At 32.9% G+C, this 143,624-nt stretch overlaps 13 protein-coding genes and 1 long non-coding RNA gene across 23 annotated transcripts; 9 read left to right on the top strand and 5 right to left on the bottom strand.

Annotated features, from left to right (window-relative positions):
* Positions 1 to 8,053: 8,053 nt before the first annotated feature.
* Positions 8,054 to 11,840, top strand: LOC110612627 (cytochrome b-c1 complex subunit Rieske-4, mitochondrial). Its single transcript, XM_043956201.1, has 2 exons — positions 8,054 to 8,422; positions 10,935 to 11,840. The coding sequence occupies exons 1-2, from the start codon at positions 8,227 to 8,229 to the stop codon at positions 11,576 to 11,578; spliced, it is 840 nt and encodes a 279-aa protein (XP_043812136.1). The 5' UTR covers positions 8,054 to 8,226; the 3' UTR covers positions 11,579 to 11,840.
* Positions 11,841 to 14,144: 2,304 nt separating this feature from the next.
* Positions 14,145 to 15,161, top strand: LOC110612629 (F-box/kelch-repeat protein At3g23880). The gene has a single exon (XM_021753404.2). It carries the CDS (start codon positions 14,145 to 14,147, stop codon positions 15,159 to 15,161), a length of 1,017 nt encoding a protein of 338 aa, XP_021609096.2.
* Positions 15,162 to 22,351: 7,190 nt separating this feature from the next.
* On the top strand, positions 22,352 to 23,458 carry LOC110612630 (F-box protein CPR1). The gene has a single exon (XM_021753405.2). The coding sequence runs from the start codon at positions 22,352 to 22,354 to the stop codon at positions 23,456 to 23,458; it is 1,107 nt and encodes a 368-aa protein (XP_021609097.2).
* Positions 23,459 to 25,713: 2,255 nt separating this feature from the next.
* On the top strand, positions 25,714 to 35,325 carry LOC110613386. The gene is made up of 13 exons (XM_021754477.2): positions 25,714 to 26,066; positions 27,395 to 27,798; positions 27,895 to 28,031; positions 28,879 to 28,992; positions 29,092 to 29,175; positions 29,716 to 29,892; positions 31,125 to 31,272; positions 32,384 to 32,544; positions 32,627 to 32,753; positions 32,910 to 32,990; positions 33,126 to 33,206; positions 33,355 to 33,435; positions 33,625 to 35,325. The coding sequence occupies exons 2-13, from the start codon at positions 27,481 to 27,483 to the stop codon at positions 34,897 to 34,899; spliced, it is 2,784 nt and encodes a 927-aa protein (XP_021610169.2). The 5' UTR covers positions 25,714 to 26,066; positions 27,395 to 27,480; the 3' UTR covers positions 34,900 to 35,325.
* Positions 35,326 to 38,543: 3,218 nt separating this feature from the next.
* LOC110613027 lies at positions 38,544 to 49,350 on the top strand. 3 transcript variants are annotated; one of them, XM_043956298.1, is made up of 15 exons: positions 38,544 to 39,050; positions 39,652 to 39,746; positions 39,850 to 39,963; positions 41,354 to 41,458; positions 41,786 to 41,857; positions 43,659 to 43,771; positions 44,460 to 44,594; positions 45,471 to 45,539; positions 45,909 to 45,996; positions 46,085 to 46,156; positions 46,244 to 46,344; positions 46,995 to 47,112; positions 48,194 to 48,253; positions 48,337 to 48,447; positions 48,963 to 49,350. In XM_043956298.1, exons 1-15 carry the CDS (start codon positions 38,951 to 38,953, stop codon positions 49,068 to 49,070), a joined length of 1,461 nt encoding a protein of 486 aa, XP_043812233.1. In that variant the 5' UTR covers positions 38,544 to 38,950; the 3' UTR covers positions 49,071 to 49,350. The 3 variants fall into 3 exon arrangements, with proteins under 3 accessions (XP_043812233.1, XP_043812234.1, XP_021609622.1); XM_043956299.1 differs by having other exon boundaries at positions 38,544 to 38,960; XM_021753930.2 differs by lacking the exon at positions 38,544 to 39,050 and adding an exon at positions 39,216 to 39,460.
* Positions 49,351 to 52,132: 2,782 nt separating this feature from the next.
* Positions 52,133 to 58,321, top strand: LOC110613396. Of its 2 annotated transcripts, none has more exons than XR_006350438.1 (15): positions 52,133 to 52,494; positions 52,916 to 53,010; positions 53,096 to 53,209; positions 53,296 to 53,400; positions 53,567 to 53,638; positions 54,709 to 54,821; positions 55,017 to 55,148; positions 55,222 to 55,290; positions 55,570 to 55,657; positions 55,747 to 55,818; positions 55,907 to 56,007; positions 56,659 to 56,776; positions 57,560 to 57,619; positions 57,758 to 57,871; positions 57,959 to 57,985. XR_006350438.1 is itself a non-coding variant. In XM_021754489.2 (15 exons), the coding sequence occupies exons 1-15, from the start codon at positions 52,398 to 52,400 to the stop codon at positions 58,094 to 58,096; spliced, it is 1,485 nt and encodes a 494-aa protein (XP_021610181.1). In that variant the 5' UTR covers positions 52,135 to 52,397; the 3' UTR covers positions 58,097 to 58,321. The 2 variants fall into 2 exon arrangements, 1 of the variants encoding a protein (XP_021610181.1); XM_021754489.2 differs by having other exon boundaries at positions 52,135 to 52,494; positions 57,761 to 57,871; positions 57,959 to 58,321.
* On the bottom strand, positions 58,253 to 62,824 carry LOC110613395 (LRR receptor-like serine/threonine-protein kinase RPK2). Of its 2 annotated transcripts, none has more exons than XM_021754488.2 (3): positions 59,227 to 62,824; positions 58,705 to 58,818; positions 58,253 to 58,598 (listed from the first exon to the last, which is right to left on the bottom strand). In XM_021754488.2, exon 1 carries the CDS (start codon positions 62,454 to 62,456, stop codon positions 59,307 to 59,309), a length of 3,150 nt encoding a protein of 1,049 aa, XP_021610180.2. In that variant the 5' UTR covers positions 62,457 to 62,824; the 3' UTR covers positions 58,253 to 58,598; positions 58,705 to 58,818; positions 59,227 to 59,306. The 2 variants fall into 2 exon arrangements, with proteins under 2 accessions (XP_021610180.2, XP_021610179.2); XM_021754487.2 differs by having other exon boundaries at positions 58,705 to 58,823; positions 59,227 to 62,823.
* An 8,514-nt stretch (positions 62,825 to 71,338) lies between these two features.
* LOC110613023 (UPF0496 protein At3g19330) lies at positions 71,339 to 73,340 on the bottom strand. The gene is made up of 2 exons (XM_021753925.2): positions 72,958 to 73,340; positions 71,339 to 72,842 (listed from the first exon to the last, which is right to left on the bottom strand). The coding sequence occupies exons 1-2, from the start codon at positions 73,058 to 73,060 to the stop codon at positions 71,764 to 71,766; spliced, it is 1,182 nt and encodes a 393-aa protein (XP_021609617.2). The 5' UTR covers positions 73,061 to 73,340; the 3' UTR covers positions 71,339 to 71,763.
* A 770-nt stretch (positions 73,341 to 74,110) lies between these two features.
* LOC110614122 (probable serine/threonine-protein kinase PBL28) lies at positions 74,111 to 78,525 on the bottom strand. Of its 4 annotated transcripts, none has more exons than XM_021755607.2 (9): positions 78,013 to 78,523; positions 77,421 to 77,716; positions 76,745 to 76,959; positions 76,458 to 76,669; positions 75,973 to 76,099; positions 75,650 to 75,721; positions 75,232 to 75,418; positions 75,015 to 75,147; positions 74,111 to 74,619 (listed from the first exon to the last, which is right to left on the bottom strand). In XM_021755607.2, exons 3-9 carry the CDS (start codon positions 76,890 to 76,892, stop codon positions 74,356 to 74,358), a joined length of 1,143 nt encoding a protein of 380 aa, XP_021611299.1. In that variant the 5' UTR covers positions 76,893 to 76,959; positions 77,421 to 77,716; positions 78,013 to 78,523; the 3' UTR covers positions 74,111 to 74,355. The 4 variants fall into 4 exon arrangements, with proteins under 4 accessions (XP_021611299.1, XP_021611298.1, XP_021611300.1 ...); XM_021755606.2 differs by having other exon boundaries at positions 77,421 to 77,731; positions 77,824 to 78,523; XM_021755608.2 differs by having other exon boundaries at positions 76,458 to 76,666; positions 77,421 to 78,525.
* A 17,102-nt stretch (positions 78,526 to 95,627) lies between these two features.
* On the bottom strand, positions 95,628 to 97,312 carry LOC110612862 (chalcone synthase 2). Its single transcript, XM_021753697.2, has 2 exons — positions 97,018 to 97,312; positions 95,628 to 96,909 (listed from the first exon to the last, which is right to left on the bottom strand). The coding sequence occupies exons 1-2, from the start codon at positions 97,196 to 97,198 to the stop codon at positions 95,903 to 95,905; spliced, it is 1,188 nt and encodes a 395-aa protein (XP_021609389.1). The 5' UTR covers positions 97,199 to 97,312; the 3' UTR covers positions 95,628 to 95,902.
* Positions 97,313 to 107,061: 9,749 nt separating this feature from the next.
* LOC110613229 lies at positions 107,062 to 109,377 on the bottom strand. Of its 2 annotated transcripts, XR_002487576.2 has the most exons (3): positions 107,988 to 109,377; positions 107,397 to 107,706; positions 107,062 to 107,314 (listed from the first exon to the last, which is right to left on the bottom strand). It is a non-coding gene; the product is annotated as an uncharacterized LOC110613229 (long non-coding RNA). The 2 variants fall into 2 exon arrangements; XR_002487575.2 differs by having other exon boundaries at positions 107,062 to 107,706.
* Positions 109,378 to 116,621: 7,244 nt separating this feature from the next.
* LOC110613834 lies at positions 116,622 to 121,805 on the top strand. Of its 2 annotated transcripts, XM_021755178.2 has the most exons (6): positions 116,622 to 117,051; positions 117,150 to 117,299; positions 119,981 to 120,317; positions 120,531 to 120,638; positions 120,711 to 120,751; positions 120,845 to 121,805. In XM_021755178.2, exons 1-6 carry the CDS (start codon positions 116,710 to 116,712, stop codon positions 121,508 to 121,510), a joined length of 1,644 nt encoding a protein of 547 aa, XP_021610870.1. In that variant the 5' UTR covers positions 116,622 to 116,709; the 3' UTR covers positions 121,511 to 121,805. The 2 variants fall into 2 exon arrangements, with proteins under 2 accessions (XP_021610870.1, XP_021610869.1); XM_021755177.2 differs by having other exon boundaries at positions 120,711 to 121,805.
* A 6,561-nt stretch (positions 121,806 to 128,366) lies between these two features.
* LOC110613171 (nudix hydrolase 12, mitochondrial) lies at positions 128,367 to 131,000 on the top strand. The gene is made up of 6 exons (XM_021754175.2): positions 128,367 to 128,798; positions 128,888 to 128,968; positions 129,865 to 129,979; positions 130,108 to 130,191; positions 130,286 to 130,435; positions 130,524 to 131,000. The coding sequence occupies exons 2-6, from the start codon at positions 128,898 to 128,900 to the stop codon at positions 130,785 to 130,787; spliced, it is 684 nt and encodes a 227-aa protein (XP_021609867.1). The 5' UTR covers positions 128,367 to 128,798; positions 128,888 to 128,897; the 3' UTR covers positions 130,788 to 131,000.
* Positions 131,001 to 135,874: 4,874 nt separating this feature from the next.
* On the top strand, positions 135,875 to 136,751 carry LOC110613170 (ethylene-responsive transcription factor LEP). Its single transcript, XM_021754174.2, has one exon. It carries the CDS (start codon positions 135,927 to 135,929, stop codon positions 136,722 to 136,724), a length of 798 nt encoding a protein of 265 aa, XP_021609866.1. The 5' UTR covers positions 135,875 to 135,926; the 3' UTR covers positions 136,725 to 136,751.
* Positions 136,752 to 143,624: the final 6,873 nt, after the last annotated feature.

The following is a 143,624-nucleotide window of genomic DNA, read 5'->3' on the forward strand; positions in this document are numbered from 1 at the left end:
GGATGCAAGACCAGGATCCCCAAGATCTCCTGGCAAAAGAAGACCTCCTTGAGACATAGAGACCTCCTGGAGGTAGAAGACCGGGATCCCCAAGATCTCCCGGATACAAGACCAGGATCCCCAAGATCTCCTGGCAAAAGAAAACCTCCTTGAGACACAGAGACCTCCTGGAGGAAGAAGACCGGGATCCCCAAGGTCGTCCCGGAATTGCAAGACCAGGATCCCCAAGATCTCCTGGCAAAAGAAAACCTCCTTGAGACACAGAGACCTCCTGGAGGAAGAAGACCGGGATCCCCAAGGTCGTCCCGGAATTGCAAGACCAGGATCCCCAAGATCTCCTGGCAAAAGAAAACCTCCCTCAGACATAGAGACCTCAGTAAAAAAGAAGACCGAGATCCCCTAGAACTCCCGGGAAAACAAAATAAAAACAGCCGGTGAGGATCTTAAAAAACCTCCCGGAGCATGAAGACCAGGATTCCCAAGATCTCCTGGCAAGAGAAGACCTCATCGAGGTCCTAGTAAAAGAAGACCTCACCGAGGTCCTACCAAAAGAAGACCTCAATAAGGTCTTAACAAAAGAAGACCTCAATAAGGTCACCCCGGCACAGCCAGGATCTCGTAAGACCTCCGGCAGATAAGAATAATTGGTAAAGGACTTCAGGGCCCCCCAACCAACCAAAAAAAAAAAAAAAAAAAAAAAAAAAAAAAAAAAAAAAAAAAAAAAAAAAAAAAAAAGAGAGCTCGACCCGATAAGCCCAAGACCGAGCTCCTAGCTCGGATAGATTCATTTCTTCAAAAGATCAAGATACGAAAGCCAAAAACAAAGGCCGAGCTCCCTCCATAGAAGAACTCATAAATCCTTAGGAGGATATTCAGGCTATAATCAAAAGCCTAAATCAGTTTATTTAAAATAAATATACAAAGTCACAACGAAGAAAGAAGAACTAGAAGTCAAAAACTAGCATGACAGTTGCCATCAAATGGGTACGAGATTTGATCTCTCAGACGACAGCTAAGAGCTGAACTCACAACTTACGATTAATTTAGAGCTTCTGAATAAACATATGAAGTCTACATCACACATACGAAGAGTAAAGATAAATGTCAAAGAATATGAAAAACAAAAAAGGAAAACTAATATTCCATTAATAACTATTACAATTTATTTCTCCGGAGAGGAAGGAGGATGAATAGTCCTTAAAGGACTTACATCAATAAACCCACCCTCACTATTTCTATTTACAGCCACCCCTGAAGGAAGCTCGGTGTCCTTCGGACCAGCGCTCTCAATAGTAGGGGCAATTTCTGACCCAGGGTGAAGGCCTTCTTTCACAGAATCAGGATCGTCCTCCTCCGACCCTAGCTCGGATCCCTTTGAAGAAGACTCAGCTGGCCGATCTCGGTCCCTCCGGCAATCTCCTCGGGGCAAAGGGAAATCATCCTCCCCGTATAGCACTGACTCGCCATCTGAGTCCACTTCGCGCCTACGAAGCTTGGCCAAAGGAATATCAGGAGCCTGTCTAGCTTCTCTTAAACCGCGATTGTAGCCAGTTACATACATGCGGTAGGCCCTATCAAAGATAGCCTGTTTCATTTCACTAGAAGCTTTATACTCATCAAGATGTTCTTCACAAGCCTCGGCTACAAATTCCTCAAACTCAGAAGAATCTTTGTAGTCCTGAAGATGAGCTTCACAGGCCTGATTAATTTTACCCTTTAGCTCATCAGACTCCTGATACTCCGCTATGTACTGATCGCGCTTCCGCTGAGCCTTCTCTTCGGCATACTTTACCACCTCAAGCAGGGCTAAACATTTACATTCAAAAACTCTAACTTCATTTTTCAGCTGTTGTTGGCGAAGGTCGAACTCTTCAGCCGAGGAAGTCAAGTCTCTGATACGGTCAGAGCTTGTGCTCAACTCCTGCTCAAGGACCTGTACCCGAGCTAAGGCCATCTCTCTCTGAGCCTTTACTTCCTCCAGATGAGTCTGAAGTCCTTCGAAATCAGCCTTTAAGGCATCAAATTGGCGCTGGACTTCAGCTTTCTGGCTAACGGCCTCATCCCTCTCCTTGAGAGCCTCTGTCATAGAGGACAGCTGCTCTAGCACTCCTCTACAGCGAACCTCCAAGGTAACTGCCCTCTCATCAGCCTCCTGGAGAACATTGCGAGTCCGAGACAACTCATCTTCTAAGGACGAGGTATGCTTGGCCGTCTCGGCTGTTTTCTCTTCAGCCTTTTTGAGGGCCTCCAACGCAGAATGCAATTCCACCCGGAGGGACTGGATCTGCTCCCGAGCAGCTACCAAATTGCCCCTCGCATCACTGGTGGCAGATATATTCTCCTCCAGACGTGCCTCTTCAATTCGGCGATCTACGGACTCCCGGAGGGAGCGATCACGGATATCCACCTCCATAAAGAGGCCCGTCACCTAACATGAAAACGCAACCATCAAGAAAAAGAAACAAAGCAAACTGAAAGGAGGAGAAAAAATGACTTACCATTAGAAGCATCTCCCTAATGGACGATCCGAGCTCCTCACGAGAGCGAGACTGGAAGGATGCTTGCTCCTTGGTAAAGCTGGATAAAAGGCCGGTCAAAGCAAGAAGGCGTGGATCCGAGGCCTCTGTGGCTCCACCAAACATTTGCTCCCTAAGAAGATCGGCAACAGCACTGGCCGGAGACTCGGATGTAATACCCGACGTCTTTAGAGAATTGCCAGGAGAAGGCAATGACGGGTCAGCAGCAACACCTTTCCCTTTCCCAATGGGAGGAAGAGCTGGAGAAGATCCTGTTGCAACCCGGGACTTCTTCCGGACAGGAGAAGAGGCAGATTTTCCAGAAGAGGCTGGGCGCTTGCCTCCGATCTTTGCTGGAATGCCCTCAGAACCCTCAGGTTCAGTCCTCACAGGGACAGGGGCACTTTCACCAGAAACCTCTGGACTTTGATCCCCTAGGAGGATGATCTCCATCCCCGTCCCAGAGGTCTCCTTGTCTTCAGCAGGGGACTTAAACTTTCCCCTTGACACCTCCTCAGTAGAATGGGCAGCACCCTGTCCCACTTGTTCAGTAGACTTTGAGCTCAACCCACCACGGCTAGATGGCTGAGCTGATTTAGTGCTGTGAGAGCTCGGCTTGGAAGCTCGAGAAGAAGCTTTACCAGACGGCCGGCTGACCTTCTCAGAGGAAGCGACCTGAGCTAGCTCTATAGCAATCTCAGTTACAGAACGCCCATCCCCAAAGGCGTCAAAAATTGCGTGCATGTTCTCCCGAGACAGGTCAAGGTTCTTGGGGAATTTGATGCCGTCCATTTTAACCTCAGAAGCTGCAAAAAATAAGAAATTATACCGAATCAGCATATTATCTGATATTCTTAACAACGAAGAAACAGAATAGCCGGACAAAGCACTATACCCGTGTCCTGGATATCCCTAAGGTTGGCCGCAAACATACACTTCTCGACATCATACTTCCTCTCAACGGAAGTCAGTCGAAGCAGCCCAACCTGCTCAATAAGACTCAATTCGGGCAGATCATTACAGCCCGGAAAGATCTCCCCCCAACTTAGGTCCACATCCCACGATCGGCAGGACCCTAGTTTCAGCTCCGCCACAAGGAAATTCTCTATCCACCCCTTTATAGAATCCTTGTAGCCCGTAAGAAGAGATAGCCCATGGCGGGGGGAAAAGTAATAGAAGTTTTGCTTCGCCCTAACCAGGCGGAAAAAAGTAACAAACAGATAGGCCGTAGGTGTGAAACCCCAACACAGACAGATAGACTCGAAACAGGACATAAATAAAATGGAATTTGGGGATAACATTCGAGGAGTTACCCCAAAGTATTCAAAGACCTCAACAAAGAAAGGGGAAAAAGGAAATGGTAGACCAAATTCTCTCTGCTTTAGGAAAAACACTATGCTACGACCCTCTTGGGGATCCACTAAACCAGGAGGGGGAGGGTAGGGAAGAACTATCCTCTCATTTGGACGAGGTGCTCGAATAAAATACAACGGAGTATCTAGAAGCCTCCGGGAGATGTGATCAGTTATATTGGAAGAAGTAATACGTGACTCAAGGTTAACAACATCAGGAAGCTTTGAACTTGCCATTGAAGAACAAGGGAGCGTACCTGAGAACACAATAAGGTGAAAAACGCAAAAGGAGTCGCAGGAAGCCAGAGAGCAGAAGAGAGCTAATTTCTTCGGAAGACAGAAGGAATTCGAAATGAAAGGCAATGATGAGACGGAACGTTGATCTGAACAGTTTTGTCTTGGAGCGGCGTGATCATTAATTGCTCTCGAAGTTTACCCCCTCAACGGTTAAGTAATAACCGGAGAGAAGGTAAAGGGGCAAAAGGATGATCGCTGGGCTTGTCTACATCTATCAAGGGCCAAGTCCATAATGATAGCCCATCACTTAAAGGCCCAGGCAAGCCCAACTTGTTCAGACCTGATCTCCAGCCAAGACAACGTAACCCACAAGATTCATCACTTCACCACATCCATGGCAAGTATCAAGGAAATGGAAAGAAAAACTCAAAGATGCAAGCAGATGAAAGCATGATAAAGGTTAGACCTACTCATCACATAGAATATATAAGATTTGACTTGTTAAAACAAGGGTACCTCGGATCTATACTGAGCTGAGAGCTTAGAGTTCGACTTATCAGAAGCCGAGCTCATAGGTCGGAATAGTCCAGCTCGGACAACATGACCTGAGAGCCCGGCCAGATAACCCAGAGCTCATTTCACTAAGCGAAAGACAGAGCTCTCAGGTCGGCTAGTCCAGCTCGGACAACGCACCTGAGAGCCCGGATGAAGGAGACTCAAAACTCAATTCATCTAAGTAGAGACCGAGCTCATAGATCGGTCAGACAGGTCGGCTAGTCCAGCTCGGACAACGCACCTGAGAGCCCGGATGAAGGAGATTCAAAGCTCAATTCATCTAAGTAGAGACCGAGCTCATAGATCGGTCAGACAACCCAGTTTGGAAATATGAAAGCCCAGTTGGCTAAATGGGTCCGAAGTCCGGCTCACGAATACAATTAGTTCAGCTCAGAAAAAACAAATTTCAGTTAAAGCTACGAAGAAAAGCAATTTCAGTACTCCATCCATGGTAGAGAAAGAACAACTCAAGTATGAACGAAAACGAGAACTTCATTAAAAGAAAAGCACATTACAGCATGTTACAAAGGCCTACACTACGGGACGAAAGACTATCCTTAAAAGCTTTACATAGCCACATGCATCATCATCAACAATTACATCGTTATCACCTATCCTACTACTTCGGCCTTCGGTCCGGAGAAACTCTCGCAGCTCGATATGTGAGTTTGGCAGAAAGAGCTGCAGAAAGCCAAGAAGTTAATCCTCATAAGCGTTTCCCATGGACCCTCTGTAGGACGGCATTCGGTTGCCCAAGTGTGATACGCGTGACAAACTCACATGTCATATGCTGTGTGTATATCACGCATAAAAAACACGGGCTTCAGATTACGACCTCAGGAGGATCGCCGGGCTAACGTGTGAAGGTACCAGCAGAAGCTTGGCTGAGTGTAGCAGATCTCAGTCTCGCGTAATACTGGTACTTCACATCAAAGAGACTAATAATACTGGTGCTTCACATCAAAGAAAACAACGAACCGAACACTTGAGCCCTTTCCATTTATATCCAAAGAAGGCAGCAACGGGGGAGGTCGGCCAGAAGATCTGGGCAAGATAATTTCAGCAACTTGCCGAATGGTCCCACCCATCAACCGCCCTACCAGACGGATCCCCAAAGCGACATTCAAACTCCTTAGAGGTAACATCCACTCCCCTGAAATTCTGAATTGACTCATCTTCATCTCAGGTACTACGAAAGAGTCCCAAGACAGAGATAAGTCAGCACAATTTTCCGTCGAAATGGTAAAAGTAAGATTAAAACAAATTCCTGGAGCAACACGGCAATGTAATATCAAGCTCGCCTTCGCCCGCTTGAAGAAGGCACCAAATGGATCCTTCACAGATAAAACAAGAAAATCTCTCTGTTCCAACAAAGTGCCTGGGAATGGTAAAGAGGTGAGGTTAACATATATATCCAAAAGTTTATGTTTTGCAGGACAAGGCAGAGCCGAATTCTCAATTAATGCTGTCAGAATCCTTCAAAGATATTCATGAGAAAGGAAAGAAAAGACATGTCCAGATAACAAGGACAGGAAAGCAAAAATAACCGAGAACGCGGAGAATAAAGAAAAGCCCGAAAGAGGAAAGAGCAGATAGGATTCAGAAACTGCGCAAAGATAAAACAATGAAAGAGTATTATAAAGACACCTGGACACGAACAGGCGCGGCCATGATGGTTCTTGATATTCACCCCCTCGGCAGTTGGAGCAATAACTCCCGAGAAGGTGAAGGGGCAATTGATGACCGCTGGATTTCTCCACCCCAGAACAGGGGCTTGACCCCAGCCTAAGGCCCATGACACAGAGGCCCACGTACTTGATACCCCCCAACAAGCCTGGCTCATCCCATCTTCCGGGCCGGGCTCGACCAAGCTTCCTCAATCAGTCCAGCCTGATCCCTGACCAGCAGACCCCTCTCAGGCCCAGCGTCCAGCCCAACTCTCAGCCCAGCCCGGGGCCCAGCACAGTACTCACCAGACAGCCTGGCAGATCCGCTCGAACGTACGTATGAGGAGAATCAGAGGCCGTTACGCATGTAACAGGCAGCTGATACCCTAGTACACCCGAATCTGTATGACAGAGACGCGTGGCCCAATCCTGGAGAGATCTTTACACGTCACCAACAAGCAAGACAATGTATAAAAGAGGAGTCCCCTCCTCAGAAAGTTTAAGCCTGATTCAGTAATACAAAACCCTTGTAAAACTCTATTCTATTGGATCTCAGATCATCACCATGAATTCATTTAAATAATTTTTTTAAAAAAAATTCAATAATTATACTCCACTTTTGTGATAGTGTAAGTGAAAAAAAAAATTAAAGGTAATTTATAAGGTTTTTGAGATTTGACAAAACACACAAAATAAACTGTATTTAAATTTAATTTTTGTTTAATAAAATAAATTTTTTATTAATAAAAGATACAAAATATCATTAATTCATCATTGATTAGAGATTTTATATTTTTTAATGATTAAAATATTTTTTTAATGATTAATATTTTATTTTTTAATAAAAAATTATTCTTATTTATTATTTTATTAATAAAAAATTAAAATATTATTATTTTAATTTTTAGAAATCGATAAATTTATAAGCTTTATCTAATTTTTTTATTTATTAGCATTATAAATAATTTTAATTTTTAAAATATAAAAATTAATATTTTATGAGAGTAAAAATCAATTTAAGCATACTCCAACGGTATAAAATTAATATTTAATGCTAGTTAAATATAACAATTTTATACTTATAAAAATTATTTTAGACAGACTCTTAAATATAAAAATTAATTTTTAAGTTTTTAATTAAGTATAAAAATTAATTTTTAATATAAAATCAATCTTTAATTTTTAAATTTGTAATTTTTATACTTACATCATATAGAAATTAATCTTTAAGAAAAAAATATAATTATTAATTTTTATACAGAATATTGGTTTTATATTTTAAAAAATAAAATTATTTAATATACTAAAAAGTAAAAAAAAAATAAAACTCACAAAATCACTAATTTTTAAAAATTAAAATAATAATTTTTCAATTTTTATTGTTAAAATAATAAATAAAAATAATTTTTAATTAAAAAAATTAACCACGTATAAAAATATTTTAGTCATTAAAAATATAAAAATTTTAATTAATAATCCATTAAAAATAATTTATTTATTAAAGAAAAAATTATTTTATTCTATAAAAATTAAATTTAAAAGCTAATTTATTACTAAAAATTTAGTGAAAATTTCTTTTATAAGTTTTGTCAAAAATCTCAGGACCGCCTCTAAATTACGCAAAAAATAATTGTCATTGTGGGCTTACTGTTACAATACATGCCCCTGTCAATGTGATTTAGCCCACCCCACACTTCCATATGTTTAAGATCCAGACGTGTCAAAATCAGAGTCGCACGTTGAATGAAAACCTGACTACGTTGTTTCTTCTGAAATGTGATCATCTCTTGCATTCCCAACGTCAGGCGAAGCAAAGACGGCAGATCGTTTTGTATACCAAAGGACAAATCGCAACATTCGCAGAGGAGAAGAAAGTAGAGGAAGGAGGAGGAGAAGGAGATGTTCAGAGTTGCAGCGAGGAGGCTATCTTCTCTCTGTTCCACGCACCCGTCGTGGAGGCCCAACCAGGCTGCCTCCGCTATCTTGTCGTTGAATCCGATCAATGGCAGTGATTCTTCGTCGTTGGCTGACTTTAATTCCAAACCCTTGAACGATTACTTTGCTTTCCGGTCTCATTTCCATCTTCTTCACAAAGGTTTGAGTTTCCCTCTTTGCTCGTCTCTCTGTCTCTTTTGAGGAGAATTATATGTTGTTGAGCTGAATTTGAGAATCTATCTTACTGTTTGGAGCTTCAGTAGGGATTCAATTGTGCTAGTGGAATTGCTTGTCGCGATCTATATTTGCGTAATTACTGACTATACACAATAATTTCGTCACATGCCTTCGAGTATTTGTTAATTTTCTAGGGTATTTTGTCATGAAAAACTTTCGGAATTTGATTTTTAATGCCCCCCCCCCCCCCCATGTATTAGGAATTCAAATGGGCGCATCCAAGGACCTCTCTATTTCACCTTACATATACACTTGAAAGTGCCATAATATAATCATTTTGCTGCCTAAATTATTCTTAGGAATGAAGGTCCAAAAAGTAGTCTATATTTTAAAATTTTATAGACTTTTGTTTGAATATCCATCCCTTTTGTTTCAGAGATTCAATATGGGAAAATTCTAAGGTTACTTTATTTTTAACAAAGTGAACCCTACTCTGTAGATAACTACCATTGAATGAATTAATAATTACACATCAAATGTTAAAGACAACAAAATGCAAACAAAATAGAAAACAAAGTTAGACACCTTCAAGAGAACCATTAAAGAACTATCATTTTTTACTAGACAGCAATCAGCACTTGAAGTGCCACAATATACTCATGCCTATAGTTTGTTATTAGGAGAGGAGAAATGAGAGGTTAGTTTCAGTATGACTTGAATGATGGCCAAGATATTGTGGTGAAATTTGTGGATACTGTTCAGTGATCAGCAGAATTGATTTTCTTGTTTGGTTATTCTCTAACCCTCCATTTGGAATTAAGAATTTCGTGAGAATTCAATTCAATTAATTTCTTTTTTAATAATTTTCTTGATTGGAATAAAAAATTCAATTTTTTTTTTTAACTTGAGAAATTTTCATTTTAAAAGAAAGTGAATTCTTGCATGATTTAAGAAGAATTCATTTGAATCTTTTCTTGCCAAATGAATCATACCAAATGGAAGGAAATAGTTTTTTTTTTTCTCATCAGTCCAATTTTAAGGTTAAGGAACTTGGCGTGAAAATGGAAGCTTTTCCTTATGTGAATAGATATGTTAGAGAAAGCCATCACAGTGCAAATGAAGACAACATGTTGGTAGTGGGACCTTTAACTTGATATTCTGGTTTTAAGTTCTCATTGAAAAAATTTAGGTCATTGCTTTGTGGCAGAAGACTGGAAGTGCATTAGATTTATAAGTGATTTGCTCGTTCCTTCTTGAATTGGTAATATATTAGTTAATACATACAGGCCCATTTGCATAAGCAGTGTGACTCCAGTGAAGATCGATTGCATTTCTAGTGATGCAGGTTGGTATATGATTTATAAATTTGTTGAGGTTTGGCATTTCCATGCTAAGGAACGAAGGGAAGGTCCAAACTAAATTCCAAAAAGGAGCATACTTTATAAACAGTTATGATGAGTCAAGTATCTTTCTTTTGTTAGTATGTTCTGCATGCACATTGAATGTGCTGTAAAGTTTAGTTCTGCTCTAACTTGTAATTGTGCATTTATTTACTGTATTAGTAGCAGAATAGATACTGTGTGATACAAAGGGAGCTGGAATAACTATTCTCTAGAAATTATCGTCTGGTCTCGTCTGTTGGTTTCTCTTTTGTGTTTTTCTTAACTCAAGTCCAGAGTTTTTATTCAAATCCAAAGTATGGCTCTTGACATTCTTATTCACCTATGTACCATATACAAGTTGCCATATTGGCATATACAATTTTTCTCTTTTAACTTTTTCCCTTTTTTTGATCCAAATCTTATGTAATAGTAGTTGTAACCAATATACTGTGTGCTGAATTGCAAATTGATTGGAAGGAATATGTTTTTTATAATAGCTATTTATTTTCCTTTTCTGATTATGAAACTTGCAAGGGATTAACTTAAATGCAGCCAAACATGATGTTAAGAAGAATGGTGAAGTTCAAAAGCATTATGTGAGTATGAGTATGAGTCTGTATCATGCATAGGCATCGTGAAACCATTCACTGATCTTTGGATAATAGACAAATGTGAACGTTCTATATATTTAATAAAATAATTTTTTTCGTACAATTTGCACCTTATTTCTTTCTTTGTTTTCATGCTCTTAGATTCATCATAAAACGAGATATTGTGTTAGGATTCTTCATCCCTAACAGTTACACTCCACGTTTAGAAGAAGAAAAGAGGAGAAATAGGGAGCAAGTTAGGGAAAATATGGTTGAAATGGAGAGAGAAATAGGGAGAAGGGCTGTATTTATACAGCTTATGCACTATAATAACTGTTCCCACCAATTCTACTTACTTCTTCTAACTTCTGTTGCATTGCAGCTTTATTTAAGTAACGGTATTCTCAACCACTTCCTTACAACCATTAATCCTCTTATATGCAACAGTTACATATCTATTACGAAAGGATAGATGTTCGTATTGTTGGGTTTTTGTATTTACTATGATCATACTTGGTTTCAGGTTTCTCTTCCGAGTCACTCACCCCTAGAAATGAAGATGGCATTTCTTTGGATGTGCCAGCAACAGAGGCAGCTGTTAAGAACCCCACTTCAAAGATAGTTTATGATGAATACAACCATGAGCGTTTCCCTCCAGGTGACCCCAGCAAGCGGGCATTTGCATATTTTGTCCTTACTGGTGGCCGGTTTGTCTATGCTTCAGTGATCCGTCTCCTTATCCTCAAGTTTGTGCTGAGCATGTCTGCTAGTAAGGATGTTCTTGCACTGGCCTCTCTTGAGGTTGATCTCTCAAGCATTGAGCCAGGCGCCACTGTGACTGTTAAGTGGCGTGGAAAGCCAGTTTTCATCAGGCGTCGAACAGAAGAAGATGTGAAGGTGGCAAATACTGTTGAGTTGGCATCTCTTCGAGATCCACAGCCAGATTCAGAAAGGGTTAAGAATCCAGAATGGCTAATTGTTGTAGGGGTCTGTACGCATTTGGGTTGCATCCCTTTGCCAAATGCTGGTGATTTTGGAGGGTGGTTTTGCCCTTGCCATGGTTCGCATTATGATATCTCTGGTAGGATCCGCAAGGGACCAGCACCATACAATCTGGAGGTGCCTACTTACACCTTTTTGGATGAGAACAAGTTATTGATTGGCTGAGATCTATACTTTAATCAAAGTTGGTTCGTTGGTATAATTTTAATTTTTCTTTTTCAAATTCAATCAGATAATGTGGAAGCATTGTTGCATATCTTGCTTTATGCCCCCAGGTTATTTGGGGCGTGTTTATTTGTTTAGGGATGCTATTCAACTCGGATGTTGTGTGGTCGGAGTTGCTTTTTGTTCTGAATAAGTTGCCTTTTTTAAGCATGACTGCTCTAAGAAACCTAATGGTTAGGGGATAGTGCTGTTAAATTATTTTTGTCGGGAATGTTTTGGTGCAGTTTTTCTTTATTTGGCTTTTAGTTTTACATATAGAGATGTTAGATAACTTAAAGCGATACTTCCGAAGATGAGGAGTAATGTTCTTTTAATTATGATTCACTGGGAAGCCTATTGAATGAAATTTTAAATGACAGATTGTAATAATAATGAGATGGTGATCTGATTTTTCAACCAAGCTGGTTGCTTAGTAATGAGGGGGAAAAAGAGCTGGTTGCCTAGCCAGTCTCCAGTGAACTCGATTTATCACGCGAGAGGATTACAGTGAAATTGATCTTGTTTTCCTTTTGGGCATCTTGGGCTTGGAGGATGGGATTTCTCATTTCCATGTGCAAATACATGATTAATTACTCTTCCTTTTTCTTTTATTGGAAAAAAAAATCAAAATGTTTAGAATTTTTATATTTATATGCAAAGTTTAAAATTTTGAAAAATAAAATCAACTTGTTTGCTTTTGCCTTAATTTAAGCTATTAGGCTATATTAATTTTAATCAAAATTTTTTTAATTGAATAAAAAAAATTTAAATGTTTAAATTAATTTATATTAAAATTTTAGATAATAAAATTAAATATTTTTAATTTATCATAATTATAAGAAGGTTAAATTGAATCTGAAAAAATTGTCCCTAATTAATCCTATTTTGTGCATTTTCCACGCTTGTTCCACTTCTGTTCCCATAAGACAACATTGAGCTTTTTGGCTTACAGGTTTAACCGAAACTTGTTCAAAGTTGCCTGGCAGAAAATGTTGTAAATTAAGTAAAGGAAAAGGAAAAGTTAAGGATCCACAAATGGAAAAGACACACGGCTTTAATATGTATTTATTTTGTGGAAGACTTTATCTTAAATATAAAATTATTCGGAATGAAATTTTAAAAGGAATACAAAATTTAATGAAACAAACTTAAAATTTCTCTCAATAATTTCTACAGACTTTCTTTCTTTTTCCAAAAAATCAGAACATGTAGAGTTGATATACAGATCAACGATAAAAGCAAAATATCAAATGAACAACTTCCACTTCTTTGCCAAAAAATCTCCTAAATAAGGATTAATTTCAATGTGATCCTCCTGTATATGTGATAAGTGGATTTTGGTAGAGTTTGACCAAGTAATCAGCTGAAGACTAGTAGAATTGCGATTCCGAGTTTCAAATTAATTACGAACTTTTAAAAAAAAAATTTTTTTCCGTTTCATAATTTTTATTTTTTATTATTTTTTTATATATTAAAAAAAAATTTATTAACTTTTTAGTTATATTTATTTTAAATAAATTAAATTTTATTAAATATTAAAAAATATTTTGAAAAGTTTATTAAAAATAAAATAAAATTATAATAATTAATTTATATATTACTATAAAATAAAAGAAATGATAATAATTTTAAGACAACTAAAAGATATAAATAAAAGTTATAAAAAAAATATATTTATACTTAATTAAGTGTTATGACAGGTAATAATATAGTAGATAGATGTGGCAATATTAAAATCTAATTAGGTCTTATGCTCAGATTTATTTATTTACTATTATTACTTTTTGGTACAGCAGAAAATTTGTAATCTCTGAATTTTAGACATATTTTATTAGAATTGTAATATAAGAGATAAACCAATGGAGTTCCAACTTAAATTCTGATTCCATCATGTATTATACTCATATTATTATATTATTATTATAACATGCCTACTTTAATTAATGGAAACATGGGCGTAATATTAATAAAAATAAAAATTATTTTCTTCATTTTATAATTTTATATATATATATTTTTTATTGATTTTTCAGTTATATTCATTTTAAAAAATATTGGGAGATATTTTAATTTTTTTTTAAAAAATATGATAAAATTAAATAGAATTATAGTAATTAATTTATATATTATAATAATTTTAAAATAATTTAAAAAATAAAAATAAATAAAAATTATGAAATATTTTATATTAAATAATATAAATGTGATTAAGAGTTGTTTTAGTAATTTATAAGTGCATCTTGTGTTCAGACTCTATGTATATAGATCGAAGATTATACCAAAGAAATAAACCAAAAAATTAAATTGATTGGATTCGATTTAAACCCTAGTCACCGTCATATGCATGCAAGCTTCCCAATCTTTCTCTCCTCTTTGCAAACGTTTTCCTTATCCGATACAGCTTCCTCAAGGCTTGTCTTCTTTGCATCAGTTTTTTATATATATGTACGTTTGTTAGAAGTCTGAATTCTCCTAAACCATAATATCCACTCTCTTTGCTTGGATTTAGGGTTTTGAACCAGAAACCATGGTTGTTGATTATGTGCCTAAGGATTTGGTACGCGACATCTTATTAAGATTACCCGGCAAAAGTTTTATCAGATTCAAGAGTGTTTGCAAATCATGGTGTGCTATTTTTTCTGAGCCTAATTTTATATACAAAGCCCTACTTTCTCATTCTGAAGATTTGAATCCCAATCATCGTGTCCTCGTCAAATCTGAGAAACATTGGGATTTTGTTTTTTCCTTCCTATCATCTGATACGTTATCCATGTCTATACCTCAGGAGATCCCATATCCAAGAGATATAATTGATAAATGTTCATTTATTGACATCGTGGGTTCTTGCTGTAATGGCTTAATTTGTCTTCGTGATGTATATTTCTTTAAGAATTTGCTAGATCCGTGGAGAAGTATTTATGCTTATCAGAGCAATATTATTTTATGGAATCCCACAACCTCTGAGACTAAGATGCTACCTCAATCCAATCTTCTTCATCCTCCTCGTACTTTTATTTCATTGGGAATTGTAGAATTTGGATTTGACAAGAGAGCCAGTGATTACAAAGTTCTCAGGATTTTTTGTTATTTAAATCCTCCTGATCAATCCATTGATTACATAGCGGAGATTTATAGCCTCAGGGATGATTCATGGAGAAAAATCGATTTCTGTTTGAAAGATTGGCGATTGCTCTGTTATAAATATGATAGAATCTATTATTATTACCACAGAGGTCATACGGGTGCCAATGGTGTATTTCATTGGTGGGCAAGAGACAGTAACAGGAATTATGCAATTGTTTCATTTGATTTGAGCACTGAGGTTATCAAAACGACAGCTCTACCAGAAGGTATTGGATATTCTTGCTACAGAACATTGTTTTCATTGAATGATTATGTTGCTTTCCCCCACCGTAACGATGATAATCAAGTTGAGTTGTGGGTATTGCTTGAATATGGTGTTAAAGAATCTTGGACTAAATTATACACCATACCATGCCTTGGAGATTTGTGTCAGCCAGTAGGATTTTCAAGCAATGGATGAACAGTAGGCAAAAAAGTATATTTATTAAACTGTAAACATGGGTATAAATAACCTTTACAAGATAAGGTTTGTTACAGTACAGCTATACTAACAACCTTTAACATTTATCTCTACAAAGATACATCTCTATCTAATACACCCCTCAAGTTGAACTATCGATGTGGAAATATAGTCAACTTGGCACGTAATTGCTGAATCGCAGCTTAGATAATGGCTTAGTTAAAACATCAGCAATTTGATCCTTCGTAGAAATATAGCGATGAATCTCATTAGCCTGAACTTTATCACGCACAAAATGTACATCTATTTGGACATGTTTCATCCTGCTGTGATATACTGGATTTACTGTAAGAGCGGTAGCCCCCAAGTTATCACTCCAAAGAATAGGTATACGTGTTTGGACACCCAACTCTTGCAGCAAGTTCTAATCCAAAGTACTTCAGAGGTTGTGTTTGCAATAGCGCGATATTCTGCTTCCGTGGAAGAACGCGAAACACTGCGCTGCTTCTTAGACGCCCAAGAGACTAGATTCCGACCAAGATAAATAGCAAACCAGTAGTAGACTTCCGATCCTCGATGCTGCCCGCCCAATCTGAATCACTATATGCATTAATTTCACAAACAGTCGATGGCCGAAGAAGCAATCCATATTCAGTCGTGCCTTGTAAATAACGAAGGACACGCTTCACCTCTTGCCAATGCTCATTAGTTGGCCGATGCATATATTGAGCTAATCTATTCACTGTAAATGAAATCTCAGGTCGTGTGAATAGAAGATACAATAAGCTGCCAATGGTACTGCGGTACAACGTGGGATCATCAAATTCAAAAGAACAGCGTTGTACTGCAGAACTTGTTGCTTGTGGTGTAGCCAGAGATTTAGAGTTGTCCATTTTAACTCGCTTTAATAAATCCAAAACATACTTCTGCTGAGTTAAGAGTAACGAATCATTATGCCAATGTGCCTGTATACCCAAAAATAGTGTAACCGTCCCAAGTCTTTAAGCAAAAATTTCAGTTTCAAGTGACGCTGCAATTCTCGCTCCAAAACTTCACTAGTTCCTGTTATGAGCAAATCATCAACATACGTCAAGCAATAAAGCACTTCACTATCTCGCCGAAAAATAAATAGAGAAGTATCAAGTTTGGACTGCAGAAAACCAAACTGAAGAAGAGCTTCCTTTAGACAGTTGTTCCATTGACGCGGAGCCTGTTTTTAAACCATACAATGACCTTCGAAGTCTGCAAACATGGTTTGGCTTTGTATCATCTACAAATCCCGGAGGCTGCTGCATATAGACTGGTTCGTTTAAACTGACCATGTAAAAAGCATTAGACACATCATATTGTTTTACTAACCATTTTTGTGAAACAGCCAGACTTAAGACCAACCGAACGGTCACTGGTTTCACAACTGGCGAAAACGTTTCTCCAAAATCTACCCCCGGGCGTTGGTGAAATCCTTTTGCAACAAGCCGTGCCTTTGTAACGATCTAAAGAACCATCTGAATTTTCCTTGATTTTAAACACCCATTTGCAGCCGATTACATTAGCGTTTGGTGGTTTTTCCACAAGCTCCAAGTCCCAAGCTGAATTAATGAATTAATCTCATTGGCAAGCGCTTCACGCCATTCTTTATAACGTTTTGCTTCTGTGACCGTGGCAGGTTGTAGAGGTGGCGTAACTGCCAAAAAACTTTAGGCTTGGAATGCCCTGTCTTCGACCTTGTTAACATCGGATGAGTATTGCCTTGTGGTGCTGGGAGAGGAAGAACCACACCAGACCGATCTGATGGAACTATTGGAGATACTTGTGTCTCAGACAAAACTGATACAGGGGGAGGCAGTAGCTCTACGTCGGAACCCGATGCAGTAGGAACAATCTCAGTAGTAGAAGGAACATTCTGTGCACTTTGAGAAGAAATGGTTGGAATTAAATGAATTGGTGGCGGCCCAAGAATACCTTGGCTTGACTGCACAGACTTAGGAATATTATTAACCTGCACCGTAAGAGATTCAAAAGGAAATCTGGTTTCATCAAATATCACATGTCTTGATATATACAAACGTTTTGCCAAAATATCATAGCACTTGTACCTTTGTGCACCAGACTATATCCAAGAAAATACACGGTGAAGACCGATTTTCTAGCTTATGTGTATTATACGGTCGTAAATAAGGATAGCAAAGACATCCAAAAATACGAAGACTAGACAAATCAGGCAAAGCTCCCAAATAACTTTTCATAAGGTGATTTGTGTATCAAAGGAGTGACTATCCTATTAATCACATAAGCTGCAGTTTCAAAAGCAAAATCCAGTAAACCAACGGTAAAGTAGCAAAATCCAACATAGCCAAACCAGTCTCCACAACATGCCTATGCTTACGCTCAGCACAACCATTTTGCTGAGGCGTATATGGACAAGATAAACGTAATGAAATCCATTAGCAGCCAAGTATGTAGCAAGCGATCTAAATTCTCCTCCCCAATCACATTGAAACATTTTAATCTGTCGCTCAAAGAAAGTTTCAACAAATTTTCGAAACTTAATAAATGTAGACAACACATCAGATTTTCGTTTGAGACAATATAACCATGTATATTTGCTGAAATGATCATAAAAAAGAACATAATAACGATTGCCATTAATCGAAGGAACAGGGGAAGGACCCCATACATCTGAACAAATGAGTTCAAGCGGAGCAGAAGCATTAAAACTAGACAAAGAAAATGGTAAACGCTGTGATTTACTAACACAGCAAGATGAACATAATTCTTTTTTATTGGAAGAAAAACATATTATTATGTTTCAAGGTTGACAAGACAGCTCCATCATGAGCATGACCCAAACGAGAATGCCAAGACCGAAAAGAAATATGATGCACAACAGCCGTCGGACGACTCAATGCTGTGAGTTTATAAAGACCTTGCTCAACTGGACTTTTGTGAAGGACCCTCCTCGTGGGGATATCCTTGATAAGAAAGCAATCAGGAAAGAACTCAAGTGAGACTTGATTATCATTTGTAAAATTAAGAACGGACAACAAACTAAACGGAGAATGAGGGGAAAACAGAATATTGCTCAAACGAAAATCATGATTACTGTGCAACATTGTACTGCCTACATGAGTGATGGGAATTGTATTACCGTTGCTTATTGTTACTTCATCCGGTCCTGTGTATTCAGAATCAATTTGTCAAGTTTCCAAGAGAACCTGTAAGATGATGCGTAGCACCAGTATCAACTATCCAAGGCTGCTGCTGTGGACGAAACCCTTGTGAACCTTGTGAACTTGAAACAGAATTCCAAGGCGGAGTTGAACGAACAGGAGCTGAAATTGTATGATAAGCTTGTGGTGATGGCAAAACTGTTCGGCGTTGACTCGGAACACAATCTAGCAACATGACCCGAACCATTACAGTTATAACAAGTAGCAGAACTCAAAAACGGACCTGACGAATACTGTGATTGAACAGCAGACATCTGATAATTCTGAAAACGACCACCATTCCTTCCACCTCGACCACCGCGACCACCACGCCGTCCTCGGCTATTTGAATTGTAGGAGCCCATCGCAGGCTGTTGTGTACGTGTGGTAAACAACGCAGTCATCGGAGAACCAGTATTCTCATACTTTTTCTGTTGTAATTCTTCGGTCAACAGTAACCCCAACAACTCATCATAAGAGGGCATCTGCAATTTTGCTTCAATAGAACGCACAAAAGGACGATAGTCTGGTCCTAGCCCATCAAGAATAGCTCCAACAAGATCATCGTTTGAAAGCGGACTATTAAGAGCAAGCAATTGATTACTGAGATGTTTTGCTCGCTGCATATAGATTTCAATTGAATCGGTATTTCCCGTTCCAAGTGATGGATTGCATGCTTTAAATGACGCACCTGTGCAGCATTCCCAGCCGCAAAACTCTGCTCTAACCGTGTCCAAATCTCCAAAGCAGACAGAGCACCAACAGAATTAGACAACAAGGCATAATGGAGAGCTATTTTTTTCAACTTGGACAGGGCAGCTGCTTGTATGGAATCCTGTTACTGAAACAGTTGTGTATGTTAAAGTTGATGGAGTTCCGCAGACTTTGCAAGCAGTCACTTACATGGAGTCCCATGTTCCATTGAATGGTGGAAACAAATTTGATGGTGAGAAAAATTTCTCAGAAGCAAATCCAAGTTGAAGGACCTTTGGTATTAGAACTCTGGTGCTTGGTTTGATCATAACAGGAATCATTTTTTCATTCCTGAAATATTTTGTCGTATTTGATTTATCATAATGTAGTCTCAGTAGTTTGTTATCAATAATTTTCTCTTCTTCCATTGATTACACACTTGATATAAAGTTTAGGGTTGGTTTTAATTGAACTTTGGCGGATCATCAATGTTAAATGACAGATAATAATAACATCAACAACAACAAATTTATGTCTTTCTCAAGTATTTATTCTCTCTTGTTTTCAATTGAACCGTTGTAGCTTTTGAATTTATTTTGCTGGTAATTATAATTTTATTATTAATTTAATCGTTACTTATGTTAAAGATGTAATTTAATTATTTAAAATTTTAAAAAATTAAATATAAACGTAACTTTTTAAACGTATGGATTATTTTGTCGATTAATAAAAAAATATTATTAATTAAAGGGTTATGGAAATAACTTCAAGTTTGCCCATACTTTTCATCAAAGATCAAAGTGTAAATATGAATCCACATCTCTACGGTCAAATAGTGTTATTGATTTCTTAACTTAGCAATTTGGATTATAAAGAGAGAGAGGAGGAGAAAGAGAAAGAGAGGAAAACAACCTAGGGTTGTGGTTTTTTTGGCCCGTGATGGAACTTTTGACTTCAATTCTCCTTATCGACGGTGATGTTTAGGTTTTGGATTTTGCAAGTCTTATTTTAAGTGAGGTTGTTGGATATGAGATTTTGAAATTTTAAGTTTTGGGTCTTGTAGAATATTGTGTTCGGTTTTGATTTAGTTTTTGCGAGGCTCGATTCACGCTGAACGTGAGTCAGTGATATATTAGCATCGATATCCGTTACAACTCTTTTTGGGCGACTTCATAATTATTACAAACTGAAAACGTCATGAATCAATTTTAATCTTCGGTTATTGGGCAAGTATGAGTGTGACTCGCCTTGTTAGTTATGAATAGTAGTTTGCCTCTGAATGTAGATGGTGATGGTTTATCTTTAGATGATGGTGGTTGTGTTTAATTAGTGGCGATGGTGGTGGTCTATAATTAATAGATTTTTATAATTGAGATGTTTATTAATTTGTTAATAGATTTTTATAATTAATATTTTAATCCATTCTCAGTTTCTTTTTATTTTTTCCTCTTTTCTATATAACTTTCTAAATTACATAAATTTTATGTCAATTAAATATATCTTACTGCCAAAGCACGGTAAATATTTGTGAACTACATTAAGAATTTATTCTATTATTTCATCATTGTTTTAAATATATTTAACGAATTTCATTCGGTCCAACTAGTTCATTAAAATAAAATATTTAAATTAAGATTTAATCTCATGAGGAAATTAATAAATCGAAATTGATAGTTTGAGAGTTAATATTAGACAGTAATGAATAAGTTAAGATTTTTTTGGATGCCATTTCAATGTGAAGTTTTTCAAAAAAGTTAAATGTCTAGTTAGATTTGGTTTAGAGGTATATATACTTTAATTGTCCTGACGCTTCCTTTATTACGTCTCGTCAGATTAATTGAACGGGATATTTTTAATAAATGTATAAGATGATTCATTAATACTTGGCCATCAGTTAATAAATACAGATTAGTTAATACCTTGTTTTTACATTAGTTAATCTCTTAGCATATAAGAATTGACAGAATAATCACATTTACCTAAGATTTATATGTGTTTCTTATTCGATTTGCTTGATCTTTACCGAGGTCAGTTCTCTTTCGTTGTCAAAAATTGGTCGGACCACAAATCTTAATGAGTCTTCTATCTCATACGATTATCAATATTTATTTGAATTTTATATGATTTTAATTTAATTAGATTATGTTTGTTTTATGTAAAATATTTTTAAAATTTTTCAATTTTTAAAATACTTAAAAAATTTAATAAATCAAAAATATTTTTCCAATTAAACGAAAAACAAAAACTAAATCATCTTTTGCTATTTTAAAATATTTTTTAAAAATTAAAATTAAATAATACTAAATAAACTATTTTATTAAAAAATATTTTGCAATTGAAAATACTTTTAATAAATATTTTTTAAAATAGGAGTTATTTTTCATAAATAAATAGAGATTAAATGACAAAAAAAAAGAATTTATGTTTGTCGATTTTTGTTTAAATTTTTATTTATTTATTTTTCATATCCCTTTCAATTTTATTATAAAAAATTTAATTTATTATTAAAGTATATATCATAGGTAAGTTAATTAATCTATACACTTATACACCCAAATTAAATTTAAAACATTAAGTGACAAAAACATCATACAAAAAGAATTATAAAACTCTATTGGATAAGAATAATATTATGATATAGATAATATTAGGAGTTTGACATAATTTGAATTACTGAAATTCAAATTTAATATATTTTAATATTGATTTACATCGCTTAATATTTATATTTATTTTAAAAATAAAATATTTTATTAATTTAAATAATAAAGTTATTATCTATGGTAAAATTATTAAATAAATTTAGTGTTTTATCCCTTCACACATTTATATATATTATTATAGATTATATATGGATATAAAAAATTTTAAATTATCTATCTAATAAAATTATTTTTTATTATTAAATTTAATTCACATAAAAAATCTCATTAATAAAATAAAAGGATATTATTAAATACCATAACATTTAAAATTAGGATAGTTTTACATCTCTTTCAAATATTATTTTAAATTTATTAATAAAATTTTAGAAGAATCTCATCAATATAAAAATTATTTTACAATCTCTTTTGAATATTATTTTAAATTTATTTATTTTATAATAAAAAAATAATTATTTATATTAGAATTGGAAGTTTCCGTATCTGAAAAGATGTCTTAGTAGCTAGGAACTCAATTCATGCATGCATCAGTTTCTTATGTATATATGTTCGTCAGAAGTGTGAATTCTTCTAAACCCTAATATTCACTATCTTTGCTCGGAGTTAGGGTTTTGAACCAGAAACTATGGTTGTCGATTATGTGCCTAAAGATTTGGTACGCGACATCTTATTAAGATTACCCGGCAAAAGTTTCATCAGATTCAGGAGTGTTTGCAAATCATGGTGTGCTCTCTTTTCTGATTCTAATTTTATATATAAAACCCTACTCTCTCATTCTGAAGATTTGAATCCCAATCTCCGTGTCCTTGTCAAATCTGAGAAACGTTTGGATTTTGTTTTCTTCTTCCTATCATCTGATAGATTTGCCATGTCTACAACTCAGGAGATCCCATACCCAAGAGATATAATTGATAAATCTTCTTCATTCATTGACATCGTGGGTTCTTGTAGTAATGGCTTAATTTGTCTTCGCGATGAAAGTAATATTATTTTGTGGAACCCCAAAACCTCTGAGACTAAGATGCTACCTCAATCCAATCTTCTTCATCCTCCTCATACTTTTATTTCATTGGGAATTTTAGAATTTGGATTTGACAAGAGAACCAGTGACTACAAAGTTCTCAGGATTTTTTGTTATTTAAATCCTCCTGATCAATCCATTGATTACATAGTGGAGATTTATAGCCTCAGGGATGATTCATGGAGAAAAATTGATTTCTGTTTGAACGATTGGCAATTGCTCTGTCATAAACATGATACTGTCTATTATTATTACTCTAGAGGTCATACTGGTGCAGATGGTGTATTTCATTGGTGGGCAAGAGATATTAACAGGAATTATGCAATTGTTTCATTTGACTTGAGCAATGAGGTTATCAAAACGACAGCTCTACCAGAAGGTATTGGATATTCTTGCTGCAGAACATTGTTCTCGTTGAATGATTATGTTGCTTTCTCCCACTGTAACGATGGTAATCAAGTTGAGTTGTGGGTATTGCTTGAATATGGTGTTAAAGAATCTTGGACCAAATTATACACCATACCATGCCCTCAAAATTTGTGTCAGCCAGTAGGATTTTCAAGCAATGGCGAGCTATTTTTTTCAACTTGGACAGGGCAGCTGATTGTTTGGAATCCTGTTACTAAAGCAATTGTCCATGTTAAAGTTGATGGAGTACCGCAGATTTCCAAGCGGTCAGTTACGTGGAGTCCCATGTTCCTCTTCCATTGAATGGTGGAAACAAATTTGCTGGTGAGCGAAAGGGAAATTCCTCAGAAGCAAATCAAAGTTGAAGGTCCTTTGATTAGAACTCTGGTGCTTGCTTTGATCATAGCAGGAATCATAATTTCATTCCTGAAATATTTTCTTCTGTTGATTTTTTCTTCTTCTATTGAGTACACAGTTGACTTGAAGTTTTTAATAGTACTTATTTTAAAACAAGATTTTGCTTGAAAGTTATTAAAAATATTCAAATATTCTTTTTCTATAAAAAGAACTATGATAGTTTAAATTTGGAAATATTTAAATAAAATATTGAAATTCATTATGATAATGAGTAATTACTGAAAATTGAATTATAGTTTAAATATATTAAAACTCATTTTTTATTCTTGTAAAAAATTACAAAATACCAAAATTCCTCCGTAGCTTACAAGGTTACAAATTTAGAGTATTGTCTGTATATTTATTTTATTTTTCTATAATTTTTATTTTTTTATCATTAAAAAAATTATATTATCGAGTATATATATATATAAGTATAATACTTTTATTTATAAGAGGTGAGTTTTACTTTATTTTATATTTTTGTTTAAATTTGTATAAAAATTTAATTTTTTCAAGTATTAAAAGAAATTTTTATCTTACACAATATAATAACTATCAGCTATGATTGAATCGAAAAAGATAACATTTTTAATATTTATTTAAATTTTCTTTATAAAATGTATTTTTATAAGTAAATTAAAAATAATATAAATATTAATATAGCTATAATTAATAATTACCTTAAGTTTTATATATTTTATTTTATAATATATGATATTTAATAATTATAAAATTAATTTATTTAATATTCATAGTATTTTTTATTATAATCTTTATTTAGAGTAAAAATTATTTTTAGTATTATACAAGTGAATTTGGTTTTTAATGTTGTTAATTTTAAATTTAGTAGAATTAAATTACTTGTTATATTAAAAATAATTTATTAAATTTAATAGATGCTAACATTTAAAAATTTTATATATTATATAGTCTAATTTATTTAATTTGTTATAAATATATAATTAAAATTTAAATAGATAATGATTTTATCATTTAAATTAATTGAAAGTTAATAAAATTTAAAATTTATATATATTTGAATTTATAAGTGAATAGTAATTTTATAATTGAAATTAACTTTTAAAGCAGATAATAATTTTATTATTTAAATTAATTTATTATTAACAAAAATTTGAATTTTGAATTTTATATAAATAATAAATAGTTTATAATATATATATATAATTCATAATACTATAAGGAGTATTAAAATCTTTTTTTTAAAGCATCGAGTATTAAAATCTTAATCCGTTTAATATCTAAATTTATAAAAATTATGCAATTAAATATAAATTAATCATATGATCAATAATAAAAAAATAAAAATTGATGATACATAATATTGGCTATACACTTTTAAATTAAGCTAAATATATAATTAATTTATATTTAATTATTATAATTTTTATAAATTTAATAAGTTATAATTTTAATTTAGGTATTTTATAAATTATAATAAGAATCATTTTTTTTTTATCTTTGTGAAAAATATGAAAGGATAAAATATGCATTGGGTTTTTTGAAACATGTTAATTTTAAATAAGTCCTTCAACTTTTTCATTTAAGTTGTTATAAACCAAATTCATCCTTTTTGCTAAATAAATTCAAAATTTTAGGTTTAAATCTAAATTAGTCCATACATTATAAAATTTTGATTTTTATTAATAAAATATTTAATGAAACAAAATTAAATTTTGTATTTTTAATATTAAAAATATTATATTATTTTTAAATAAAATAAAAATTGAAAAAAAAAACAACTGAGAACAAGGACAGCAAGAATAAAAAACCAGATTATGTGAACCCAATCTCAGAAAAAACCAGATTATATATATATATATATATATATATATATATATATATATATAATTAAAATAAAATTAAAGGAGAATATTTATTTATTATAATAAATAAATTTATTATATAATATTGTAATAAAAAATATTGTTTTAATAATTTTATAACGTTGAATTATTAAATATTATATTATGTTTAAATTAAAAATAATTAACCATCGTTTACCATGGTTTATTTATAATTACTGGATGGTTTTTTTTTAGTATAAATAACTGAAATTTCTCTTAAATTAATAAAAAATAAAAAATATTTTTTCTAAGGATAATAAAACAAAAAAAGATAAAAATTGAAAGGCTCGACTGGCCATGGGCTAAACTAAACACAAAGGAGCAAAAGGTGGAGCCAAGCCGCGCCGGAGCGCGCGAATGAACTATTCAATGTTCAGCGTAACCGTTCCGAGAAACCTCCTTCGTCTAATCTCTCTCTAATCCCTCTCTCTGTGTGTGTGTGTGTCTCACTGTCTCTCAAAATACCTGGCCATTAGCCAATCGGATTATCCAAAACTTAATTTCAAAATCAAATTAAATCTATCTCTTTCTCCCTCTCTCTCGCTAGCTTCCTGGCCTGCTGTTCTTTATGCTTTAGTACTATAAGCCTTCACTGCCGGATTAGCTAGGGCTCCGGAGACGACGAACGTTCATTCAGCCTTTGAAGGGTATGCTATATTAAATTCTTTAGGGTTTCGCTGCTTCCAATTCTTTCGTAGTATCTAGCTGCCTTTTGTCGGATTCAGAATACTTTTCACGGTATTATAATTTTCTATGTAATTGGATTTTTTTTTGGGGGGATTTTTTGTTGCCTTTGGAGTTAATTTGGGGCTTTCTGCTTTTTCCAATTTTGAGGTTGTAGATTGATTTCTTTCGAGTTATTTCAATCAAATTAAGTTTTTTTTTTCAAATTTTTTTTATTGTGCTGGGTTACATTATCGGATAGAAGAGATGTTTTTCGTACTTGACTAGTTTTCGCGGGGAGGTGTGTGTGTTTTATTTATTTATTTTTAATTTGTATAAATAATTAACAATCGTGTGTTTGGTTGGGAGGTGAGTAATGAACTCACGCTTGTTTCAGAAAGATAATTCAGAAAATTTTCTCCCTCTGTCTCGCACTTATAATATCAGATCTTCAATTCCATAAATGGGAAATTTTCGTTTTGAACCTTGTTAGTTTCAATAATTATATATGCCAAAGTAATTATATTGACTTTAGTAGTAGTTGGTGCCTTGTCAATTTGAAATTTATACAGCTAAGCATGAGTAATAAAGTTGGCCTCTTATTTTATCCTTTATTTTTCTCGCTCAGATCCTTTTAGATCATAAATAAATATTTATTTCACTTGGCAGGCTGCTTGTGATTTAGTAACAACCGCTGTCTTCATTAAGTGCTTGAGATGAGATACAAATCTTTACTAACTCAACATTAGGCTTCAACAGTTGCATTGGTTGCTCCTCATCGTGTTAATTCTTATGATTTTCTTTTGGGTTTGAGTTGCATATGTTATGTGCTTACTAATATCAATGGTCCTCATAGTTATACCTTTTTCTGGACATTTGACTAATGCATGTCAGGACTTTATTACATCAGATTGCCTTATTTGTTGCTTCGTAACTCATAACCTAGAATAATTTAAATGAGTATTTGTATTGGACCACTCTTATTAGATGTGTTTGTATTTTCTTCATGACTTTAATGATTATGCAGAATTTGTTTTCATTCATGTGCCTTTGGATGCATTCAGCTGCTGCTTGAATGCAATTGTGGTATGGTGGAGTACATTTATAAATAATGGTCTATTTGTCATCAGTTTTATTTCTTGTAATTTTTTCACATGCGCTTACATATGCTCAAACCCTCACTTTTAGACACTTTGTGATTGACACTATGCCTGTTGATAGAAACATGGCAAAATTTTTAGGCTTTTGTGAGGGACACTTAGTGGATTAACATTCATGTTAATTGTAATGTAATTTTAAATGATAATTTCAGTTAACATATGGAGGGAAGGTGTTCTTTATCTTTGATCAGTATGTTGGTCTAAGCTTCTGCTGAGGATTTGTCAACATCTTCTGCCAATGGCTGCTGATCACCGAAGAAAAAGGCTTAATGGTGCCAGCATTGCAGGTTGCAGTTCTTGGGAGGAATACAAAACCAAAAAGAAAAAATTGGTATCACCAAAAAATGAATTAAATATAAAGTCTCATATTTCTCTGGAGTGGGATGGCAACCGAAAAAAGGTTGTTGCCAAAAGGGAACAAATTGGGTTAAGTCAGAATGATCTAAGGACATTTGTTGATCCTTCTCCTCAGCATCACAATATCCTAGCAGATGTTATTGCTATTCCTCGAGAAATTTTTGAGGTGGATAATTTGAATAGGGTGCTTTCACATGAGGTAATTATAATTATATAATTGTTATTAGTTGCTTTTATGTGTATAATTTCTCCTTCCAAACTTAGGTTACATGCTTTTATGCGGAGCTTGTTACAGGTTTGGCAGAGCAATTTATCTGAAAATGAGAGAGAATATCTTATGCAATTTCTTCCAAAAGGTTCAGATGCAGAAGAAGTCGTGCAAACATTGCTTGCTGGGGACAACTTTCACTTTGGAAATCCTTTTGTCAAATGGCAAGTATTTTTGTGTAATGCTGCTTTGCTTAAAGAATGACATTCTTTTGGAGTACTTACGGAGATTTGGTATGAGGGCAATGGTTGGTGCAACTGTAAGGCTGCTTCTTTGTGATCAGAAGGTCATCAGTTTGAACAATGAAAACAGTCTCTCAGCAAAAAAGTAGGGGAAGGATATGTCTAATGCTAGGCCTTCTTTTGACCCTATAGGGTCTGGAGTTTTGTGCACCCCAGACACACTTTACTGCCAATTTTGTAGATAAAAATACAAATTCAAAATTTTCTTCTTGTGTTCATTGATGGAGTTGAAGTTTTTTTTGGGTATAGTTTGTTACTTCAATCTTCATTCAGTTTTATGTGGGAATAGTTTGTTTACTTCATTCATTCTATATCTGCTTCATCTTTTTGGTTTTTTGATACATTATTAATAATTCTTTATGATTCCCCTCGTTTCCTTGCAAGAGTGAGGATGTCTTCTTCTAACACTTGCTAGATTTGATGCGAGTGCTTTATTTCCAATAATTAAATATTTAGTGGTAAAAGAAATCTTTATTGGTTTTTAAGTTGAAACATGTTAAAAAGGAAAACCTGAACCAGGTGGGGCCAAATTGGTTATCTGACTGGTTCTGGTTTAATTAGTTTTTTTTTTCAAAACCATGGGATTGGGTTGTTAACATCCACCAAAACTGCCAGCTTCATTCTTGCTTTACTAGTGTACATGCATAATATTGGCATTTGTAAAATTCTGAAGAGTTGTGGGTTTAAATCCCTTTATAACAGTGATATTGGCATATGATGCAAATCTGAAGTTTTAGTTAGACTATTTATCTGGAACATATTCTTGCAGGGGTGATTTACTTTGTTCTGGAAATCTTCACCCTGACGCTGTTATTCATCAGGAGCTGTGCATAAAGTCTAATAAGAAAGCATACTACTCTGAGATACAGCAGTACCGTAATGAGTATGCTTCTAATTTTATTTGTGCATTCAATTCTGTTGTGTCAACTGTTGCATGTGCCCTATATGATGCATTTCCTTTATTCCTTTTTCTTCTTGGCAGCATGATAAAATATTTGCAGAAGCTGAAGGAGACTTGGGAAAGCAGCAAGGATCCTGAAAAGGAAGTTTTGCAGAAGATAAGGAGGTTGATGGTTGCTGCATACTTTCTTTTTTGGTGATAGATTGTCAAAATTTATTTTTCACTAACTTTTTCTATATTGCAACTCAAGAAATACCTAGTAATGGCTGGCCCACCTTCCTCAATAGTTGTGTTAACCTTATTTATGATTAATTAGGCATTATGAAACTACAGTTCTAAACAGTTTAAGGATGGGAAAGACCATTAAGATGGCAGTTTGAAAAACTAAGATGGAATTTTGAGGATTGTCATTGAGTTGATGAAAAAAACCTAAATGATTTTTAGCTGGATTTTGGAATCTAGTCTGTGATTATTTATTGTGGTGTCTTTTGTGGAAAATGAAAATATTTACTAATCATTTATGGTTAATTGCTAGACTATCTAGTGTCTAAAGAAATTTGGCTTCCCATTTGGCTTTCTTCTGGGCTCTTATCTGTGCAGTTTATCTGTTCTTCATTTTTTTTGATGAGTTGTTGAGTTTGAGCTTTGTTGGATTCTTTTTACATGAAAGTTCTAATCTCATTTGGATATTTGATATTTGAGTAGGTCAAGAAGGGATGCAGACAGAAGAGTTTCCTTGAATGCAAATGAGTCAAGGTTTCGTGAACTTGAGGATGATGCCGTGGCTACTTCTGAATCTTGCTCTTTGGTTGCAGAGGAGAAAACATGCAGCAGTGACAATCAAAACTCTTCAATGTCAAAGGGTGGAGAGCTTGAAAGAAGGTAAGCTAATTTTACCAAAATAAAGCTCATTGTCATGCACTTAAAGTGGGTCTCACAAGGCAAGGTTTTTGAAAGTTGAGGCTTTGAATTAAAAATGGTTGGTTTTTCTATTTATTGGGAAATTTTAGTTGATTGAGTAAGCATGAACATTGAGGTCACTGTTAAATTTCACCTGAACCTCACATCCTGAACAAAATATCAATTGTCTGGTTTTCATTAGATATGGTCATATTGTGTAACCTTCTTATCTATTTCCAGCTATCCTCTTGCAAGAACCAGTTTCTTCTTGAAAGTAACAAAATTTTATTTTAGTTACTTTATGCTGTTATAACTCTGGTACAGTGTGAATTTTTTTTAATGAAAAATGCTTGGTGGGATTTTTATTGATTGGGAAATTTTGGAGGTGATAGTGCAATTAACCTTGACAAATATTTGATCCAATGGATTTTGAGCTTGGGGGCTACAACGTCCATGTCTTGGCATAACAGGAACAGCAGTAACATTTCTCTTTCTTTCGTAATATGTGAAACCATTCAAATTCCTTGTTGCCTATGGGAAATTGAGTGGAGGAGAAATTTTTGAGCATATAGAAGGGTGAGGAAACAGTAAACTATGTTGCCAAGGGTGAGGAAACAGTAGATTATGTTGCCTTTTTCTATCTGTCTTTTCTGTCTCTAAAAGACAGAAGTGAACAGATTTGTTTCTTGACTGGGGCCTGGAAGCAGTGTGTAGATAGATGTATTTCCTGGACTGAGGACTAATGACTGCTTAGCTTTAGTTGCTTCAAGAGGCCAACTTGTCTGAGTTAGTTGAAGGTCACTGTTAGTAAGGATTTGTATATAGGGGGCATCTCTAAAGCTACATATGCTGGATCGTTTTCCTGCTACTTTTCTTTGCTCAATCAGTGTATACTTTTTCCGCATAAAATGAAGGGTTGCTTATTATCATTGTCTCTACTCTTATAGTAATCTTAATGTCTTTTGTCTACTTGCTTCTTGAGTTTTTTGAATTCTTTTTAATATATCTATGTAGTGGGTAACTTTTCCCCTTTTTTCCCAAATTTTTTCTGCAATGCATCTGCGGTTGCTGTTTACTCGTCTCTTTTTTTTTTTCTCGCGTGAGGATTTTATTCTTTTGAAAAATTGGTAGAAAAGGCTTTAGGTTTTATCTTTTTTTTCTTTTGTTTTTTTCCCTAATCTTCACCTAATTATTAAATGATCTTATGCGTTCAGTCACAGGATTCATGAAAAAGACTTCATGGGGGATAAAAGTAGAAAGCCATTGGTTGCTTCAGATGATGCTAAACCCAGAAAAGGAGAAAAGCTACACAAGCGTAATATTCACCACATTGATGGTGTCAAATACATGTCATATTTAAAGGTCTGGCATCTTTTTGGTATCAAATTTATATATGGAACTCAGTATTTTATCAAATGCTTTTAGGAAGGGAAGTCTGTCTCTGTGGTCAATTCGTGATAGTTATCACTATGGCATAGATGGTTTAATCTCCCTACTATCTGAGAGTTTATTAACTTTAACAAAATAATCGATTGTTTTTGTTAGTGTTGTTGACGTATTTAACACACATGAACATGCACAGAGAAAGAGAGAGTTAGGAGTGGGGGAGTACATAATTGCCAGGAATGCATAATGTGTCTAACTACTGCATTTTTTTTTTTTACTTATGCCTGGAACACTTTCTATTGTTTGCAACTGAGATGCTGCTAGGACTTGCAGCACGTTGCCTGGAGAAAATCAAGTCCTTGATTTTCAAGGAACCAAATTTTATCTGTTGGGACTATATTTTATAGTTTCATAATTTAAGCACAAGATTTTAGACAATTGAAGAAACCAATTTGGACTGTGAAATACTTTTAAATTAATTAATTAATTAATTATTTGATATACACTTTATACTTTTGGTTTGAAGGTTTGTTCCCCATGGACTATAGTTGTAAACCTTGTGGGTCCTAAGATCTCATGCCTTGTCTCTATAGTCTATGATGGAATAGGGTAATTCTTGATTTTCTTCTCCTGGTGACCAAGGGCTGCATGATTAGGGGAATGGGTTACAGCTCTCTGAGCCTTTGCCTGTTATAATCTCCCTGACCACAGTAAAGACTGGGTTTTATCCTTTGTTTTTAGTGCACTTTATGCTTTTCCAGCGTTCTCTTTAGCACATTGCATTCCGTTGTAACTTAATTAATGTGGATTGCTGAATGATTAAAATGTTGACTTCCATTATTCTTAAATAATTTGTTCTGCATTGAGCACAGTCTACTATAGCTGCCAACTTCGTCACATGATTGTAAACTGTCTTCAGTTTTATCCTGTATGCTTAGTTAGCTACCAAAATCTGGATTTTGCTAGTGGAATAGTAACGCAATCAACATGGTTTGGGAACTTTCTAGGCATTGCAAATTTGGAAAAATAAATAGCTCTATTGGTTGTTACAGGCTTTAGTTGATCATTTGCCTTTGATATATTCCAGATAAGCAAGAAGCAGCACCAACTTGTTAAGAATATGAAGCAATCTGGTAAAAGCATTCAGTCCAAGTCTCTTAACCGTGTGTTAGGTAACCTTGACACACTGCATGTGCAACCATATGAAGAATTTGTGAAGGAAGAACGAAAGAAGTTGCATGAGCATTGGTTTGTTGTTCATGGTGAAATTCTCTTTGTCCAATGTAAAAAAAATTTATTTCTTGATCTCAGATGGGATTCTGTTGTATAGGTTGCAACTAGCAAATAAAGATCTTCCTATAGCATATGAAAACTGGAGACGACGACGGTTACAGAGATGTGAAATCACCAAATCATTGGAGCAAGACATGAAGGACAAACTAGAATCCTTAATGGAGGTTTTGATACATTGCCCTTCATAATTTGCCTTTTCTCCTTCTGCATGTGTGCTTATGTCTGCATCTGATATAATTTGCGATGGATGGCAGCAATTGCACAACAGTTGAAGTCCTCCTTGTTTACATGTTTGATTGTTGGTTTATGAATGCATCCAGGAAGAGGAGAAATTGAACCATGGGTTTTGTCTTCAGGATCAAAGTGATCAGGGAGCAAGAAAACATGAATACAGATTGGAGGTTTGACACTTTCTTTCTCTGCCTCTGTAATATTCTTTTTCCTTTCCCTTGTGCTTGTTTCCTATTTATGCATCTGATATGTGTTGGATGGCAGCAGAACACGTCTTAAACTTGTTTGTTATTGAATCTATTTAGAATGAGGAGGAATTGAACCACAATAATTGTTTTCGGGATGAGAGTGATCAAGATGCAGGACCACATGAATCCGATATGCAGGTTTGATACTCTGCCTGTGTAATGTTCCCCTGTTCCTGATGCATGTCTGCATCTGATAAGGTGGATGTAAGCAGAAATTTTTTACTGTTGAAGTATAACTGGTCCTAGTTTACATGTTATTACTTTTTTGTTTGGGTAATCCATTCAGGATGAGGAGGAAATGCATGATGAGGCTGTTGTTGACTATCAGAATGATCAAGGAGCAAGAGAATATGAAGCCATTCTGGAGGTTTGATACTTAAACTGATAATGGTTTCCTTTTTCCTGTACATATGTGCTTAGTTCTGCATCTAATATAACCTAGTTGGTTCAATGTTCTGTTGGAAATTGTAGAATGCGAGTCTTATTACTATGTGATTGTAGAATCTTCCTTATTGGTTCAATGTTTAAGTTGCTTGTTTGTGATGGGTGCGTTCAGGACGAGGAAAAAGAGATCCATGATAGGATTCTGCTTGATAATCAGAATGGAATAAGAAACCAAGAGTCTTATGTGGAAGATAATGAACTTTCTGGTTCTGGCACTTCAGAGTACCAGTTCCCACAGCAGAATTCTTCCCTTAGTCGTGGCCATGATCTTAATCCCATAGACACAGATTCAGAAAGTAATCATGTGGCATCCAAATCAAATGATGCTTCCCCAGACGCATCTGAGTACTTGGGTAATGCAAACACAGCAGATGCTTCCATTAGCCAGGGGGTTCCCATCTCTTCCAGTGGAGATGCTTGGCCAGCAGTTAGCATGCAACACTCATTTTATGATTCAACTGCAAACCATGAATACACATCTGCCAGTGAGTTGTCACTCCCACATCCAGTTAATGGAACTCATCGGCCTCAATTGATCGATTTGGAATCTGATGTGCATGGAGATGACACTGGTAAAGATTTGTTGCACAGACAATGTGATGATGGTTCCTTCAGTTCTTACACAAACCATGACCGAAGTGGGTTGCTTCAATCTCTGATCAAAGGACAACAAATGCTACCCTACCATACTGAACAGAAACTGATGCGGTTAGATTTCCAATCATCCAATAATGTGTTCATTGAAGATGGTCATTTTACTGGGCATATCCAAAGGCAGCTTCAGCCCTCACTGCCATTGGAGCAGGGGCTTAAGAGACGAGGTGAGAATTACATGCAACAATCCATCTCAGAGGGCATATACTCCGAAGGAAGTCCATACTTACTTCCGAGACAAGGGCATGTTCCGCCAGTCAACCTACAAGACTGGCCTGTTAATCCTGTTCGCATGCCAGCACAGGCCCAACCTCACATGAATAATGATGTATTGTTAACTCAGAACTGGTTTTCTGGGGAGCGTCCAGTTCGTGGTGGCTGGAACGGTACAGGCAGTGTAAGTGGCCCAGCCCAGAGCGTTGGATGTAATACAGATCAGAGCTTATTTAGCGTTCTATCCCAGTGCAACCAATTGCGTACTAATAACTATTTTGATTCGATGGGGCCCACTGAGCAGTTAATGTTGCCAAGGAATTATGAGATGGCAAGTGGTGTTGCTCCTAGGATTAGTAATTCTTTACCACAAACAACCCATCCACTTGACTACTTGAACGGGCGAGATACAGCTAGTTCTGTGACTCCTGATGATATAGGATGGATGACGAGTTTGCCTCAGAGTTCAGGCTTACATGATCCGGTGGGGAAGCCATACCTGAGGTCATGGAATCAATAAGACCATCTCCTTTTTTGGAGGGTTAAATTTATGATCTAGGTTGGTGATTTTATTGCGAGAAAAATCAAATACAAGATGCACATCACAGGAATAGATGACTTGTTATCCATCAGAAAACGTCTTTTGAGATAACTGAAAGTTCTGCAGGAAATGCCGGTGAGTTGCAGAAGTAGGATTTTGTACATACCTCATACAAAAGCCAAGTGCAATCCCATGTATATATGCAGCAGATTTTAGATGGGCAGGTGCAGGCAAAGATAAGGGAAGGATATGAAAGATTCTGATATCTCTCTTTGGTAGGTGGATTATATATTTTACTTTTTTTTTTATTTTTTTTTTTGCTTCCCAGTGACATTTTCTTTCTCTTACTTCCCCTTGTTCGCCTAAAAATTTTCTTCTAATAATTTCAGAGGCTCTTTTTTTTTTTTTAATTATAAAGTGGGAACTAAAAGAAGATTGAAGAGAGCAAAACACATATAGAGGTCCTCAACTTTCGTAGTTTTTACATATTTTTATTTATTTATCGAGTCTAAATAGATTTATTGCTGTGGATTCTCTCACACATTTACACCGAGTCCTTTTAAACAAATTTTAATTAAAAAATGTTAAATTGGCTTGATGGAATCCTTTCTATCTTCCTTGCATTTCTCCCTCTGCATAGCCTTCCTCCCTCAACATTTTCTCTTTCCATCCCTCTCTCCATTGGCAAATGCCATAATTTATTTCACACATTCCGTCCACATGTAACAACATTCTTTCCCTCCTCCTCCTTGGTGGAAATATTTCCAGAAACGCAAGCTGCTAGTAAAATCAGCATAAGGTTTCTGACGGAATTAAAACTTAAAATACTCGGAAAAATATGAAAAGGAAAATTATAATTTAGTTTGTACAATATGGAAAATAATTAGTTAGCTTATGTGTATTGAAGATTACGTTAAATATTCCATGAAATTTTGAGAACTCAATTAAAATTTATTCTGTGAAGTTTTACATTTTTAATATATATTTCGACAAAAAAAAAACTACATTGTTAATGTATACTAGTAACAATGCAGAAAATGAATGGGAGGATTTAGTTGTATTTTTAAAATTAGAAAATTATTTAATATATTTTTAAAAATATAGGGATTAATTAGTTAGTTTCACTGTGAATTGTTATTTTTAACATGAAAAGTAATGCTTCCAATCTCCCTAACATATGCAGGCAGGGGCATTGGCTGGTAAATTCTGGTAAAACAGAATGATTGTGGTTGGAGGGCAACAACTAAAATTATCATATCAGAGGACCTGTAAGCCGTTTGTTGCATACCCAATAAGAAGTGGATTTAATGATTATTGTGATCTCTTATAATGTTGGGTAGTTGGACCCACCCCTTGTCTTGTCTTGCCTTGCCTTGTTGTTTCTTCTGCTTCATATCCCTTCGATCCCTACATTAGATCTTCTGTGATCATGTGAACGTTTCACTAATTTAATTGGGAAAGAAGAAGACAGAGTTGATAGGAATCAATCAGGTTTATCAGATGAATGCATGCCACTGCCATTTGTAAGGAATTGGACAACTCATGATTACAAGAATGAAGAAGCTTTGAAGCCAATTTAGTTAGCAAGTAGCTTTAAGGTTGCTTCAAATGGAAGTATCACAAATGGTAGCCCAGGCTTTGCTGTTTAACAACTTGCTTCAAATAAATTCCTTAATTACTTTTTTTTTTTTTTTTATAGATATTTGAGAGAATGGGAGAAGAATCAAATTCTAGTCATGATTCTTATGTATATCTTGTTTAGAACTGAATATTCGGTCGGTTCAATTTAAAATTAAATCAAATCGAATAAATTAAAAATTAAAATTTTAATACTCATAAAAATCAAATTAATTTTATATAAAAATCAATTTATATCGAATCGATTCGATTCGATTTTATTATTTAAATTTTTTTAATAAAATTTTTATTTTTTACATTTCACTTTTAATATTTTAAAATTTAATTAAAATATTTTAATTTTAATTATGATTTAATCTATATATATATATAAAAGATATACTATAATTACTAATGGTTTTAATTTTTTATTTTTTTAATTAAAATCAAATTAAACGGTAACAATTAAAATTTTTAAAATTAAAAATTAAATCGAATCAAAATAATAAAAAATTAAATTAAAATTTTAAATTAATTTAATATAATTAATTTTTTAAATTTGAATTGCAGACCCACTTCCTTAATTTCTTGACATAGTCGCAAGTTTCCAAAGCTATTTATAATTCTATAGTTTAAAAGGATAATTTAAAAAAAAAAGTATAATTTTTTCTTAAAGTATTTCTTCAAATTTCTGAAACACTGCAACTGCATTACTTAATTTCCTAAAAAGCGTTGAATTCTATTTTATTGAATTAAAAATTTTATTTAAAAATAAAATTCATCCTTCACGAAATAGCTCATGGCCAACTTCACCCTTTAGCTTTGAGTTTAATTTCCAATGATAAATAATGATGATTTTGTTTCTAATTATTTTATTTATGCTAAATCTTTAAGTTTGTCAGATTTTTCTAGCTCAGCCTCCTCAATTTTTTTTAAAAAAATTAATTAAAGTTTAAATTGTAAAAATATTAAATAAGTCATTTTTATATTTTTTTTAGGTCAATTGATTTAAAAATTTAATCTTTGAACGTATTTACATTTTAATTTTAATTTAATTAATTAAATATTTACATTTAATATAATTTTAATTAATATATAAATTTTTAAATTTAATAATTTATGTGATAATTTAATAGTGTAGTTAGCATATTTACGTGTATTATTATTATTTATTTTGTTATATAGATTAATGATAAAACGATTGAAAAATTTAATTTTTATATTATTTTATATTTTAATTTAAATATTTAAAAATTTAATTAATTGATCTAATATTTATATTTAAATACAATTTTAATTAATTTTCAAAAATTAAAATATAACTCTTTAAATAGAATTTTAAATATAATATTTTATTATTTTTTAAATATAAACTAATTTTATATATAAAAATAATATTAATTTATATTTAATTATATTTAATTTTTTAAAAAATAATAATTTAACTATTAAATATATAATCCACCGTTTTATTTTAAAAATTTTATAATAAATATATTATTATTAATTATTTTGTATATACTTTTATTTTAAATTAAATAATTTATTTAATAAAAAATATATATAATTATTACTGTAAACTAAAATTTATTACCGTTGAAAATATATAAATTAAATTTTTTATTTTTAATTTTAATTTTTAAAAAATTAATTAAAATTATTTAAATATAAATATTTAATTAATTTATTTAAAATTTAAACATTTTGATTAAAATATAAAATAATATAAAATATTAAATCTTAATTAATTAAAAATAATAATAATACATATATATTGTAGACTAAATTATTAAATTATCATGTAAATTATTAAATTTCAACGGTAATCAATTTTTTATATTAATTTACATGATAATTTTTATATTTTTGTTTATAGTTTATTTTTTACTATTAAATTTATTTATTTATTTATTTTTATAAAAAAAGTAAATTTTAAAATAAAGTTATACCACGCACGTCCGGTGCCACCATGGCTTTGGCTTAGCTGACCGACATAAAGATAAAAATAAAACGAAAATAAAGAAAAACAGTGTAGAAATCTGAAAATGAGTTTCCCTCCGAAGGGGACGCGTTCGTTATAGTTCAAAGAAAGGGCGAGAAGAGCAACGAAGGAAAGGGAAGAAACGCTTGAATTAAAGCTTGATTTATATCCATTTATTCAACAGTGAATCCATTGGCAATTGGGAAAGAAATTACTGTTGAGGCTTTGTGTTCTTTTGGCTTTTCTACTAAGCTTGATTTCCATTTCTGTTTTGTTTTGATTCCAATGCAAAACCCTCCTCTTCAATCTATCGAATCTTCTTAACATATTCAGAAGATGAAGATGATGATGCTTCCATGTATGTAGACACTGCTACAATTCACCTTCTGAGGAGAGACAGAAAGGTTGTTTGGTTTAGATTTGGACGAAGAAATGGACACGGGTAAGAAGAAAGAAGTAATTCGATTGGAAAGGGAATCTGTAATTCCAATTCTCAAGCCTAAGCTCATTATGACATTGGTCAATCTCATTGGTATATTATGCTTCCTCCTCCCCTGTTCAATCTCTTTCACTCTATTTTTGTCAAATTGCGTTGCTTTTTTGTTGTTTTTTTTTTTTTTTGGCTTCTGTAAACACATGGGTCTTCATTGTTTTTGAAGCATGCAAATTGGTTCTATGTTTATTTGTATAATTGGTTCTTTCCAGCATTTGATTTGGTTACTACTTTTAACCTTCTGTTATTTTTGTCATTTTTCATCCTTTTTGTCCTCTCCAATTTGTTTCTCTTAATCATATTAGGCATCCTCCTCCTATTTGATTGTCCCAGTTCTATATTTTCTTTCCATGTTCAGTCTTGGCATTGATTCTGCCCAGCTCTTAACCTTTAAATTGGTGAAATCACCTTGCTAGGGTGATGACATTAGCAACTTGTTTTATCCCATGGTAAGTTATGCAGGCAATGAGCTTCATCCTTCCTTTTTTGGAAGGGAGAAATAAAATCTTACCTGGGAATTCTAAGAACTTTTATTTTTTTTTGTGTTGCTGCTGATCATGACTTAGTGTACCCTTCTGGGCTAGTTTTTCCGTCTTGTAAAATCCCTCGATTGACCTTGAGCTTTTTTCACATTCTGTAGAACTTAGTTCTGACCGTGCTGAATTTCTAAAGCTCTGCAAGAGAGTTGAGTACACAATTCGTGCTTGGTACCTTCTGCAGTTTGAAGATTTGATGGTAATCTTTTCCCCCTCTTTTCCTTGTTCTCTAGCGATTCTGGGGCAAAAAAATATTCTTTCTCAGCATTGAAGCGTCAATGAAATGTCTAATGTCTGTGCAGCAACTATATTCCCTCTTTGACCCGGTAACTGGGGCTCAGAAATTGGAACAGCAGAAACTATCTCCTGAAGAAATTGATGTACTTGAACAGAATTTCCTAATACACTTATTTCAGGTATTCTTGCTGATTAACCTTATGATTATGTTCTAGGGTTGCCAAGTCTATACAAGGACAAAAGCCATCACTAAATTGATAGGGAGGTGTTTTAATGATTTTCTTTTATTATTTAGAGATGCAAATGATATTTGTTGTCAAACAACCTTAAATTTAGGCTTGGGCTTAGCTCGACTAGGCTCATTTGTAGAACAAGAAGAATGACTCTAGCTTAAAACAACATTGTTCATATATGGCTCATAAGTCTAAACAAATCAAAGTCTTTCTTACAAACTTAAGTTGCAAGTAAATAATTAACTTTTTTCCTTAAACTTTTTTTATTTTAAAAATCTTTATGTCTTTAGCAGTGCTCTTGTAAAACCGTACGAAAAAAGTGTAAACTTAAAGAATATGTTGCTGGTATGCACTACAAAATTAGAAAAATAAAAAATTTGTATATGATTTTCTTTTCTTGAAGAATTATAAATGAATATAACTATGTATATCATAGACAAAAATATGTAGATCTAGATTGAGAAGAAAACTATTAATAATGTTAGATACTAGCTTTTTCACAAACCTGTAAACAAATTGGCTCACTAGCCTAGATGAAGCAAGTTTTGTCTATGTGGGTCATTTATATCCAAGCATTAAAAGTAAGATTGGGCTTGTCCCATTAATTGCTGACGAACTTAAAAAATTTTTATTGAGCCAAATTTTTTAGTAGCTCACGAGCAACTTTGTGTTATGTATCAGATAGGAGCAGCCTTTAGAATAGAGAATTAGACAGAAAGAAATAGAAAGAGACTTGGTTGAGAAAAGAATAGAAGGGGGAGAAGATTCAGAGAGAATTAGAGGAGAGAGAGAGAGAGAGAGAGAGAGAGAGAGAGTAGAAATAGAGAGAAAGAGATAGAAGAAGAGAGAAAGAAACATCTTTCATACTATTGATCTTGGATAGAATCCTCTTTACAGGTAACTTTCAATTTATAATTGATTTGGATAAATTCCTCATAGGTGAGTTCCTATTTAAACTATTTTGGATCCTACCTGCTTCTTACATTTACAACCGACTCAAGAAAGTAGTTGCAACTTATAACTAACTAACATAGAATACTGCTGGACAAATTCCCTTTGACTCACCTCCTTGAAAGTTGCATTCACAGTCAACATCTTAATGGCTACTCTACTCCTTAATGATAACAATCGGCTCATTTATGACACTAAGTCTACACTAAGAGAAGGAATCACATTGGCCTCATAAGGTGTAGAGAGGATGCAAACTTAGTTAAAAACTAATAATGTTATCTGCAATAATCTATAGTTAGCAACCCTACATGTAATTTTCTTTTTTCAATTTATTGGTACATCGCTAATGGATTTTCTTTTCCCCATTTTCGCACATGTCGTACAGGTTATGGATAAGAGCAACTTTAAGATAACAACTGAGGAGGAGATTGATGTTGCACTCTCAGGGCAATACCTTTTAAACCTTCCCATCAAAGTAGATGAATCCAAGGTTTGTGAATTGTCATCACCTTTTTGTTACATAATTTGTTTTGTATGGTTTTTGTATAATATTCTATTGTTTTATGTATATCATGGTTATTTCATTGGGTCAGGGTGTATGTAATATAAGCTCAATGTTACAGAAAAGCGAGCTTGATAGTAGTTAGAGAAAATATTTATATGCTATTTGTGCAAAATAAATTAGAGTGTATATAATGAGTGCAAGAATCTAGATACAAATACTTAATCTAATGTTTACAAAGCTCATGCTCATATGAATTTGAGTTCTCTGTAGCCGTACTCTATTCCATTTTCCTCTCTATTTTATTGTATATAGCTTGACAAAGAGCTTTTGAAGAAGTATTTTGCTGAGCATCCTCATGAAGATCTTCCAGACTTTGTTGATAAGGTATTTTTATTTATTAATGTTCAAGATTGTTAGCCTTCAAAATTATTCTTTCTTGGGTGTCAATTTTCACAATGTTTCTTTTCTTGTGTTTGGGAGAATAGTTGGGGTGGTTGATGGCTATCGAATGAAAATATCTCCCATCTCTTAGCTGTTGTTTTCTACTGCTTAGAATTCACTTGGAAATGTCGCGTGTTTAATAAAATGTAAAATTCAATTGATTACCATAAATTTCATGTTTGATGTAATTTATAATAGGAGTTTATTTCTCCTTTATGTCCTAAAATATCCTCAATAACAAAGAAAAAATCCTTAATTTCCTAAACATATATTGGATAACATGCATCCTTATTATGTAATTTAAATTTAACTTATTTTTATTTTTTCTAAAAAAATCCTTGATGTAATAATTTTTTTTTGAAAGGAATAAGTATATTCTAATTATGCGCAAACTGTGTTTAGTATTTGATTTCAGAATATTTATTTCAAATATTGCATGAGAGAGAGAGAGAGGGACGAAGGAATGAGAGAGAAATACAAGTATGAGAGGGAGAGAGAGATAGAAGAAAGACAGAGGGAGGGAGGGAGGAGAGAGAAAATATGTGTGCAAATGACACTATGCTTATAGGTATTTTGGTTCAAAAAATGCGATTGTCTTAATTCTTGTGGAACTCATTTTAAATTCTACTTATTCTGACTTGAGTTTAGTTTTATTCAACTGAATTCATGAAATGTTAATCAATGTATATATTTTTTCCAAACTAAACTACAAAGTATGGAAATCAATTGAATTCCACAAAATTTTGTATAATTCATTTGAACCAAACAAGCTGTAAAAATTTTGATTTTTTGGTTTTGTATGTGTCCTTTAATGCTATTGCTCATCTTTCCATGACTCTCTAGCATGGGAAACAGTTGGATCTCAGCTCTTTTAGAAGTGAATTGATTCTGTACTCTGTATTTGTGCTTTCTATTATTATTATTCATTATAGGTAGTTGGTAACTGATTATTGCACTTGGCACTAGAGGTTCCAAAGTGAATCTCGTTAGATACCACTTCATTGTAGATTAATAGTTCTTTTAAATATATGAAAACAAAAAAGAAAGTTCTATTGTGCAGCGGAAGATGTTTTTATCTTTATATGCTGAATGAAGATGAAGGCTATTATTAAGGCTCAGAAGATGAGATGATGAATATTATCTTTGCATTGCTGAACAAGATGATCCTTATTATTAAGGCTCAGAGATGATGAACATTAAACTATGTGATGAACAATATTATAACAAGGAAGTCAGGATTTTGCTGCCCATGCATCATTATTATTTACTTGCTTCCTGCTTCACTTAGTTTGATTTCTGATGACTAGCATCGTTATACCTTGTCTATATTCCAAACCAATTGACCTGGACTTTGCGTATTAACCGAGAGCCAACTTTGTTACTGGAAAAACTTCAGTGCCCTGAGGGTCACATGACCTTCCTTATGAAATTGTAAATGTTAATAAGGGGTTTCAGCGTAAAATTATGGAATTTTGCTCACTGATTTTTTTGATAGCTAGAATTTTAACAGTGTAGTGTGCTTACTAACTTGACACATGATGTGCTATACAAATCTATGAGTTCCAAGACCTTGATGATTGTCCCATATTATTATATGTCTTCTTTATTTAATCCACACTTAATGGGAAGTGTAGGTCTTGAATTTTTTAAGTGTTAAGCTTCATTTACGGTTAATTTGATTATAAGAATTGCAAGTTCGTATGAAGCTTCTAGAAACCTAATGTCTTTTATGATTATATTTTAGTTTGTTGTCTTTCGACGTGGGATTGGAATTGATCGGACAACTGATTATTTTGCTTTGGAGAAAGTGGACATGCTCATTGCACGGTTTTGGGCATTTCTTTTGAGAGTGACTCGGTAAGCATTTTTGGCCTGTAATGTGATAACCTTAATTTTTCAGGATAGTGTTGATGTTCAATTTGGGTTAAACCTAACTCACCCCTAAAACTAGCCGAAAGGGAGGAGTGCCTAAGGCCTTTGGGCACGTTACCTCTATCTCAAAGAGTGCCTAAGGCCTTTGGACATGTTACCTCTATCTCAAACTGATGTGTGATTTAACACACCCCTCACGCTATGACTATATTAGAGCATGACATATTTGTGGGAGGTCCAATACCGATGGCAGACTCTGATACCATATTAAATTTGGGTCAGACTTAACTCACCCCAAAAGGTAGTTCAAGGGGAGTGCCCTTAAGGGCCACATTACCTCTATCTCCGATATGGGACTTGACATATAATTCTGGGGAGTCAGAATCAAAAACAGTTCGAATCCTTCTGTAGCCAAGTTTGCTTAATTGCAATTGAAACATGTTGAATGAAATTTAAAGTCTCATATTTTCTAGACAATCTAATAATTATCATAGTCTGCATTTCTGATATAAAGCTTGCACCTATGCAATTCTTTGTTTTTTGTGATTCCTAAATGTGAATTTACTGGAAAGAGATTACTTGGGAATGAACTTTGGCACTCAGTACCTTTAATTTAACTTGTGTTGTGCATTTAGTTTTCTTTTAAACATTTCCAAGGTTGTGGTGCTTGCAGGATAGAAAAACTTTTGCATAGAAAATTGAGGAGACGGCGTAAACAAGATCCAAAGAAGGATGATGAAACTAACTCAGAAGCAGCTCAGGATGACTTGTGTGTTGAACGAATTCGTTTGGAGAATATGGAACTAAGGTTGTATATAACATTTGAATTTTCTGGACCAAAATTTTCTGATTATTATTATAGATTTTCAACATGCCCGTGTACAATGTACCTGTGCTTTATGTGTGCCATTCTAAGCTGCTTGTTGGCTGTCTTGCTTTTTTTTATACTTTGCAAAAAAGTTTCAAATTCTATTTATACATGAAATTTAGTCCACTTTTAATAGTAAGTACGCTCAAAATATCCTGAATATTTGAATAAATACATTTTCTCAAAATTTGAAATGATTTTGTGTTTTGATTTGCTAAATAAATAACTTCTAGTGGTTATTGCTTGATTTTGAGTACGTGCTACTTATGATTGATTGAATAATGTCGTGTAGCAAAATCTACTGTCTTGCAAACATTTGTATGTGAACATGTGTCTGCCCTCTCTTTCACATACATGCACAAAATCAGGGGAAAAAAATCAGAGATAGATGATTAGAAGTGTCAGCTTCACCTTTTTGTTATAATCTATGTTTGACCAGTTTCATTGGGTTGACTAGCAGTCGCTTTGCTGTTTACTGTTGCTATTAAGTGTATTTATATATGATATACTCTAGTTAATGTGGCGACAATAGCCTGGCTAGATCAAGATTGGGAATCATGATTTCATTTTTCCAACAGTGGGAATTTAACTTGTAAAATTTAGAAGCTTGAAAAGTCTTGCACTGAACATCTGCGCTCTTTTTTGGTGGAAGACTGCAATTTTATTATACTATTTCCTCCTCTTTTTTTTGGGAAAAAAAGGTAAGAATTTTGTTATCATGAATAATTATGGGCATTGGTCAAACAAAGAATCTATTGAATTTGAATCTCTTTTAAATGCTGCTGCTCGTTGACATATTTCTTTTCTTGTCCTCAGTATTAGGAATTTGCTAGGCAGTAATACAATCCAAGAACCTACATTTGATAGGATAATCGTTGTTTACAGGTATTGCTTATTTTTCATTTGTTTTTAACTGTTGGTTTCTAAATAATGTCTTTGAGGGCATGTTGTTGATTCTGAGCACAAGTCCATATTATTTTGATTGTTGAACTCTGTTATCCATGTAACTACCAGTATTCTGATGTGGAGGTATCAGTCCTTTTGACATCAGGAAGTAGAGGGCTCTTTTGTTAGGTTTTATTGCATATTAGTAAAAGCTACTTTGATGATACTCTTATGAGCTATGGGATTATTTTAAAATTGGAGAGAGGGGATTACTGAAGTGTTCTCTGAATTATTTTTCAGTGAAGTTAACTTTGAATTGATCTGATCATAATAATTATTTACTGATACAAAAAGGTGATGGCTTTCCAGGCGAGCAAGTACCAAGTCGAAAAAAGAACGAGGAATATATGTGAAGCATTTCAAAAATATTCCAATGGCTGATATGGAAATAGTTCTTGTGAGATTTTTGCCATATCTCTCGTCTCTTTTTCTAATCTTTGTACCAACTTTTGACATGCTGTTGATACTTTTTTATGCCCTTACAGCCGGAAAAGAAAAATCCTGGGTTAACTCCAATGGATTGGGTCAAATTCTTGGGTTCTGCTATAGTTGGACTGGTTAGTTATATGTATGAAGTCTTATTTGTCTGTTCATTTTCCTTTTCTTTGTCTGATCATATGCACTTATCATGCTTTTGTTTGTAGGTTGCTGTGATTAGTTCAGTTGAAATGCCTAAGGCTGATCTTTGGGTCATCTTTGCTATACTTTCCACTGTGATTGGTTACTTTGCTAAGACATACTTCACGTTAAGTCTCTCTCTCTCTCTCTCTCTCTCTCTCTCTCTCAGTATGCGTGCACAGAACTAGACACATTTTATCTTTTCTAGATTCCAAGAGTAGCTGGGATGTTCAGCATTATTGGTTGTGGGTACGAATGAAATAGAAAACTGAAAAAAAAAAGGAAAACAAGAGAGAGACAGAGAATCTTTGTATAAGTTGACCTTGTCAAATGATTGTATCCTTTTCATTACAATGCAAGGTATCAAATGCAATGTGTGTATTCCTCCTTACTACCTCTTTTTTTTTCCTATTCTGTTAATCAAATTAAAATTGCTACTATATTTACAAAGAATTGGTGGGCTCTAATGCTCTCAATGAGAGTAAGTCGGCCAATTTGCTTCTAGAATTGCTAATTTTATACTTTATGCCAATTTAGGAGATGTTTTAAGTTGAGATGTGGCACTAGAGGGGATCGAGCTTGTGTTGAGATAGACATTTTGATAAAGACTTGAGTTGTAATCATCAACTTTTAGCAGCTGTTCTTGCTGGCTGCACTTTGTGAGCCAAATATATATTAATAGCTAGTTTATCTCCTTTTTTACTGCTTTCTCCTCTCCCCCCACTTTCATTTTTTGATGCTTACTGATGCTTTTAATATTTCTTCAACAATCTGCAGGTTTGAGCAAAACTTGGCTGCATATCAGAACTTAATTACACAGTCCATGTATGACAAACAGTTAGATAGTGGAAGGGGCACTCTTCTTCACCTGTGTGATGATGTGATTCAACAGGAAGTGAGTTTTAAGCTTGATATTATCTTTTCCATTTACCATCAACTATGTTTGAGAGAACTAGTCAGCTGTTATTATTTGGTCCTGTGTGATTTATTAACCCACATATATGTTTTTTCTACAAAAATTATACGCTAATTATTGACAATAAATCAATGTTTAAAACTGCATTTTTCCTTTTTCAGTAATGATTGTAAATGTGAAATATAAAACATGCATAGAAATTAAGTAGTGCTAGTAAAAGTAATTTGAAAGGATAAGAAATAAATGTTAATTTTGTAATTTTAACCTCCTCATTAACCAAAATTATTTAAATAATGCTCATCATCAGTTATTTTAGTATTTTAACATGGTACTTAATCTTGTACAAATTTTATTATTTTATTATTGCTAGTATAAATAAGATTATACATAGCATTATATTTATTTCAGTTTTTCATATTGTAATTTTTGTTCAACAAATGAAATGTAGGACGCGTTATCTCCTTTTTTTTTTTTTTTCTATTCAACTATTGGATTGATCAAGCATGGTATATAGTATTATAATTAACATGAGAGGCTCCTAAAACCAAATTGAAACTGGTGCAAGCACCATTGTAATAGCCCAATAGACTCGGTTAATCAAAGTCCAAAATGAATAAATACATATGATGCTAATCTCAACATAGTGCAATGAAAGTTCTGGACAGAGAATCATCTATCCAATTGAAGGCGAAAAGTGTGCTTAATTAACATTTATCTAACAATAAAGGAACTTTCCATTACTGGCCAGTAATGTGGTTTTTATATGATGCTAACAACAATCTATCTTCATATTGAGCCCCATTTATGTTACAATAATAATTGCTCCTTGCATATTTTATTAAAACATATGCATTCTTTTCCTTTCAAATGTTCCACTTCCCATTTGTACTTTTGCATACATATTATAGATGGATAGATTAGAACTATGTTTCTCGTAATTAAGAGTCATAGTAACACGTCAACATTTGGTCATTTGAAAGGATTAACCTAATTCAGGATTCAAGGATGTCTTGGATTTATATATGTTTTTCCAGATGGTTTAATCAACTTGATATTTCAGGTCAAAGAGGTTCTTATCTTATTTTTCATATTGATGGAACAGGGCAAGGCTACTCTGCAGGTATGCATCTCTGGTTGTCCTTTCTTTGTCTTTGAAATTAATGTATCTTCATTTATGTACAACTCTGTGATGATGTGAAATAGGATTTGGATCTGCGATGTGAGGAATTAATCCAAGAAGAGTTTGGAGAGAGATGTAATTTTGATGTGAATGATGCAGTTCATAAGTTAGAGAGGTTCGGCATTGTTTCTCGGGTGAGAAACTGTATTTCAATGTGCTGTTTCTATCTGCCAAAATGGGAATGTACTTTTAGTTTCTTATAATTTTTATTAATGATTCTTTAGGCATCCAAAAAGTCCAGTTGGTTGATTGGGAAATTTGGATGTCAGCTTAAAGTTGTTTTAAGATGAGTGCATGCTAATGAATGGCATCGTCTTAGGTTCAAGTGTGGGGCTTATGTAATAACAAGGGAGTTATTGTCTATGTCAAAACAAAAGGTATATGTATTTGCATGGAGCCCTAAATAAAGTTAGTCATACACATTTTTCAGGGACTAGTACAAGTGAAAAGCTTGTTTGTATGAGTTTATTAATGCTATAACAGACCGTCTAAACAAGTTTTGGACTAAACACTTTCCACTGCCGTGAGAAGGCGTGACGATATCAGCTTAGGATGTAAAAATAGGCTTTGGGATAAGATGTATGCATTAGGAAACGTATTGCGTTTGCAGTTTTTGTTTCTTGTGTATCTGAAGTATCCTTGAATGCAGGATACTATTGGACGGTATTATTGTGTTAGCCTAAAACGTGCGAATGAGATTATCGGCACCACTACAGAAGAGCTTGTCCTCAAGGCAAAACAGGGTATTAGCACTTGATGTTCTCTGGAAGGTTAGCTAGCTTCTTGTATATCATTACTACTTTCCAGGTGTATTACCTTCAGCCTGTGAGCACCTCTAAATATCTGCCACGATGGTTTACCTGATTGCTTCTTTATTCTGTTTTCTATTTCAATAATCAATTGTTAATATTGTAAATGAAGAAAGCATATGAGAAGTGACTTTGCGGCTTCGTTTAGTGTAATCTCATGTGCTGATTTTTATTGTTGAATCTGATTCATTTGAAATCGGATGAATGAACAGTTTAAGTTATGCGAGATTAAGGTTTTCTTTTCTTTTTTCCTTGTAAGTTTTTTTTTTAAAAAAAAAAAGATTAAGTTTGAGCTGATTTTATATATTGCAATCCAATGGGAAAAAAAAACTAATAGTAAAAAGTTTTATTAGTGAAATAAAAACAAATGAGCAATCGCATAATAAAATTATAAAAGAGTGAAAATGAAAATGAAAAAAAAAAATTCGAAAATTATGAATTTAACGTAGAAATAAAATCAAGATCCATTGTCTACTTTGCACGTTGTTAAGAGACAAACGAAAAGTTAAAATCTAGTTTTTAAGATGAAGAAATGCAATTTGATGCTTGATCAAATCAATTTCACTTCTTTCCAAAAAAAAAAAAAAGCTTTTAGTATATGGGGAGGAGGTTTTTGAGAGAGGCCCAGCAACGGCTATGCATGGCAGGTCCTTGAGAAATAGAGAAAACCATTTGGCTTGTCAGCTAAGCATACAACGATTATAGTATGCAATGTGATGAAATTAGTGTGAGAATCAAAGATATGAAGCACAAACAAAGTATTGTCTCAAGTGGAGGAACACAACAAACATAAAGAAAGGATGATTCAAACATGAGATGCCAATCAACCCAAGCTAGTGAGACAGCTGCGGACAAGACAAACAAATGGGGAACAAAGGAAGAAGCATCCATATGACTTATATATGTGGATATTTGAATTTTAGAAGGAAGAAATCAATTCAATTTTGAAAAATATATCAACATATTCTTTAGATATTTTCTGATAAAATATTTTCTATAGAGAGACTAAGAAATAAAATATTTATATTTTATTTTGATGACTGCTGGCCTTTGTCTAGGCGAGACCAGACCCAAGAGAAGAGCCTCTTAAATCGACCGACTCAATATCTCAAGCTCCGACCTGGACACGCAGGGCAGATTAAATCTACCATAAGCCCACATCCAATGGAAAATAGTTTAGTTTGGTGATGTAACATGAGGGAGAATAGCTGGCTTAATCACTTTGCAGCCCTGTCCGCATGTGCGCCAGAAAAATTAAATGGCCAGAAAAATTAAATGGCCGCCTGACGTAAAAAGAGGTTTTGATGTATCCGTACGTACGAATCTGAGTGACAGGTGGTACTATAGTAGAGAAACAGTTAAGCGTCACTGGTGGTAGGGGTGAGCATTCGGTCGGTTCGATTCAAAATCAAACCGAACCGAATAAACCGAAAATCAAAATTTTAGTATTTATGAAAATTTAATCGAACTGATTTTGGTCAGAAAATAAATCGAACCAAACCGGTCTGATTCGGATCGATTTGATTCGATTTGGTTTGATCGGTTTTAATTTTTAATAAATTTTTTATTTTTTACAGTATTTTAAAATTTAATTAAAATATTTTAATCTTAATTTAATTTTTCTATATTATTGAAAATAACATATTATTATCACTAATCGATTTGGTTCGGTTTTTTTGATTTTTTTCTGATTAAAACCGAATCAAACTAAAATAATTGAAATTTCTGAAATTAAAAATCGAACCGAACTGAATTGAATAAAAAATCGAATTGAATTTTCAAATTAATTCGATTCGATTGACTTTTCAATTTGAACTGAATACTGTTTACTCCTAATCGGTGGACTAAGGGAAAAGGGATCAAAGGAGAGAAACTGTCTCTCCGCCTCAAATTACAGGAACACTGTAAAATTCTTTTTCTCAGGAACATCACATCTCATCCATGCGAAGAATAGAAATAGTTTTTAAATTGTGTTTTTTTAATCCATGTATACATTTAGTTGAAGACTGAAAATGGATGAAAGTGACTTTCAATCGACTTTAAGTTAAAAGTCGTAAAGTATTTTCAATTAGATATTAATAAATACCTATTAATATTTTTTTTATGATGTAATTGCTATTATATGAGTTTTTCTTAAAAAAATAAATTTTATTTTTTATAAAAATTAATTAAAATTTACAGAAATTATATTTTCTATATTAGAAATTTATGTAGTGCATGTGGTATTTAATTTTATAAAGTAATATTTTATGAAAAATATATTAAATTAACAAAAGTGGGTTTTTCGAATATATACATATATATATTTTTTATAAATTGATATAATAAAATTATATTATATTATTTTAAAATAAATTATTATCTTTATATTTTTAAAGTGTTAATATTTGTTATATATTTCTTAAACGTCACTACTTTTTTGTTAATTTAATAATCTTAATAAAAGTAATTACTTTATAAAAATACATATCATTTTCTATAAATTTATAAAATATAAATATTATAGATTTTATTTTTTAAAATATTAAAATATAATATATATTTATATATTGTTTCAAATTATTATATTTTTTGTTAATATTATATATTTTTAATATAATTAATTATAAAAAATAAATTTATTTTAAAAAATTCTAATGAAATACTTACTACGTCTCATAATTGTTATTATTTTTTATTATTTTAAAATTATTATTATTTTTTATATTATAATAATATATAAACTAATTATTATAATTCTATTTAATTATATTTTTTAAACAATTTTTCCGTAATTTTTTTAAATGAATAATTAAAATATTTTTTTAATATTTAATAAAATTTCATGTTTTAAAATAAATATAATTAAAAAAGTATTATAAAAAATAAAATAAATGAAAATTATAAAATAGTTGAATAAAAATTATGGAAGGGATAATAAATTTCTATAAAATTTGATTAGCTTTTATAATAAAGCAATTATCAATTTATTTTGAGGAAATTGAAGTTGCCTTATTAGATATAACAATAAAAGAAAATGAATGAAGGAAATTGAAGTTGCATAGAATTCAATGGACGATAATTGAAAGAGAATGAGAGCTCTTGTATAGAATCGTTTTCGAAGAGACAACCAATGCCGCTCAACTTCGACCTCCAAACATTTCCCGCCGAAGAGAGCGGGCATTGCATTTCAATGAACGTTAATGGAGAAAACCCATCAACTGTTCTTGCTGTTTCTTTATCCAAGCCTTGTACAATAGAAAGATTTTCTTTTCATCATCATCTTCAGGGGAAAAATGGGTGACAAGAAGAAAGATATAATTCAACTGGAGCCAGAATCTGTGATTCCCATCCTCAAGCATAAGCTCATTGCTGCTCTATCTGATCACATTGGTATTCTCCTTTGAACTCCAATGGAAAAAGTATTACTGCTCTTGCTTCTTGTTTTTGGCTATCTTGTAGAGTTTGAAGCTTTTTCGTTTCTTTTTTTTATGAACCATCATGGATTGTTGTTTGTTTTTTCCCAATTTTTATATGTTGGTAGTAAATTATGCAAAGGCTATATACTTCTTGGCTCATTTTGGATTGATTTGAACTCTAATGGAAAAAGCATTACTGTTCTTGCTTCTTGTTCTTGGGTTTCTTGTAGCTTTTGTAGCTTTTCCTTTCTTCTTTCTATGAACCATCATGGATTCTGCAAATTTGTTTTTTTTTCCCCCAATTTTTACATGTGGGTAGTAAATTATGCAAAGGGTATTTATTTCTTGGCTCATTTTGTATTGAACGAGGCATGGAGTTTTAATTCACTTTGCAGAAGATGCAGCCGACCGTGAGGAGTTTTTAAAACTATGCCAGAGAGTTGAATATACAATTCGAGCATGGTACCTTCTGCATTTTGAGGATCTCTTGGTATTGTCCCCTTTGCTTCATAGATTTATCCCTTACAAGTCTTGGGTTCTTTGATGTGAATTTGAAGTACATTGCCTTTCTGCAGCAATTGTATTCCCTCTTTGAGCCAATTTATGGCGCCAATAAATTGGAGCAGCATAATCTATCCCCTGAAGATATTGACACTTGTGAGCAGAAGTTTTTAACATGTCTATTTCAGGTATTCTGCTGATTGTTTCAAGTTGCTGTTAACTAATTGAATATGCATTGCAGTTTTGATGTCTACTTGGTTCTCTTTTTATCCAGGTGATGGATAAGAGTAATTTCAAAATAGCTACTGATGATGAGATTAATGTTGCACTTGCTGCACAATATCGCTTGAATCTTCCAATTGTAGTAAATGAAACTAAGGTAATGTCTGTAATCCTAAGACACATACAGTTTTATATAGATTTGGATCCTCAGACAATCATCTATCTATCTGTCCGTGTAGCCATCCGTTCATATAAGTTGCTGGAAGTTTGCATCTTGTCTTCACAGTTGCTGATCTCAATGTGTTTTGTCTCGTTGAATGTAGCTTGACTCAAGGCTGTTTACAAAGTACTTCTCTAAGCATCCTCATGATAACCTCCCAGACTTTGCTGATAAGGTAATGCTAAAACCAGGTTCCAGATTGCTGCATGACTGGAAACTCTTCTAGTTGAGGCCATGAATGATTGCAGTCAACTATATTAAGCTGTAAAATGAGGGCTTTGGTGGGTGATCTTGGAGATGCGTGATTGCTATTATACATCAATTGTCCAAAGTTTTCAACCACCCTATAATCGATAAACTGATAATGCACTCATCTCATAAGTCATTGATTTTGTGCCTAAACTTCTGCCCATCACCTAATAGGTTTGCACTAGTGCCAAGTGAGTTTGTGAATATATTAAAGGGGCAGATGCATGTAGCTTTTTATATTACAAAAGGGAGGGTCAAATGTCCATTCTTTACCCCTTGCATTGAAAGAAATATGTTTTTGTGATTTGAACCTGCATTTGGTGACATTGGTCAAAATGAATCAACCTTTTAATCTCACCAGGGTTCACCCTCTTAATTGTGCAAATGTAATAAAAAAAAATTGTCTTGGGGGAAGATGGTGTTCCAATAATTTAAATACAGAACATCATGCAAGTGTGTCCCAAGACAAAACATCATGTAAGAGTGATCAAAAAATGGCTAAATAGAAAGCTTTTCTTTTTCTCTCAAATGAAACTTGTGCTACTCATGTTCATATAGTCTGAAAGTTCCTCAACAAGCTGTTCTCATCACTTGTTCTTCAGCTTCTGGAAACTTCAGCCCGTTATTGTCTTAATTGGAGAAAATTAGTTTACTGCCTGCAAGGTACAAACTGTGACCCGACTGTTGATGCATTCCAATGTAAAATATACTGAAATTGTAGAAGTTAATGAAAAATCATCTTAATTTGTTGATCCTTTAAGCCTCCTTTTTAGATCCTCCAAGTTACTTGTTTCTCTTCGTCTGTTCTCCTAATGACAGTCCACCTTCTGATGTGCAATAGCTTTCTGCAAATAAAAAAGAACATATATATGTGTATATATTTTAATATTTTTACTCTTACGATAAAGATACTTATTGCATTCTCGATGTAGTTCCCACATCTGTCTGTGTGTGCTTGTGTTCTTGCTGATGCACATTAATTTCTTTTATCTTTAGTACATAATCTTTCGGCGTGGATTTGGAATTGATAAGATGACTGCTTACTTTGTCAAAGCAAAAATAAATACAATCCTTGCGCGTATATGGAGCTTTTTCTTGACAATCACTTTGTACGTGCTTACTTTTTCCATGACTCAGAAAAATTGATTATCTTGTTATCCTTCTTCTGCAATCAGTTTCATTTGGTGGTATACCTTTGGTTATTGGTACTATTACTTGATATGCCTTTGATCATAATTTTTTCAAAGACAAACTCGGAGTTCTGTGAACTTGATTCATTGATATTTATAACTGTCCACCTGCAGGTTAAAAAGACTTTTCTGCACAAAGTCAAAAGCAGGTGCTAACAAAGATCAAAAGCCTGTTCAAATCCGCATAGAAGAAGATCAAAGTGATTTATATGTTGAACGAATCCGTATTGAGAAGATGAATCTCAGGTTTTTAAATGGCTATTGTTATCAAGGCAAGCTTATTTCTGCTTTTTGACATTTATCTTCTTTGTCTGTACAGTTTCTCTAATCTTATAGGCAAGGTTACAATCCAAGAACCTACATTTCAGAGTATAATTGTCGTATACAGGTATTGCTGTTTTATTCTCTTGAAATCTGAATAATAGCACATGGTTGTATGTACTAATATTCTTATGTCATTTATAATCAATTTGCTGTTTCTCGTCTCATTACCGGTAGAAGCAGGATGTAAGACTATTCAGTTTTCTTGGTATAGGAATGAACTTCTCATTTAGGAAAACAAATGAAATTTTTAATTATTATACATTTCTTAATATATTATATTACATATAGTTACAAAAAAAAAAAGATGTGAAAATAAATCACTGGTGCTAGTGTAAATCTGCAGGAGAACGAGTACCAAAAAAGAAAAAGAGAGGAATATATATGTGAAGCATTTCAAGAACATTCCAATGGCTGATATGGAGATAGTGCTTGTGAGTTTTTAACTTTTACTTAAATTTTCTTCTTTTTTTTTTGTTTCTTTTGGTTGTTTGTTTAGTCCTGGAACGTGTTGCTTTAACAGCCAGAAAAGAACAATCCAGGTTTAACTCCAATGGATTGGGTCAAATTTATTGTTTCTGCTGTAATTGGACTGGTCAGTAACTGCATCTCCAAGAAATTGAATGTGTTCTTTGGTTTTGAGTCTTAAGACTTGCTGACATGAAGCAATGGTTTTTTTACAGGTTACCGTAATTGGTTCACTTAGTATACCTAAAATTGATATCAGGGTCATTTTCGCTGTCCTGTCATCAGTGGTTGGTTATTGTGTCAAGACATATTTCACGTTAAGTATCTTCATCTTTGTTCTTTATTTTGTTAAAGATCTTGCTATCATATGATAGACCTCTTCGCTAATCTCATTATAATTTTAATGCATTTCTTGGGTAAATTACACCTTTCATCACTAAATTTCACACTTACATTCAAAATAATCTCAAATCTTAGTTTTTTTGCTATTATGGAATCAATGTCACAAGAATCTAGTGAAAGTCTCTCCAGAAAGCTTACATGAGAGACAATTCATAGTTTTTATTACAGTCAGAACTCAGAATCTAAGATAAGACCCCTTTTTTTCCCAATCATCCATTTCCTCTCCCCTATTTTTCTCTCAAATTTGCCAGCCACATTGCAAACGAATGAATGTGCAATAAGTCTCATGGCTTTGAAGCACCCAATTTTTCTTGCCATAACTCCTGGTAGATTTTACCTATAAAAGAAACTAAGGAAGCTTCTGATGTTGTCACTCTTCATGTATTTTGACAAGGTGTTGTTTCAATTTTGAACACTTGTATTCTTACACGTCTTATGCATGCTATAGCTTCATTATATGTAACTCAATTTGTTTGCCTTGAAAATCCTTGATACTCGGACATCCCTCAAACAGAAGATGTACACATTATAAAAAGAAGGCTAATGTTTCTTCGATTCCGCACAGGTTTCAAAGTAACTTGGTTTCCTATCAGAGTTTAATCACCCAATCTGTGTATGACAAACAATTGGATAGTGGAAGGGGCACTCTTCTTCACTTGTGTGACAATGTGATTCAACAAGAAGTAAGCAGTAACAAGAAATTTCATACTTTCACAAATTATCATGCAAAATAAAGATTGCAACTTGAGGAATGTGTTTGATTTCCCATATTTTGAATCTTTCTTTACATATCTTATATTCTTCATGACAAAAAGATTACCATTTTTTTCACCTTTAGTAATCATATCAAGTTCTTTTAATTTTTATTAATTCAGATCTCAAGATTTAATTAGTTTTCTAATCATGTCTTGCATTAGCTTTCCATTCGTTGTCATTAACTTATTAATGTAGAAACTAAGCAGGATATTTGGGACCATGCTGCGCTGAGAAAGATCTAATTTGGACGAACTATACCTCCTCAAGCTTATATGATTTGACAAAGAAAATCTTGGGTGGCAATAGTCTATTTTGATTTGGCATATGGCTCTAGAATTGTTCATATCAGATAATCTTGTTCTCGGCACATGCATCTGTACTCAGTAACTCCTGCTTAGCATCCATGTTAACGAATTAATGATAATTTTAGACGCATATGAATATAGAACTAATTAAAGTATGCGTCTGAATTTATGAAACTAGAAGGATATAGAACTGAGAATATGATGAGTTTTGTTGTCGATAAGCCTATTTAGCTGTACAATATTTCAGTTTTGCTGTCTGTGACTAGAATATTAGTTCTACTGCAATGGTGTTACTGATTAGTACATTTTTAGCATAGTTTTCTGCTGCATTATCCCTTTTTAACGACACTGCTGATGGATCTTCAAATGTTTACAATTACAGAACTTAATAACTTAAATATGCAGGTAAAAGAAGTGATTGTTTCATTTTTTGTGCTGATGAAGCAAGGACAAGCTGATAGACTGGTAACCGGAAAAAAAAAACACTCTAGAGCTCTTCTCATCCCCCCCCCCCCCCCCAAATGCCTTCATAATTTTTGCAGGGTGCATAGATTCTGTAGTGCATTGCTAAATACTAATGCATATCTTTGCAACTGCCTGAAGTAGGAACTTGATCAGCGGTGTGAGGATCTTATTAAAGAAGATTTTGGTGAAAGCTGTAATTTTGATGTAGATGATGCAGTTCAAAAGCTAGAAAAGTTGGGAATTGTTTCTCAGGTCAAATTCTCTTCTTTTTTTCAATCTTGCTACTGATCAAAAATAGTTTCTTTTTCTGGTTGATTCAATGAAGATTGTTTAACTCAGGACGCTGCTGGAAACTATAAAAGTGTCGCCTTGAGAATTGCTAATGATATAATTGGCACCACAACAGAGGAGGTAGTCCTGAAGGCTAGACATCGTAATAGCACTTCTAAACACTGGGGAAAGGTTAAATCCTTCTGATCCGAGTCAACTTGGAGAATTTTGCGCCACAGGACCACATATGAAGCGATTATCCTGCTATCCAGCACCTTCATTGTGAAACTAAATGGCAAGTTGTGTACTTGCAAAGAATTTTCACTGTTAATGTACATAATTTCATTGGTATGAACTCTATAGTGATAGTTGAGACAATATATCATAAATGATTGTCAATAGAAAAGGCAATAAAATATCAGATTTGTTCAACTGCAAACTTTAAACATGCTCTTATATTCCTGCTGATGATATTGACAAAAATAAGCATGTACAAAGATCTGCAAACCTTAAGAAATCAGTCAATTTGGAGGATCTCCGATCCAAACAATGAAGCAATCAGCAATGAGTGGTAGAAATAGCAGAAAAGCGGAAACAAGCATGTTAACAAAGCATGGCCTGCACATCTTCAATAATTCAGAAAGGAACTAGTGCTAGCAATTGCATTCGACAAATCTGCTTCAAATCAAGCGGCTGTAAATCCTCGGACCTGCACAAACAAGGTGATTGAATTGATACAACCAAATGTGTCACGAATCGATCCTATAAAAGTCTTCCTACAAATGCAGAACAGGATCAGGGTAATATATGCTTACAGTGCCTTGATTGTTCGTCACATTAGAGTACAACCACCCAACAGCTAACAGTTTGGGCAAAATAATCCCAGTTGAAGATTTCTTATCCTCCACCACCTAAAGATGCAACTGATTCTGCACTGCAGAGAGAGAGAGAGAGAGAGAGAAAGTGATTATGAGGGCCAAAGGGATGGCAAATCCAGCATACAAAAAAATAGCAATGACAATAATACTTGTCTTGGGATGTTACTGCAGAATGCATTTTTGGGGTGTGTAAGCCAAATAAGCAACATAGAGCTTGATGAGCTTCTATGAAGAAAGTCCTTGTAAATTTATTGCACATTATTCAAAATAAAATCTAGTGGAGCTGCGTCAATGAATCATGACATGACCATACCTACTTTTCCTTGAAAAGTGAATGTGACAATGAATTTAATAATGGGAAATCTAAAGAGCCAGTGTTCTATAATCTTTTGTTGGTGGAAAGAATGCATCATCCCTTTGACACCACATGAATGGAATTTTACATATAAATTACCATACCTCAAGATATGGAATAATCCAGCAGAAATAAGCAGCTTCACGCTCCCATCACCATCCAGTGCCTAAAATTCCAGATGCTCTTATGATTTTAAATGTTTCAATCTCTCAAGCACCTGCTTCATTGATGGCCGCACAGAAAGTGACTCCACTGTGCAGGTCGAAGCAAGCTTTAGCATTCCCAACAGGTGCTCCTTAGGCCCTGCTTCCCACAAGTCCACAAAGAAGAGCTCCGAATAACGCCCCTCCTTGATCAACAATTTAGCCCAAGCAACAATGTTAAAGCCATTCCCATACTCAGAAAATGATGGATCAAGGGATTTCTTTCCCGACATCATTTCTAACATTACTACACCAAAGCTATAAACATCCGACTTATCAGAAACTCTGCACGTGGTCGCATATTCTGGTGCGACATAGCCAAATGTGCCTGCTACATCTGTTGTGGCATGAGTCTGAGAAACTTCTAAAAGCCTTGCCAAACCAAAGTCTGATAGGTAGGCATTAAGCTCCTCGTCTAGCAGGATGTTACTAGGCTTAATATCTCGATGAAGTATTCGTGGCACACATGAGTAATGCAAGTAAGCTAAAGCATGAGCTATGTCAAGAGCTATCTTGTAAATCACTGACCACTTTACATTTTTGCTTGAACTTTCATGTATGAAGGTTTGAAGGTTCCCACCAGAAAGATAATTGTAAATTAAGAACATTTCAGCTTCTCCTACATAATATCCAATCAAAGTCACAAGGTTCTTATGTCGAATTCTGCCCAGCGTTCTGATCTCTGCATCAAACTGTTGAATGCCTTGAAATCTACCCAGGGAGAGCCGCTTTACGGCTAGAAGGTAACCTGGGGCTAATTCAGCTTTGTAAGTTGATCCAAAGCCACCTGTGCCAATGAGGTTCCTAATACTGAAATTCCCAGTTGCTCTGACCACACTGTCGTAGCTCAATTCGGGTGGAGCATCTGCAAATGTCACTATTACTTTGCCTCCCAAGTCAGATAGTCTACCCAACTTTTTCCTTCCATGCATACTGACCACAACTACCATCAATGAAATACAGAGTACAACAGAAGCAGAAATTACTACTGCAACTATAAAAGTCTTCTTATTTCTGTGACTATGCAATTTTCCATCTCCATTTGAATCAGGTGTTGAGTTAGAGGATCTAAATGGGCATGGTTCCATAAAGTTATTCCCTCTAAACAAATCACAGTCAATTGGATGTTGAAATTGGGGTATATGACCTGAAAGGTGATTGAAAGAAACATCAAATATGGTGAGATTGGAAAGGTTTGCAAAAGATGATGGTATCTCCCCAGAAAGCTCATTGCTGTTGAGCATCAAGATTTGGAGATTTTTGTCATTTGTCAAACTTTCAGGGATGGATCCTGTTAGGACATTATGAGACAGATCTAAAACTCTAAGGGAAGTCAACTGACCAAGTTCAGATGGAATCCCTCCTCTCACATTGTTTCTTCCCAGGAGAATTGAATTCACAAGTTTCAGATTCCCTAACTGATTAGGCAGAGTTCCAGACAATCTGTTTCCTCTCAAATCAAAACATTGAAGCTTCTTCAAGTTGCCAATACTGGGAGGCAGTGAACCACTAATCTGATTATATGCTGCTTCAAACATTATCATCGATCCACAATTGAGATACAATGAATCATGAATCACACCAGATATGTGGTTTGCACTCAAGTTCAAAGAGAAGCTCAGCAAATCATTACAACTTGAGACTAATTCATCAGGAAAAGACCCATTAAACATATTATTGTTCAACAACAAACTGTATGCAGGTTTATTCTTAGTAGCCACTCCTACTGAGAACAAAGGTAAGAAACCAGTGAATTGATTCCAACTAAAATCATGGATAACAACGAAATCTTCCTCCATTTTTGACCCCAAAGAAGTTCTCATCTGAGGACCCCAGACGGGAATATTAGAGTATGCAATCTGTACATCCTCCACATTCAAAAAGTTAGGATCTTGACCAAAAGAGATCATGCTATTATCACAAGTGCCTTCACCAAAACTTGGAAGAGCACCAGACATATTATTCCGACTAACATTGAAATAAACCATACATGGAACTTGCAGATGCATTGGAAGGTAACCCACGAAGTAATTGGAACTCAAATCCAAGAAAGTGAGGTTCTTGCACGTCCCCAAACCATTTGGCAGCGTGCCGTTGAAATAATTGAAGCCCAGATTGAGAACTCTAAGGGAGCACGAATCGATCCACTTGCTAGGCAACCGTCCACAAAGATTCCCTCTAGGTGCCCACAAAATCTGCAAACTTGGAAGCATCAAGACCTCATAAGGGATTCCACCTTCAAAAGCATTGAAATCTAGTCCACTGCCATTATCCCCATCACCATTTCCATTGCCAACGAAATTGCTTGAATTAGTTAATATCAAGACGGAGAGTTTTCTACAATACCCCAACTCCTTTGGGATCTCCTCAGTGAAGCTGTTGGTGGAAACATCAAGGACTCGAAGCTCTGAAATCTGACCAATCTCAGCCGGAATCCTACCTTGTAAAAGATTCCCATCTAGCAACAAAGTTCTCAAATTTTTGCACCGACCAATTTCCTTGGGAATACTCTTGTCTAAAAGGTTGTTAGAGAGCTTCAAGTGTTTCAAAAACAAACACTTGCTTGAACTATCAACTTTGATTACACCACTAAGCAGATTATTGGATAAATCAATAACTTGAAATTTCCCATAACCAATTAAACTAGCTGGAATTTCACCGGTGAATGAATTAAACGATAAATTAAGCACGCGAAGAGACTGAATAGTGGTTATCTGATGAGGAACCCCCCCGGAAAAGTTATTCCCTTGAAGCTCCAAAACCTCCAAAAATTGAAGCTTACTCAAACTCACCGGAATCTCACCGAAAAAAGCGTTGTGAGGAATGACCAAAGCTTTCAACTCCGTCAGGTCACCAATAGAATCAGGCAGAGTTCCAGCGAGGGATGACGTCAAACTGCCGCCGGTGAAGTTCAAGGCAATAACTCTCTTAGAAAATTCATCACAGGTGACTCCATACCATCTGCAGTAATTACCATTTGGTTTCCAACCACCAAGGAGATTCGATGGGTCTTGAGAAATCGACTTCTTCAAACCAAGAAGCGCGGCGGTGTCGTTAACATAGTAAGGTTCAACTGTGGAACTAACCACGGAAGACGCCAAAGCAATAAAAAGAAACCAAGCAACAACCATTCTTCTCCGACCACTGTAGCTCGCCGGACCCAGAAACCAAAAAGTCGCCGCCGAAGAGGCAAGTCCGTTGAAGAAAAAGCAAACAGCAAAATTTAAAAAGGGTAACGTACGTTGGGTTTGGAGCCAAAACGGTAAAGATCTGTGCTTGAATTGTTTAAACTTTAAAGAAAAGACATAATTAAGAAGATGATTAAGCCGTAATGAAGAAGATAATGAAAAAGGGTAAAATGAAAAATGCAAATGGCCGGATAGAGCAAGGAAAAGGAAAAGGAGAGGAAGGCGTGGATGGATTGGCTCTCTCCTCTCTGTGACTGTGCTCTGTGCAAGAAGACAAGAGAAGCCGGCGGATGCTACGGGTTTTGTATATAACGTTGTTTGCGTTGTCACATGCAAAGCTAAATATGTATTTGTATATTAAGTAAATTTACTATTTGCTAAGTGTTGATTTGAATTATAAAATTTTTAAAAATTTACTAATTTATTTTTCATTAATTTTATTTATTAAATATTATAAAATAAAATAAAATAAAATAAAATATTTTTAATAAAAAAATTAATTAGTAAATTATTTTATAAAATTAAACGATCTATTAATGAATTTTTTATACAATAAAAATTAAAACATAAATAACAGTTAAAATTAATTGAATTATATAGTTAATAAATTTTAATATATTTTTAAAATTGAATAATTAATTAATAATTTTTTAATATTATAAAAATTAAATAATAAATTTTGTTTAATTTTTAATTCGATTTCCATTTAACTTCAAATTTAATGTAATTTAATATTGAGATTTTAAAATAAAAGAAAAAGAGTATAATTTGCAATCTTTAATTCAATTTGATTTAAAAGAAGTTACTAAATACAAAATTCTCAATTTGTTAACAAATTTTCCAAAAGTATACGTATTAATTAACTTATTAATACTAATTTATTTAATAACTTTTTATACTCTGCTTAATTTTTTATTTTTTTATTATTCTAAAATTATTATTTACTTTTTTTATATTATATTCCCATATAAATAAATTATTATACTTATTTAATTTAAAAAAAATATCACTTAATTCTTATAATATAAAAAAAATTGTTAATTAATTTTTCAATTTTAAAAATATATTAAAATATTTTAATATTTTAAACAGTCTACTAATTAATTTTTTCATTAATTTTATTATTAAATATTTTATTATTTTATTTTTATAATTTTAAAAAATTTATTAATTAATTTTTATGTATTATAATATTTTAAATTTTTTATAATATCTAACTGATAGAAATGAAGTCACTGATTAATAGAATTTTTAAAATTAAAAAATTAATTAGTAAATTTTTTCATATTATAAAATTAAATAATAATATTTTTAATTTTACTTTATTTATGAAAAATATTTTTTAATATTTAATAAAAATTTAATATTTTTAAAATAAATATAATTAAAAAATTATCCATATGTAAAAAATAAAATTATAAAATGGAAGGTATAAAAAACAAACACTTCCTGACAATAAATAAAATAAACTTAGAGCAGTAAATAACTCGAATTTTATCATATATATATTTAAAAACTATTTTAAAAAATATAAATCTAAGTAAAAAAAAAAAAAAAAAGTAGTCAACCTTGACAACAAAAAGTAACGTAGAATTATTAATTTGGTATTTTTACGATTTTAGCATCCATCTGGCACGTGACTTAACCATGATGTCACACTTGTGTATTAAATAGGTTCGGATTGGATCTACACTACCAGATAAATCCATCTATGAATACTGAAGATTAAAATTTTATAATTTTAATACTGTTAAATAAATATTAATAACAAATAATTATTTACTATTGTATATTAATTATTCTTTTTTATCTTCTAAAGATAATTTTATTTTAAATTATAAGTCGTTTTATTTTTATATAATTTTAATATAAATAATTGATATATTAAAAAATAAATAAAATCAATAAAAAATTATATTAACTCTATTTTCTTAAATTATGTGAAAAAGAATGCAAGCTATATTTATATATCCATATGTGTAGGTAATTAATTATTCATGTATTTGTTTCATTGTACCCAATAAATTAAAGTTTGGCTATTAGATAATTATTTATTTTTTAATTTTTCAATACACGTGGGATGGGCAGTTACAAATTCAAGTATTTTTTTATTATTATAAAATTTATCAATTTTTACAATAAAAAAAAAATAAGTGAAAATTACCTGCAAAATAAAATTTATTAGTAATTTTTTACATACTATTTATGATTAAAAGCTTCAAATAAAATTAAAGAATGAAAATATATATTATTAATGCAATATGAATGATTTTTTTTTTAATCAAGCAATATGAATGAATTTATCATTCACTGAATTCAATAAAATATTGATTACCGTCGAACTTTCTATATTTGAAATAAGGTCAAATTCTAAAAAAAATATAGAACTAAGATCCATTAGACTTTTTTTAAATAAACCAGTCTCACACTGTGTACTCAACTCGATGACGTAAAGCAGACTGGATAAATTATGCGCGTGGATCTATCTAAGGAAAACTTAGTTCGATAACATAACAAGAGATAAAAAAAAGTAAACTCAGTCACCTGATATGGAGGAGTCTTCTTACGCGTCCATACGTACGGTTTTGAGTGACAGAGACATGTAGTACTGTAGTAGAAAAACAGTTATACATCATTAGCGGACAAAAGAAAAAAAGATAAAAAAAAAGAAACGTCTTATTCTCTGCTTAAATTTACACGTTCATTGTAAATTTTATTTTTTGAATCTAAAGATCAAATATATAAAAAAAAAAAACAAATTTTAAAAGATCATCACAGTTTTAAATTAAATTTTTAAATCAATTTAATTTTATTTATGTAACGACCCGAAACCGGATCGCTGCTGGCGCTAGGATCCAGATCGGTTTAAGGCCGCCGGGACCCGTAGTAAGCCTAACATACATCCTGCACAACTGGTATAATCCCATATACGATCAAACATCCCATAAAAAAAACTTTAAAACATATACTATACCAAGCTTGACCTGAACATACAACATACTATAAACATATAACCCACACCAGAGCCCTCATCAAATGCCCTAGTGTGGTCCACATTACATATGTCAAGCCTGATTTCTCATATGACATCAATAAAAACATAACATACATCATGTACAAAAAGGGATTAACCAGACCTTAGGGCCAAGCACAATACTAATCCATAAACGTAACTCTACCATACGCTACATTTCATTACATTACATTATCTTACAATACATTATATCAATTTACATTACATGTCCACACTAACATGCTAATCTATTACATCAACATAACATTAACCCTTGCCGACTTCCCAATCTTCCTCAGACCTGCAAACCTGGAGGTTAGGGGAGAGGGGTGAGCTAAAAAGCCCAGTGAGCAGAACAGGGAAAAATAGTTTAATAAATCATATGCTATCATGGAATGCGTCACATCACAAACATTTCACATCACGGATGGACATGACCACCAAAACTCCCTCTGTCTGTGCCCGGCCCTCGAAGGAGCTCCTCAGGACTTCCTCAGGACTTCTGTAACATATTATGGTGCCCGGCCCTCGAAGGGGCTCCTCAAAACTTCATTATTGCCCGACCCTCGGTGGGGCTCCTCAGTACTTCATTAACATATCATATCTAGGGCTATTGGGGTTGCCTTGGTCCATCCACATCAACAACAAATTATGCAATGCAACATTTTCGTGAAATCTAATGCAACAGCCTAATATAAACATGGTATTCATGATACGTGAAACATGCTAAAAACATTAGAGTTAGTTCTACTCACCTCTAGCAGACGCTGGACTGACTCTGCAACAGCTAACACTGCTGGCCTCCTCGGTTCCTCGGGTCCGATCCTACACAGGTGGACTCAAATGAGGGACCAAACACACTCTAACAAGACTCTAAACAACTCCCCAAAAACTCCCTAAAACATCTTAAAACAACCATAGAAATCATGCAAAGGAGGGCTAGACAGGGCACTTTCGGCGGCAAGTTCGGCGGCCGAAAGTCCCTACAGAGCCGAAAGCCATGCACCTTCGGTGGCACCTTCGGTGGCACCTTCGGTGGCACCTTCGGTGGCACCTTCGGCGGCCGAAGGTTCCTTCTAGATCCGAAACTCATGCATGTTCGGCGGCACCTTCGGCGGCCGAAACTCCCCTTCAGAGCCGAAAGTCCAACTTTCGGGGGCAGGGTTCGGCAGCCAAAAGCTTGCCTTCACAGGCAGGTTCGGCGGCCGAAAGTCCCTTCGGCTGCCGAACCTGAGTTCTTCCAGAATGGTAGAACTCAGCCTCCTCATGCACAAACAGCCTTCAAACCTTCCAACACAATCCAAAACCTCACATGCTCTCTCCCAAACATGCATACACACTCCCTTATGCATATAAGGCATAAACTAACTTAAACCTCAACACAAACATCACATAAACATACATTGAGTATAAAACCCACATAAACCTTAACATGCACATCTACTCTATCCCATGCATCCAAACTTCTTAAAACTTACTTAAAACAAAGAAAAGGGTGTGGATCTACACTTACCTCTTGGAGATCGAGGGTTGGTGCGATCCCTAACTTGGAGATGGGAGAAATCTAACTCCTTGGGTCTCCAAGCTTCAAAACTTGATCTTAAGCTCAAAACTCCAAAACCCAAGCTAAAACTTATTAAAACTTGAAAGATTTGGAGAAAGAACATGAAATCAACCAAAGGAGGACATGAACTCACCCTAGCTCAAGAATGGGGAGAAAACTCGCCCATTTTCTATCTGAGGACTTTTATAGGTGGCCGGCCAAACCTCCTTCGGCGGCCAAAACTGCTTCCAAAACCTCACCACGTTCGGCAGCCGAAAGGAAGCCACTTTCGGAAACCTAACGTGCCTCCTAAACAGCCCCATATTCGGCGGCCGAACCTGAAAATGTTCTCCTTGGTCTTTTCTTTTCAAAACTCAATTTCTTTTGTATTAAAACCATAAAATCATGTGAAAACATTTTAGAAAACACATTTTACCCTTCTAGAAAGTTCCGACATTTTTGAAATTCAGATTCCGATGTCAGGATCTAACCGAGGTATTACAATCTATTATTTTAATTTAAATCAAATATTAATTACATCATAGTTATCTCCAAAATGCATAAAGAATTGTAGGAAGAAGGCCCCCTCCACCCTTTTCTTTGGAGGTGACATTTCAAATAACTCCAATCTCCATCTATCATTTGATGTATGACCACATTATCTACTATTTTTCTTTTTCATATTATTAATTTTTTCAAGCCACCCATCTATACTACTGATCTAAAAAAATCATACTATATAATCTATTTGATAATTCAAGATTGAAATTACTTTTTATTTGAAAATTGAAAAATAAAATATTTATTTATTTTTAAATTTTTGTAATTAAAATAAGTTAAATTTATAATAAGAAAATTAATTATTTTATAAAATAATAATTGTCTTAATAATAACAATTTTGATAAAAGAGCTGGACGCTTATGCCTAGGAGAGATGCTAAGCATATCCTTGGACATAAAGGCACAGGAGCCCATGAGCCACGAATCGAGCTGAATGTTTGTCTGGTATCAATTTCTTGAAAAATGTTAAAATAAAATAACCTAACCATAAATAATTAATTGTAAAATTTTATTATTATTATTAATACAAATTAATTAATAAATTATAGGTATATTAATTGAATGTCAAATTTGATGGATGATGCAGTGAGAAAATAATGCAATTTTGCTTGGGAATTAGCAGGTAAGCTTCAAATGTCACAGGCAGGATATCAAATCTTGGGAATCGATAGAGACTTTTATTATATTAAAAATTGTAAATTCATTCATTCACTCAAACAAGGCTACCTTTTTTTAATAAAATTGATTATCATATAGTTTCTCTGATTTAACATCATATAATAAATTAATTTATTTTTATCAATGAGTTATTTTTTTTAAATAAAATTAATGGTTAAAAACGCTTGAAAGGATATTATTATTCTTCTGATCAATGGTAATTTATTATTTGAGAAAATTTATTTTATGAGAAGTTTACTCTCTATAAAATAATTTAATTAATTCATTTGAGCTATATAAATAAAAAAAAAAAAAAAAAACTGAAATCACGTTGCTCCGATGCATGCTAAAAGCAAGGCACCCTTTTTGACCTGCTTTTTTATACAATGCAATGCCCCACTCTTCTCTTTGCAACGGATTCAACAACCAACACAATCAATTGATTTCGACATTCATTACCACAACAATCACACCCTAAAAGCAAACCTTACTTTTTATGTACACTTGGCCTTAATTTACATTTATACTTAATTTTTCTTTTAATTTATCATGATTATAATTAGAAAGCTAAATTAAATTTTAAAAAATTAATAAATTATATTTGACTAGTAAAATAATTTTTAAATAAATATTTTTATTTTAACAAAATTATTTTTTAGCATGATACATTTTCTAAAAATAAATAAATTCTTATAAAATTATGTTAGATTTTTTTTTTTTTAATTCTTTCCTTTCAAATAAGAACAAGAGGAATTATATACCTTTCATTCCCATTTTATATATATTTTATAGATTAAATAAAATTTAAAATATGAAATAAAACTAAATTTTATTGATTAAAATATATAATATTTTATTTTATTTAATATTATTGATATGAGAATATTTGATGAAATATTTTAATATATAGTATTTATATATAATATTTTATGTAATAGAAATATACTCTTTATCTGTAAGGAAGAAATTTGTAACAATTCTCAATTTTATTGATTTTTTTAATTAATTCTTATATTTAATATTAATTTAAAAAAATTAATTGAATTTTTTTTATATATGATATGTTTTAAATGAGTATATCACTCAAATAAAATTTAGGTTAAGAATGATTAGGTGAGAAAGATTAATGCAAAATGGTGACCAATACATAATGTTAAAATCAAATCAGTGGCAAGTCTTGACTAATTTGCCTAAAGTTGGTATAATCCATAATGATGATTTGAAAGAGAACATTTCTCAAACACATAATATTAATTTATTTTGCAAATCAAATAATTTTTTGACCTTCAATTTATTTATTTTTTTGTTTTCTACATAAATTTTTCCTAAGCTTGCTTTGGTAGGCACAACCATAGGGAATGGAATTTATCAAAATGATGCAAATCTTGGACCCTCTTATTTAATAAATTAAATATCATATTTATCATTATTTAAAACTTCATAATATTATTTCAATAAAACCCATATTTAATTTCTACTGAGTTCGAATTTGAAATTTTCTTTTTCTAAGTAAAAGTTAAAATTTAAAATCAGTAAAATTTGAAATATTTCAGTCTAAGTAGAAATTCGAATTTAAAAATTTTCGACTCTAAATACTACTCTGTATCTATAAACTTTCTATTAGTCCAATTTACTGAACATACATTATTTCCTATAATTGGTCAAGTATGGCATACTCAACATTGTCTATTTCCTTCAATTGCTCAAGTATGTCACATGCAACCAACCAAATAATTGGTCCCAAATGATGTTTCCCACTCCTCTCTCTCAAGTTCTTGCTTATATTTTATGAGTACAATTTGTACTCGGCTCTTGAAGACAAGTTGGATGACTTGAAAATGGACCAGTACAGATTGGCCCATTGCCTACTATCAAAACAGCCTCCTTGGAACCTATGGGCTATAGCAAACTACCAAGGGTCATGCATGCCGGACTAAATAAATATTTTTTGCAAGTTGCAGAACTTTGAAGAAGGCAAGCACATTTTTCTTGACAAGTTGGGAAGTCAACCATATGAAAGATATTTTATCTGGTTTCTATTAAGGAGTTACCTATGGGTAGAAGCACCATTGCTGAGAGATCTCTTGTATCATGCATGCTTCCTGGCTGTTTTGTCCATCCACCAAGGCTGTCATCCATTATCAATTTCATCCTGCCATATCTCCACTCTTTGATTGATGCTTCTGGCAGTACTACTGCAGTTTCTGTTAATCTAGCACTCGTAAAAAGTGCAGGATCTATGAAAAAATGGCACCATCAAAAGTATCACAATTTAGTAGGTTGTGATTCTTCGAAACCCACAATTTTATTGCCACAATAGTACTTGCATGCACAATATCACCTAGATGCAAACAAATGTTTCTGAGAAGAACAAAGTTTATACACAATGTTTCACTTGGATGCTAATGAATTTCATATGTAAATGGTTCACTTGTTTGCACAGCGTTTCCATGATTTTATAACTTAGTTCCACATCAGCACTCTATGAAGATTGTTATCTGATTTTTTCAATTCAATATAACAAATTTTCTGTTCTAAACTAGTCCGTTTCAATCACGTAGATCTCCAGTGACAAACCAGAATCCTTTATATGGGCTGGCTGCTGGGGGACTACTCATGCCGAGTTTGCAGAAGTCATATCCAACACGGGCAAGGCTAAATACTCAATTTGCATATAAGACAAAAGAAAAAAGATAAATTAAGTGCTCCACAGGCTGCACAATAAAAGGTATAAATACAGATTCTCTTCTTCTGAAACATGAACAATTTATTACCGGCAAAATTTGTAAGGATGACCATAATTTGTCCTTGAAGCCTCCAAGGCACTTCAGAAACGCAGAATGTGTAAATTGAGATCCAAGTGCACTTGTGAAAATATAATGACAAATCTTTGAGGTTGAAATATCACCAAGATATACATGTTCTCATTAAATTACCACTGGAACATAACACAACTGTTAGGTTGAATAAACTTTTACATACATTGTAATTAAATTGATGAAAGCAGACAACATTCATTTCCAAACACATACCTGAGGAAAATACTATGTCTAGCAAGGTTAATGGTGCTTGCATAATCAGTACCAGTGCTTTTATTTAAATGAAGGAGGAGAGTCCATCCTAAAATTATCCATTTAACATCCTAGAACATCACAGAAGTGCACCTGAAGAGCCATCATAATAGAAGGTGACATCTTCAGCCAACAAATACACATTGCAGGAATACAAAATGACATAACAACTATGTATTGTAACTCGATGATCACGTCAAATCTCTTCAAATCAGAATGTTTTTGAGACACAACAAGCTAGGTGTACAAAGCGCTACAGCTCCTCCAATGCTCACCGTTCAAAAAATGGGAGCAAAGACTTCTATATCTTTGCCAGGGCGTACAAGCTCTTTAAATGGGTTATAGTTTACACATTGATTATCTGAAGTATATGAAATGCAAAGCAAGATATCAATTGGTTACTGGTTAGGAATCAGAAGTTCGATACACATGGATCTCTCGCAGGAGAAGAGACCTTGCCCTGTTGACAGCACTAAAGCAGAGGCATATATGTTCCTCAAGATCTTTAAGTTGATCAATAAAATTGAGATGGTTTTTCTGCAGGTGCTTGAATACCTCCGAAATGGAATGCTTGTCATTACCCCTTTCAAGTCCCAGCCGAATTAGATGCCTATCACTCTCAATAGAAGCATACAATCGAGCAACAAGACAGTCAATAGTATCAAGATCACTGTTTAGTACAAAAGCTCCCCTCGCTGCAGCATCCAGTTGCTTGACATGTTCAAGCTCTTTCTTTGTGAGTTTTCTAGGAAGGTTTATGAGAGTGCAAAAAGGACAGGCAACAATGGCAACGAAGGCATGTGTTGCTATTGCCACTGCAGCTAAAGTGACAGTCACAGCGGAACCAATGAGGCAAAGGGCAGAGGCAGTAGTGGCTCGGCGAACTAGGCTGACTCTAGAGCGAGACTTGCGAAGTCGGTGATCTAGTTGTTGCCTGAGTTGCGAAAAGCTGTGGCGTATATCCTGAAAGTTCTGAGAATCCGGACAAGGGAAAGGATTGTTACAACGATCAAATTGGAGAAAAATCTCATAGGCGTAATTGCACTGGGATTGAGTTAGGTAGCCTGAGTCTAGAGAAAGAACTTCAAGGAGCTTATGGAGAGGATCATACAGAGCTCGGGCACGATATACACTTCGGTGGAGGAGAAGGCAGAGGTGGGTAGTGTTTTCACTATGCTCAAAGTAGTCGGATGCCAGGCGAATGAGAGTGTTGGGCCTGGCATGGCGGAGAACCTTCTCCACACATTCTCGGCTTGGGTGAAGAACCTGTGCCAAAAGCAACTGGCGGGCGTCCTCATGGTCATTGTTAGAATAAAACTCAATTTGTTCTCCATCAACTTCCTGATGGGTAGTGGAATCATGAATCTTGGACCATATCTCGTTGTAGGAACTAGATTGAACTGCGAGGGTGTATTCGCCAGTGAGGTTAACAGTAGGAGATTGCGAAGTACTCGATAATGGAGTCCCATCCGTCGAGGTTCCATCTGGTGCCAAGCAACATATACCCATTTCATACAGGCATTTAAACAAACACATTACAGGAACAACAAAAATCGGTGCCACTTAATTTTGCTAACGAAACTATCCCCCAAAATTAACCTAGAGAAGGAGGGCCATTATGGTGGTGGATGGTAGTTGTGGGTGAATTTTGATGCGAAGTTGAAGTTGCCGACGGTGACTTGAGACAGAGGCACTGCAGCATTTGAACTGCCCATAAGACCAAGTTTCCCCTCGCCCATGCACGAACACAAGGAGAGCGGTGGCGGAGAGAGGTAGATGGTTAGGTCTCGATTCAAGAATCATATATAGCAGTCAGCATATACTGAATTTTTCCAAAGAAAAGCGAAGGGATGTCATTATCTAGTTCTCCGCTTGTAGATTTCTCCACGCAAGGGAAAGGGAGTGAGTTGACTCTGTTCTTCTTTCTCGCCGACACCATTGTTCTTTTATTTATTTGTTCTTTTTACACGTCTCAAATCATTCGCGTTTACCCGTATTTGAGTCCATAATGTTTGGGTTTTGAGTATGACCAGGGGTAATTTATTTTATGCAATTAATTATTTTATCTTTATTTTAAAATTATTCCATTAAAATGTTTTTATATTTTATAAAATTTAATTTTTAAATTTTTTTTTATTAAAAAACGGTTATCTGTCTTGAAATATTTATATTTTTTAATTTTTATAATTTTAATTATATATATATTTTTTAAACTAGATTATTTAAAAATTGCAAATAGGTAGGATTTGAACTAGATTTCATTATATATGAATTCATTCTCTAGAAGTAACATATTCTACAAGGATATTGACTCTTTCTAGAATACTTAGAGAGAGACTTTTCTTTTTTTCTTTTCTTTTCTTTTCTTTTCTATCTAGCTTGGTGAGTAAGTTTTTCTTCCAACCTTTGGATGATATTTTGGATTTTTATTGATTTTATTTTTTCTTTAATTTTTTAGTTTTCTTAGTAAATCTAAGGAAAAAGAAGTGAAATATTTTAACCGTGTTGCATGCAAATTGGTGGTTTCTAAAATCTGCTCTTCATCTTGTCTTTTTAAAGACAGCAAAAAATAATATGGTCTATAGTCTTTTTTTTCTTTATATGAAAATTTGGAAATTCAACTTGAGAACTCTCAGATACACTTATTACGAGACTAAATCTGTAGTGCAGTGATACAGCTTATGGTCTCTTTTGTTTACGACTTAGGAAATAAATCAGAAAACCAATTTATAAGAAAAGAAAATTTTCAATATCACACAAATCTCAACTTTTTAATTTCATATTAACAACAAATAATAGTTTACAACAAGATTTCACATACATTTATGACACAGCAAAAAAATAAATGAAAAAATAATACAGCTGTTCTTTTTATACACTTAACAAACAGCTGAATTTCTTCTCTAATATTTCAGAAAAAAAAAACAGATGATGAAAAATATATGTATAACAAATCTCACACTCAATAAAATATGTTGGGAGGCAAACCAATTTGTTTTATTTTGATGCTCTAAATAGTTGGCTTCCAAGAGTTACTGTTGGGGTTCCTTCCCCCATGACTGTTGTTAAGCTCATCTCTTTCTCAAGTATCCTATCGAGTTCCATCACCACGTAACTCATCGCAGGTCGCCTTTCGCTCGAAGGTTCAATGCAGCGGACTATCAGTTGTATGAACTCCTCCATACCTTCTGCTGTAAAGCTAGTTCCCAGTCTTTGATCAATAATGCTAGAAAATACACTGTAGTCCTGAGTACTTTGAACCTTCATTAGAAAAGATAAGATCTTGTTTGGTTAGGCTAACTTAACTAAGAAATTTCAAGCTCTAGGAAGTCAAAGATTTTCCTTAACTTCCCATTTCCCAGAAAATAACATATTTAGACCAAACAAGGCCTAAGAAGCTCTGCAATATGCAGATGTGCAACTTCTACAAAGTGCTATAACATGCATTGGGTAAGAACAGACATTGCCTTGCAAACCAGTAGTGAGTAAATTTTGAGATGATGCAATATAAATTGGAAAAAACTCTATTCCCATGCATCCATGAACATATGTGTTTTTGCCCATTCGAGAATTAATGCTACACAAGCAAGCATGTTACTTGAACGGAAAATAGTTCATCATCAAACATAAAGAGCATTGCACTTGGTTACACATACCCATTCAACCAGGTTTTGGCTGGAATCCAGAGATGGTGATTCTGTTGCTTCCCGTCCCCTTAGTAACTCCAGAAGGAATACACCAAAACTGAATATATCACTTTTGTCAGAAAATCGTCTGAACTCTTTCACCCTGCATGCATCAATAGTATGCGGTAAAGTGATAAATTACATTACCTTAATAGCTATACAAAACATGGAAAATTAGGATTTATACTCTGGGGCGAGAAATATCTCGTCTGCTGTCACTTGTGAAGATGGACCTGCAACATCCCCTCTTCCCAGGAAATTACGAAGTCCTGCATCCGCAACCTTAGCAATAAAATTTTCATCTACAAGAACATTGGCCGTTTTGAAATCCTTGTGTAACAAACGAGGGCTCTGAGAGTGAAGATGAGCCAAACCTGGATGAAATTAGATAATTCAAAGGTATGCTCGCTTCAAAACCTTCCACATATGATGGAAATGGCTTCGATCAAGTTTGAAGTCTTACTGAACTTGAAATATTTTGCATATTCAATATTGATATTCAGTTTTAGTTTTTCTTTTTCCTTTTTCACAGCTAGTTTGTCAAAATAAAACAAAAACCGATACCAGGTAAGCCAAAAATGCTCACTGATTTTGCAGAAGATCACCTTTAGCTGCACCAAGAGCTATTGAAAGTCTAAGCTTGAATTCTAGTTTCCCATCTGAAACTTGACTAGGACCTGCAAAGAAAACATGATAAATTTAACATATACGAAAAGCATATATCAAGCGGAGTCTGCATACGTATCCAAGGGATCACAAAAGAAGGAAATTGCTTTAAGTTGACATATCACACATTTCATTATGTTGCATAGTGGAAAATCGACAATATTGAATAAGTGTTTAGCAGAACAAAGGACGTATCGTATCACTAATCTACTTGAGAATTCAGCTTAAAGAAGCAAAAATAGGTGATTGGACAGTAAGTTACCGTACAAATGACTGGAAACACTGCCACTAGGTACATACTCGTATATGAGAAACTGTAGATTATTTTCTTGGCAGTAGCCCAAAAGAGTTACAAGATTCCGATGCTGAATCGGTGAAAGGTAGCGCACCTGATAAGATGGCTCAATCCCATCAGACAATACTATGAAGGATGCAACTAGAAAATATATCCTTTAGTAAAGACATAAGAATAAGGAAAACACATCAAACACAAATGAAGTACATATGCTTCTAGAAAACATAAACCGTGCAAATGATCAATCCCATATGTATTGGAAAGTGTTTTGCTTTGTTAAGCCAGTCATATATAGAGAAAAATGCAAGCCGCAGCTTAACCCTTTACGCGATAAGTCGATATGTAAAATATAAAAAAAGTTGTGAACACAATAACATACGATTGATCGTCATATAGCAACATCAATATTGAAAGAAAACTAGAGTACTTTCAGATGTATGAAACTGATTTACCTCATCAACAAACTCTGGGCTAGGTACTCCAGTTCGCTTTTTGATAGCCACAAGCATCCCATCATTAAGTAAACCTTTATACACTTCCCCAAATTTCCCTATCCCAATCAAATTTTTATCACTAAAACTTTTTGTGGCAAGAGATAATTCTTCCATCTCAAAACGCCTTGCTTCTCGTATGGACAACTCAACCCCAAGTTGCCTTCCTCCTGCTGGTTATGAAGAAAATTTTAGAGAAAAGAATCACAAAGCTATGGCATGGGTACAAAAACAAATACGAATGGTACCTTGAGATGGCTCTGAAGACCCTGTCTCGGAAGTTCTCGAAACACTCATCCTATGAGACAGGCAGAACCATATAAGAAAGATAACGATACCGACCAATGCCACGACTCCTGCAGCACCTCCTACTATGGCTGCAAGAGTCTTTGACATTTGGTATGGGAAACCCTTCAACTATGAGGCAAACTATTACTCGAATATGAAATATTATACATGGAACCTGGATCAAAGAAAAGAAATACATAAGCAGGTCAACTATAATCAATACGGACAAGAACATTAAATCAAACATGGAAAAAGAAGGTTATGTCTCCACCAACATTCAAGTAACATCATCCACTTGAAACAAGTAGCAACAAGAATAACGGTGCAACAATTGAAAACATAGCCATCTAATCCCGTAAAAGGGACACTTAGCAGTCAATTAGTAGATTTAAATGAGCTGCGCCAAAAAGTTCAACCCCCAATAGGACATAGCCGCAAAGAAACAAACTTTAATCACAATGTCTGTTGAAATGAAGTAAAGAACTCTCCAGCAGCTCCAATTAAAGACAAATGCCAAGTAACTAATCAAGTACTGAGAGTTTTGAATTTCACTGAGAGAAGTATAAAATTCTAATCAGAACTAGAACTGTTTGAGATGACAAGATGGATTATAAGTAAGAATCTGAATCTTGATACCTGTATTCCTAGAGAAATAATGCAGCCAGATCTCCAGAAATGTCAGATTCATTTGCCAATGACAAAATCAGAGAGGCTTCCAATACCAGAATCAGCAAAATCAAAATTCACCCACATTGCCGCATTGAAAAATGAAGTCTCTCTCAATCTCAATCTCAAAACCCAGCAAAAATGATAAAAAACACAGTGAAAATCAAGAGTAATATAAACCCAGTTATGATCAGCACCAATTCTTGGAGTTGCAACTCTGACAAAGGCAGGCAAAAGGAAGCAGAGATATACACAGCTTTCAGGAGCTGCAAGAACTGAAACTAATGAACGAATGAAGGAATAAAATCAATCAATCAATCAATCTCGTGGTTGTACTTTTGAATAAATAAATTCGAGAATCATCGTTGGATACAGACAATGCCGACAGAAAGAGACCTCGCGCCGACAACAGTCTCAGGGTTGGGGATTATTTCCAAGACTTCCCTTCCACCAAACCACCCCAAATAAAACTCACAAACCCAAAACCCATTACTATAAATCACCAATATTTATATCCAAAACCCACCAAATACGTACAATCAAATCAATATATAACACCTACCCTTTTCTTCTCTTCAATTTTCAAGTTCAAAAATACAAAATTCCAACAATCCCCTCACAGAAAAAGAAGAATTTGAAGCAGAGGAAGCATGTTGCATATCAAGATGGTGATGACGATGAACAAGAGAAAGAGAGGGACGGAGAGAAAGAGGGACAGAGGTATTATTCTAGTTTAGTATTATTTTCAAGTGGGCTGTAAAGCAGTATAATTGTTGTCTGGTACCGCAACTTGGGATGGAGTTTTTATTTGTCTCCTGTACAGAGCATCTCGGCTGTATACTCCATTAACCTTTACATCCATGGAGATTCATACACACACACACACACAGATAAACATGAATTAATCTTCGATACCCATTTGACCCAACTGCTGCAAAATGGATTCAAAAGCTTATTTAGTTCAGAAATCAAAATAAAAATCCAAACTTTACTGCTAATCACCACATTTAACTGCTAAAAAGCCAAAGAATTTTCAGAAATTGACAAATATAGTTAAAAGAAGTAGCTGGAAATTATAATTCATCAATAATAGAGGAATATTTTTTGATAAATTTTAAAATATTGCTTCAAATAATTATTGATATTATTATCTTTTTCTCGAGCAATAATAGAAAAACAAAAAATTTTCCCATTAGGATGGTATCTATCTTAAAAATATAAATAAATAATATAAAAGCGTTGAATAAAGAAAGGATTTGAGTGTGAGATTCAAAGCTGTTGGTGGGGTTGTTATCCCCACCAGCCAGCTATGTTGACATTGCTCCTACTAATCGGATTAATAATAGTATTATTATATATTTATAATATAAATATATATAACGGCTAGCTCTACAGGGGTGTAAAGTTTAAGGTAGGGTTGTTATAAATTTCACATGAAGACGTTGGATTCTTGTTGTTACAATCATGCAACAAGGTGGCCGAAGTTGGAGTTCTTAGTCTTAGTGCCTTCCCTTCTCCAAGAATTATTCGGGACAGGCGTGCAGCCGTTCATATTGTACTAAACGCGACTTTTTTATTGGTAAATTTATTATTTAATTAGTTTGGATAAATTTATTAGTTAATTTTTTTAATTTTAAAAATAAATTAAAATATATTTAATTTTAATTTAAAAAATAAATATATTAATAAAGTTAAATATAAATATTTTAATAAAATTTTTAAAGTATAGAAAATAATATTATCTTTTTAAAAAAATAAAGTTAATTTTCTTAAAAATAATTTTTTTTAATCATAGAAAATAGATTGTTATCGATGATCTGAGATCCAGTGAGCTTAAAAAAAATTTAGATCTAGAGGGGAGTATTTCTCCTTTTATCTATTTCATTTTATCCGTTAGTGACGTGTAACAGAATGTATGTCACTGGGTCACCTGTTCCTGTCACGTTGATATGGACGTACGAGGAAATTAGATCGTTGCCCCATGCGTAACGGCTCTTGATTCTCCTGGACGCGCGTGCGGGCGATCCAACATGAAGGATGGGTAAGTCTCCTTCCTGATTCCGGGCTGAACCGGAAGATATGATATGGGCTGAACCTAGAGAGAATTTGTTCGTCGGACCCAAAGAGTTAGGCCGGAGGAGATTGATGGGAGTCTGGTCTCCAGACTGAGTGAACCAAACTTGATGCATATATGAGGCTTGAGGACCTTTAAATAATGAGCTGGTATCGTGGGCCTGACCTCAGTCCGAAGTAAAGAAATCTAGCGTGCATCAGTTATAATTTATCAAAATTTTGCAGCCAGGCCTTTGCTTGCTTAGGCAATTGGGATTTCAGTAACAAAAAGTCATTCTTCAACGAATCACTGCAGGGAAGTTTTTGGCTGCCAAAAATGGGAGAAATTATATGATGACACAATGATTCCAGGTAGGACATCCTATAAAAAAAGCAACAATACAAAATTTCTGTCGGTAAATAGTGATATTTTAGAAATTTCTATCGATAATTTATGTTAATAATTATTTTTTATAATTTAATTGATAAATTTTATTATTATATTTTAATTTTTTTAATTGTGATAAATATATAAAATGATATCTAACATATAAAATTTTCAAATATTGAATTTGAAATTACTAAATGTGGGTTTTTTTTTTTAAAATACAATGAAATATATATATGAAAATTATATATATGAAAATTTGCTATGAATTTAAAATTTGTTATTAATTTAATAAAAATTTTAAAAGTATATATATGAAAATTAAATGTGTTAGTAAATTTAATAATGGATAGGAATTTGTTATTAATCCAATAAAAAAATATATTAAATTATATTTTGGTACTAATTTTTAAAAAATATTTTAAAAATTATGTTAAATTATTAATTTATTTCATTATATTTTATATTAAATATTAGTTTAATTATGATAAACTATTAATTTTGTCATTATATTTTATATTAAATGTTAACTTTAATATTTTAAATTTTATGAGAAAAATATTATAAAATTACATAAGAAAAATCTAAGAAAATGAAAAAATGTGAGAATGGAAGAAAATGAAAAAAAAGAAAAAAAAGAGAAAAAGATAAAGAGAAAATGAAGAAAAATAAAAGAGAAAATGAAGAAAATAGAACAAAATAGAAAATATGAAAGAAAAAAGTTAGAAAATATGAGAGGAAAGAAAATAATGAAAGAATAATGAAAAAAGAAAAAAGAAGGAAAAATGGATGAAAGTGATAGAGAAAATGAAAAAAAATTGAAGAAAATTAAGAAAAATAAAAGAAAAAGGAAAATAATAGGAGAGAAAATAAAAAAAATTTAAGAGATAAAAAGAAGATTAATAATGAAAGAAAATTAAAGAAAAAATTAAAGAAAATAAAAAAAATAGAGTTAATAGTAAGGAGAAAAAAATAAAATAAGGGAATAAGAAAATAAAAGAAAAAGGAAAATAATAGGAGAGAAAATAAAAAAAATTTAAGAGATAAAAAAAGATTAATAATGAAAGAAAATTAAAGAGAAAATTAAAGAAAATATAAAAATAGAGTTAATAATAAGGATAAGAAAATAAAATAAGGGAATAAGAAAATAAAAGAAAATGAAAGAAAAATAAAAATAATATGACAGAAAATAAAAAAAATAAAAAATAAAAATAAAATTAATAATGAAAGAAAAGTAAAAAGAAAAGTAAAAAAAAATAAAATAATAAGAAAAAAAGATAATGCATTAATGATGAAGGTAGATAAAACTGCAATATATAAATACGCCAGTTAATGATGAATTTAGCTTTATTATTAAATTTTAAAAAAATATATAAGCGAATAAAAATGTAATATTATTTTTTAAATTTTAATAACAAATTCCTTAACTTGTTACGAATTTTTAGATTAATTTTTTGTTACTAAACAATAAATAAAAAAAGTAAGACTTAAAAATAAAAGTGCATTATTTTTTTCTCTAAAATTTAATAATGGATTACAGAATTTATTATTAATTTTCGAAATTAATAACATATTATAGCTTCTATTAAATTAAAAAATGTGAAATTTCAAAAAAAATAAAAAATTAATTTTAGGGTAATTTACGATTTAGTCCCTAGATATTGCCATTATTAACAAGTCAGTCCCTGTATTTTCAGAAACCTATTAAAACGTCCTTATATTTTCTCTCCGTCAACGAAATAGTCCTTCTGTCTATTTTTGCCGTTAAAAATATAGTAAAAGACTAAATTACCCCCAATTATTTTTCTCCTCCTCCTCCTTCCTTTTCTTCTTCATCAATTCTTCTTCCTTTTGCTTCTTCTTCTTCTGCTTCTTCTCCTTTTTCTTCTTCAGCTTCTGTTTTTTCTCCTTCTTCTTCTGCTTCTTCTCCTTTTTCTTCTTTTGCTTCTTTTTCTTCTTTATCTTCTTCTTCTTCTTCTTCTTTTTCTTCTTTCTCTCCTTCTTCTTCTTCTTCTCCTTCTTCTTCTTCTTCTTCTTCTTCTTCTTCTTCGGAAGAGGAGGAGGAGGAGGAAGAGGAAAGATAGGGACTATTTTGTCGATAAAAAGAAACAATAAGGATATTTTAATAGATCTGAGAAAAAATATGGACTATTTCGTTGACAAAAAGAAACAATAAGGACGTTTTAATATATTTCTAAAAATATAGGGAGAGACGATTTCGTTGACAGAAAGAAATGATGAGGAGGGACTATTTCGTTGACTTAAATAAACGATAAGGATGTTTTAATAGATGTGAGAAAAGATAGGGACTATTTCATTGATGGAAAAAAATAATAAGGACGTTTTAATAGATATGAAAAAGGATAAAAATATTTTAATAGATTTTTGAAAATGTAAGGACTAACTTGTTAATAATTACAATATACAATGACTAAATAAATGGTTTTATTTGAGGGTAAAATTGGATTTTAAAAATTTTCTCTCTCCTCCTTTATCTAATTTTAACGGAAAATAGGACGGAATGACTATTTTGTTGACGGAAATAAAACATAAGGACGTTTTAATAGGTTTCTGAAAATACAGGGACTGACTTATTAATAATGGCAATACCCAGGGACTAAATCGTAAATTACCCTTAATTTTATAATAAATTATATTCTATTATTAAATGAATTTATTAGTGGATTGAGATTTTTACTAATTTAATAATGAATTTATAATGAATTTCAAAATTAATTATTAAATTTATAAATATTAAATAAGTAACGGAATTGTTAATTTATTATTAAACAAAAATAATAATAAATGAATACAAAATCTACTATTAATTTATTACTAATTTGTATTTTGTTACTTAATATATGTTATTATTTCAATAAATTTTTATAAATGGTGTGTAATTATCGGATTTAAAATATCAAATATATTTTTAGTTAAAAAACTTATTATAGGTTCAGTATCCATTTCTAAAAGAGTAAAATTTGTTTGACTTTTTTGTACATTTTCAAAAATAATTTGCATGTAAAAGCTTTTAGAATTTCCTTCCGCGACTGTAATACCCGGCTAGATTCAGACATCGGAATTTCTACCGTCCGGTGGAATGCGAGGATGTCAGAGGTTTCTAGAAGGATAAGAGAAAGGTTTTCTAAAATGCTTTCGAGTGTTTTAAAGGTTTAGAATGGAAATGGATTGAGTTTTGAAGAGAAAAGGTCAAGGAGGCATTTTGCCATGTTCGGCCGCCGAAGGTAATGTTCGGCCGCCGAAAGTGCCCAAGATTCGGCCCCCGAAAGTCTAAGTTCGGCCACCGAACGTTGCATGGTTTTGCATGCGATTCGACTGCCGAAGCTGAGGCGGTTGTTCATCTATAAAGGGCACCGAGTCCAGAAAAAGGAGGAGGATTCTTCTCTCTTTCTGGCCTAGGTGAGTTCTTGATCTCCTTGGATTGTTTCCTGGTCTGTCATCAAATCTGTCAAAGTTAAACAAGTTTTAAGTAAGTTTTATGTGTTTTTTGAAGAGTTTGAAAGCTTGGAGAAGTTTGGAGCTTGGATCTCCCTATCTTCGAGTTTGGATCATACCAGCGTGTTGATCCATGGTTTTTATGATGTTTTAGATGAGTTTTATGAAGGGACAAGGGAGTTTATGCATGAGTTTGCATGATTGTGCATCTTAGGGTTTATGTACCCTTTGTGCATGTTTGATGTGTATGTGGTTTGTTTTGGGGTTTTGAGCTTGTTTCCAGCCCCTATGAGCTAGTAGAAGTGTTTATGCATGAGTTTGAAAGGTTAGAGGCATGTGTTGAGAGCTTAGCAGGGATTGGAGGGACTGGAAGGTGTCCTTGTGCACGAAGCTGAGTTCTGGATGAACTCAGGTTCGGCAGCCGAAGGAGGATTCGGCCGCCAAACATGCCCGACTTTCGTCTCTGGAGGAGACATTCGGCCGCCGAAGGTGCTGCCGAAGGTGCCCTGTCCAGCCTTCCTTTACCTGTTTTGCATGCTTGTTTTGAGGTGTTCTAGAGGGGTTTTGGGGCGTTGTTTACAAGTTGTTTAAGAGTTGATTGTGAGTTGGTTAGCGTGTGTTCGGTACCTCAATTGAGTCCACCTGTGTAGGTTTGGACCAAGGAACCGAGGAGACCCCAGAGTTAGAGTTGGCCTAGAGTTGGCCCAGAGTTAGCCATTGCTTGGCTACAGGTGAGTGGAACTAAACTTAATGCTTTTAATTGAGAAATAAAATGCTTTTAGCATAAGTCATGCATCATGAGTATACAGTAGGTTGTTTGCATTAGACTCCACAAATATGTTGCATTGCATAGTTATTTGTTGATGTGGATAAATGCTGAATGATCCAATAGTCTCTGAGAGAAGTCCAGGAGCCTTTGACTACGCCCTGGCAGGTATAGTAAAGTCCAGGAGCCTTTGACTATGCCCTGGCAATGGTAAGTACAGAGGTGTTATATACACATATACATATATGACAGGAAGAACAGGTGCTCGATTCTCCGCCCTGGCACGGCAGAGTTACCGGGACTATGTGGTGACAGGTTTACCCTTGATGTGGATTGTCTGTGATATGATGCATTCCATAAGATCATGTGTTAATGACTTGTTTTACTGTTCTACTCACTGGGCTATAGAGCTCATCCCTCTCCCTTAACCCCAGTTTTGCAGGACCAGAGTTAGCCATGGGAAGTCAGAGATAGCAAAAGTAAAAGAGTAAAGAGCTTTGTAATAGTATAGTGTGGACATGTAATTATATAAAGAGATGTAATAGTTGTACAGAGTCAGAGTTGTGCTTGATTCAGTTGTACTGTAAATCTTTTGAGTATATGGTCTGTTTGTATAACAGTTTTATGAGCATGTGAAAAACCAGGCTTAACAGGTATGAGTTAACCCATCTAGAGCAAGCTCTAGTCAGGGGTACAGAGTACAGAGTACAGAGTACAGAGTGCAGAGATAGTGCATGCATAGGTTAAGCCGTGGTTCAGAAAAGAGTTTTTATTTTCACAGAAAATGTATGATCATATATGAGATTTACAGGTACTCAGAGAGTATAGCAGGCTTGTTATGGGTTCTGGCGGCCTTAAGCCGATCTGAATCCTAGCGCCGGTGACGGTCCATTTTGGGGTCGTTACAGATTGGTATCAGAGCATAGGGCCTCAAGAGTACGGTGTGTGAGCATGTTTGTTCAAGGATTAGAGAGATCCCACATCGGAAGGAGGTTGGTTTAGAGTCCTAGAAGGTCAAGCACAATAGTAAAATCATGTCCACTAGAATAGGCTGTGGAGTCCTGTCTTGTATGATGTTGTGGATGGATGTTGGGAGATCCTCTAGCCCTCAGCATGCATGAGATGATATGCATGAGTTGAGCAGACCAGGTTTGGCTTAGTTGTCCATGGTACAGAGAAAGAGCGTCCAGGAGGCCGTGTTGCCCCTGGCATAGAGAGAGTCCAGGAGGTTTTCTTGCCCCTGGCAGTCGTAGAGGGCTATTGGTGACCAGTTCATCCATGAGATGAGATGCGTTGCATGTGTATGGGGTTCATGTGTATTCACATGGATCATATGATGCTATGCCCATATATTAACTCCTCTCTGACCACTGACATCCTCTAGGGTCCAGTCCTCCTCTGACTGCATCAAAAGACCAACTAGGGTCCCTTGATGTACCCTCTCTACTGATGCTATACTACTGTGCTCTTGACAGAACAAGGAAAAAGTATCTATACCTTTCCTCTCAAGAGAAACTCCTGTTAACCCCATAGAGTAACGAGTACCTCTCATATTCTGCCTGCTAAGAAGAGAGCACACACATAGAAGCCACAACATATCATAGACCAGGTGCTCGATTCTCCGCCCTGGCACAACAGAGTTACCGGGACTATGTGGTGACAGATTTACCCTTGATGTGGATTGTCTGTGATATGATGCATTCCATAAGATCATGTGTTAATGACTTGTTTTACTGTTCTACTCACTGGGCTATAGAGCTCATCTCTCTCCCTTAACCCCAGTTTTGCAGGACCAGAGTTAGCCATGGGAAGTCAGAGATAGCAAAAGTAAAAGAGTAAAGAGCTTTGTAATAGTATAGTGTGGACATGTAATTATATAAAGAGATGTAATAGTTGTACAGAGTCAGAGTTGTGCTTGATTCAGTTGTACTGTAAATCTTTTGAGTATATGGTCTGTTTGTATAACAGTTTTATGAGCATGTGAAAAACCAGGCTTAACATGTATGAGTTAACCCATCTAGAGCAAGCTCTAGTCAGGGGTACAGAGTACAAAGTACAGAGTGCAGAGATAGTGCATGCATAGGTTAAGCCGTGGTTCAGAAAAGAGTTTTTATTTTCAAAGAAAATGTATGATCATATATGAGATTTACAGGTACTCAAAGAGTATAGCAGGCTTGTTATGGGTTCTGGCGGCCTTAAGCCGATCTAAATCCTAGCGCCGGTGGCGGTTCATTTTGGGGTCGTTACAGATTGGTATCAGAGCATAGGGCCTCAAGAGTACGGTGTGTGAGCATGTTTGTTCAAGGATTAGAGAGATCCCACATCGGAAGGAGGTTGGTTTAGAGTTCTAGAAGGTCAAGCACAATAGTAAAATCATGTCCACTAGGATAGGCTGTGGAGTCCTGTCTTGTATGATGTTGTGGATGGATGTTGGGAGATCCTCTAGCCCTCAGCATGCATGAGATGATATGCATGAGTTGAGCAGACCAGGTTTGGCTTAGTTGTCCCTGGTACAGAGAAAGAGCGTCCAGGAGGCCGTGTTGCCCCTGGCATAGAGAGAGTTCAGGAGGTTTTCTTGCCCCTGGCAGTCGTAGAGGGCTATTGGTGACCAGTTCATCCATGAGATGAGATGCGTTGCATGTGTATGGGGTTCATGTGTATTCACATGGATCATATGATGCTATGCCCATATATTAACTCCTCTCTGACCACTGACATCCTCTAGGGTCCAGTCCTCCTCTGACTGCATCAAAAGACCAACTAGGGTCCCTTGATGTACCCTCTCTACTGATGCTATACTACTGTGCTCTTGACAGAACAAGGAAAAAGTATCTATACTTTTCCTCTCAAGAGAAACTCCTGTTAACCCCATAGAGTAACGAGTACCTCTCATATTCTGCCTGCTAAGAAGAGAGCACACACATAGAAGCCACAGCATATCATAGACCAGGTGCTCGATTCTCTGCCGTGGCACAGCAGAGTTACCGGGACTAAGTGGTGACAGATTTACCCTTGATGTGGATTGTCTGTGTAACGACCCGAAAATCGGACCGCTACCGGTGCTAGGATCCGGGTCGACTTAAGGCCGCCGGGACCCGTAGCAAGCCTAACATGCATCCTGCTTAATCTCATACATGATCAACAACATACATAAAAATTAAAATTTTTCTTTCCATACACATCAACCATACTCAACCTGTGCATGCACTGTAAATAACATAAATCATAAACATTGATCCCTCTGTGGGATCTCATCAATGCCCCTCAAAGGGTGACATAACATATGTTGAGTTGATTGCATAAATGACATAAAAGATCCAAGATCATGAATTAGAAGGGATAACAACACTCTATGGTCAAGCACACCTCTAATATCCATAAACATCATTACATAACTATACTGTACTTTTACATTACATCGTTCTACGATTTGTCATGTCCACATTCTATCTATTACATACACAAGCTTTACTCTAACCGACCTCCTCTTCTATCCTGTACCTGCAAGCCTGGGGGTAAAAGGGAGAGGGGTGAGCTAAAAGCCCAGTGAGTAGAACTATAAAACATATTAACACTATGCTCCAATGAAATGCATCATAACACAGACAATTCACATAAGGGTTGGGTGAACTTGTCACCAATTAGTCCAAGCTAACTCTGTGCCAGGCCGTAGCATGGGGTCCTGGTCTTCCTGTCATACATACATTACTTACCATTGTCCCAGGGCCTCCTCTGGGCTCCTGGTCTTCGAGTCCCATAACCGTGCCAGGCCATAGAATGGGGTCCTGGTCTTTCCTTACTCTGTGCCAGGCCGTAGAATGGGGTCCTAGTCTTCCTGTCATGGACTAATTGGGTCATCCAACATTCACCCACATCAACAACAATCGATGCAATGCGGCATATTCGTGAAAACTAATGCAATCATCCTATTGCGTAATCATGATGCATGAAACATGATAAAACATTAAATTTCTCAATTTAAAAGATTAAGTTTTGTTCCACTCACCTCTGGCAGACTCTGACAACACCGAAGCAGCTGAACTCACTGCTGGGGTCCTCGGTTCCTCGGGTCCGAACCTACACAGGTGGACTCAAATGAGGGACCAAACATAGCTGAACATAACTATAAACTACTCCCCAAAAAGCCCCTAAAACATCATGAAACAACCATAGAAAAACATGCAAAGGAGGCCTGGACAGGGCACTTTCAGCGGCAGGTTCGGCGGCCGAAAGTCCCTCCAGAGCCGAAAGTCAGGCAGGTTCGGCGGCACCTTCGGCGGCCGAAACTCCCAGACAGAGACGAAACTCATGCATGTTCGGCGGCACCTTCGGCGGCGGAAACTGCCTAGACAGAGACGAAAGTCTCCTTTCGGGGGCAAGCTTCGGCAGCCGAAAGGCTGCCTCCCCAGCCATGTTCGGCGGCCGAAAGTCCTTCGACTGCCGAACTTGGTTTCTGCCAAAGGGCAGAAACTTAGCTCCCTTTGCACATTTCGCCTCCAAACCTTTCCAACATGCATCAAACCTATTCTACAACACACAAACACAAGCATACATGTCCCTAGGGGCTTCAAACCATCATAAACCCTATCTACAACACATCAAGCATCCACATTGTTCATGAATATACATTTATACCCATAAACATAACCATAACCTAAACATGCATTCTACCCCATAGATCTACTTAAAACTTACTTTAAACATGCAATGAGCTTAAGATCGGCTCTTACCTCTTGAAGATCGAGAGAGAGACGACCTAAACTCGAAGTTGGGAGAGCTTGAGTTCTTGAACCTCCAAGCTCCAAAACTTTGCTCAAATGCTCAAATCTTCAAAATAAAGTTAAAACAAATGAAAATCTTGAAAGATCTAGAGGAAAGACGCCAAAGATGGGTGAGGGGCGGCGGAGACTCACCTTGGCCGAAAATGGGGAAAAAGCTCGCCCGTTTTCGGCTAAGGGACCCTTTTATAGTGGCTGGCCAGACCACGTTCGGGGGCCGAATGTGCCTCCGCATGCATGCCATGTTCGGCGGCCGAACTTGAGGTTCGGCGGCTGAACCTGGACTTCCCTCACTTATGCTTTCGGGGGCCTAAAGCACACCCGCAACACATGCATGTTCGGCTGCCGAACCTGAGTTTTCCTCCAATGCTATTTTCATGCAAAAACTCATTTTCTTTCATGCTTAAAACATAAAACACATTAAAACATTTTATAAAAACATGGTTTTACCCTAGTAGAGGCTTCCGACATCCGAGATTCCACCGGACGGTAAGAATTCCGATACCGGAGTCTAGCCGGGTATTACAGTCTGTGATATGATGCATTCCATAAGATCATGTGTTAATGACTTGTTTTACTGTTCTACTCACTGGGCTATAGAGCTCATCTCTCTCCCTTAACCCCAGTTTTGCAGGACCAGAGTTAGCCATGGGAAGTCAGAGATAGCAAAAGTAAAAGAGTAAAGAGCTTTGTAATAGTATAGTGTGGACATGTAATTATATAAAGAGATGTAATAGTTGTACAGAGTCAGAGTTGTGCTTGATTCAGTTGTACTGTAAATCTTTTGAGTATATGGTCTGTTTGTATAACAGTTTTATGAGCATGTGAAAAACCAGGCTTAACAGGTATGAGTTAACCCATCTAGAGCAAGCTCTAGTCAGGGGTACAGAGTACAGAGTACAGAGTACAGAGTGCAGAGATAGTGCATGCATAGGTTAAGCCGTGGTTCAGAAAAGAGTTTTTATTTTCACAGAAAATGTATGATCATATATGAGATTTACAGGTACTCAGAGAGTATAGCAGGCTTGTTATGGGTTCTGGCGGCCTTAAGCCGATCTGAATCCTAGCGCCGGTGATGGTCCATTTTGGGGTCGTTACAGATTGGTATCAGAGCATAGGGCCTCAAGAGTACGGTGTGTGAGCATGTTTGTTCAAGGATTAGAGAGATCCCACATCGGAAGGAGGTTGGTTTAGAGTCCTAGAAGGTCAAGCACAATAGTAAAATCATGTCCACTAGGATAGGCTGTGGAGTCCTGTCTTGTATGATGTTGTGGATGGATGTTGGGAGATCCTCTAGCCCTCAGCATGCATGAGATGATATGCATGAGTTGAGCAGACCAGGTTTGGCTTAGTTGTCCCTGGTACAGAGAAAGAGCGTCCAGGAGGCCGTGTTGCCCCTGGCATAGAGAGAGTCCAGGAGGTTTTATTGCCCCTGGCAGTCGTAGAGGGCTATTGGTGACCAGTTCATCCATGAGATGAGATGCGTTGCATGTGTATGGGGTTCATGTGTATTCACATGGATCATATGATGCTATGCCCATATATTAACTCCTCTCTGACCACTGACATCCTCTAGGGTCCAGTCCTCCTCTGACTGCATCAAAAGACCAACTAGGGTCCCTTGATGTACCCTCTCTACTGATGCTATACTACTGTGCTCTTGACAGAACAAGGAAAAAGTATCTATACCTTTCCTCTCAAGAGAAACTCCTGTTAACCCCATAGAGTAACGAGTACCTCTCATATTCTGCCTGCTAAGAAGAGAGCACACACATAGAAGCCACAGCATATCATAGACCAGGTGCTCGATTCTCCGCCCTGGCACAGCAGAGTTATCGGGACTATGTGGTGACAGATTTACCCTTGATGTGGATTGTCTGTGATATGATGCATTCCATAAGATCATGTGTTAATGACTTGTTTTACTGTTCTACTCACTGGGCTATAGAGCTCATCTCTCTCCCTTAACCCCAGTTTTGCAGGACCAGAGTTAACCATGGGAAGTCAGAGATAGCAAAAGTAAAAGAGTAAAGAGCTTTGTAATAGTATAGTGTGGACATGTAATTATATAAAGAGATGTAATAGTTGTACAGAGTCAGAGTTGTGCTTGATTCAGTTGTACTGTAAATCTTTTGAGTATATGGTCTGTTTGTATAACAGTTTTATGAGCATGTGAAAAACCAGGCTTAACAGGTATGAGTTAACCCATCTAGAGCAAGCTCTAGTCAGGGGTACAGAGTACAGAGTACAGAGTGCAGAGATAGTGCATGCATAGGTTAAGCCGTGGTTCAGAAAATAGTTTTTATTTTCACAGAAAATGTATGATCATATATGAGATTTACAGGTACTCAGAGAGTATAGCAGGCTTGTTATGGGTTCTGGCGGCTTTAAGCCGATCTGAATCCTAGCGCCGGTGACGGTCCATTTTGGGGTCGTTACAGCGACAATTTTGGGTTAGGGCATACAACAATATTAAGGCGGATGAAGAGGGCATGCATGCTAGATTTATGTTTTGTGCTGACTTTGCAAATCTCTAAACTATTGAGAAGGGGATGATGAAATTTTCTCCTGCTTGCTGATTTGGGTTAAGTCAAAATATGAAAAGTCTTCTTCATTCTACTTTTGATTTGGATCTTTTGACATTAGTTTTGGATGTGCCGAAGGTATTAACGGTGAGATCATTATGAAAAATTTTTACTTACACTCAGATATGGTATATTGGTTCTAATCTTTAATTATCTAAATGCCTTTTAATTACTTTTAAAAAAATTAAATTAACATGATAATTAAAATATTATTTATTTTAATTTAAAAAGAGAGAAGCAGAAAGAATGGAATAATCCAATGACTTAAAATGTGAAAGCAAACTAGGTTAGAGATTAATAATGCAATGGGAACTTAAACATGCTTAGTATAGAATAATTAAAATTAAATGTCAACATCTACAATTATTGAGCCTCAATCATTAATTTTGCTAAACTTTATATTCTAATCCTTTTTACTTGTCTCTCTCGATGTGGGAACCATTGGCTTTTGGCCTTTGTTTCATTGCTTCACCCTTAAACTTTATCAATTCTCTCTTCCACTCTTTCACATGTGAATACGTAGTTACCAATATTCGGTTTAAATTATAAATATCGATTGAATTTAATTAATTTAAAATTTTAATTTTTTTTCTATTTTTTTACTTAAAATAATTGATTAACTAAAAATAGTATATAGAAACTCTTATATGATTAAGGCCCACGTTTGATAATTGACATAAATCTAAGGCGGCTTATTTGTTTGCGGAAATTTATACGTGAAGGATTTTTTTTATAATTAATATTATTAAAAAATAATTTATTTTTTATTATTTAATTATAATATTAATATAAAAAAAATGTTATAGGTTTATACTTAAAAAAATGCCATGTTCCTTTGCAATTATGGGAGTCCTCTTTTTTTTTAAAAAATATTTTTTATTAAAAAAACTATTTTCCATTTAACACTTCTTCTGAATGCTTCATTTCTAAAAACAAAAATTTAGTACAGTAATAAAATTTTAAAAAATGCCATGTTCCTTTAAAAAAGTTAGGCGTTGATGATTAGAAAGCTGTATCGTCAAATTGGGCTCAATTGGAGACAGGGAAGTGATTTAGCCATGGGCACGGAGGTCTATTCCGAGTGTGACCCATCCCAGGTTGAAGCTTAAGCTACAAATTAATCATACAATCAACCCCACTGCTTCATTATTATTGCTTTCATAAATTGTTTTTTTTTTTAAAAAAAATTTGACGATAATCATTAGTTGAAATTCAATATCTAACAGTTTTAGAAATTAATTATTAATGTTTTTCAAATTTCAATTTTTCAATCAATTTCATTATAAAAAAAAAAAAAGAAAATTTTCACTGAATGGCGAATTGTTTTAAAAACTCCAATCCCAGCCCATGTAAGTCAAAGGCAAGGGGTGTCTTTTTCCTCAAGCCGACAAATGGACATTTATTTCCCTGCAAATGTTGATCTAAATATTTTAATTTTAATTTAATTGATATAATTTTTATATTTTATTTATTTATAGTCAATGATAAATTTTTATATTTAATAATTTATATAGTAATTTAATAGTTTAATTGATATGTATTTTTTTTGTTATTTTTTATATAAATTAATGATTAAATAATTATAAAAGATTTAAAATTTGTATTATTTTACATTTTAATTTAAATATTTAAATTTTAGTTTAATTGATTCGATATTTATATAAATTAAAATATAAAATGTTATATTTTATTATTTTTTAAATATAAATTAATTTTATATAAATTTTAAAAATGTTCTCTCTCATCATTTATTTATTTAGGATGAAAAAATTATTTTATTGATGAAAAATTATTTTTTAATAAATTTTAAAAATTAATTAATATATTTATCATATTATTTATTTAAGGATATTTCATTGAAATTTTTATTTGAGCAACAAGTTTCACCTCTACCAGGTATTGGCCCAAAAGACTGCATGACAAGAGGGCTATTTTCCCGTGGGCTTGATGCTTTCTCTCTACTGTATACACTAGAGTGAGCCCTATTCGGTTCAAAACGAAAAAATCGATCCAACCCAATTAATTTAAAATTTTAGTTTAATTTTTTATTTTTTATTTTTTTAGGTTTGATTTGATTTTTAATTTTAAAAATTTCAATTATTTCGATTTGGGTGGGTTTTAATAAAAAAATTTTAAAAAATTAAACATAATCGATTTAGTGATAATAATATATTATTTTTAAAAATTAAATCATATTAAAATTAAAATATTTTAATTAAATTTTAAAATATTAAAAATAAAGTGTAAAAAGTAAAAAATTTATTAAAAATCAAAACTGATCAAACCAAATCGAATCGAACTGAATCAGACCGGTTCGGTTTAATTCGATTTTTGATCAAAATCGATTCGGTTTGATTTTTATAAATACTAAAATTTTAAATTTCGATTTATTCGATTCAATTCAATTTTAAACTGAACTGACCGAATGCACACCCCTAGTATACACTAGAAGAGAAATAAAAAATAATAATAATTGATATTTTAGATCATTAGAAATATTGGCTAAACGGCCGATAATTTATTTTGTTAATTTTTTTATAATTTAATTAATAAATTTTATTTTTTAATAATTATTATAAAATTATTATTATTATTATATTTAATTTATTATTTATATAAATAAATTGAACTAAATGACACTAAACAAATAAAATTTAAATCTAAATTATGTGTTGTTTTTTAAAAAATTTTACATATTTTTTAAAATTATTAATTTGTGATAATCATTTTATATATCGTATAATTTTTATCTTTTAAATTTGAATTTATTATCTAATATTTTAATATTGTGATAATTATTTTTATATTTTTAAATAATATTTACGTTTGTTATTTTAATAAACGTATCTAAAACTTTTAATTTTTTTAATTATATATATATATATATTTATATATCAAAACCTATAAATTTAATGAAAAACATGTTAAAAAATATCAAAATTTTAAATGTATAAAATACATCAAGGTTAAAATTTATGATAATAATTATTTAAATATATTTAAGTATTAATTAATTGTCCAATAAAATTAATTAAACTAAAAAAATAACAATTTAAATATAATAATATGATATCATTTTAATTATTTTAATATTTTTAATTAATATTTAAAATTATTATTTTAATAATCTTATCTAAAAAATTTAATTTAAATATTATTAAAATTAATAATTTTCTTACATAATTATCAAATAAAATTAATTAAACTCATAAATAAGAAATTTAAACCTACATTAATTTTAAATGATAAATATCTAAAATTATGTATGGATAATTTATTAATTTAAAATTATTTAAATAATAAAATAATTATTCATTTTAAATCAATAGTAAATAGTTGAATAACATAAGGCTAAAATCAGTAATTTTATTATTTCTCCTCTTTTATTTTTATATAATATTTATATTTATTTATTTATATTTTATTTAATTTTTTTTCAAATTAAAACAGGATTTATCATTTATAATTTAGATTTTATAATCGAACCGAAACGATTGAAAAGTTAAAATTATTTAAAACCGTCATAAATTGAATCGATTTCAATTTGATCCATGAATTAAATCAAATCATCAATTTCAAATCAAAATAGATCCTAACTAAATTTAAATGTAAATATACATATAGAGATACAAAATTCATTATTTATCTAAAAATTTTGAAAAAAATTAAAATTTGAAATTTATTCTTAAATTATATAATATAATAAAAAAATTTAATTTTTCAATTTAGATTTATTCTTAAGTCGATGAAATATTTATTAAAATCAAATAAATTAAAAAAATGTAATTCAAAATTTTAATTAATAATAGTTTTATTTAATTTTTTATAATAATTCAAAATGAATTTTAAATGGAATAATAAAATTTGACAATTTTAACTATGGTTGTATAGCTTTAGTAAATTTTGGCTTTTTGCCATTTAGGAAAGCTCATCCTAATGTTTAATATTGTATTATATATATCAAACTCATTTTAGAAATGCATTTATTTTCAGAACCTCATGATATTTTAAAATTTTATGATATTGAAGAAGGAAATTAATATTCATTAATGGGTTTTCAATAATATATTTTTTTTATTTTTTAAGTAATTTTTTTAAAATTTGAATTTATATGAGATATTAATAATAAATCTAAAGATTAGCAAACGGTAACCGTGAAGTTCCAACAAAGATACATAAAATCGAAATAGCAAATTGCACCACTTCAAATTTATATTGTACAGAGACACACTACCCAAAATTTCAAAAAACATATAAATAAAAATAAATTTATTACATTCAACATAGTCCTCCACGCACGCATACACCTGTCACACCAACTGGTCTTCCTTTTATTGTAAAATATTTATCCATTTTTGCCCTCTGTTGCCAACGACAAAATCTGGTTGTTTCCGTCCTTTTTTCCTCTCACAACCGCGCCACCTCATTCAGTAAGCCGTCGTTTCGGTCGGAACACTATGTAGTACGACGGTCTCCACCGTGAGACCCGGTCCAAACCCGAATAAAACACCCCACTCCAGTCCCTCTCCTGTGGTAGGCTTCCCTTCTTTTAGAGATTTCTTTCTCATCTCGTCAAGGATAAACAACACACAAGCACTCGACATGTTTCCATACTCGCTAAGAACATGTCTGGTTGCCCTCATTTTTTCAGGTTTTAGACTCAGTTTCGCTTCAACTTGATCGAGAATTGCTGGGCCACCAGGATGAGCTATCCAGAAAATGGAGTTCCAATCGTTAATACCAATTGGAGTGAATGCTTCTACCAAGCTTTTCTCTATGTTCTTTGAGATTAACCCTGGAACATCCTTTAATAAATGAAAGGTGAGACCCACTTCACGTAAGTGTCCATCAATGGCTCCATCAGAGTCAGGAAGGATAGTTTGAGCTGCAGAAACAAGCTGAAATAATGGACGCTCAATGGAAGTATCAGGATCAGAACCAACAATTAAGGCTCCAGCTCCATCACCAAAAAGTGCTTGACCTACCAACGAATCCAAATGGGTATCAGAAGGACCGCGGAAAGTGACAGCGGTGATCTCAGAGCACACAACAAGAACACGAGCACCCTTATTGTTTTCAGCCAAGTCCTTGGCCAAACGAAGGACAGTCCCACCAGCAAAGCAGCCCTGCTGATACATCATAAATCGCTTGACAGAAGGACGAAGGCCAAGAAGCTTGGTGAGTTGATAATCGCAACCAGGCATATCAACACCAGAAGTTGTGCAAAAGATAAGGTGAGTGATCTTAGACTTTGGTTGGCCCCATTCTTTGATAGCTTTAGTTGCTGCTTCCTTTCCAAGCTTTGGAACTTCCACCACCACAATGTCTTGGCGAGCATCAAGAGAAGGTTCCCAGTAAGCGCACATGTTCGGATTCTCTTTCAAGATTTCTTCATCTAAATGCATGTAACGTTTCTTGATCATAGATTTATCACCTGTTAATATGTTACCACATAAAATAAATTTCCATGAAAAATCACTCTCTTTCTTTTCTTGAATAATCAAGATTCAACAAGCACATTTAAAGAGAAAAATGAACGTACACATGCGCTTGAACTTTTCTTTCAACTCAGTCATGTGCTCGCTATTAGTGATCCTGAAGTAATAATCAGGATAATCAGCCTGGTTGACGCAGTTGGAGGGGGTGGCGGTGCCAATGGCGAGGATGGTGGCCGGACCCTGGGCTCTCTGAGCCTTTCTGATCTCTTCTACCGAAGCAGCCATTGCTTTTCTAGTTTCTGACAAATTCAACGGCGAAGATTAGAGAGAGGATCGGCAGATACGGTGGATGGGTGTGTCTCCAATTCTGGTGGAAGCATGGGAAGGCACAATGGGCGTCTCTGTTAATATATGGGAAGGGGAAGGTGTTAGGTTAGATGGACGGCAGGCGGTTGGCCACGTGGGCTGAGTGTTAGCTGACTCAAATTAGAGGTAGCTGTGTTACCACATGCTCATTTTAATTGTTGTTGAATTCATGCGTTTTCTATAATAGTTGCAAAATTACAAATAAAGAATCATTAAATTTAAATTTCTAAAAAAATTATTTTTTATTCATAATAATTAAAATATTAAATATAAATGTAATTCACTATAAAAAAATAAAAAAATTGATAAAATTTATTAAATAAATTATAAAAAATATTATTAAAATAAATTATTAACTAATTATTTAAAATATTGATGACAAAATTATTCATCTAAAGAAAATTCATAAATATATTTATTACAGTGCTTATAATTTATATTTCTTTGTGAAATTTCAGAATTTGCGACGAAATAATGAATATAGTATTTCCATAACTGTGGAGGTGTTAGGTATAGGTATAGCATGGGCGTGGACATGGACACAGCTGAATAATAGCAATTCATGTTTCAAGAAAATTATTTTATTCTATACGACAACTATCTACTAATTAAGGATTGAATTTTAAAATAAAAAATTATAATATTATTATATTTTAAATATAAAATAATTAAATTATCCATAATAAGAGTTGAGCGAGTCTTGATATATGATTGGTAATACAAATTTTCGATGTGATTGGTTGATTTCACTGATTTTCATATTTATTAATTGATTATTTACTATGAATAAGTCATTGATACAACTATTAAAAAATGTCTCCATTCAATCTAATAGAATATAAAATAAAGAATATTAATATTATCAACGTATATATATTCTTAAATCAGCTTTAATTCGATACTTTTAACTCCACTATAAAAACTTACACTTTCGCTGCTCCATAAACTTTAACTTATTCAAATCGAAACTTTCATCTCTATTAACTCTTCAACCATCAATCATGATCTATTAGTTTATAAAAAATACTTATTTATAGGTATAAAATTTAATTTATGTCGAATAAAATCTAGACATTCTTCTTCCACACATGCAAATGCATCGACAACAAATTGTTGGAACAATCGACCTATATTCAAATAATGTAGGTGCCTCTGCTGCAATCGGTAAGCATGATATTATTGTATAGTTACATATGAGCTCTTTGTTGATTTTGTAGAGCCGACACTAACACATTCAATATCCACTCTATATTCATCTTCTCCATATAGAAATAAAATAAGATATTGCATATACATCAAGCTAGGGTACAATATATTTATTCTTTTTAATTTTTCGTCCCTTTATTCAACTAAGATGTCATGATTTTTATCGTACATATCAAAGTCTTCAACAACTAATTCGATAATTTCGAAAGGAATTGGTTTTGCATATTAATTTAAATATTAAAATAATTTATTTAGATATTATCGCATCAAATATATTTTTTAAAATTAAATATTGAAGTTGGATTACATAATTTTTTAAAAATTTAATATGTAGTATATATAAATTTAAGGAAAAAAAAAATTAATAGAGTGGGGTCAATTGACCCCACGTTCATACATTCACATCTCAATGGGGATATGTCACGTCTCATTGATTATGAGGGAAAAAATTATTTTTCTTTGCATGGGACATTATATTTAATAAAAAAATATTTTTTTTATCAAATATATATCTCGTGCATAATAAAGAGGTAGAAAATTAATTTAAAAAAAAAGAGTTGAATTAATATATGGCCCTCTCAGTCCCACACCATCCCCTGTTGCTTGAATTAAAACCTCTTCTCTAGTAAATGGTTTTGTCCATTACCTAAATCCAACAACCAACCCATTAATGATTCTCCTCTAGATGAAGTTTTTGCCATCACATTTTTAAAAAAATTTTTATCTCGTTTTGAAATTTATTAATTTAAATTTATATCAAATAAATTTTATTAAAAAATAAAATGTTTACGTCTAAATTTAAAAAAAAATTCTTCTATCTTTCTATTTGGGGAGATTTTTTTACCATTTTCTTATTTTTTATTATTTTAAAATTAAATAATTTAATTAATATTATTCTTCATATCATAACTTTTGAGATGTAAATCATTTAAAATTAAAAATATCGATTCGATTCGTTTTCTTTCAAAATAATTGGTTTTGTTTGTGCTCAAAGATATTGTTTTCTGCCAAAATGACCCTCTTATCAAATTACCAAACCAGTTTGCCTTTCATTAACTTAAATTTAGAAAAACAAAAATCAAATTCGCCAATCCGGATGAAATTGAATTTAAATTTTTTTAACAATCAAATTTAAATTTGCCAAAAAAAACAAATCCAGCAAGTTTAAACAATTGCAACAAAATTAAATACAATAATAAAAACTTGAACTATTATGACAGAGCGAATATGAAGCAGTTGCTATTAATTTTCAAACATAATCATTTTTTATATGGAGTTATTAGTTTTAAATTTATGGCAGATTTAAATCGGATTTAATTTTTCTGAGATATCCGATAGAGACCTATAATAATTTTTTGAAAAAAGAATTTTGAGACACACGATTTTTAAAAATGTGACGAGAGCTGTAAGTCTGTTACAAAGTTTGAGACGAAAATTTTACCGTTTAAAAGATCAATTTTACATTTTAATTATTTTTTAATTTTTTTTATAATTTTTCATATTAGAGTTTTATATTATAAAAAGGTTTTTTTTGGCTGTTTTGGAATATTTTTAATTTTTTAAAAATTTTAATAAAATTTTTCGATTTTTATTATCTTATTTTTATTATTTCATCTAAATCAAATATTATTAATTAAAACTATTAATGAACTAATTAGTCTTATATCCAAGGACGCACCCAAACATGGCCAAGGGAGTCATGAACTTTTTAAAAATTTAATAGAGTATTTATGTAATTTTTATTAATTAAGAAACATTATCATTCTATCTCTAAACTTTTAAAATAATTTATTAATTTATCCTATTAAAAAATTATTCAATTAAAATATTTTTATATTTTATAAAATAAATTTTTAGATCTATATAAATTCATTAACATGTATTAAATATTTATATTATTTAGTTCATATAATTTTAATTATATATATCATTATACATTTAAATATTTATACTATTTATTTTCTTTAATCAAAAATAAAATAAATTGACTAACGGTTATCTTAAAAAATAAACTAAATAATTTGATTTCATAAAATATATAAACCTTTTAATTGAGTAATTTTTATAAAAATAAAAATTAATAAAATTTCTAAAAATTTAAGAATCTAATAATAATTCTCTTGTTAATAAAGTCTCAAATACTAATACAATTTTAAAACAGCCATACTAATCTATATTCCTTTTCTTATTTTTTTATTTAAAAAATTTAGATTTAATTTTTGAGATTTTAACTTCATTACTTTTTTTTTAAATATTTATAAGGTAAATTATTCACTGATTATTTTTATTGAACACTTTGAAATTATAAAAATTATGATAATTAAATATAATAAAAAATATTAAATTCATCAAATATATTATTAATTGTGTTTTAAATTTACTAATTATATTTTAATTTTTTATGAATTGACAAAATTAAATAATAATAATTTTATCATTTTATATTTTAAATTTAAAAAATTTTAAACATAAATCAAAACATTCAAATCACATAATATGTTTTTAACAAATAATAGTTTAGACAATTTATATTAAAAAATTTAACTTTATATCTACGAAAATAGAGATAGTTATCAAATTTTTTAAAATTTAATTAGCATTATTATTAAATATAAGATATGCTAAATTGAATTCTCTAACAATAACTTTCTTATAAAGTCTCATTCTAGTTTTGATGAAGAGATATTTATAATATTTAAATTTTCTTTTTTCTTTAATGGAATCAAATATCATTTGATCATATTTTTGTTACGTTTTCTTATCTATAATATATCGATCTATTTTATGTGATTATTATATTATATTAATAATAAAATATTTTTAAAATTTTAAAAATTTATTAATAAATTAATTTATTAATTATAATTAAATATTTACTATTTAATTTTTATAATAAGAAATAATTTATTAATAATCGATTATTCAGTTTTAAAAAGTAAATTATTAAGAGCATTTTGAAAAATAAATTAAACACGTGACACTTTTCATTCTAAATGGAAAAATATATCAATTAAAATAAAAAAAAAATGCAATTCTCTTACTTTTTCAAACTATTATTTTCTTTTTAATTTTTCATATCTTTTTACTCTCATATTTATTTTTTCTAAAAGAAAAACTATTTATTACATTCATAAAATTCCATCAAACAAAACGAAATATTATTCCAAACAGAAATGATTATATCTGATAGATTTTCTAATTAAAATATGAGCGGTTAGAGTTAGAGTAACATTACGACGAACCTATCTAATAGAAATATCAGTTTTAGAGTTTAACAAATATTTATCATTATTCAAAATTAAACCCTGTATAGAATAATTTGACAAAGATTCTCTTTATTTACCGTCTCTCGAACATAAATCATTAAAATCTCCCGAACAAAACCACGTAAAAGAGTTTCTATGAGATAAAACTCGAATAAGATTTCAAAACTGCCGTCGTCGTTGCGATTACGAAAACCCATAATAACTATTAAACCTCTATTGAATATTACCTTTCGAAATAACCAAATCAATAAAATTTGAAAAAAAGCAAACTACAGAAACAGAACCATGATTCCTCTCAATTATTGTCTATTGATTGAGAAGCAACCATCAAAATGTAAAAAATTACGAAAAAATTCTATACGAGAACTAAGAGTTTTTATTACCATAAAAAATAAAATGTCCGACTTGTAATTAGAAACCAAATCTTTCAATGCAACAACTGTTCGAGAATTGCCAAAATTGATTGGATTGCATGTGAGAAATGTCCCACTATAAAGAAATCATAAGTGACGATCAGAATATTTTTGGAGCTCTTAATAGGGACAACATCTTTTTCATCAATAATCAATTGACGCAAATAATCTTTCATGGGAATGAGAAAGAAAAAATTAAATTTAAAGAAGAAGAAAAGGCGAGAGTATCAAGCCATAAATGAACTACAGAAAAAAACTTGCGTCGAAAGTTGAAAAGTTACTCTCATATTTATGAAACTCACATTTCTTTTTTTTTTTTCTTTCATTTCTTACCAATTTTTTTAAAAATTTTTCTCTTCCAATTTATTTCAACAAAGTTTATAGCCAAACTCAATTTTATAAAATAAATTAAGGAAATTAATGGTCTTAATCAAAGGCTAATTGAATTGAAGAAATTGTTTTTTAGTTTACTTGATTGTGAAGTTGGTGTTTTGAATAGCTATTACAACTGCAAGTGTTGACAAAATATCTTTAAGCAGGAAAAATTGTAAAAAACTTCATTTCAAAATTCAATGAGAGTTTAATTGTTTTATTTCAAAAAAAAAAAAAGAGAGTTTAATTGTTGAATGACTGTTTATTTACATATTTTAATAATAAATATGTTTCCAATGGCATTGATGATGTAAATTTTCAAAACAAATTAATGAGAGACAATTGTAAGTCTGTTAGAATATCTCTTAATATTTAATAAAAAATAATATATTTAAATGGTATATAATTAAAAAATTAATAAAAAAATATATTTTTTAATATATATAAAAAATTAAAATTAATAAAAATTATAAAATAGGATGATATTAAATAGAAAAAATATTTTAATTTATTTTTTTTAATCAAGTATAATAAAACATTTTTTCTAACTCAATTTTGGCTCGGTCTCTAAATACAACCATACATTTCCTTCATTTCATAAAGATGAATTTGTTTTTTTACATACTTTCCATTGGTCTATGCCTATTTTTCTAAACATAATCTATTTATTAATTTCCTTAAAATATATTGAGAAAATAAAATTTATTAAGGAATTTTACATTTTATAGAGCTCTGACCATAATATTATTTTCTCTCTTGCCGCCTGAGAAGGTGTACTCTTGGCGAGAAGGAGAGTGATGGTCACCATTCATGGCATGCATGCCTGGTATGGTACACGAACCCTCTACAAAATGAAACTCTCTTCAAACAACTGCAAGAGAAGACAGCAGGATTTAAGGGCTCTTTCTTTGAAGAACACCTGCTCAAAACTAAATAAAAACTAACTAAAGATCTACAGCCCCTAATCTGAAGGTGGGGAGAGACTTAGAAAGGGCAAAGAAAGCCGGTAGAATTAGACAAGAAAGAAGCCTAGCCTCAAGAAAAAAAGCCGAATACGGGAAATTTTCTCTCTGAAAATAACTAGAGAGAACTTATTAGACTTGCGCTGAGATTTGGCGACTTCTGAAATGGCCGATGACGACTTATTTGAAGGCGATAAAAGTTTATTCGGTTGAATGGTATATGGTTAGAGCTATATTAGGTTTAGAGTTTTTTGGTCGTATCTTTAGGCCTTGAGCTTTGGTAAGCATACCTATTGTTTTCCCTCTGAGGTATATGAGCCCTAGGCACACTTTCAATAATATAATTCTTTATCTTTGAAAAGTCATTTTTAAATTAATATTTTTATAGGTAAATTTGCTAGAATGATTGGCTCATCAAATAGTTATATAAAAGAATAAAATAAATACTTTCTAAAATATTTTATTTTTTAATTGATCAATTCAGTGCAAAAAACATAATTCTTATAATTATTAAAAAAAAAGGAAGGTTTGAAGAAATTCGTGGTTTCAAATTAACATGTTAGTTGTTTTTAATGTTTATTTTATTTTTAATAAAAAATCGAATAATCAAATCAATTCAAACGGATTAATTTCAAACTAATAATAGAAGTTATTAGGTTGAAATCTCAATTCAAGTTCGGAACATTTCAAGTCAAATGAAACAATTTAAAAATTTTTCCCCAATTGCAAATTAGTCAAAATATGTCACCTCAAATTTATTCATGTTGTATTAATTACTCATTTCATCTACTTTTATATCTTATTTTTTTAAAATTATTTTATTTAAAAGATTAATTTATAAAAATAATATTTAAAATTTAATAATATTCACAATTTATTCTCTAACATTTTAATGAAAAATATTTTAATTTTTAATTTTGTTAAATTCATCGTTAAATCATAAAAATTTAATCTTGCAAATTTTACTTTTTATAATTGTAACAATTTAATCTTTTAATTTGAATAAATTTTTTTAATTAACAGTTGATAATAATAAATTTAATAAAAAAGCTATTTTTTTTTTTTTGAAAAGGAGGGATAGAGCCCTTTAATTTATTATACGATCATGAAAAATATTCATACAGTCAGCATCCAAGAGGAGCTTAATACTAGATGAAGGCAAATCAATAAAAAAGCTATTTTATTAATAAAATAAAAATTTATGGATTAAATTATTTATTATTAAAAAATAGAGAATAAATTATAAATTTTACTAAATTTCAGAAATAATATTGATACCCAACTCCCATTTTTTGGGTAGTTCATGTCCATGTCTAGTCATACCTAACCTTCCTCACTTGTCCTATTCCCAGTTTGTCCATTTTCTATTAAAAGTACACATTTATTATAGATCTGGTTTTTTTAAAAAATATAATTATTAAATTAAATATTTATATTAAAATTAATTAAAAGATATAAATATTTAATTCAATAATTACTAAATTTATTTTTAATATAAAATTCTGTTTATACGCATCTTATCAAAAATCCAAAACACATCATCATTGCAATAGCAATGATGACCGATGGATTTCTTCACCCCCGAACCAAGGGCTTAACCACCGCTAAAAGCCCATAACATAGAGGCCCACGTATCTGATATACCCAATAAGTCTGGTTCATTCAACCTTCAAGACCGGGCTCGGCCCAGCTTCTTCATTCATAACGGCCCAGCCCACACGAAGCAGGCTCTTTCCTCTCAGGCTTAGCGTCCGGCCCGACTCTCGGCCCAACCCAGGATCCAGAATAATATTCACCAGACAGCCTGGCAGATCCGCTTAAACGTACGCACGAGAAGAATCAGAGGCCATTACACATGGAGCAGGCGGCTGATACCCTAGTACCTCCGAATCCGCATGGCAGAGACGCGTGGCCCAATCCTGGAGAGGCCTTTACATGTCACCAGCAAGCAAGACAATGTATAAAAGAGGAGTCCCCTCCTCAGAAAACTTAAACCTTATTCTGTAAGACACAAACTCTTGTAAAACTCTATTCTATTGGATCTCAGATCATCAAGCAATATTCAATTATTACACAAAATTATGCATGATGTGGTGTTAATTTATTTCAAATATTAAAGATATTTTGTTATAATTTTATTTGACTTTATCATTTTTTTAAATTTTATCTATTAATGTTTTAGTTTGATTATTCTCTTTTTCTGTTTTAAATTTTAATTATTTATTTAATAGAGTTTATTAGGCAAAATAAAAATAGAAAAAGAATTGAAGTGTTTTGGACCACTTGATTCACTTTATATTTTAAACTTTTAATTTTAAAAAATTAAACTAAAATTTTAAAATTTATCACAATTTTATTAAAGAGGTCAAATTAATTTTAATTAAATTATGATATCATTATCTATTATCTTATTTAGTATTTTTATTATTTTTAATTTATTAAATATAATAATCCAAACTTTTTTTGGCATTCAAATTTACATCTCAACTTTTTTGGTTTATTGTGCAATATAATTAAAATTAATTTAAACTTTGGTCGGTAATACCAAATTTTTGTCAAAATTAATTTAAACTTATGATTAAAATTATGATAAATTTTAAAGCTTTGATTTAATAATATAAAATTAAAAATCTAAGAGCTAAGATATAAATTGTGAATGCACAAAAATATTTGAATTAATAGGTTTATATTTTCTATTATATTAGTTAAATTTTTTTAAAATTTTCATTTATATCCATATATTATTTAAAACTTTTATTAAAAATATAACTTTGACCCATCCAGCTTTATATTTTCCATTATATTAGTTATAAATATATATTTAACGTTGTTATGAGCATTGAAATTCTTCAAATTTCTGTATTATTATATTTCACTATAATTCTTTTAAATTTAATTTTCAGATGACTATTGAAATTTTTATACTTTTTGTAAATATTATAGTTGTAATTTTTAGGAACACTCTAAATTTACTTAAATATTCTTATCATGGATAATATTTTTATTATTTAAATTAATAAAAAATTAAATTTTAGAATAAATATAAATACTAAAAAATCAAAATTAAAAGATAATTATCAAATAATTTTGGTAAGAATTATTAAATATTAAAATTAAAATATAATATTATTTGAATATTATATAATTAAAAAATGAGATAAAAAATATATGATATTAAAATATAAAACAATTTATAAAAAATCAAATATTAAAATTTATTATTAATTCAAATATTAGAAATTTTTTAATAGATTTAAATTTAATCAAATGGTAGTATTAAAATATTAGATAAATATATATTTAAATATTAAAATAAATTAATTCATATAATATTATTAACATTAATATTAAAATAAATAATATAATTATGTGTAACAATTAACAATATGATTTACTTTTTACATAAATATAATAAAATTTGATATTTAATTAATATAATAATTAATTAATTCTTAAAACTCATATACTATAAGTTTTTATATTAATGAAACAATTTACTTAATTATCATTAATATTTTGCATTTTACTTAAATGGAAGTTGCGAGCTTCCAAAGATGACGAAATTTTGAGTTTGAACATGCAGATTATTAAAATAATTTAAAAAAAAAAAAAAAAAAAAAAAACGATAGACATGCCAGAAGTAAAGGTAGAAACAATAGATATGTGCTTTCAATTTGAATTTTAAACTGTGATAAATTATAGAAGAACCTCAATGGCCTTTCCTTTCTAAGTGAAGCACCATGGCTGAAGATCACATGCACAATATCTTTCATTCTATCTTGCCGTGTTGCCAAAGTTCAATAACAGTCATCCCTCCTGCATGAGCAAAACACTTTAAACGTAAATTGATAACCATCTCACCTCCATGTATATAAACACTGAGCTTTTCAAATTCAACCTCTCTACTAGAAGTTGGAGAACCAGAATGGATTCACAGGCCAACTCATCACCGCGCCTTCTTGCATCGCTGCTGCTGCTGCTGACAGTATTTTTGGCAGTACAGGTTCATGGTAGTAATGATTCGCTGGGAATATGCTTGGGAGATTGTGGGCAAAATGTTATCATGTGTGGCATCAAATGTGCAATATCAGATTTGCCGAACCTGTTAAAGTGCGTTGAGGCATGCGGTAGCAACAACTTTGGGTGCATGGGCAAATGCACTGGAGTCCGCATCCAGGATCCATCACTGCCTCCACCACCTCCATTGCCTGTGAAGTAATAAGTCCAAGTAAATACACAGTGTAAGCTGGCAGTCATAACATTTTGGTGCCTATACTAAATAAAGGATGGCATGTTAGTCCTGCTCTGGGTACATCCTAAAACAGTGGTTAAATGTTTGAATGCTATTACTTGCATGTAATGAAAGATCACAATAAATAAAATTCATGTAAACAAGACAATTTGTAGTGGATACAGCCAGATTTTTATTCAAGAGATATGGTATAGCATAGAAGCGGCGTCTGAATAGGTGATGTTCAGGCGTAAATACCCATTATCATTAGTAATTGATTGCAGCATGCTGTCTAGGTTAATTGCCATGGCTTCTCTTTCCGCCTCAATATCCAATTGAGAAAACTGATGTCAAAGAACGTCTAGCACATCTTATATTCTCCTGTCTTTGAGGGCCGGCAGAACCATAGTATCAATGTTAAAGCACATCCACAATCTCTGAGGCAGTATGTGTACTGTGCTCATTCTCCTCTATTGTTTAGCTTACTCAGCTGCCTTCCCTGTAAAGTACAGAATTGATAAAATTCCAAAGTTTAAAAGAAAAATATACATATTTCATGAGACTAAAAACAATAAACAGAATGAATTGCAGCAATAGAGGAGAAGAAGCCTTACTAAATACAGGACTTCCTTTCAAAAAAAAAAAAATAATGGACTTCAATCTTTTTTTGAGAAGTGGGTAGGCATCATTATTTTATTAATTCTAGTAAAGCCATGACTTTCAAAAACATGAGAACAATATTCATAAACATCTAAACCAGCTAGCCATGTCAAGACACCAAAGACAACATATATAGACAGAATCAGCCTTTGCCTATGCAGATATTTTTGAAAATGGCATCATATTTTTGCATGCATCAAAGACTTAATTATGTATCAACAACTATACAATAAAAAGGGAAAATGGGTGGAAGGAAATGCGCATTCCAGATGTAGAAGGAAATGTGCAGTCCAGATGTAGCTCAAAAAACAACTAACCACAGAGAAATACTTGTCTGGACCCAGTCCACCATGGACTAAGGCACTTCCAAGACACAAACAAGTGGGTCCCATCTACTTTTTTTTTTTTCATGAAGGAACCCATGTGTTTGTGACTTGGAGATGCTTTGGTCCATGGTGAAAAGAGTCCACCTAAGAATTTCCCCTAACTACATAACATTGGGCAAAGATGGACAACTTCTAGAGAAGGTGAATACAAAGATAGGAAACCCATCCATCATACTTCCTTTCCTCACATTGATTTTCCAGACGAGTAACAATCCCTACCACAATAGAAAGTAGGCATCTGACTATGTCTGGTCGAATCACGGCCGTTCAATTCAAGTAAAAGAAACATTAAAAACTTTCAACAAGCAAGAGCATTGGCACAATTATGAATTAACAACAAACATTCAAGTCTACACTTCAATAACTTGTGAGCGTGCAAACTCATGCGAATGTGTTGCAGTGGCTATATGAGTGTGGAGTCCAGATGTAGCTCAAATAATACTCGAACAAATATTATTGGGCAACGATGGTCACCTCAAAAGAGAATTGATAAACAGAAAGATGGGAAACCCATCCATCACATTTCCATCCCTCTCTTTAATTTCCCAGACAAGTAACAATCCCTACCACAATAGCAAACACTAGGCATCTCACTATGTCTGGTTCAAACCGAAAAAACCGACCGAACCGAATCGATTTAAAATTTTGATTCGGTTTTTTATATATTTCAGTTCGGTTTTTAATTTTAGAAATTTCGATTATTTCGGTTTGGATCAGAAAAAAATTGAAAAAACCGAACCGATTAGTGATAATAATATGTTTTTTCAATAATATAGAGAAATTAAATCATATTAAGATTAAAATATTTTAATTAAATTTATAAATACTAAAAATAAAGTGTAAAAAATAAAAAATATTAAAAATCGAAACCGATCAAACCGAACCGAATCGAACCGAATCAGACCGGTTCGGTTCGATTCGGTTTCTGACCAAAATCGGTTCGGTTCGATTTTCATAAACACTAAAATTTTAGTTTTCATTTTATTCGGTTCAGTTCGGTTTTGATTCGGTTTTTTATATATTTCAGTTCGGTTTTTAATTTTAGAAATTTCGATTATTTCGGTTTGGATCAGAAAAAAATTGAAAAAACCGAACCGATTAGTGATAATAATATGTTTTTTCAATAATATAGAGAAATTAAATCATATTAAGATTAAAATATTTTAATTAAATTTATAAATACTAAAAATAAAGTGTAAAAAATAAAAAATATTAAAAATCGAAACCGATCAAACCGAACCGAATCGAACCGAATCAGACCGGTTCGGTTCGATTCGGTTTCTGACCAAAATCGGTTCGGTTCGATTTTCATAAACACTAAAATTTTAGTTTTCATTTTATTCGGTTCAGTTCGGTTTTAAACTGAACCGACCGAATGCTCACCCCTAATGATAACCAGACATTGCATCTAAAGACGACATGTAATCAAAATCAGCCGTGGAGTCGACCATTTTATTAATATTAGGGAGGGGGTAACAATCTTTGGGACATGCTTGATTGAGGTCTGTAAAATCTATACACATCCTATATTTGCCATTTGTTTTTTTGACTAATACAGGATTTGCTAGTCACTGCAGGTACATAACCTCCCTAATAAATCCTGCCTTCTCCAGCTTTTGTACCTCCTTCCTGGTGGCCTGTTGCTTCTCCCTTCCTACCATTCTCTTCTTCTGCTTCACCGGCATAGCTTCTGGGAGGACATTCAGCTTGTGTGTCATCACTTCAGGGTCAATCCCGGACATGTCAGAAGGCTTCTAGGCGAAGCTTGACGCGTGACCTCGGATTAGGGCCATGACTTCCATTTTCTGCTCTTCAGTGAGGCCGACTGTAACGACCAGGAAATCGGACCGCTACCGGCGCTAGGATCCAGATCGGCTTAAGGCCGCCGAGACCCGTAGCAAGCCAAACATTCATCCTGAATACCTGTTTAATCCCATACATGATCAACAATTTCATAAAAATTTGAAATTTTCTCATTTAATCATTCATTCTTTCATTCTTTCATTCTTTCTTAACCTGTGCATGCACAAACCATAACATAAAACCTCTCACTGGAGTCCTCATCAAATACTCCAATGGGGTAACATAACATGCATTAAGCTTGTTTTACAATAATCATCATTAAACATTTAAGATCATGTACTAGAGAGGGATTAACAACATACTATGGTCAAGCACAACTCTAAACTTCCATAAGCATCAATACATTACATTTCTATACTATACTTTTTACATTACATCATATTCATGTCCACTTCTAGCTATACATAACATAAGACTTCTTTTACTCTCGACGAACTCCTGGTCTATCCTGTACCTGCAGACCTGGGGGTTAAGGGAGAGGGGTGAGCTACTAGAGCCCAGTGAGCAGAATAATGGAACATTATAATTAAAACACATGGTAACATAGAATGCATCACATCACAGCTAGTCACATCAAGGATGAATTTGTCACCAATAGTCCTCCACACATTCCAATAGTGCCAGGGGCGTAGAATGGGTCTCGACCTGGTCTTTCTCTTATCATAACATGCATAACATAACATTCTAATAATGCTAGGGGCGTAGAATGGGCCTCGACCTGGTCTTTCTCTTACTATAGTGCCAGGGGCGTAGAATGGGCCTCGACCTGGACTTCCATACCATACCATATCACATCATGTCATACCATACGAGGATTAGAGGATCATTCAACATTCATCCACATCATCAACATAATATGCAATACAACATATTCGTGAATTCTAATGCAAACATCCTATTATATCTCATGGCATTCATGATGCGTGAATCATGCTAAAACTGATTTATTTATTTTAAAGCATAAGGAGTTATTCCACTCACCTCTAGCTGAAGCTCTAATGACTCTGAAGCAGCTATCTCACTGCTGAGGTCCTCGGTTCATCGGGTCCGAACCTACACAGGTGAACTCAAATGAGGAACCTAACATACAAAAACATGACTCTAAAATACTCCCCAAAACCCCCCTAAAACACCTTAAAACAATCATAGAAAACATGTAAAGGAGCGCTAAACAGAGCACTTTCGGTGGCAGGTTCGGCGGCCAAAAGGCCCTCCAGAGCTGAAAGTCATGCACCTTCGGCGGCCGAAGGTTCCCTCCAGAGACGAAACTCATGCATGTTCGGCGGCACCTTCGGTGGCCGAAAGTCCCTTCCAGAGCCGAAAGTCTACTTTCGGGGGTAGGGTTCGGCAGCCGATACATGCTACTACAGGCAGGTTCGGCGGCCGAAAGTCCCTTCGGCTGCCGAACCTGAGTTCTTCCCAAAGGGCAGAAACTCAGCCTTTTCATGCATAAAAGCCTCCCAACACATTCAATCATGCATTTTCCTATTCTACAACATGCATACTCAAGCATACAAGTTCCTAGGGGATTCAAACTATCCTAAACCCCAACTACAACACATCAAACATGCATATCCAACATACATTGCTCATAAACACACATTTAACCAAAAACTCAACAAAAACCTACACATACATTTCTACCCCAAGAAACTTCATAAAACTTACTTAAAACATGAAGGGAACTATGGATCTACTCTTACCTCTTGATGAACGAGAGGAGAGGTGATCCAACTTGGAGATGGGAGAGATCCATTCCTTGGTCTCCAAGTTTCCAAAACTTGCTCTTTTGTTCAAATATCTTCAAATCAACATAAAGCTTGTTAAAACATGAAAGATCGAAAGGAAAAACATTGAAAACAACCATAGGAGAGCATGAACTCACCGTTGGCTGAAAATGGGGAGAAAACTCGCCCATTTCGGCCATGGAGCTCTTATATAGGGGCTGCCAGACCACCTTTCGGCAGCCGAACGTGCCCCCACATCTCATGCAAGTTCGGCGGCCGAACATGAGGTTCAGCGGCCGAACATGAGGTTTGGCGGCCGAACCTTTGCAACTTTCGGAAGCCTAACATGCCCCCCTAAACCATCCAATGTTCGGCGGCCGAACTTGAGGTTCAGCGGCCGAACCTGGAAATGCCTCTATAGGTCTTTTTCATTCAAAACTCAATTTCCTTTTTACTTAAAATCATTAAATACATTAAAACATTTTATAAAAACATGATTTTACCCTTCTAGAGGTTTCCGACATCCGAGATTCCACCGGACGGTAGGAATTCCGACGCCGGAGTCTAGCCGGGTATTACACCGACGTTGCTGCTTCTGATAAGGGAAAGGTCTCTAGCTCTCCGACCGGCTCTGTTCTGCCCTCTTTTTTCTCATCTCGGACCTCCAGAACTTCCCAGTCAAGCTTCTCCCCTGCCAAGCTCGGCTCTGTTACCGTGGCCAGGTACACTGCTCTTGCCTCTTCCTGGCTTCCTCTGACTACTCCCACTCCTGCCTCTATTGGAAACTTCATAGCCAGATATCTGATACTGGTTACGGCCTCAAAGTCAAATAGCGCAGGTCTTCCCAATATTGCATTGTAGCTCAGGGGGAGTTTGGCTACTAAGAACACCACATAATGAGTGCGAGTCCTTGGCGCTTCTCCTAGAGTGAGGGCCAGCTTTACTTTCCCCTCCACAGGCACTGGGACTCCTCCGATCCTTTTGACTGGGGCCTAGTCCCGAACCAATTGCTCCTCAGGGATTCCCATCTGCTGGAATTCCCTGTACGGCCGCAAATTCACCTTACTCCCATCATCCACCAAGATCTTATTAACCCGGTAGTTGTGGATGATGGCTTCAATAACTAAGGCGTCCTCATGAGGCATCTGAACACCCTGGGCATCCTCTGGAGAGAAGGTGATGGTCATTGGAGAGTGCTCAACTACCTACATGACTTCGGCGCTGCTGCTTTCCCCATCTCGACCTCTCTTCTTTCCCCTTCGGCTCATCCGACCTCCGGTTCCCCCAACGATCATGTTGATGGTTCCACTGGAGCCATCGTTCACTGGCCCTGCTCCAGCTCTCCGGGGCCTTTTTGCTGTAGGATTCGGCTGGGGCCTTTCTCCTTCTGGTTTCTTCACAAAGTTTCGTAAGTGGCCCCTCTTGATCAGCCTTTCGATCTCATTGATCAGCTGGTAGCAGTTGTTGGTGTCATAGCCGTGCGTACGATGATACTGACAGTATTTGTCAGGATCTCGCTGGTTTGCTTCTGCTCTCATAGGCCTGGGCCATTGAAGGAACTCCTTGTCCTGTACTGCCATGAGCACCTCGGCTCTGGAGGCGTTGAGCGGGGTCAGGTTCTCTGGAATACATGGAGGGAATGACTTTTATTCTGGAACCCGAGGAGGGAAAGGTCTCTGGTCTCTCCAGTCCCAGGGCTGCTTGTAGGGCTCAGGTTTCTTGCTCTGCTTCTTCTCATGCCTTTCCAGCCTCCTTTCTTCGGGGGCTTTTCCTCTGTCTTCCGCCACCTTGGCGAATCTACTCGTCACCAAGGCATCATCCTGCCTTATGTATTTCTTCGCCCTCTTCATCAGCTCCGCCAACGTAGTAGGGAGCTTTCTACTCAACGAACCAAAAAACTCGGGAGAGGTCGTCCCCTTCTGCATGACCTCCACCGCTCGGCCCTCATCCAGCTCGGGGATCTGTAGGGCCTCCGTGTTGAAACGGGCAACATATTCCCTCAGCGATTCGTCTCTTCTCTGCCTGACCGTCTCCAAGTAGCTGGTCTTCCTATATGCTGGCACTCCGGCTATGAACCGGCTGATGAAGGCATTAGCCAAGTCCCCGAAACTTCTGATACTCCCAGCCTCCAGGGTGGTAAAACCACGCCCGTGCTGGTTCCGAGAGCGTCATGGGGAATACCTTGCACATCAAGGCATCCGATAGAGTTTGCAGCTCCATGAAAGTCTTATAGTTGAGGACATGCTCCCTCGGGTTGCCAGCTCCGTCATATGCTGCCATAGGTGGCATCATAACTTTCTTGGGTACAGTCTCCTGCTGCACCCATTTCGAAAAGGGTGAAGAGGTAGGCAAGAGAGCTTGGTTGGGGTCCTTCGCCCCCAGCTCGGCCAATAGCTACTTTCTCATTCTCTGCAGCTTTTGATCTACACTTTCTTCCTCCCGTCTAGGTCTCTTCTCCAGACGGTATTCCTCCTTCCAGGCTTCACTTCCCATCCTTCTAGTTGTCCCGGTGGAATAACTATTTGCCTCATCGTTTTCTATCAACTCCCTCACCCTTCTTCCATGAACTCTCGCCTCCGGTTCTTCTTCTTCCCCGGCCTTTCTTCTTCCTCCGGTTTCTCTGCTGTTTGTTTGGGGGTGGTTAAAGGTAGGCTGGGGTTCATTAGTTCGAGGTTCTTCTACCACCGGCGTCACTTTTACTGGGGTGCTAAGGCCCCTCTGTTGCATTATCTGCCCTAGCCAGTGGGCAGTGTTTTGTAGTTGAAGAGCCATGGTTTGGAGGTCCTGGTTGGACAAGGTAGCTCTGGGTGCATTTCCTGCCGGGTTCAGCAAGGAGTTGAAGGGGATTGGTGTTTGGTTGTTTGGAGTTGTAGGGCTGGAGAAAGAGATCCTGTTGGCCCTCCTGAACAAAGTTCAGGTCATTGGGAGTGTTTGCAAGGTTGTTTTCGTTATGGTTGGCCATTGTGGATCTCAGTGGGTATTGTAAGAGTGGAACTCCGGTGATGAAAAGATCTCCTTCGGTTCCCACATACGGCGCCAATTGATAATTTGAGATCCAGAAAATAGGATTTTACAAGGGTTATGGGAAATTAGAAAAAACTTAGTTGAGAGGAGAGTGTTTCTCTCCTTTTATTCTTTTTCTTCGTTTGCCAGGGACGTGTCGTGGCCTTACTTCCATTGGGTCACCTGTCTCTGCCATACTGATACGGACGTACGAGAGTATCAGGTCTCTGTTCCATGCGTAACGGCCATTTAATTCTCCCCTGACACCCATGTGGATGGACCCGCTAGGCGAATGGGCTGGCTGCCTTTCCTCCTCCGGGTTGGGCCGGAAAATGAGAGTAGGACTGGAGCCCAAAGGAGGTCTGGCCTCAAGGCCGGATGGGCTGGGCCGGCCTGATTGAGAGATCTAAATGGAGTCCGGTCTCCAGGATGAGCGGGCTGGACCCGATTCATGCGGGAGTTTAGAAACCTTTAGATCATGGGCTGTCACTATAGGCCCGGCCTCGTAACGGGATGGAAAAATCCAGCTGTCAACGCTAACTAAAATTAAATCCAACAAATACTTAAATTTATAAATTAATAATCACAATTTAATCATGTCATAAAACATAATTTTATTTATTTTTATTGTAAATTTTATTAATTATTTTTAAAAAATTTATAAAAAATTATTCCTCAGTGGCTTTGTTATTTTATAAAAATTTAAAGTACTATAAAAAGTTTAGAATATAAGTGAAATTATCTTTTTACCTTTTAATATAATTCATATGTAATTATTACTATTTTTATAAATTTAAATATTTAATTTTAATTCATGATAAATCATAAATTTACTGAATTCTTTTTTTGCACTCTCACTATGATGTAAAATTTTTTTTATATGTATAAATGGATTTTATATAAATAGTTTATATTAAATTTTTATTAAAAAAAATAAATTAAAAAAAATAATTGTAAGAATTAAAGTAAACATTATTTTATAAATTAATTTAAAATTCAGACATTCTAATAAGTTAAAAAATATATTTTTATCAAATTTTTCTGTCATTCAAAGACAAGTAATGTTAAAATAAAATCAAACTAAAATACTTAGAAAACCAAACTAAATTACAGCGACTCAGTTCAGTTGGTTAGTTCGGTTCAATCTAATAATGCAGATCATACTTGTCGGTGACGGAGTCCAAGTAACTGCCAATCAAATGAAAGCGTAGCTAAGAAGTTGTTTTAAAGCAGAAGACGGCGACGTTTTCAACAGAATCTCCACCTTTTGCTTTCTCTAGCATCATCTTTTTCACTGTCTTCACTGGACTCGATCACTGTGTGAGCTCTTCGCCAGAGAAAATGACGGAGTGTGATTTTGCTAATCTATTTCCTTCAACTCCTCCGCCACCTTCATCACCGCCACAACCATCCTTGCCGCCGTTTACTGGACCCATTACTCCTCCGAGAAACCCAAGAGATACCTGCTTTAGTTGTAGAAGGCCAGGCCATTGGGCAAAAGAATGCCCCAACAAAACCCCCAAGAAATCGCAGACCTCCAGCCCTGGATCAAGCTCCATGAGTTCTTCTGGTTTGCCACTGATTCGATGCCGTTGTGGTGGAGGCACATGTCCTGTTTTTACTTCCCGGACTCAGAAAAATCCTGATCGGAAGTTCTACACGTGCCCTGGCGATAGATCATCGGTTAATATCTTATCTGCCCTTTTCTTCCGGCTTAGCTTCTAAACGGAATGTCTATTGCGATTGCCATATCTTGCTTAATTTTACTATATTTTTTCCAGGCTAACTGTAATTTTTTCAAATGGTGCGATGAATTGAGTATTAGAGCCCCTATGTGCCCTTGTGGTGTTGGAATTTGTAGTCTGAATCTGAGTAGGGAATCCACAGGCCCAAATGGAGAGAAATGGTACTTTGCTTGCCGGATTAAGAAGGTGTGTTGCTCAACATTGGTTGAGTTTTTTTTTTTTTTTTTTGGAACTGAAATTTGGTTGATTGTTCTCTCATAATGTAGTGGTTTTTATTGGGTACCTTCTCATTCTTTGTTTATATAAATTAATGAATTTGATGCCAGTTATTCTATTTTTTTTTTTTTTAGATTTAATATTTAATCTTTTTTCCATTGCAAGCAATATGTTGGAGTCTAACTGCCTATCACTGTCGTTTTAGGTTTCCTGGGACTTTATGTTTCATTGAACATATGATCATAGGCTGCTTTTTGCCTTGAGCTCGGTGTAGATTGGTAATTGAAAATTTATGCTGGAATATATAGGGTAACTGGGAGTTGTTCTTGTGTTAACCTCCGCCCCTCCTCCTTTAATTTGATTGGCCTCTACTGCAGGACTGATAACATGTGATAATTGTATCAGGGAATGTATAAGAATTTACTTTCCAACTTATTAGGCCATCTCCTTCAGCAGCTCTTCTTACTAGGAAGAATTTTTCAAGGGATGTTTAACGTATATAATTAAAATGTCCCTTTACTTTTGATATTAGATTAAAATATCCATGTTGTTTTATTCCGTTAATCACCAAGGACATCCATCCAAATTTTTGTTTCTTTGCCGTTAGTTACTCTCATTTTAGCAATGAAGAGAGAAATCTTAATTGCCTAAATGCCCTAAAAAAGAAATACAAATAGAGAAATAGATTGAACAAAGCTGTTACAGCATCCTTCTTCCTACATGGTGTCCCCACTTTCAACATCCTTGACAAGGCTTCCACAGCTCTGCTATTCTCTTCTTGTAACCATGAACTGCTGACAAGTTGAACAGTGTTGCTGCTGCATTTTCCCTTGCCTCTATTGTGAGCCCAGGCCTTGATACTTCTACAATAAATCCCAAGCACCCATCTTCATCCATAATTCGGCTTTTATTCTTATCGTAAATTGAAAGATTAAGCATTGTTGTTACAGAATTCCCTTGAGCAATAGGGTTTGATGATGATAACAGCTTGTGGAGGTGAGGAATTGTGCCAGCTTCTGCAATGAAAGCACACTTTTCTTTCCCTGTTTTTGCTAACAAACAGATTTCACGTGCAGCAATAGTCTTTGCAACTTGGGAACCATCTGCCAGTTGCTGAATGAGAAGTGCTACTGTAGCTTTGTTGGCTTGTAGTGCAGCTTTGGTAGGCAAAGCTGTAGCAAAAGCCTCTGCAGATGAATCTATATTCTCTAAAGGCTCATAGGGGATTCCATGAGCAGTGCACCATTGTACAATCAAATTGCTCAAAGCCCGATTAGGGACAAGGCAGTTATTAGTGAGCATTTGCCCCTGTCTTGGGGCAAGTACAATGCCCTTCTTCTACCCACCTGGAAATTGAACTCTGATCATATGTTTGTCCAATAGAAATTATCACTGGATCTCGCATCAAATCCAGTGATATTGGGCAACAAAAATCCTTCGATATTGTGATAAAAGTGTCTGTAATCTCTCGGGCAATCAACCCTTTTCTTGGCTTCTTCAGACCCTCAAATTGCAACTCCACCTTGTCTGTGGCAAACCCAAAAAGCAAAAACCTACAATACCTTGTAATTGCAACAAAGCCATTAAGAACAGAGGCCGTTGGTTCAACATCTCTCTCGTGATTAACAATCTGTTCCTCCAAGAGCTCAATCTGTGTTCTACAACTCCTATCATCTTTACTCCCCAAATTCTCCACAAAGAACGACCTCAGCTCTTCCTCAAAAAGCTTCTTTCTATTTCTCTATTTGTATTTCTTTTTTAGGGCATTTAGAGAATTAAAAAGATTTCTCTCTTAAATGAGAGTAACTAAGATGGATGTCCTTAGTGATTAACGGAAAAAACTGCAAGGATTTTTTATTCTAATATCAAAAGTACATGGACATTTTAATTAGATAGGTTAAACCTCGAGGACATGGTAATAATTTACCCAATTTTCAAGTTTTTTAAATTGTTATGTTGTGATAGTATTTCTATTTGTCTCTGTATTTCTATTATTGGAGTATGAAAATCCCAAACTAGGCCAAATGTGATTTTATTTATGGATTGCCATAGTAGCATCCCTAGACATATGCGATCATAACGAATATGAGGAACTTGTATGTTGTAACAAATATCAGTCAATCTCTTTCCCCTTTTTTATTTTCAATGGCCAAACCTTCCTGTGGTGCTGCTTTTCTTTTCTTTTCTTTTCTTTTCTTTTTTTTTTTAGCTGCTTTTAATTCATGTGACACAGTTGGTGGGCAGACTACTAAAGCATACTTTTTGCGAAGATAAAGTCCAAATGACCAACTTGTTGACCTTTGTGGGGTAAAATTTTTAAGTAATTTGATACCAATGTTATTTGTTTTAGGTTTTGTTGTATGATGACTTGGTTTAAGTATATTCATTAAGCATTAAATATTTCATTTTGCATGTACAATATCATACCATCTAACTTTTTTAATTGGGTATTAGCATGTTTTCCACTAAATGCTTGTAATCCTTTCTTTCAATATTACCACTGACATTTGAAATGGTTTCATCCAACAATGAGAATTTGGATCTGTTTGTGGGTTATGTATCTTGTGATATTTACATCCATCTGACTGTTTAAACTAATTGCTTTGGGATGTCATTTGGATTCTGATCAAAATATTGCGACTTTGATGCAGAATCATGGAGCTTGCAGTTTTTTCCAGTGGGCTGATTTTGAAGTAAATACAATGATGAAAAGACATGTGCATACTGCAATTAATGAATTAGACAATAAAGAGGTGAGTTCTAACATACTGCCAGAGTTGCCTGTTGTTGGGGCTGATGAAAATGCCACAAATCTGCCAACCTCTGTTACTTCAGAGCCAGATGAAGTTTCCAATGGGGACCTCATCATGCAAGATGTGGAGTCAAAGGATCAACTTCAAGTTCTCAATCCAACCCATCAATCACAGAATCATTGCCTGAAAGTGTTGAAGAGACAAATTTCTGGCTCGGGGAGGACTATAACTCAAGGTGTGTGTTTATCTTGAGGTCCTTTACTTTGTTTTTTGTTTTTTTTTTTTTTTGTTTTGGGGGGGGGGGGGGGGGGGACCGCTGTTTTGCTGTGGGGATGTGGATGTGATATATACCAACATTCATTTTCTTTTTAACCTTTAAGATATTCTTAGCGTTGATGTTCCACTATATTGATGTAATAATTTTTTTCTTCTTTTTGATGCTTGGTAGATGTTATTTACCAGGTTTTAGGTCTTCATGGCTATGGCTGGTTGGGTCGGCTCGCTTTCCCTCCATCTCAGGGCATAAAAGATCTCCCTGTCTTGCCCATCCTTTGTTGTAAGCATGGTCCATTCATTTGTTTGTTTACCTTTTTTTTTCCTGGGTTTTCACACATGCATCTTTTTGCAGGTATTTTCCCTTCCTTTGACCCTGTTACCATTTTGGAAGATGTAAATATTTCTGAAATTGAAGAATCATTTCCCTTAACAGATAGTGCTTCAAATACTGCAACTGATATGCCACTGTCTCCTAATCCTAGACAGGACACTCAGATTTTAGGTGGTGCTTTTGAAGAAGCTTCAGGGCTCAATGAGCCTTTTGGTATAACACAAGATGAATCAAAGTCGATCTTGAAGGAATATGGGCTAGCTCTTCTTAATACTCTCGAGTCTATGAGCCCAGTCCGTCATGGAGCGATGGTTAAGGTGGCAGAAGCCACTTTGAAGACCTTACAGAATCTTTCCATTGAATGTGGTCCCTTTGGAGAGAATGTGAAGGAATATATTCACAACAGATCAAAACTGGCTTCAATTGAAATATCTATGTCCAAAGGCCTTTCTTCTCAAGAACTAACCAAGGTGTTTGACAGTGAGAAAGTTCAGTATGACAATGTTTCTCGTCTCCATGCAGAGGCAGCAACTGCTTATCGGGCTTCAAATAATCACCTTCAGTCACTCCAGGAAGAAGTTTCAAGGGTCAAGACCATGCTTCTTCAACTTGAGAAACAATTGTTTTCTTGTGAGACAGAGACATTGGCGCGCAAAACTCGTGTTGATGAAATTTCTGAGGATATGTTAGAGGCAAAGAAAAGTATGGAGGCTGCTTCTGAGAAGATGAAAGAAGCTTTAGAACTGGAACGGCGGAGAGACTCGGTGAATTGTGCAGCGAAGGCAGCGTTGGAGACCGCAAGAGTTTGGCTGGAAAAGTGATATGTCAAATGTTATTTGGGAATCTGATTATGCAACGGTACCGAGTATGTAAAATAAGTTGTTTGCATGTCAACTATGTATAGAACATGATTGTAAGTTATGTAAATTATGATGTTGTGGGAATTGCAGGATGTGTATCCACCTTTGTCTTCCTCTCCTTTCATTAAGATTGTAGAAAAAGCAGGATTTTAATGATTGGATTGGAGTGACCTATTAGATGCTGCGGAAATTGCAGTGGCAACCTTAGCTTTTATAATTTGCGTGATGTATCTTTCTAATACAAATGATTTCAGTATGCGCAAGTGGTGTTTAGATGTCTGCACGTGAAATTCATGGGAGTGCTTCAAAACTTATCAATCCTCTGTTGCCAATTTTAGTACAATTATTTTTTTGGATCACGTTGAGGTTGAAAATTAGTTAATATAATTTAAAAAATTAAGTATTTTTTAAGAAAAAATTACTATTTTTTAAAAAATTTTATCACTATAATTAAATAATAAAAAATAATTTATATTGTTAAAAAATATTTTTATGCACAAATTATTTTTTTAAAATAGACAGACTCTATATTGAAGAATAGAAGAGTTAATAAAAATTTATTTACAAAATAAATAGAGTTTTAATAAAGAAAAAATACATAAATTCATAACAGGAAACTGTAAAAGAAAATTTATATTTAGACTCACCAAGCAGTAGCTATCCCCTTTTTACACTATTTTTGTTGAAGTTGTAAAAGAGGTAAGCAGGGAGAAAAAGAGTTATAAATTATTATAAGTTATTAAATATTTTATATTAATATTGAAAAAATATGATTATCTAAAAGATATTCTTAATAAATTATTATAATTTTTTTTAAAATTAAAGCATTTAATTATTTTTATTAATTTAAGTATATAAATCTTAGATGGCAGATATTGTGAATCATATTTAAAAATGATTTTTTTAATTTAAAAATTATTATAAATTATTTAAAAGTTTATATTTTAAAATACTAAGGATTAATGTGGCTGAGAATAGATGAGGATAGAGGGAGAGAACAAATCCAATTCATAAAAATTTAGCCTTTGAAAATGGCACATGTCATGTCGTTTTGCCATGTTAACTCCAAAAGCCTTTAAAAACAAAAATCCAAACGCCCCCGACTCCCAAGTCAACGCTTCCTCTCAATTTTTCCTTTCATATAATAAAATTATAATTAACCGATCCAGCAAAAAAATAATAAAACATTAAATTTTTTTAATTTTTAATAATAAAATATTATTATTTTTTTATAATTTTATTTATTTATTTATCTCAAAATTATTATTTATTTTTTTAATTATAATAACATATAAATTAATTATTATAATTCTATTTTATTTTATATTATTTTCAAAATAAACTCTCATTAATTATTATTTTTTAATATTTAATAAAAATTAATTTTATTAATATATATAAAAAAATAAAGGCACTGGAATAATTTTATATATTAATGGAAAAATATATCACGATTATTATTAAAGTAAGAATAATTAATGTTTACTGTTAAATATTTTTACAAAATTAAAATTTATTATACAATTTAAAAATATTTTTAAAGTAGAAATGAGTTAATTTAATCTTAAATCACAACATTTGATTAATCAAAAGCCTAAATTTAAGTAAAATTAAACATCGGTTTAAAGTTAACGACATTAATGAATTTATTATAGAGATTAGATATAACCTCCCTCAGTTTACATCTTTATAGCAATAATGATGAAATAATAAATTCATATAATAATTTTTTTAAAAAAAATATTTTATATTAATTTTAGAAAAAAAATACTTATATGTTTATTATTGTGATAAATATATTATTATTTCAGGTTGGTTTAATTTTTTAAGGTATAAAATTATATAAATTAAAATATTTTTAAAATAGTTAATTTTATTTTATGTAAAGTAATTATCAAAGCTACCTTTTATGTATTTAATAATTAAAAGGTATATAAATATTTGATGTGGAAAATAGTGGGGCCCTTGTTCCTGCCAAATGGAGCCATGTGTCGTAGTTGTCGTGACGTTTAGATAACGACTAATGACATGTCTCCACATCGATCAACAGGTCCCACCACTGTCACGTGTTTTGAATTTTCCAATTCCACCATCAATTTTTTATATTTACAAATATAATAATCGTAAGTATTTTTTACTTGTTTAAGTCACAATGATAATTTTAATGTTTTCGCCTGATGTCATCGTCTAGTATTTGATCATTTGAAAAGACCAACCCCCTCAAAAAAATGTTAACAGTTTATAATAATAATAATAATAATTATTATTATTATTATATAAATATATATTTAAAAAAAAATCAATTGGTTGAAAACGTTTGTTTTGTTTGGTTCTATAGTCCATAATCACTCCTTTCATTGGTGTGTGGCTATATTTTGTTGTGTTTTTATTTTTTTTTTAATATAATTTTTAAAATCAAGATGGCATTTGTTTTGATTCGGTAGTTGCCTTTGATTTTCAAAAAATCTAATTTTTGGTGTGAGGTTTTTGTGTATCTTTAATATTTAAATTTCGATCAACTCTTTATCACCAATCGACCGCTAAAAATAATAAAAAGACTACATCTTCAATAAGAGCCGAGAGTATTAATTATTGAACGTAGTAATGCAATCCTTAGTTATTGATGTCAGCAAAATAAATGTCTTCCCCAAATTGTCGAGTCGAAAACCCTATAAACCAAAATCCGATAAACATAAAACTATAAAATAAAATACTATAAATAAAGTCTAACAACAAACCTCACCGATGAAACTTTAAAATGTTGAAATATCAAAATTGTATCAAACAGTCGGATATAGAAAAAATTCGGTGTCAAAAACCTCCCCTCCACGATAAAACTTTATGGTTCACTCTTTTTCTCTTTAAAGTATAAGAGTTCCCAAACCATGATTTGAGATGAGATTCCTTTTTCCATATTGATGGTTTTTTCAACAAAGTACATCTCAAAGAAAAGAGAATCATGTGTTAAAAGAGCCAATTTTACCAATAGATGCCCAACAACAGGTACATTTCCTGGTGAGTGCATGGCAAAAAAGCAAAGCTAGCTCATATTCCAAATGCAAAGCAAATTAGCTATATCATACATGCGTCTCAAATTCCATTTCCAAAAGAATCTCTACGAAAATTACTTCTTTAAATGCTGTCCACAATCCGACTGGAGTTGAGTGTGGAGGTTAGACCAAGCCACGGGTTGATTCCAATCTGATTTTGATTCAAACTGCTAATTCACAAAACTTTACTGTTCAAACTGATTTCTATTTCAAATGGCTTCGATTTAACACAATATAATTTTGTCTCGATTTAAAATTTTTAAAATTATAATAATATTAATACTTTATACATTAAAATTTATAAAACTTATAGAGTTATAATACAGCATTATTGATTTTTATAGTAAAAAATAAAAAAAAAAACAAATAATAAAATATTATTTTTTAAACAAAAATTTTTGCCATAATCGACTCTTAATAAATGGTTTTAATTTAATTTATAAACTAAAATTTATTTATTCTAAATTAAATCACTCCGATTCACGATTTGAAAGCCGGCCAGATCGAATCTCGTACAACTTTAGTCAGTACGTCCCATGGAAAATTTTGCCAGAGATTCCATTCCGTTTTACCTAATCAAGGTGGCCTTCTTTTTACCTATTTGCCTACTTGATAAAATCCATTTCAGTTCATATTATTCTGAATAGGGGAGAGCATATTTTGGTCTAAATTGAAAAATCAAATTGAACCGGTTGATTTCGGTTTTTCGATTCGATTTTTTGAAATAATCGATTTGATTCAGTTATTATATTTAAAATTATTCGGTTTTCGGTTCGGTTCGGTTTAAACATGTTAAATAACTGATCAAACCGAAAAACTGATTTAGTGGCTAGGCCCAAGCCCAAGCCCCCCTCTGACCTCTCGTACCCAACCCAGCACCCCAACCCCTCCATCCCTTTCGGCCCCAAGCCCAACCCAACAGATTTCGGTTTGAATCGAATCAAACTGATTTTTATCGGTTTGATTCGGTTCGATTATATTTTCATAATCAATTTTTTCAATTTTTAAAATTTTAACATTTCGATTTTTGATTTTATCGATTTGATTCGATTCGGAACCGAACCGATCGATTGCACAGCCCTAATTCTGAAATATTATTAAAAAATGTCAAATTCAATAATTCACACATGCATATATGCTTCATTTTTAAAATAAAAGAAGTAATTTTTTAATTAAAAAAATTAACATTTTAATTCAAAATAAACTTTAAATTTAAAATATTATTTATATCTGATTTATCTTACGATTACAAAATATAATTCGAATCTCCATACTCCAAATTCTCTATGAAAAACTTGTAATTTTTTCTTTATATAAAAAGTTGTAATTTCTTGTGTTCATGTTATAAAATCAATTATAATCTATGGAGAATATTGAGAAGAATAAAACGAATAACCTAACCATCAATGATTAGTAGCTGAAGAATCCTTTTTTTTCAAACTTAAGTATAATATATTTTTTTAACTGAAAATTTTTATTAATCACTGTATATGTAAATATAGTTTGAACGTACTGGCACTTACCGGTTGAAATCGATGATAAATTTATTTAGTTAAATTTTAAAATATTTTAAATAAAAAATTTAAAATCGAAAAATAAAAAGTTTAAATACTTGAAGGGAGTCCGTGAGAATAGAAGTGAGCATTTTATTGGTTCGATTTTGACTAAACTAAATTAAATAAATTAAAATTAAAATTTTGATATTTATAAAAATCAAATCGAACTGATTTTGATCAGAAATTGAATTAAATCAAATCAATTTGATTTGATTCGATCAATTTGAATTTTAATAAATTTTTTATTTTTTATATTTTATTTTTAACATTTTAAAATTTAATTAAAATATTTTAACCATCTAACTTCTCTAAATTATTAAAAATAATATACTATTATCATTAATCAGTTCGATTTAATTTTTAAAATTTTTTTAAATTAAAATCAAATTAAATCAAAATAAATAAAAATCGAATCAAAATTTTAAATTAATTTAATTCGATTAATTTTTTTTATTTAAACTGAATACTAATCACTGTTACATAAGAATATAACCATTAAAAAAAAGAAATTCTACAGTAAATAATAAATAATAGCGTAAAGCCAAAACTTTAATAATTACATACAAAACGTCACCTTTTGAGAATTTTAAAATAACATATTAAAAAATTAATCTTAAAATTTTTCGATCACAAAACTATAATCAATAAAATCTCTTACATAACTAATCATAATTAAAATTTTTTTTTGAAATGGGACTAATGATAATTAATTATCATGTAAATCATAGATTTTGCCATAAATTTATGGACGGCTTTTGGTCAAAATTTGTCTGTTGAGACACAGATTATTATGATTTGATACTTTCCTTTAATGAAAAAAAAAATTAATAAAAAAAAATTAAGCAAACCTTAAAGTAAAGAATAAATTATTTTTTAAAAAAATGATGAAATTTGGAGAGTGAATTTGAGGCTTGCAGTTGGTCTTGGGTTGAGGGGTTTGAGCATGTGAAGTTGCATGTGGAGATTTTTAATGTCGTTTTGGTATTTAATGCTGCATGGCCTTAACTTTCTCATTTCTTTTTTTTTTTTACAAAATAATATATTATTTTTTATAATTTTATTTATTGCATTGCCTTTTATTTAAGATTTTTTTAGAAATGGCCATACGGATTTTTTTCCCTACTGAGATTTCTTTGGATTTAAGTTGTCGTTTTGAATTTATTAGTAGGGCTAGTGGTGGGTGTGGGGTGGCCGTTGGTCTCCTCCGTCCCATGCATGACTGCCGGCCGGCCTGCAATTGACTTGGAAAATTCTCACCGGGGTAACTAATTAAAAATATTAGATGTGCAATTAATTATTACTTTAATCATTGTTATGCACAATGATCATTAAACATAAGCTTTTTTAATATAGGTTTTTTTAGCATTTTATTTTTCTATAATCAAAGTATTATTTGGTCAATTCTTTAAAATATTACCAATTAGTGGTTGAGAGTAGAAGATTCCAATTTTTTTAATGCATTGATATATATTTATAAAATTTATATTATTATTTAATTTTATTATTAATAATCAATATTTTAATAAAAATAATTATATAAAATATATAAATTTTAAAATTAGAATTCATCGTATATTTTATACATTTAAATAATATTTTTTAAAAAAATATAAATTTATAAAGTAAAATTTAATTTATTCCGACACACTTACCACTCAGATTAAGTCTATCAGTATTAATAATATTATTTTTAAGTTAAAATTTATTTAAGTATATTATAGATGATTAATACTAGCGACTGACTAAAATTTCAAAATTACTTTATTTCTATTTTTAAATAATTCAAATAATATTTTTAAAACACTGAATATTACAAGCTTTTTTACAAGTTTAGTATACAAATATATATTTTGCCTTAAATTAAAAATATTTTTTTTGAAAGCAACCTTAAATTAAAAATAATTGAAATCAGTTTATTTGATTTTAATTTTTTTATCTTCTTTTAATTAGATTTGACTGTTTTAAATCATGATTAAAACTAAATTAAACTACACTAAGATCAATTAATTATATATATTTTTTATAATTATGAATATTCATAATTATCATATAAAATTAATGAATTTATTAATTAATAATTTTTTTTAAATATTATTAATATTTTAATATATTTTTTAAAATTAAAAGATAAATTAATAAATATTTTTTATATTATAGGGTAAATAGTAGTTTTCACAGTATATAATTCAGTTACAGACTCGTTACAAAAACGGATGCCGTTGCTCGGCCCCGCGAATATCTCTGCCTCTCTGCTTCTCTTTCCTCTGTTTCTGACTTTGTGTTTTCCTTCACTTTCTCAGCAACTAAAAATTCTTGCTTTCCTTAATCTCTTTCCTTCTTCTTCTTGTTCTTCTTCTCTTCCTTCTCCTCCTCTTTGTTCCCATTCTGGTTCTTACGTACAGCCACATAGGAGAGTTTGTGTGTTTTAATCTTCCCTCTGAAACACAGTCACACACAGACAGGGCAGTACAACGATAAAGAACTTGTGGGCTGCTCAGGAAACCTCTGTTTCTTAATCTTAATCTCAAATATGGCCTGTTTTAAGTCATTTCAGAAATTGAGGTCTTTTGCGGTTGAAACTTCCAGGGTATTGTAGATATTGTTTTCATTTACCTGGAATTTAAACCCAGAAACAAAATCTTGGTATTCTTCTCTCTTAATCTCTATTTATGGTTATAAATTAAGCTCTTTGATCTATTTCTGCTAAAGGAAGAAGGATTTTGTCGTTACAGAAGAAAGAACATGTCATATATTCTAGCAAGAACGGGGAGACACCGACAACGTTATGAGAACAATGTTCGCCTTGTTTCTGGGTAATACTCCTCTTCCTGTTTGTGTAAATTCCTAGGTGTTTTTGTTGTTTTTTAGTGGTAGAGGAAGCTGGGTTCTTGGGTTTTGCCTATTTGCTTTCTATTGTTTGGATCATTTCTTGTTTTCTCTTTGTTGCCATTCATTTTCTTTGTTTTTCTCAGGGTTCAGCAGTGAATTTGGCCTGTTCTGTAACCCCCCACTTGTTTCTGGGAAACTGTAAATTTTTGTCGTATTTTAGTTCAGTACCTTTTCTCTCCTCTAACTCCATGTACTCAGAAAGAATCTCTCAAGTTTTTATTGAGATAATGGTCCATATATTTTTTAAAGCTTTATATTATTGACATTTCTCTTAATCTTGTGTTTTGGCATGATTTAGTTTGTCCTGTAATGTGGAAATTGTTAACCAAAAAAAAAACATATTTTAATTAGTTAAATACGCATTTTGGCTTTGCTTGGCCTTCATTGTCAGAGCAGCAGGTTTTAGGTGGATGATTTGAGAGGTGATTATGTTGTGGGACTTCATTGTTCTTTCATTGTCTCTATAGAGTCCTTGGCCAACTTTCCCTTAAATATTAACCTTTTCTTTAAGAGGAAAAAAAGAAGAAGAAAGATATTTTATAAATGATTTTCTGGGTAATTTAGTCTTGTGGTCATCTTCTCGATTAATGAATGTTAAGTAGATTTAACTCCATATCCATATCAAAGAATGATAAGTAGATTTAACTCTACTGCGTGGCAATGATGTGAAGAACAAAATGGATTCATCTACCTTTTGCTGTTGCTGTGAAAATTCAGATTTTACAATTTATTATATACAAAATACATGATCTGCAAGTAGCTGCTGCATATGAGAATATGGTTCATGGACATCTGCTGACTTTATATTTGTGTGCATCAGATGTATTCCTTACAGACTAAGAAAAGAAGACGAAGAAGAAAAGGATGACTTAGAAAACAGGATAGAAGTCGTCATGGTTTCCTCACCAAATCGAACTGATCTTGTGTTTCCTAAGGTATGACCTTGTCTTTTTCATCAGGTTTTCAGAACACAAAACTGTTATTGTTGCTGTTCTTTTGCCAATTTGCCTGTTTGGTTCTTGCCCTTCATTTTTTCAGTTTCCTTCTTTTCTTCTGTTGTCAGGGTGGATGGGAAGATGATGAGACTGTGTACGAAGCTGCTTGCAGAGAAGCCATAGAAGAAGCAGGAGTGAAAGGAAATCTCAGAGTAGGTTTAGGTTTTGTTCTCCTTCTTCTGCAGCACTAAATTGATGTTTTGCTCTAAAAATCAGGCTGAATTTTATTTTATTTTTTGTTTTCAGGAAGTTCCCCTTGGAGTTTGGCACTTCAAAAGCAAGAGTAGACAAGATCCATGCACCCTGGAAGGAGGCTGCAAAGGATTCATGTTTGCTCTAGAGGTGACCGAGGAGCTCGAGAGCTGGCCTGAACAGGCAAATCGCAATAGAAAATGGGTTAGTGTATACTAGAAAAATTATTTTACCAAATCTCTAGTGCAATCTGCAGGCGAAGTATATACTAAAACAAACTTGAATCTTGCAGCTAAACGTAAAAGATGCATTTGAATTCTGTCGATATGAATGGATGAGAGAAGCGCTGGAAATATTTTTAGGAGTCATAGCAGAGGACAAGAAACCTGAGATGAAGGAAGAGATAGTGGAAGTCTCCTCAGTGCCAGTGCCGGTGCCGGAAGTTGTTGCAGAGTGTGCAATACTGTCATCAAACTGCTGTGCAACGCCCGTGAATGGCCAGCACAATGGGGTAATTTCATTTCCCTGGCAAATTCCTCTGAGGAATTGCCACTGACAAAAGATCTTCCACCTATACCAATCTGTGTAGGTTGTAGATTCCATTGCATGATTCCACAGTTTCCAGTAGGTTAATTTAGTCAGAATTCGAAGTGGAATCTTCTTTTTTTTTTTTTCTGTAATTTCTGTTGATTGCAGACATTTTTGCTATTCCTCTACCAAGGAAGAATTTGCATGTTTAATTTAGTCATGAAAAAGTTTGCAGCAGAGTCACAAGATCTTTTAAGGCATTATTAGATAATAATTTTAAAACTAGAAGAAAAGAAAAATAAGCAACCAATCCAAAATTGTTGCATTATATACAATATTTGATTAATTAAAATAAAAGGGGTCTATGTTATCCTATTACCATGAATTAAAAGACTAAATTACTTTTTTTTTTATACATACATTTCTCAATTTTTAAAATTAAATGATTAATTTTTTTATTTTGAATTTTTAAGTTAAAATCATTTTCGTAGTTAATTGAAATGAAGCATTTTATTAGTTTGATAAATTTAACATATATGTATCAAAACCATTGATTTTTTAGGAATAAATCACATATGCATTAATTTTAATATGATATAAGAACAGATAAAAAGTTATCTTTAAGGATATTCTTTTACTTTATAAAATTAATAAAAAAATTGAATAGATGAACTTTCAGATTGATAAAATAAAAAATATAGGGCTTAAATAATTGATTTTTAAATATTGATAAACATATATTAATTTTGACAAAATATTGAGATAAAAAAATATAATTTTAAATATAATTAATATTACACATTAATAAAAAAATCATTTATTAGAACTCAAAAATAGAATCACGGGATAAAAATTTAATTAGATGATACTCAATTTCACCTAGAAAAAAAAAACCCTAACGTTTCAGGTCGGCCTCAATTCGGCTCTTTGTTAAGAGTCACTCTCTTCTTAAAAGGTAAAGTTTTTATAGAAAATTACTATTAGCGGCTACAATTCAACAGACCGCCTTTTACTATTATAATCACAAAATTTTTATTAATTAGCCAGCAGACCACCTCACAAAATTTTCATTAATTAGCCGGTGAAATTTTTTATCAATAAGCCAATTATTTTAAAAAATATTATAATTAATTTCATTCTCTTACATTATAAAAGTCAATAATCACATGAATAAATATATACAATTCTTATATAATTATTCTTGAATTTTAATCAATTTCGTACATTTGTCCTATTTTTCATAGCTATCACAAACACTAATTATCTCATATTTTCTTTCTTATAAATTTAATCAATTACAACACAATAACACGTGGCACATCAATAATCTATCAAATTAATAAAATCATAAACTGATAGGCTGTAATGCAGGACATTTACGCTATATTTAACATAATTTATTTAAAAAAAATCAACTAAATTCTAATAAATTCATATATAATTTTAATTTTTAAAATTGAAAATTAAAAATGAATTCTTTCATTTTAGATAAAAATTTTAACTGAAAATTAATAAGTTAAATTGAATTTTTATAGTTTTTTTTTAATTTCAAATAATGAATTAATAAAGAAGTTATACAGTCATGCATTTTTTTTCTTGCTTTTTTTTATTTTTGTTCAGAAAAGGCACTCAAATCTTTCTGTCACATGCTATACAACATGGCTTCCCTCATTTGAATTTCTCTATATATATCCTTCAAAAAGTATATACTTTACAAAAGAGGGAAAATCCATGATTCTTTTAATTTATAAAAAAGCAAAATCTCAATAATATAAATAAAAATAGATTAATCAACTAAAGTTTTGGGCCTGAAAAAAAGAAGGCTGTGGAACTTATCATTGATATTCAGTCTCAAATTGGATGCACATGGATTAATTTTTTTGAACTATACATTGCTTGATATCATCCACTCATCAACTCTTTCCAAAATCATTCACAGCCGTAGTCTGATAGATATCAGAATAAATCTAAGAGATTTCAAATTTTACTCTCTCAATTTCTAATTTTTAATTAAAAAAAAAATCTTTACAAAATTTAATTTAGAGTTGGATCACAGATTATGTGTGGATAATCAATGGATTCACTCTTTCTAAGCATAACCCCTTCTAAGATCACTCTCTGTATAAGCTCTAATTAGATAATGAGGTTTAATTATCTCATGCTATATAAGTAGGACCGAGCAGTATTCGGTTCAAAACGAAAAAATCGATCGAACTGAATTAATTTTAAAATTCGATTTGGTTTTTTATTCAATTCGGTTCGCTTCAGTTTTTAATTTTAAAAATTTCAGTTATTTCAGTTCGATTCGGTTTTGATCAGAAAAAAGTAAAAAAAACCGAATCGAACAGTGATAATAATATGTTATTTTCAGAGAAATTAAATTATATTAAAATTAAAATATTTTAATTAAATTTTAAAATGTTAAAAATAAAGTGTAAAAAATAAAAAATTATTAAAAATCGAAAATGATCAAATCGAACCGAATCGAATCGGTTCGGTTCGATTCGGTTTTTGATCAAAATCAATTCGGTTTGATTTTCATAAATACTAAAATTTTGATTTTTGATTTATTTGGTTCGGTTCGATTTTGAATCAAACCGACCGAATGCTCACCCCTATATACAAGACATTTAAAGATATTGAGTTAAAAAACCTAAACGGAAAAATCAAATTAAAATACTTTATTATTTGATGACCGCTGGGTTCCTCTATCCCGGTCAAGGGTCAAGCCCGCGGTAAGGGCCCATCATCCGAAAGCCCACACATTCTCTGCACTGACAGGTCATGTCCTTTCGATCCTCGATACCAGGCCCCCTTTGAATTTCTCAACCAGGTCGGCCCAGGCTTCACTGCTCTTCGGGCCGACCCCCTTTGGACCCAGCTTTGTTCCTATCTTCCGGCCCAGCCCGGAACCAGGAGGAAGATTCATCCACCTGTCTTGTGGGCCCACCTACACACGCACTGGGAGAATCAAAGGCTGTTACGCATGGAGCAGAGATCTGATTCCCTCGTACGTCCGTATCAACGTAGCAGAGACAGGTGGACCAACGATATACGTTCTGTTAGCACGTCACTAACAGACAAAAGGAAACATATAAAAGGAAAAATACTCTTCTCTATGTCTAAACTTTTTCAGTTTTACAGAACCCATTGTAAACACTATTTCTCTGGATCTCAGATCATCATTATTCAATCTATCAATATTCGAGTCAGATCATATAATATCTTAAATATATATGTTTCTGATGTTTTGATCTAACGTATTTAAGAAAGAGAATAGTTTAATCAGTTAAACATTAAATAAGTCAATTATTAATTATTGATGAGTCGATTGAAAAGTCTCGATCATAATACGCATAGCTTAATATGAGGAGATATGCAACTAGATTAATTGAATATGAATTTTGGAAAGATTGGAATAATCATGAGAATGCATGGTCAAAAGATTATAAGTATCACAAATGATTGGAATTTATTTTTTATAAATGAAATATTATTGAATAATGAAAATTAAGAAATAAAAAAAAATTAATTAAACTGAATTCTCATGCATTTTTAGATTCTAAATAAATGATAAAAAAAAGTTGATTTGAAAAGATTGGAATAATCATAAAAAGTTGATTTGAAAAGGGAATGTATAAATCAAATCCATATAATAATTAAGGTAATTAAAGGTTATAATAAGATCATGATGGCTGCAAATTATGGCAATGGCATGCTTGCATCCCTAATAATAATTGGAGTGTGAAGTTAGAAAAAATAAAATAATTTTTTATTTAACCCTTATTTAAAATCAGAAATTATAAAAAATATGATTTAAAAATAATAAGAATAATAAATAAATTAAATTTATTTATTTAATATAAAAGAGTATGATTTTAGTTGTTGTAAGATTTGAGGTGGGGTATGTGTGATTAGTTAGATATTCATGCATGGTTTGATAGATCACATGTGACTGACTGCATAAAGAAAAAAAAAAAACCCTAGAAATGGACATTGTGGAACTATTTGTTAATACAATTTTTAATTAGAGAATAATGATTAACATGGCATCTAAAATAACATGCCCATTCACTTCTCTAATCATTTCTTAAGTTTTACCTTCACTTTCTTGCTTCTTTCCATCATATGAAACTCAATATTTTTAAAATTTTAAACCGAGTAATTCATATTAATCGAATCAATACATCTTAAATAAAAAATAATATATATATGTGTAAAGACAATCATTCATACATTTTAAATAAAAAATAATATATATATGTAAAGGCAATCATTCCATCCATTCGATTTAAAATTAAATAAAATTAAATTGAATAAATATAAATTTTCGCAGTTGTCAAAATCAAATTGACTATTTAATTATTTTATTTGCAAAAAATAAAATCTTTATCCATTTTATAACATTACCTATTTAATCTTTCTATAAATTAGAAAAAAGGAATAATTATGGTTTTAAAATTATATAGATCGGATAGTCGTGTTTGAAATTATACAAATTAATTAAAAATAAAGATATTTTAATAATTGCATACATTAATAGCCGTTTAAATAAATAAAAAGATAAATTAATAGCCGTTTTAATAATTGAACTAATGTGCTTTTAACTAAGTAGATAATTTCATTAAATTAAAAAAAAATCTAAATAATAATTTTTATTTGTTCATTATTTTTCAAAAGGGTCTTCTTTTATTTTTATAGAACTTTTGTTAAACAAAAATTTCTCATCTCTATTAAGAAACAATTTTTGTAAGAGCTAATTAAAACAAATTGATATAATTTGATATTAAATTTTAATAAAATAATTATTTTGTTAATAGAATTAAATTTTAGAGATTAAATTATTTATTATTAAAATAATAAAAAAATTAAACTATGAGTTTTGCTTAAACCTTAAGGGTAGATTATACATTATTCATTAAATTATGCTATTGGACAAGGCAAAGGACATATTAGCAATTAAAAAAAATGGAAGGGACAAATCTGTAATAACACTAAGACATGGCGCCATCTTCCGCTTATATAAAACGGCCCACATGAAAGCGCCAAGAACACAACAAAACGACCTTACAATTAAACAAGCCACGAAAAGGAAGAGAAACAAAGAGATCAAAACCCATCAAATCAAAATCAAATCTCTTCTTCTTCTTCTTCTTCTTCTTCAATCATGAATCCATCTCCATCCAAGACCAAGAAGAAGCAAACCCACCAGCAACCGCAGGCACCGACGCAAGCTGCTGCAGGCGGTGCAAGGTTTCTGGGTGTTCGGAGACGCCCATGGGGAAGATATGCTGCGGAGATAAGGGACCCTTCAACCAAAGAAAGGCATTGGTTAGGCACATTTGACACAGCTGAGGAAGCTGCCTTGGCCTACGATAGAGCCGCCCGCTCCATGCGCGGCTCTCGAACTCGCACCAACTTTGTTTACTCTGATATGCCTGCAGGTTCTTCTGTCACCTCCATTATCTCCCCTGATGAACAGCAACAAATACAATCCCTACAGCAGCAACAACAAGCAAATAACTTCTCCTCATCAATCTTTGTTTCTCCCTCTCAGCCTGACGCAGCCTCCATTATTAATAACCAGCAGGATTTCAGCTTGTCACAATGCCATTTCTCCGACGAGTTTTCTTCATTGGATGGAGGAGACATCTGGGGTTGCTCCTCCATTACTACATACAATTATCATGAACAAATCCCAGTCATAACCAACGATGAACTTCCTCCATTTCCATCTGACATTTCTGGCAGCTTTTCGAGCTCATTTGATTCAGGCATTCAAAGTGGATGGAGTGATACAAATTCATCAGGATTTGTGGGGCTTGAAGATCAAACTACAGGTGGATCATATTTGGGGTTTGACACCAGCGAGTACGTCCACAGTCCGCTTTTTAGCAGGATGCCACCAGTTTCAGAGACGGTACCAGATGGTTTTGATTTGGGTTCCTCATCTTACTTCTTCTAATGATCAAGCTGTGTTTGGCTACTGTATCCTGAGTTAATCTCCTTTGTTTTCTTATATTTTTATTATTTGAGTTTTGGGTTGTGAGTATGGTGAGAGTGAAGTGAAAAAATTATATTTATCGGAATTGGGTTGGTAGCGAATTCAACTGATGGGTCCACAGCCTAAAGTAGAGAACTCAGCCCGTTCTTAGTAACAGTTTTTTTTTTTTTTTTGTCTCTTATGTTTTATTTTGAAAATTTTACAATTTTCTTTCTTTATAAGAAAATGAAAGAATATGAAAAATGCATATACTTATAATAATTAAAAATATTTTTTTATTTAGGAATTTTTCATAATTAAAAGTTAAATCATTATAAAAAAAATATTTAAAATTTGGTTTGCTTATGTTATTTATTTTATACTAATATAAATATATAATTATTTTCTCATGTCATTATAAATAACTATTTTGTTAAATAATTTACCGATTTTAGTTATTACAACATTATGGTGTAATTTTAGTTATTACAGCTTATTAATTTTTAATTTTCTTTTTTAAAAAATTAAATAGATATTTGTAACTCTTAATTTTATTAAAAAAAATTTGTCATCTTAAATTTTAAAAAAATCCTATGACATATTTAAACTGTTCAAAAGCGTAATAAATATAATCTTGAAAGCATGGACAACAAATGGCTGTCGATTGTTAATGATGGAGTCAATTTATCCAATTTAGATAAAAATTATATTTTTTCATATAAAATTTAATATTTATTCTCATTATTTTTTTAAATAACTATTTATAATGATATTTAATATTTTTTATATAATTATATTTAGACAGACTTTTTATTATGAAGAAAGAGAAATTAATAATATTTTAAATATATTGAATTAATCAGTTATATACAAGAGAGACTATTAATACTAAGTATATCTCACGTGCAATACATGGTTTAAAAAATAAAATAACACAAGAGTTCTTAAAGAGTTTAAGCTAAAACAAAGTACATCCTAATAAAATACAATTACAAAATAGTATTTAAAACAATACAATTCAGTTAATCAGATCATCATTCATATTCTTCTATACTCCCTTCAAGTTTGAGCTGGGAAAAAAACCAAAAACAACTTGGAATAAAAGTGTTGGTGTTGTGCAGCTGATAAGGGCTTGATGAAAAGACCTGCCACCCGGTTTTGACTGGAGACATATGCAGTGCACAGGAAGCCTTTCTGAAGTTGCTCTCGAATAATATGGCAATTAATGTCTATGTGTTTAGTCCTCTCATGAAAAACAGGGTTTGCTGCAATTTGAAGAGCTGTTTTGTTGTCACAGTAAAGCTAGACTGGAAAATCAAGTGGAACCTACAAATTTTGCAAAATATATGAAATCCAAAGTAATTTACAAATAGTAGCAGTCATGGCTCTATACTCAGACTCAGCAGAGGACTTAGATGTTGTTGACTGTTCTTTAGTTTTATAAGGAACCAAGAAAGATACCATATCTTGTAAGAGTTTTCCTGCAAAAATAACAGGATGCCCAATCTGAATCATAATATGTTGTGATTTGAAAATTGCACTGAACAGGAGAATGGAGACCAATAGTAATAGTGGCTTTAAAGTATCTCAAAATATGCATAGTTGTCTCCTACTGAGGCTTTTTTGGAGCAGACATAAACTGACTCAGATTACCTTGTAAGAGTTTTCCTGCAGAAATAACAGGATGCCCAATCTGAATCATAATATGTTGTGATTTGAAAATTGCACTGAACAGAAAAATAGAAACCAATAGTAATAGTGCCTTTCAAGTATCTCAAAATATGCATAGCTGTCTCCTAGTGAGGCTTTTTTTGGAGCAGACATAAACTGACTCAGATGCTGGATAATATAACCTATGTTAGACCTAGTGGGATTAACATATAAGAGTCTGGCAATCAATCTTCGATAGACATCAGGTTCAGGTAGTGGGTCACCATGCTCAGGTGATAAATGTAACCCTCTAGGTAGAAAAAAAAGATACTAGTTTACCATGCAATGTACTAGTATCTTTTAACAAATCTGTAATAAATTTAGATTGACTAGTGGCCTGATCAGACCTAGCTACCTCAAGCCCAAGAAAGTATTTGAGATGCCCTAAGTTCTTGATGGTGAATTTATCATGTAAAGCAGTTTTAATATGAGAGATGTCATTAACTGAAGTACCAATAATGATAACATCATCTACATAAATTAAGAGAGCCATGAAATAATCTGTAGAAGTTTTGACAAACAAACAGTGATCATAGTAGGATTGTGAAAATCTCAAAGATATGAGAAACTAGTAAACTCTATATTCCATTGTCTTGAGGTTTGTTTCAAGCCATAAAGAGATTTTTTTAAGTAGACAAACTTGCCCAGAAGGGTCTTATGATAACCTTGAGGGGATAACATATAAACATTCTCATTTAAATAACCATGAAGGAAAGCATTGTTAATATCAAGTTGAAAATAGTCTACTGTTTTGCAGTAGCTAGGGCAATAGGAGTTCTAACAGTGGTAAGTTTGACAACAGGTGCAAACCTGTCTTTATAGTCCAAACCCTCAATTTGATTATAACCTTTGGCAACTAAACATGCATTAAATCTTTCAATCTCACAATTATATTTGTATTTTACTTTATAAACCTATTTACTTCCAATAGCCTTTTTTTTCTTTACGTAAATCAGTAATTACCTAGGTACCATTCCTTTCTAGAGCTAGAAGCTCTTACTGCATACCTGCAATCCACTGAGCATCAAGTGATGCTTGTGCATAAGTGGATGGCTTAAAAACAGTTGCCACATTATGGACAAAAGATTGATGATGTGGGTTAAAACATATATTTGATGTGGGCTGTGATGAAGTGGAAGCAAAACTAACAAAGTCCTACAGCTAAACAAGTTTATTTCTGACTATAGTGGACTTCCTAACCTGTATAGAAGGTGATTGTGATATGTGAGAAGGTGAGGTGGATTGAATACTTTGATTTCTTGCTATAATAGGATTATAAATATTAGTTAGGGAGATTTATAATTTAGTCACTGAGTATTGCCATTATTAACAAGTCAGTCCCTGTATTTTTAGAAACCTATTAAAACGTCCTTATCTTTTCTCTCCGTCAACAAAATAGTCCTTCCGTCTATTTTTGCCGTTAAAAATATAGTAAAAGACTAAATTACCCCCAATTATTTTTCTCCTCCTCCTCTTCCTCCTCCTCCTCTTTTCTTTTCTTCTTCATCAATTCTTCCTCCTTCTTCTGCTTCTACTTCTCCTTCTGCTTCTTCTTCTTCTTCTTCTTCTTCTTCTTCTTCTTCTTCTCCTTCTTCTCCTCCTTCTTCTTCTTCTTCTTCTTTTGCTTCTTTTTCTTCTTTTTCTTCTTTCTCTTCTTCTTCTTCTCCTTCTTCTCCTTCTTCTTCTTCTTCTTCTTCTTCTTTTTCTTCTTTTTTTTTCTTCTTTTTCTTCTTTCTCTTCTTCTTCTTCTCCTTCTTCTCCTTCTTCTTCTTCTTCTTCTTCTTCTTTTTCTTCTTTTTCTTCTTTTTCTTCTTTCTCTTCTTCTTCTTCTCCTTCTTCTTCTTCTTCTTCTTCTTCTTCTTCTTTTTCTTCTTTTTTGGAGGAGGAGGAGGAGGAGGAGAAAAGAAAAGATAGGGACTATTTCGTTGATAAAAAGAAACGATAAGGATATTTTAATAGATGTGAGAAAAGATAGGGACTATTTTATTGACAAACAGAAACGATAAGGACGTTTTAATAGATTTCTAAAAATATAGGGAGGGACGATTTCGTTGACGAAAAGAAACGATGAGGAATGACTATTTCGTTGATGGAAAGAAACGATAAGGACGTTTTAATAAATATGAAAAAAGATAGGGACTATTTTATTGACGAAAAGAAATGATAATGACGTTTTAATAGATATGGAAAAAGATAAAAATGTTTTAATAGATTTTTGAAAATGTAAGGACTAACTTGTTAATAATAACAATATCCAAGGACTAAATAAAGGATTTTATTTGAGGGTAAAATTGGATTTTAAAATTTTTCTCTCTCATTCTTTATCTAATTTTAACGGAAAAGAGGACGGAAGGACTATTTCGTTGACGGAAAGAAAACATAAGGATGTTTTAATAGGTTTCTAAAATACAGGGACTGACTTGTTAATAATGGCAATACCCAGGGACTAAATTGTAAATTTCTCTATTAGTTAACTTATCATCTATACTAGGTTCAGAAATAGGAATAGGAAGCATAAGAAAAGATTTTGGGATTTTAGTGTTTGCGCAAGGAAATATGTATTCACAGAAAAGAATATCTCTGCTAACTAGGATGGTGCCAGTCTATAAATTATATAGCTTATGTGCTTTATGTGTCTCTGCATACCCTATCATAACAGTCTTAATTGATCTTGAGTCAAATTTATCTTTTTGGGAACTAACTTTTGTTGCAAAACATAGGCAACCAAGTTTTCTTAGGTGAGTATAATTAGATTTTCTTCTAAAAAGCCTTTCATAAGGAATTTCCCAATTAAAACCTGCTATAGGCATCCTGTTTATAAAATAAGTGGCAGTCAAAATACATTTAGACTAAAAACTTTTTGGCAAATTGCCTTGAAGACTCAAGGCCCTTGCAGTATAAAGGAGATGTCTATGTTTCCCCTCCATCACTCTATTCTATTGTGGAGTATAAGGATAGGACCTTTGGTGAACAATGCCACTGTTTTCAAACAATTTCTGGCATTTTTTGCTCAAAATTTCATGACCATTATCTGTTCTTATAGTTTTAACTCCAGTATCAAACTGAGTTCTTATTAACTTTAAGAATTTAAACAAGAAATGTGTACTTTGACCTTTGAATTGCATCATAAAGATCCAAGTAACCCTAATATGATCATCCACAATAGTAAGGAACTACCTTAGTATGATCATTCAAGTAGCCCTAGTATGATCTCTTACAAAATTAAAATTCTCATTCAGTCCCATCAAAAACTGCATAAGTCTATTCCTATTGTTCATATCATCAATGGCCTTGGACGCTCCACAGGAATATGGAGGTAAAATTTCTATTGATCCTAACTCATCTCATAGCCTTTTCAGAGGGGTGAAGTAAACTGAAACGAGATAATTTTCTTGATAAATGAGGGAGATTTGTCTATGCAATTCATAGATTTGAGAACCATTACTCTCCCTAAATCTCTATGTAATTTCACACTACAAATCTCTCAAAGAAGTCGTATATATGAAACTATCTACAAAATCCTTTGAGATCGAGTTCAAGATCCAAGATGTGACCATATAGTCACATCTCTTCCACTGTTCATAGAACTCATTATATTTATTTAGCATCGGAATTGTGCCATTGATAAAATCTAAATTTTACTTGGCTCCTAAAGCTATTTGCATAGCTCCATTTCAAGATATGAAGTTTATACTCCCTATCAGAGAAGCTGACAGGATGGTTAGACGACTGCAAGCAAAACGGATCGTCGCTCATTGCATCCATTACTTTGCTTATCTTTTCCCGATCCGAACGCCATAGTTTCTATCGTAGGCACTGGATCTGTCATTCCTCCATTTTCTTAAGATCTAACTAAACGAATTGAGAGAAAAATATCGCAGCCTTCACCGAACCCTAACCCTAGAAACTCGCCCGCTCTAATATCATGTGAAGAAAGAAAATTAATAATACTTCAGATATATTGAATTAATCAATTATATACAAAAGAAACTATTTATACTAAGTCTATCTCACGTGCAATGCACGGTTCAGAAAAAAAAAAAAACACAAGAGTTCTTAAAGAGATCAAGCTAAAATAAGCACAATTATAAAATAGTATGCAATTTAGTTAATAAAGTCATCATTCATATTCTTTTACATTTATTACTTAATTAAATACTTATTAGTTTCATTGTCTCATAGTGCTAGGCTAACACCGTTAACAGAGCTGTGTGGATTAGAAAATTTCTAAAATGAATTATTCATAATAATCTAGCCAAGTCATTTTTGAAAGAAAATAATTTAAATAAATTCTTATAAAATCATGTAAGAATTCAATTTTCTTTAAAATGAAAATTTTTTAAATTAAAAATATTAAAAATTTTCATTTTAAATAATAAATTAAAAAAAAAAATTAAATTGAATTGAATTTTTGTAAAATCTTTAATTCCAAACAAGGTGAATATAAATTCTATATGAATTTTGTTATAATATAAAATATAATTGCTGGCCCCCTCCTTCGTTTGAGATATGTTCTTTCCTGAGTTCACAGATTTTGCTGATGTGGGTTTTGTTAAATCTTTGCTTAAAATTAAGTAAAAAAAACATCAAAATATGATAAATTTTATTTATGAATTTTAATAATATTTACAGAAATTAATTTAAGTAAACACAAGAAAATATAACTAAGAATTTATAATTTAATTTATTATTTGAGTTGGGACCATCTAATTTAGTTTTAGAGTAAAGCAACTTTAATCTATTTTGATGTCATGTAATCCAGAAAATAGGATTTACAGTAATTATATATGTTTTGACGGAGAGATAGATGTTTCTCTCTTTTTATTCATTTTTATTTCTTTTTTTATTATTCTCTAGTGGCACGTAATGACTTTCCTGCTATAGTGCCACATGCCTCTATTATGTAGATCCGTATGTATAAAAGTGTCAGACGTCCTTTCTATATTAGGCAGCTATTTAATTCTATCATGTCCGTTGAGGGCAGGGCTGCAAAGTGACGGGACTTATTGTTCCTCCCACATCACATCACCGGACTGAATCTATACTAGATGGACCTAAATTTGTGAATGATCTGATATGCCCTCTAGGCCTTTCTCAAGACGTTGGACCTGAACTGCCTTTTAAGACCCAGAGTGAGTGTAGTCATCATATTTCATAAGTGTAATTAGGCTT

The sequence above is a fragment of the Manihot esculenta genome, chromosome 4 (genome assembly GCF_001659605.2).
Source record: "Manihot esculenta cultivar AM560-2 chromosome 4, M.esculenta_v8, whole genome shotgun sequence".
Taxonomy (NCBI): Eukaryota; Viridiplantae; Streptophyta; class Magnoliopsida; order Malpighiales; family Euphorbiaceae; genus Manihot; species Manihot esculenta.

Coding starts and splice junctions, on each gene's coding strand:
- LOC110612627 (XM_043956201.1), top strand. CDS start 8,227: ATGTTCAGAGTTGCAGCGAGGAGGCTATCTTCTCTCTGTTCCACGCAC. Junction 8,423..10,934: donor TTTCCATCTTCTTCACAAAG/GTTTGAGTTTCC, acceptor ACTTGGTTTCAG/GTTTCTCTTCCGAGTCACTC.
- LOC110612629 (XM_021753404.2), top strand. CDS start 14,145: ATGGTTGTTGATTATGTGCCTAAGGATTTGGTACGCGACATCTTATTA.
- LOC110612630 (XM_021753405.2), top strand. CDS start 22,352: ATGGTTGTCGATTATGTGCCTAAAGATTTGGTACGCGACATCTTATTA.
- LOC110613386 (XM_021754477.2), top strand. CDS start 27,481: ATGGCTGCTGATCACCGAAGAAAAAGGCTTAATGGTGCCAGCATTGCA. Junction 27,799..27,894: donor ATAGGGTGCTTTCACATGAG/GTAATTATAATT, acceptor AGCTTGTTACAG/GTTTGGCAGAGCAATTTATC. Junction 28,993..29,091: donor ATACAGCAGTACCGTAATGA/GTATGCTTCTAA, acceptor TCTTCTTGGCAG/CATGATAAAATATTTGCAGA.
- LOC110613027 (XM_043956298.1), top strand. CDS start 38,951: ATGGACACGGGTAAGAAGAAAGAAGTAATTCGATTGGAAAGGGAATCT. Junction 41,858..43,658: donor TTCCAGACTTTGTTGATAAG/GTATTTTTATTT, acceptor ATTATATTTTAG/TTTGTTGTCTTTCGACGTGG. Junction 46,345..46,994: donor TTTGCTAAGACATACTTCAC/GTTAAGTCTCTC, acceptor AACAATCTGCAG/GTTTGAGCAAAACTTGGCTG.
- LOC110613396 (XM_021754489.2), top strand. CDS start 52,398: ATGGGTGACAAGAAGAAAGATATAATTCAACTGGAGCCAGAATCTGTG. Junction 53,011..53,095: donor TGCATTTTGAGGATCTCTTG/GTATTGTCCCCT, acceptor GCCTTTCTGCAG/CAATTGTATTCCCTCTTTGA. Junction 53,401..53,566: donor TTGTAGTAAATGAAACTAAG/GTAATGTCTGTA, acceptor CGTTGAATGTAG/CTTGACTCAAGGCTGTTTAC.
- LOC110613395 (XM_021754488.2), bottom strand. CDS start 62,456: ATGGTTGTTGCTTGGTTTCTTTTTATTGCTTTGGCGTCTTCCGTGGTT.
- LOC110613023 (XM_021753925.2), bottom strand. CDS start 73,060: ATGCTGCAGTGCCTCTGTCTCAAGTCACCGTCGGCAACTTCAACTTCG. Junction 72,843..72,957: donor TAATGGCCCTCCTTCTCTAG/GTTAATTTTGGG, acceptor GCTTGGCACCAG/ATGGAACCTCGACGGATGGG.
- LOC110614122 (XM_021755607.2), bottom strand. CDS start 76,892: ATGTCAAAGACTCTTGCAGCCATAGTAGGAGGTGCTGCAGGAGTCGTG. Junction 76,670..76,744: donor GTCTTCAGAGCCATCTCAAG/GTACCATTCGTA, acceptor CTTCATAACCAG/CAGGAGGAAGGCAACTTGGG. Junction 75,419..75,649: donor AGCTCTTGGTGCAGCTAAAG/GTGATCTTCTGC, acceptor AATTTCATCCAG/GTTTGGCTCATCTTCACTCT.
- LOC110612862 (XM_021753697.2), bottom strand. CDS start 97,198: ATGGCTGCTTCGGTAGAAGAGATCAGAAAGGCTCAGAGAGCCCAGGGT. Junction 96,910..97,017: donor AGAAAAGTTCAAGCGCATGT/GTACGTTCATTT, acceptor ACATATTAACAG/GTGATAAATCTATGATCAAG.
- LOC110613834 (XM_021755177.2), top strand. CDS start 116,710: ATGACGGAGTGTGATTTTGCTAATCTATTTCCTTCAACTCCTCCGCCA. Junction 117,052..117,149: donor GCCCTGGCGATAGATCATCG/GTTAATATCTTA, acceptor TATTTTTTCCAG/GCTAACTGTAATTTTTTCAA. Junction 120,318..120,530: donor GGGGAGGACTATAACTCAAG/GTGTGTGTTTAT, acceptor GATGCTTGGTAG/ATGTTATTTACCAGGTTTTA.
- LOC110613171 (XM_021754175.2), top strand. CDS start 128,898: ATGTCATATATTCTAGCAAGAACGGGGAGACACCGACAACGTTATGAG. Junction 129,980..130,107: donor CTGATCTTGTGTTTCCTAAG/GTATGACCTTGT, acceptor TTCTGTTGTCAG/GGTGGATGGGAAGATGATGA. Junction 130,436..130,523: donor CAAATCGCAATAGAAAATGG/GTTAGTGTATAC, acceptor TGAATCTTGCAG/CTAAACGTAAAAGATGCATT.
- LOC110613170 (XM_021754174.2), top strand. CDS start 135,927: ATGAATCCATCTCCATCCAAGACCAAGAAGAAGCAAACCCACCAGCAA.